Source organism: Lottia gigantea (assembly GCF_000327385.1).
Source record: "Lottia gigantea unplaced genomic scaffold LOTGIsca_5, whole genome shotgun sequence".
In the NCBI taxonomy this organism is placed as follows: Eukaryota; Metazoa; Mollusca; class Gastropoda; family Lottiidae; genus Lottia; species Lottia gigantea.
In genome coordinates, this window is record NW_008709715.1 from 243,383 (window position 1) to 387,561 (window position 144,179).

The window sequence follows — 144,179 nt, forward strand, 5'->3', positions numbered from 1 at the left end:
TTAGGTCTATCAGTTATTAAGCCTTTTTATATTTAAGGCGTGATCTGCAAAACTATTCACATGATGACATAATCACAGATAAATATCTGTATTTTTGAATACTGGATAATTAAATATGATATCCCAAGAATCCTAAGGAGAGGCGGGGAAAAGGGGAAATTATTTCTTATACTGGAAATCTTGATATGATTATGACTCGATTGATATCATCATGATGCTGATGGTCAGGTAAGCGAAGCATGAAGGAACTTGATAAAAACGTACTTCCACCGCTTCCTTCAAGGAATTTGCAGTTGAGTTTTTGAAACATCGAGTAAAATGTACCATACTACCTCCATATTTATCTTTAACTACATAGAAAATATATAACCCAGCTATTTTAGCAGTTATTCACACACTCACCAAAGTTTTAAGGTCGCTGCCATATTGTGTGACGTCAGAACAAGTACTTGCTACAGACCACTAAAATTATGCTTTGTTCAACATAGTCCGAATAGTCTGTTATCAGTGGACAAATTTAGGACTTGGAGTACCAAAATAAGGCTAAATAGCTATTTGCATCACTATTCATTGTGAGCTTATCGGTAGTCTCATCAGTAGACACATGATTCCGCAAAGTTTTGATTCCATTCAATTTTGATGAGCAAGTTTGTTTTGACATTTAAACAAGGATGGGATTCGATTTAATCAGTGGGTCCTCTTGACATAGGTCATAGTGCAGGATTGAAACAAATACCTCGCCTAGAATTGACATCTAGATCCAAAGTAAATTGCTCAATTGGCCATTGGATTGCTATGATGCTTTTGGGTAAACTCTTGCGATTAAAGTTCATATTCGATGTATGTATGATTTTTTCTTTATCATATTTATATCTAGGTCTACTGGTGTAATGTAAATCATAGAACTGTAACAGTAAGGTTTTATGTGTAAATCGACGACAACGACCTATGTCAATAATGTTAACGACGCTACAACTCGAATGCACCTTGGAAACTGCTTGTGTCGAACGCGCTTTGTCGCACTTCCTTAGTTACGAATTAAAAATGGCGGTGTGAGAACATAAACAAATTTATTGAACTTATTTTGATTTTAGATCTTATTGAGAGAAACAGGTGATTATTTTTTATTTAGCAATATTGAACTTATTTTTATCGTCTGTCTATAACACTCTATGGATATTTGTGAACAACATTTATAGAAAGATCAGGAAAGAATGACACAATGTGATTTTTTTACAAATCACATTTCAACAATATTCTAATTTGCCTATGAATTTAAATATTACAGTGAAGCAGTCAGGTTTCTCATTTGCTTTATTGCCAGTCTGTTTGTTAAAATATCTAAGGGCAGTGAAAATGTTGAACTACAATCTGTAGGCTACTTTACACTGATCTTTAATCAATTCAATGTTTGGGAGAATTCCCCAGTCACTACTACTGCATCTGGAGACCCTAAAGACATGTTTGACATATCTCAACACATGGTCATATTGTCATTGTTATCTTTACCTTGATGACTTGTGTATTTCGTTAGCAACCAATTTAACCTCTTCAGAGACAAATTTGTAGACATATTTTTAATGATATTGCAAAACTGGTTGATCTTTACCTGTTAGCCTAATGATTATCCTAGCCTCTTCAAGTGATCAAAACTGGAAATCCTTGTAAAAGTTATTAATCGAAATCAAGAATGAATTGAAATTCAAAACAACATTTGTATGGTGGCCTCTCATACCTTTTCGGGTTATTTCTCTTTTCACCATCTGTAAAAAAGAAAGCTCTAGCGGCTGCTATAAGTTTTTGCCATGTGGATGATTAGGAAGGTTTTCTAACTAACCCTTACTTGGTCTTGAATATTATAACCTTCAAATGACAGAAGCTGGTGAGAATCAGTTTTAGACTAGGTCTGTAGTGAAGTTGAATGTACATATTCGAACTCAGTATTATGAGGTTAGAAATGTTAAAAATGGCCATTACTCAATATTGACTAAAAGAATAATGTAAATCAAAATATTACCCCAACCAAACAAAATGTAGGTCTAAAATTTTCACTGGCTGTATGTATTGAAATTTAACCTTACATAGTTCTAACCTCCCAGTGCTTAGAATTAATTTTTGGAATTCTTATTTTAGCCATGGCTTCAGGAGGGAGTGAAAAAGAAGTGAATCCTGTAATGGACTATGTGAGTGTGACTAATAAATCACAGCTAACAGCTGATACAGAAGAATTGATCAAATCTCTACACATGGATCCTTATGATGAGGATGAAGTAAGTTTCAGTTTTATTGATGTGGTTTAAGCTTATTATGTTCTGGAATTTGTGTTGATATAATATTCCACCGGTACAAATTCAAAAATTGTTTTCCTCAGGATCTGAAAATCTGAAATAAATAAAGCTTTTAGCTGTACCTAAACTTATTTAACAAACAATTGAAAAAAAAAATCACAGAAAATATTAAATTGTAAGCTTATGCAAATCGAAATATCTCAGGTGCAATTTATTCTGTATTCAGATGGATTTATTTGGATTTTGTCACTTAATTTACTGCATCTTCCTTTGCAGACTGAACTACGATTTCTACATTCCAAACCAACATGTTTTATTGTTGTTGGTAAACCTGGTAGTGGTAAAACTAGTCTAGCCAGAAGATTAGCTTTGGAATGGAAGTGTGAATTGATCAATGGTAAGAAGAAATAATGGCCTTTTGCAAATCTATGCTCTTTCATAGCTGTATAATGATAAACCAAATTATTGAAGCATGTTAAACAACAGCCGGATATACTTTTCAATCCTAACCAGACAAATTCTATCATGTTTTCTGAGAGACATAGCTACAAACATTGTCTTGTGGCAGTCCCATGGTAATTTATACCCAACTTATACCATGACCACAGTTCTATAGTTTCATTAGTTTGCAAGTTTGCATTAGTATTTCTATAATTTTGCTGTCCTGGCAAAATTACACTATAGCACACTGCATCCTTGAGTCCAGTTGAGAAGAAAAGGGGAAGGATAATTTCATTTCAATTTGAGAAAAATGATGTTCTTCTCATAATAAATTTGTGACATCACTCACACTGTCAATGAACATAATTTCTTGAATAGTGAGCTGTAAAAAAATATCCTACAGGTACCGTAATTTTAATTGACAAAAACACAATTTTTTTGTATTTTTCAGCCAGTGAATTGATTAATCAGAATATTGAATTACAAAGTGATATGGGTATAAAGTTTACAGAAATATTAAATAGAGGTGAAGCTATACCAGAATCATTAGTTATTAAAATGATTGAAAATAAAATCAACTCTCCAGAAGTAGCTCATCATGGTAATTAATCTTATTTATTTATTTTATTAACTTTTCACTACTGCTTAACTTCTGTAATAGAACTTGAAAGATGTTTATGCTCATCTTGCTGTTGTAAAAGGGGCAATATTTGCAGGGTTAGGAATTGATACATGTTTTAGAAGGAATACTGGTGATTTTTTTTTTACAAGGAATCTACTTTTGTTGTACCATTATTCTTGAATATGTTGAGCTCTATGAAAAAAAAATTGATTGTACTTTTTGATTCTGTCAAAATTTCTCTCATACTGCGTTGTGTGATAATTAACCCAAACTGAAGTAGAAAACTAGGACAGTTAACTTTTTTTTCAACAGGAACAGAAAAAGTGACATTTAATTTATTTTTCATTGAATTTCTCTATTGTAGGTTATGTACTGGATGATTTCCCATCTATATCAGAATCTTATTTGAGTGTTAGAGATCAATTAGAACTTGTTAAAAATTGGAAATTACGGCCAGATTTTATCATCAATATAAAGGTATTTGGCTTTTACAAATACACAAATTTCTTTTTTTAATTATTACATGTTTGACAATCATATCTAACTGGGGCCTCAAAATGTCATTTTATTTTTCGCTAATCAACCTTTTGAGGTTTTTCACTGGATTCATACCATTTATAGCTAGGTCAATTGGAAATACAACTTATTCAAAAATTCACCAGATTTTCACAGCGAAACTGATGAAATTTACCAAATATGTTTTGGAAAACCACTTGTTCATGTTACTGTGTATTTTAGATCCCTGATAAAGATATAGAGAAAAGAAGAATTGGACAGAAAGTTGATCCTGTAACTGGTGATGTTTATACTAAAGATGTTTATGCTCCAGATAAATCACTGAAAATGGTAATAATATCTATAACATAGTATTGTCAAAAAGTTGTCAATGTAATAAAAGGAATGCCAGATTTAGGAAAGAAATTTCTGAGTGCCAAACACATAGTAAAATAAAAATCTAGTTTTAGCGGAAAACAGGCTCATTCTTGCTTGAAACATATTATTTTGACTTTGTCTTCGATTTTGAGTTTATTTGAAAAGGAAAAAAATATATGATAATTTTGATTTTTTTTTTTATAAATAAGCTTACATCAAATTTTTTTCTAAGAAAATATAAATGTTGTAGATGTCTGATAAAGAAGGGGAAGAAGAAGGTGAAGAGGAAGAAGAAGAGGGAGATGAAGAAGTTGGTGAAGAGGTAAACACTTTTTCTTGGAAAAAATTTCACGTCAAATTTTTTTAAAAGGGTTGTGCCTTATTTTTAGTAAATGGCAGAAATTTCTTGGAGGAAAGGAAGGGGTGCAAGTTATACATGCTAGAGCACTATATTTACAATTATACAGAAGCTTTATATGTTTAAGGTACTTGTGGCTAAAACATGTATTCCATGGCTTGTTAACAGGCTGGATTTGAAATCCCATGTACTGTAGACTGTGGTTTATATCAAAGGATGGAAAAAAAAAGGGCAAATTATTGCACTAGCCTATCAACGATATGTACATTTGTCTAGCAAAGGGCAGAGAGATTTTCAATTTTATTACAAAAAGACCATTACATTTTTCAGGAAATTGAAGATGATTCTTTACCAAGTGAGATACTAGGAAGATTAATAATAAGACCAGAAGATTTAGAACAACAAGTCGATGAAAATATTCTCAAATTTAAAAACAATATGTTGAGAATTTTAGAGGTAAGCCAGAATACGTCACTATAGTTGAGCAATAATATTATTGGACGTTAATTGCTCTTTGTGGCAATTTTTAAGAGATCATCACAAATTTTGTTATATATACTTTTAATTTATAAGTGTTATTAGATTAAGTCAGTAAGGGAAAGTCAAGGCATTTCTTAAAAAAAAGTGAAACCTTGATCAGTTAAAAAATATGTTGAAATGCAAAGAATATTTTACTGTTGTCTTGAATTTTAGGACTATATGGCAGATCATGATCAACAATTTTTAATTGAAATGGATGGTAACCAGAATAATGCTGTTCTGTTTAAGGTAAGAACACAACTGATCTTTGGAATTTGGAACTTCAATTGTGTCCATTAAATTGTTATTACAGACATAGTACATGCAATGGGCTGGACTAAAGATGTCAATCAAAACATGTTAGACATAAAAACTTTATTTTCTAATGTAAAACTTCATTCATTTCATTATACTATTAAGAAAAAATTTTTTTCAGCAATTATTAATGAGACTAGGATGTTTTGTGTTGAGAACAGCTGCTGTACCAATCAGACTGTGGGACCCTGAAGATCCTGAAGAGATTAATGAAGATATTGATACAGATGAATTAATGAGACAATTAGCTCCCAAACAGATGATAGCTCCTAGACATAGATGGAGACGTAGTAGATGGCTGAAAAATTGTCCTGTAGCTTTATTTGAAGGCAATATGGTACCAGGAAAACCCGAATTTGCTGTTAGGTTAGTTTACCTTTAATAATACCTTGCAACTTTTCTTCTTTACATTATATTATCATCTTGCCACAAAAGGCTTCCTGGACCATAATTTTGTATTTACAGTGAATATGCAAGTTTGGACTAAGAGCACTAGGCAGTTCAGTGATAGAGTATAAAAGTTTTTTGCTTTCATATACTCATAGGCTCTGTTTAATTTTCTCATAGGTTCCATTCAATTTCCACATAGGCATTATTTAATTTCCACATAGGGTCTGTCCAATTTTCTCATTGTTTCACTGCATTTCAATATAAATAGCTTCATTTTCATCTAATTACCTTATTTTCTATTTCTAGTTTTCTGGACAAGATATATTGTTTATCAAGTGCTGAAGCTATGGAGAAGTTTTTAAAGAATCCTAGACCATATTTACTACCTCCTCAACCTAGACCACCATGTAAATTATCAATCTTAGGTCCACCATTATCTGGAAAAACAACCTTATCTCATTTACTGGCTAATAAATATAGTGCAAAGGTAGGTTATCTTTTAGCATTTCTATTTTTTCATGAGACAGCAGTGGACAATTGAGCTCATTTGCAGATGTTTTCATATATGGATTTAAAATATGCATACAGGACAAATTCAGACCATCTTGATCGGTCAAATTCCCCAAAAAACAAGTTTAAAGATGTTAGTTTCCCAGGGTAATTAATACTACTAAATGAATTTACTATGAACTGAATTTTAGGTTATAGATGTAGATGAATTGATGAAACCTAAATTACTAGAAGAACATAAGAATCATCTACAGAAGGTACGAGATGACACTACAGAAACAGCTATTTTTACTGTTAAAGCTAGATTAAAGGAACAGTTAGAGGCTGAGAGAGAAGGTGAGTTTGTTGAGTTTTTCATAAAATCTATATAAAAGTAAATGTTTTAAACTCTAAAGGCAAATTAGAAATCTCAGAATTAGACATAAACCACAAAGTACCAGTATCTTTAATGTCTTGAAATATGAATACCGGTACCAGTATTTTGGAATATAATCTTGAACATTCAGGTCAACTTTTGATATTCATTTTATTAATAGCAGTTTTGTGGCTTTTTTCTTTATTAATGTGTTATTATTAATTTATATATAGACCTTATGAATAGTGGAATCCCTTTTAAATGATTCATAATTTATTTCCTTGTTTAATTGTTAAATAGACATTATATTAGCAATATATTAAAGGTTGGAAATAATTTGACAAACAAAAATTAAAACTCCCATTATTACAAATGAAATCATCTGAATAACAAATGAGATGATATGAAATGAATGGAGTTTTACATCCTTCTATTCTGCACCTTATTGGCTAATGAAAATTGGCAACGCCCAACTGTCTTGGGATCTTTGCACATCATGCACATCCTCTGAGTAAGAAGCATTGCATTATATAAATTGATGAATTCAAGTCTAGTAAGAAAAAAAACACTCAAATTATTTCCAACTTTATCTGTATAATGATGTAGTCAGATTATGTGGTGTTGTGAGTGAAATGTATTCCCTTTATGTTGTCTTGTATAATTTTCATCCAATCATATCATTATATTAGCTGAATTAGAAGCGAAAGCAGCGGCTGAGGCTGCAGCAGAGGAGAATGAAGATGGTGAAGAAGGTGAAAATGGTAAAACTAATGGTATCTTCATACTAACATAGCATTATCAATATCATATTGAATATGGCTCATTATATTAAAGAAAAATTGTCAAATTCAAAGGCCTTTTTTAAGAATCATGAAAATATACTTTTAATCCTGCTTAATATTTGACAATGATCCACAAGATTATACAATACTTTTGATGACTGGGAAAAGAAAAATATATAGAAATATTTTATAAAAGCCATATTGATATGATTTTATCAACATTTTCATAGAAAGTATTTACACACTGATACTAGTCATTTTTACAGCACTCATTTCATTTTACAGATTTCAAATTTTACTGTGCACATTTCTCATATATTTCAGCTTTCTATCCTGACATATTTCTTCTTTCTATCCTGACATTTCATCTTTCCATCCTGACATTTCATCTTTTTATCCTGACATTTCATCTTTCCATCCTGACATTTCATCTTTCTATCCTGATATTTCTTCTTTCTATCCTGACATTTCATCTTTCCATCCTGACATTTCATCTTTCTATCCTGACATTTCTTCTTTCTATCCTGACATATTTCATCTTTCTATCCTGACATATTTCATCTTTCCATCCTGACATTTCATCTTTCTATCCTGACATTTCTTCTTTCTGTCCTGACATATTTCAGCTTTCTATCCTAAAATCTTTCTACTATCTATCCTTCAATCTATTTAAGCTTTTTTTTTTACTTCAAGCTTTCTGCTCTATTTCAGCTTTTTATCATACTACATTATGTAAACTCTCTATTTTCTATCATCTTCTTGGTTTAAGCTATTTCTCATTCTACATCATGTCTATAAAGCTTATTTTTGTCTATCTTTTAGTTTATTTAAGCTTTTTATCTGTCTATATTTTGTAGCTTTCTATCCTCTGTCTTCTGCTCTTTGTAAGCTTCTATCTTTACTCTCCATCAATCTACCTTTTTTAGTCTATTTAAGCTCTTATCATTCTACATTATTTAAGCTTTCTTTTCCCTATCTTTCATATCCATTAAGCTTATTATTTCTTAACATTATGTAACTATTCTTTCATTCCACTCTATTTAAGCTCTTAAGATTTGTAATAAATGTTTTAAGCTTTCTTTTTCCATCTTAATTCATCCTAGATATTCCTAAATATTTTCCTTGATTTTTTGTATTGATAATTGTTTGATGTTGTTGTGGTTTTGATGAATATAAGATACTACATTAGATATATGTAAAGTGGTTCATGATTTTCATTTAATAAAGCTTTTATATAGTGATATATTATATAATCTGTGATATATTCTGTAGTAATTAATTTATATTGTAACATGATATGGTATCTATTGAATGAAATGTATAATTGTTGTGTAATATGGAATTATTTTCTTTTCCAGATGAAGATGAAAATGATGAGGAGAAACCTGAAACAGGTAGGTTTTGAAATATTTTCTGTCTAGTAGATTAACATGATGGTTATGTTTTTCCTTCATGACATTTTATTTTTAAGGTTTTTGAGTTTTGTTGATTGGTTTATCTTAAAACAAGTGTTAATAGATTTTTAAGTGCAGTTTTTAAAAGAAAATTGTATTTCTTTATTATTTTAGATTCTCCTAAAACAGAAGAAAAACCAGCTGAGGATCCTCCTGGTAAGTATATGCTGTTCTAAATTTATCTTCTAAAGAATACTTTGATTTGCAAAGACCAAAAATTACCATACCATTTTAAACTTGGTCACTATCCGAATGATGTCCAGTTTTGATGGAATATCAGGAATGTGAATCCATTATACAGACTTGGACCAAAGATTGATATTACATCCACATACCATCTTCAATAAGCTTTTTAGTGTTTAGTGGTTTGATGGTAAAGTTTTGAGTGAAATCCAATTGAAAGACCTTGCCTTATCTTTGACTTTGTATCAAAAACTCAGACCATCTTCAATAACAAAAGCTTCTTAGTGTTTTGGTGAGAAATGTGCTCGTAAATGGAATGATTATATACTTTGTAGAGAGTTCTGTACAGCCTGAAAGTGTTAAAGATAAAATCATAGAACCAGAAGTTGATGCCACTCATCCTGAAGTTGTAGCTATAGTTGAAGCTGCTGTGAAAGAAGCTGAAAAACAAGATGTCCTACTACAACCAGAAATATATATAGAGGCTATGGAGGCTGCTATTAAAGATGCTGAACGAGAATTAAAAAAGAAAAATCCAGAAGGAGCTATGTAAGTTGTTCCATCATGTTTCATGAAAAGAATTTACTGCTATTACTTTTCTGCTGATTTCGCTCACAAAGACATGCAGTATGCACTGAGTTGAATTCTGCCAAGGCTGTGGCATTAGTCTACTCTTTTTTTTATTGATTTCAAGATGCCCTTAGCACATAGAACACCATGTCATGTCAGATTTCAGGATTGAGAAGTAAGTGTAAAATGGGAGGATCTTTTTGGATAAATATTTCTGGCATATAGAAAATAATCTGTGTGTGATCTACACACATTAGTTATATCAAAATTTGAATTGTAGTCTAATCCTTCTGGATTCCTCATACGACCATCTTTTTCATGAGCAAAATAATGAACCAAAAGCTGGAGAGTTTCCACATCACTTAAATTTATTCTCAGTTTATCTAGATTGTGAAGATGATAAATATAATCTATATTCTAGAGTTTATCTAGATTGTGTAGATGATAAATATAATCTACATTCTAGTGTTTATCTAGATTGTGTAGATGATAAATGTAATCTTTATTTTAGAGTTTATCTAGATTGTGTAGATGATAAATGTAATCTATATTCTAGAGTTTATCTAGATTGTGTAGATGATAAATATAATCTATATTCTAGAGTTTATCTAGATTGTGTAGATGATAAATATAATCTATATTCTAGAGTTTATCTAGATTGTGTAGATGATAAATATAATCTATATTCTAGAGTTTATCTAGATTGTGTAGATGATAAATGTAATCTATATTCTAGAAATGGAGGTTGGATATTAGATAATTTCCCCAATACAAGAGATCAATGGGCTGTTTGTATTGAGAAGAATATTCTCCCAGATGATGTTATTATATTAAAAGATAACAGTGAAAATGGAGTATGTCTAATGGAGAGATATTATAATCAAAATAAAACTGAAATTGATGAATTAATGAATGTACGACTTGAAAAAGAAAATGCTGAGCGATTGGCAAAAGAAGCTGAAAAGAGGTTGGTCAATTTGATTAGATTTTGATCTTGACTAAATGGTGATGTTTGTGTGCTGTGCAATCTATATTAATATTCTAGTTCTGCAATGCATCATGCTCAAATGTTATTCTCTTGGCTAATGTTAACTTCTGCCTCTGCTTTTGATATAATCTGCATCTGTATTTTTGTTGATTTCTGCAACTGAATTTTTCCATTCTCCATTTCTCAATGGTGCTAAAATTTTAGTGCATAAACCACTATGATTAGTGATGAAGCTCAATCTGATTCCTTAAGTTTTATTTTTACCATTTCAGAGCTCAAGAAGAATTAGAAAAGAAGTTAGCAGAAGAAGCTGCTGCTAAAGAGAAAGAAGATGATGAAGAGGGAACAGAAGGAACTGAAGGAACAGAAGGTAAATTTGTCTCAAGAATTGACAATTTCAATTGAGTAGCCTAAATGTTTAACTTTTCTGTTTGTATCCCAAACAAACTGTAGCGATATATTTGTGGTTTTAGTAATATCTATCTTATTTAACGTTTTGAGAATGCCTGTCATTGTTGCTAAATTTTGGGTGATAATTTGATTATATCTATGACCAGGTGAACCTGAAGCAGAACCAACAACTAATGAGCAACAATCAGATAATGGTGATGAAGAAAGAGAGACACCTACTGGAGAGAACTCTAAAGGTAACTAACTTAATCAGAACAGAATAGAATCTAAATACTTGACCGTGTTTCAATATCAAACAACCAATTTTGGTGTTTAATTTTCATCTATTTTCTGCAACCTGTGTTACTTTTACTCAATATATTCAAAGTACTTTATATTCCTAAAGAGATCAACCTGGTTTAACCCATTTCCATTTTATTTCTGCCAGAAGAACTAGAAGCTGATGTGAAACAGGAAGAGGTTAAAGAAGAAGATGTTTTACCAGCAGAGGTAGGTGTTTAGTTACAAGCCAGATTTTTTATCAAGTTTTCTATATGTTTCTAAGTAACTGCTGAGGCCAATGCAATAATAAACAATCTAAATCTGTGTTCGAAAAGCAAATCTCGGAATCTAGAAAATTTGGCAATGATTTTGAAAAACTCTCTTATGGAATGGCAAGCACATTTTTTTTTTTTTTTTTATAATTCAAGTTACACTACCAGAGTGTTTGAATTTCATGTGGCTGAAATTGTTAAATTTCTGTTAAGAAAGTTTCGATACTAGAAAGTCTGGCCCATATTAAATGCTATTCACCTTTTATAAACTGATGACTGATTTATATTTTAGCCTAGTGTACCTGATGGTCCAGAAATGGATGGATTTAAACAGAAAATAAGAGATTTTGAGAAGGAATTTCCATCTGTACAGGCTACTATAAGCGGGAATACCTTAGTAGAACCACTAGTTATTGATATAGAGGAGGGTGCTGTAGAAGATGTTCTTCAAAATACAGTCAAAAAAGTAGAAGGTTTGTTTAATTATGATAATTAGTTTAATCTTTAATTTTTACACCTGGAAATCTTGACATCTTAAGGGTATACAAGTTAGGTTTCAAATTTTAACCATTTATCCAGAAGCTCAATATCTCGCTGATAGATGGAATCAGATGATTATAGAATTAACAGAACGTTCCATAAAACAATTTGTTGTTCAGAATTAAAACAGATGGAACCTGTTCAGAACTCTCCAATCGAGCGCCACCTATATGATGAGAAACCTGCTTGTTTGATAGGGAGTCTAAGATCAATCATGGTAGAGATCTGGTATTGATATTGATGTTTAATTTCTAGAACCTTTAAGATATCAATCATGGGAGAGATCTGGTATTGATATTGATGTTTATATTTCTAGAACCTTTAAGATATCAATCATGGGAGAGATCTGGTATTGATATTGATGTTTATATTTCTAGAACCTTTAAGATATCAATCATGGGAGAGATCTGGTATTGATATTGATGTTTATATTTCTAGAACCTTTAAGATATCAATCATGGGAGAGATCTGGTATTGATATTGATGAAGAAGATGAAGATAATGAAAATGATATTCCTGAAGAAGAGGAAGAAGAAGCTGAAGAGGTAATGTTATATTTTATTAGTAAATGTTATGATCCTACTTATATTATAAGTACTTGGTAACTTTGTAAAATATCTACATGTACAGGTATTTGTAGTAATTTGTGGTGTATCGACTGTCATTGCTATCAAGCATTAATGAAATCCCAATTCCTGTAAAATATATACATTCTACTTTTTGTTGCCCCCAATTTCATGTTTTGAGGTTGATTTTTTTTCACACTATTCTTGTTTGATTGAAGCTTGATCGCACTATTAATTGGTTTAATTGTTCCTTCCATTTTGCCTGTGAAAAATAGTATTAATAAATGTTTTACAGGAAGAAGATCCAAGTCGTGGAAAGAAGAAACATCTTGGAGAAACCAATCATTTCTGTTGTGTCAGTCTAAAAGAGAACAATGTATTGGCACCGGGTAATCCTGAAACTGCTGCCATGTACAGAGAAAAGATTTATTATTTTACCTCTATTGAAAATAAGGACAAATTCTTAGAAAATCCTGCTTATTATCTTCCAAAAACTAAAACACCTGAGGTTAGTTTTTAATCTTAGTCTTATCTTGATTCTTTTTTATCTAATTTAGGATCAATAGAATCATAAGGTTAATTTTATAATGATATTTGTGGAATATTGTTGCCATAGAAGACTTCTATTAGAAGTATATCTTAGATATATGTGCTCCATTAAAACCTGTAGTACACAGGGCCTTGGTTGAATGTCCTATCCTAACAACTAGATGCTTTTCCATGTCAATCTGTCTGGATCAAACCCTGGACCTTCAAATTAAAGAGGAAGCATCCTAACTAAATGAATGATTGCTAATGATATTAATGTTTTTTTCAGACTCCACCAATAAGATTAATGATATTAGGTCAGAAAGGCGCTGGAAAAACGTTACATGGTCGTCATCTAGCTAAAAAACTGGGCCTATTTCATATCTCATTTCAAGATAGATTACAAGAATTGATTATTAGTAAAACTAAACGTAAGATAGGACCAGAATTTGAGGAAGAACCAGATCCAGTTGAAGAAGAGGAAGAAGAGGAAGAAAAGGAAGAAGATGAAGAGTAAGTTTATATATGAAAAATCATGTGGAAGATATTTTTTCTTGTCGTTGACTGCAGATGACTGTTCATATAAATTTGATAATTAACAGTGACAATATTTTATCATTTATAGGAATGAAGGAGCTATAATAGCACCTGATGGATCAACAGTTGATGTACCAGAAGTTGAACCAAAAGAATCTGCAGTTGAAAATGAGGTTTGTCAACAAAAAAACGCTATCTTTCAACTAAACTAGAAAGAAAAATTTCTACCTTGAAATAATATCTGGTTCCATGGCACTTGTTTTCAATTGTTGAATGTTATTTGAAAGCAAATCATGTTTTGTAGAAGAAAATTGCTTTTATTTGATCCTGTATTGCTGATATGTGGCTCAATAGAATGTTTTACTGTTTATGTGTAGGAAGAAGAAAGTGAACCAGAATTAACAGAAGATGAGGAAGCTATCAAAGCTAACCTAGAATCTGACGAACCTTTACCAGCTGAAGTTTTAGACAACATCTTACCAGCATGGTGGCATAAAGAACCTTTCAAGTAAGTTTCCCATAAGTATGCATTTTGTTACACTGTATTCTGTGGGCTACCAAGTTGATCTGATGTAGGTGCTCTTCACTGCTTATTCATGATGGTCTTTGAACTTAAATTTAGGATTTCGCCAATTTTAATCAATCAAATCCATAGATTCAAATTTTAAAATCCAATCCTTCAATTTGATATGGCCATCTTCACAGTATGTAAAACTCCATTCATTTCAATTCCTTAGCAATTCCCTATCAATTGATGATACAAAAGGCTTGATACACAGGGCTTTTGGCGTGTTAGATAATTTTATTGAGTTGACACCATTGTGTGGACTAATTTAAGTCTGGTTAAACATGACTATTGTTGATATTTTAGATCTACAGGGTTTATATTGGAAGGTTTTCCACGAACTGGAGATGAAGTTAGATATTTAGCTGATATGGGTTTATATACTGATGCATCTATTATATTATCTGTAAATGATGCTGACGTAATAGGGCGTTTATTACCACCTAAACTTGATGCCTGGAAAATAAAACGAGATAAACGACTGGCCATTAAAGAAAAACGTAAACAAAAGGCAAAAAAGAAGAGGGTAAGGATCAATTACTTCAGACATTAATGAATGTTTACAATTACAACGGCAATTAGTAGTGTTTGAAGATTTGGTTTCTGTGGTATCAGAAGTAGGTCCATGACTTTCATATCATAGTGTCAAATTTTGTCATTTTATTTTAGTTTACCAGATATTAAGCATAAATGAAACTTTTGTTGTTCATCAAGAAAGTAATTTCATGGGTGCTCTGTGTTGTGATCTCCACCTTTTTAACTGTAATAGAGTATAAAATACCTTTAATTATGATGAGTGAATAATTTTGATTTTAACAGGAAGCGGCTATACAGAAGAGAAGAAATGAATTATTAAGAGAAAAAGAGGAGAGAAGATTAGAACGCAAGGTAATTTACTTTTATATTTTAAACAAAATAATTCTCCTTTTCTTGTATTCATGGAAAATACTCTTTCATTTATTTTTTATCCTTATGTTTCTATAAGTTTCAAGCTGTGTTATGTGTTTAAATGAATTTCTTCATTCACATTTTTTTTCACTCAGTCTACTGTCTTATTACAAACTTATTCTTATTCTTTCTTGTCAATTACATCCCCAACTCATCTTCTTTCTCTTTTTCTATTCTTTTCATTATCTGTTTGCTGTTGCTCTAAAAAACTGTAATATCTAATTCTTCTGTTCTTAATATATCTTCTATTCTTAATATATATTCTGTTCTTAATATATCTTCTATTCTTAATATATCTTCTGTTCTTAATATATCTTCTATTCCTCATACGCTTTATCCTGCTGTTAACTCTAATACTATATCTGCTGTTAACTCTAATACTATATCTGCTGTTGTATCCCACAGTTTCAAGCTAGATATAATGTTCAGGTAATTTCTAATTTCCTATTTTTCTTATTTGGATTTAGATTACAATTGACATAAATACTAACACTATTCTTTCCTAATAGGTAGGCCTATATCCATATCCAAACAAAACTATGTATGGTTCTTACATGAAAATAACACACACGAATGTAGTGCAAAATCATTTTGAATCTCTTCCTCTTCTTAATAAGTCAAATTTTTAAAAAGGGTATTATTTCCACACAGCCTTCAAATCACATTTCAAAACATTTCTAAATCTTTCAATGTGATTTGAAGGCTTGTTTGAAATATTAATACCTTTATCCCAATTTGACTTATTTAAGTCAAGGAAGAAATTGATATCACTGTTTTCTACCTTCCCCAAATGAAATGTAAATCATTAACACCAGAGTCTATTTGTTGTGCACTTAGAAGGACTTAAGTTAAAGTTGATGCTCTAATATTCAGGCTGATAGAGATGAGGATATTTCTGAAGAAGAAGAATTAGGGGAAGAAGAAGAAGTTGAAGAAGAGGAAGATGATATTGAAGGTGTTTTAGCTGAAGAATTTGAGGTAAATAAAATTCCATTATAATTGAATATTGTTTAAAAAAAAATTCCAATTGAACTCCTTATAGTTAAGGTAATGGTTTGCCATTTTTGGGGGATAATTTGAGTCTTGAATGTATTTTAATATATGGTAAACGTAAACTTGTTTCTCTAGGAAGAAGAAGGGGAGGAGGAAGAAGAAGAAGAATTAGAAGAAGATGCTATAGACAGAATAAGAAATGATTTAAATGAAGTTTATGATGCTGATACTAATAAACTGGACGGTGTACAGGTTGGAATTGTTAATTGTATTAAAATTCTTAAGGGATATACAATGAGTCTGAAATTTCCAGAATTGGGATTAAGCCCGGTATTGGCTTTATCATGAAAACCAAATTTAAAAGATAAAATTTCTTGATCCAAGATTTAACACAATGATATGTTAATTATCTTTTGCAGGAAACACTAACAGAAATATTAATCCCAAGACTAGAAGTTGATGGTGGAAGAAAACCTCACATTGTACGCTATATGTTAAATAAGAAATTACGCCCTTATGTTGAGTTCCGCCATAGTTTATTTGAAAGGGTTTATCCTATTGGTGAAAACCTTGCCCAACGTATGTTACAATACGGTTATAAGCAGCCCAGCAGATTTGGAAGATGGTGTCCTGTCAAGGTATGTAATGAAGCATTTTATATTAGAATAATTCATATTTTTCATCCATGCTTTCCCATGTCAGAAAAAACATCAAGTTATTCAGGCATTGATATTGACTTGAATTATAAGAACAATGACTTATTCAAGAATTGTCACATGCCGACTGAGGTCAAAACCCACAACCACCATTTATTAGACTAATCAAGCAACTGACATTTCAACACTCTAAATAACTATTCTATAGCCATCAGAAGAGATGATTCAAATGATGTTCAATATTTTTTATAGTTGAAAGATGGAGATTGTATTCAACCTATCAGTGGTCCAGGATACCCAACATATCCATGTATCTATAGACAACATATATATTATCTCTCATCACTTGAAGCTAGAAGTGAATTTATAGAAGATCCTATGACTTATCTTAAACAATCAACACCTAAACCAGTTGTTCCTATTAGACTAGCTGTTATTGGTCCACCTAAAGCTGGTAAAACATCATGTAAGTACAAGACAAGTAAGGAATAACTTCTCAGTCCATGGTGGATCCTTTGTAGACTAACAAATTTGTAATTTTGGATATCTGGATGAGCTTGTTTATAGTTCAGCTTTGTACAGATATTAAAAGTTACCATATGTCCAAAAATGGATCCTGCTCAACTCCAATTAAAAAAACGTGAGGAAATCAGATTAGTATATCACATCTGAGGAACTCTTAGGGTCAGATTTGTTGGGCAAGTTCCTAGTATGTTAAAATAAAAAAAGTTCAAAAAGGAGTACTCTAATGCTGATACAAAAGTTTTCCTCATTGCACAGTTTTGTCTGTTTTCATTAGCCCCTAGCTCTATCAGAAGAGTAAGAAGTAAATCTAGAATATTTATTAGACTAGAATATTTATTAGACTAGAATATTTATTAGACTAAAATTTTTTTTTTTTGATTATAGTAAGTAAAAGATTGGCTGAAGAATATGGATTATTGAGATTATCTATTGGTGAAGCATTAAGATTATTAATATCAAACCAACCACAATCAGAATTAGGTATCAAGATAACAGATTGTTTAAAGACTGGTGCTGTAGTACCTGATGAACTAGCTGTCCAAGCTTTAGAGATGTGTCTATTAGATATGAAATGTCAAACTAGAGGGTAAGGATCAAGTGTTATATTTTGTTATATAACATACCCCAAAGCATGAAGTAGTAAATTTAGAATTTTGGGAGAACCCCCTCAGACGAGGTAAGAGAGGCTTGCGACTATGACGCCTCCACAGAGTTGCCACATTTTGAGTTGTCCCCCCTTTGTGTCAGCTTGTACCCCCAGTCTCGGGAGGCTGGTGCACCACTGACAACTTGGCATAGCCACCGTAATTGCCTGAAACATTGATTGCACATAGCAACATTTTAATTGTAGGTATGTATTAGATGGATATCCACTAACTAAACATCAAGTTGAATTATTAACTGAGAGAAGTATAATACCAGTTCGTGTTGTAGAATTAGATATAGATAATAAAACAGTCATGGTTAGAGGAACTAAAGATAGAGTTTCAGAGGATAGGTTAGTATTATCCCTTTTTTATGATATTTTTGTCGCAATTGTAATCTAACAAGTTGCAGTTCCATTGCAGTTCCATTCTGAGGTTGTTATTTTCAATCAATGGAAGCAGGTCATGTAAGATCATTTTCTTCTTCTCATAACAATGACATATTGTGAGATAACCTGCTAGAAACTGGCATGGATATTTCAATACAAACTTTTTGTTTGTAGGGTCTACCCAATGCATGATAGTGCCCAGATTTTAGCCTCCAAATTAGCAGCTTATAAAAATAACATTGAGGAAGTCAGAAAATGGTATCAAGATGAACATAGAAATTATGTCAGTCTGCCTGGTGATGAATCAAAATGGTGGATATGGAATTCCGTGTTAGAAGTTTCTAAATCCAGTGTTTGTCAAATACAGACATATTTACAGAGCATTGCTGATGGTTAGTGATTGTTTTTATTCAATTTTCTAAATGTCAATTTTCCAATAGGGTGGTATTGGGTTAATCTACAGTGGGTAACGGACCATTCTATGGATTTCCGCATATTTTGCTCATATCACAGGTAATGATAATTTGTTTTTTTTCACCAGGCCAAGCAGCATCTATAAATGATATGTGTATAACACCTAGTGAGTTTGAAGATAGATTGGGTGATTATAATCAATATTGTCCTGTTAGTTTAGCTTTACATAATGAACTAATAGACTGTTCAACATCTAAATCATTACAATATGCTGCTGAATATAGAGGTAAATATTTCTATCAGTATATTTAAATCACTTTTTGCTATACAGAAGTCTACAAACTGACAAAACACATGGTTGAACCTACTAAATGGGTAGTTAATTATAGTTATTAGTACCAGTATTATTATTTTGATGTCTATACTATTATAATTACGGTTGGCTAAAACTGAAGGTAATCAAAAATTTTAAAATGGTGAAATTAAAGTTTCCAATGCTGTAAAAAAAATAAGACAAATTTGATTCTCCTAGAAGAGTTCCGAAGAGTTGGCATTCGTAGCACAATAGATTGTAGTCTGGAATATCTCACCAAATCATTTCAGGACATTACTATAAGATGGCAGGACAAAAAGAATTAGATCAGTTCCTAGCAACACCAGAGAAATTTATACCTCCATTGGCACCAAATAAATTACCAAGTCCAGAATTATTACCTAAACGTTGTCATGGTGATGAAATCAAGGACAAAACAATAGAATTAGAAGGCTATTGTCCAGTTACATATTATTGTGGTAAATGCAGGTATGTTTTTTCATTTGTTTTATTCAGAGGCATCATGTACTTAAAGGGGATGAATAAAATTTATGTATTTTGTTTGTTTTTTATTCTAGATATGAATATATTATACCTGGTAATCCTGAATTAGTAGTACGGTATAAAAATAAATATTACTCCTGTGCTACAGAAGAGAAATTATTACAGTTTATGAAGTAAGTTAATTACTTACTATCCACAGTCACTCAGAGCTTGCGTCTTATGGACAATGACTAGAAATTGTTTAATTTTTGCATCAGTTCCTCGTCAATATACATTTTCACAGGTTTTTCTGCTTCAGCCTAGCTTGCCCAATAGTGAGTGTTGTATTTGAACAAGTTTCATTAAAACAAGGCCCATTTCTAAAAATTTTACAGTACCCCATGCAACATAAAGCAACACCAAATTTTTACTTTTGTTAATTTGTTATTTGAATAGGTCACCAGAACAGTATTGTATACTAGAATTACCACATAAACTACCACCTAGAGAAGAACCATTACCTATTAATGCACTACCCATGTTAGGTTTCATGGAACAAACTGCAGCTTCAGCAATTATAACTTCACTAACATCAGTTGGTAACCTTAAACCTAAATATCCTTTCTTAACCTCCAGTAAATCAGCATTAGTTTATGTTGCTTATCATCTGAAAGGTACGTTTGAACTTTTGATATTCCTGTTTCTATTTTTTTTTTTTAAATCTTTATGCGAGCAAGTTATGCTGCTCTCAAACCATGAAGGTCCAGGGTTTAATCCTGGCATAGGTTGGGGTTATATCTTTTGATTTTGGTTAACCAAGGCTGTGCACGTTAAATAAACCACTACACTTTGAAATTGAAAAAAGGTAGGCTCATATGGCTGTCCTGGTATAATTTCCATCATTGCATACTACATGGCATTACCTGTCTTCATTGGGTGTAAAATATTCCTTTTCATTTCTTATTTATTTCAGCATTTAATCCAAGAAGTTCAGATTATGTGAGAAAGAAGTATAAAAAGAAATTAGAAAAGTTTGAAGAGACTTGTCATTTAATAAACTATCTAGGTGATCACATGACAGTAAGATATCGTGATCCTAATGATAGACCTTCAGACTTTGATAATAAACTGGAAACATTCTTTGCTTTACGTGGTATTGAACCAACATCAACATGGATTGCATAGATTATTAGGTAGCATTCAATCTAGCTAATCTTTATCTTATCTTAATGTATACTTTAACAAAATAAGTAATTCCCCACTTATGCATTGTTTAAAGGGAACCATCTGGGGCTCTTATTTGTGTCATCAAAATTTTGGTCAGATGTCTTTGGTAATACTATATAGAGGCTTTATGATAGACTCTGATTGAAAATTGATGTTGTCAGTATCCCTCATATACTTAAAAAACAAACCTACAATGCCTTTAAGAAAATATTATCTAAATGGAAAGAATTCTATGTTTTCAATGTCACAACAATAGAATATAACCAACCAAAGTTTTTTTTTTAAAATAGATGCCTCTAACATTTTAAGCCAAAATTTAAATTTAAACATCTTGAAATTTTGATAAATCTTTATTTCTTATTTTTATTTGTACATACTTTTTAATCTGTGTCTTGTTCAAAGCCAAAATAGTACTGTTTTGAGATGTACATTAGTTTAAGCGATTGGACTGTACAATTCTAAATGTGACCAAATAAGTGTACATTATATTACCCAATATATGATTTAAATGTAACAAAATATGTGATAACTGTAGATAATTTCTGTGATATTGTAATATTTAGTGCCTATAAGATTTATTTATTTTATATTATTTGTTAATGTGATATTGAAGTAATGATTCTAAATAATAATTAATTCTATTTTGTCTTTTAATGGTGAGCTTTTCAGAAATATTCCACCACAGTGCAGGATTTATAAAGGTACAGCAAGACATCAAAATGGTTCCAATTACTGTCTAATATTTTTAAAACATACAAAGGAAAACCAATCTCATATATCCAGCAATTATAGTTCAATCGAACCCTTTTATATTAGCAAGGTTTTTCAAAATCGTATCTTAGTCTCAGCAACAGTAATTTTTAACTAAGATTAACAGTAATAGTGCTCACAGCTCACCATCAAATGTGAACCTTCAAATCCATATAATCTCGTTTGAATGTTAAAATAATGACTTGTCTTTTCTTGAGACTCTGCCATATATAGAAAATATATAATATAGATAATAACATTTGTAGTTTGAAGTATATTTGAAGGGATTATGAATTATGAGATTTTCGTGAAATTCTAGTACTTCTAAATACTAGTTACGTATAATCAAGACTCATATCAACCCCCAAAATGGCAAAACATGGCCTTTAAAACACTATATAAGTTTTACAGAGTATTACTTTAGATACAAATGATGGTGAGAGAATGTTTGTACCTTTAATAAACGTCCTTAAAATACTGGCTTGGTGAAAGAAATAACAACTTAAATAATCATAAAATTATTAGGCAATAAAGTTACATAAGTTTTACAACTGAGATGTTATTTTGAGCAATTCCTGTACTGATCTAATATTGAATACTGAACACATTCATTCTTGTCAAGATAAACTCTTTCAAAAATGGACAAATGTTACTGAAAAATTCTTTTCAAAAATATGTCCTTATACCAAAATCAAGACTGACAGCCAACACTTATTAGTTGTGGATGATATATATTATTTGGTTATGTCCATACTAAGGATATTGATAAAAATATGTATTAAAATACAAATGTATCATTTCTCGTATTGAAGACAACTTCATAATGTGACAATTACTTCAGTAACAGCGCCATTTGTACCCCTACTTCATTTTAAACAAATTAAGACAACAAATTTTTATAATTTTCTTGGGTGTGAGCATGCTTCACGGAATGCCACATTTGAATCTTAACCTCTAAGGTTGTCCCCCAATAATGTCAGTCTGCACCCTATATGTATAGAGGCCACTGAATTACTTAAAATTATAAATAAAAAATGAATAAGCTATATATAACATGAATGACTTGGTATAATGTTATTAAATTATACTGAATATAATGTTCAATCTTCTTTATATTTAACATAATACTATATAACATAACTATTCAAATTACTGAATGTCTTCTGTAAAAACCATAATGTATTTATATATCTATTATATTTCTGTATAACATTATGTTATTCACTGGTAAAATTTTGATATGAATACACCTATAAAATACAATCTCTTCTATAAGCATTCATTATATTTTTAACATTGAAATAACCATAGAATATTTTCAAAAAAACTTGTTCGTATTTTAAAGCTAGTGTACTGTTAAATTATTAGAAATAAAATAAACCATTCATGTGATATACATTCTTCACTTCTAATACCTTGATTTCATTAGACACTTTTCCTGTATTACACATGTTTGTAAATGCATCAATTTTTATTGGATTGTATGGGAGCTAATACAGCCAATCAGCCCTCAAGAACACAGTCATATTGTTAACATCTTTTGTCAAGGGCTCCGATTGGCTTTTTTTGCTGGTATACAATCCAATCATATTTCTGCATTTGCAGGACACAAAAAAGTGGCTTAAGAGGTCAAAGTATTAGACAAAGTTCGAAATACCTAAACATTGTAAAGATGGAGCCACACAATCCTTCAAAATTCAAAGTTCAGTGCTGTAAATTGTTGGAAAGATGAAATAATACAATAATAAGCCACATATAATTAATATGGACGGATGATCATCAAAAACTACCTGCAATCATTATTTTTGTGGGAGTCAATTTTTGTTGATATGTCCCGACGAAGGTTAAGCTAATTTCAAATATTTTCGTCTCCATAAAATATAAATTTCCCTATGTATAAACCATAGTTGTGAAAATAACCAAAAAAATTAGATGAATTAACATAGCAAAAGTTTTTGGTAACCCACACAAACTTATTTCCTAAAAATTAGGATCAATCAATTTATGTCATCACAAAATAAATATGCTTCTGAGGACAAGTATGCCAATTTGGTGCTCACCAAAATAAATGATTTCATATACTCTCCACACTTTTCAAAATATTCTTGAAGCAATATGAAAAAAATCGAATAAATTAAACAAATAATCACTGATAATAAATTAAAAACATCATAATCGAAGAAATGAATGAAATATCCTAATGTAGTTTACAATGAATAAAATTTTGTCTTTTCCATGTCAGCCCCTCCGACCTGCATCACTGACGGAGAAGAAACCGGGTTGAAGAATTTTAAGATATTTGTAGGATTGAACCAAAAACCTGGTTAGCAAGCAAGCATTGAACTAATTAAGCCACTTCAGTTCCCATTGTTAGAGTAGAAGAATCTAGAATTCTATGTTAAAAAGCTTTAAGCTGAAATAAATTCTAATAAGTTAACTAAATATTATGCTGAACAAGAATTAAAATGAAAATCAAGCTTCCTTCTCCCATTAAAAAATTATGCTTCATGAAAACCATGGATATAGTCATGTTATTATTCTGTTTACCAGCTGATAGAACTTAACATAGTTTTGAAATTAGATAAAAAAAAAAATATTTAAACTGATAGATGCAAGGAAATATTATTGGTCAGTAGGTCATTCTCCATAACAAGATACAGAAATCCTATTAACTTTAAAAGAATAATGTTCAAAGTACTGATATCAAATCAATGAAAATACTCACTCCTCTGAAACACCTAATGCCATCCTGTGACTGGGATTGAATTTTGTCGGGTAGATTTGTGGTATCACTCAAATAATCAGACAGCACTTTATCAGCTAATAAACTGTTATAATAAGATGACTATATCCAAGCTATATTCTCTATTCTTACCTTTCTTTTATCTATACAAATATCAATGTTTGACTCCTTACTGTACAATTTGGAATGTTATATTATCATACAGGAATATAGCCCAACAAATCTGACTTACTAATTACTCAGATGTGATGTCATCATGATTAGGGCCAGACATAAAATATTCCTTTTTTATTTATGTGGCAGGGGGATAAAGTAGAATATCTGGTAATGTCTTGAGGGAGTCATTAAGGGTAAGGCTTCATATCGATACCGAAAAATCCGAAAAATGATCTGTCTCAACTCCCATAAAAATATAATTTGATGTCTGACTCTAACAATGAAAAAATCACATCAATCACTTCACTTCAGAGTAGGACCAGATTTTGGGCCAATAGAAATAATGCAAGAAATAAATCACTCAGTCTTTTAACAAGGTTATACCAATCTTAATACTTTCTACACTACAAACTATCATCATCGGACTCTTCTGATAACAACGGTAATTTAGATTCACGTTGTAATATAGTTGAAAATTGAACACCACCAGGTAAAGTCATTTGTCTCTGTTTACGTTTCATGTTTCGATGTTGTCTACATGCAGCCATAGTAAATACACCAGCAATTAATGCTATAAAAACTAATATACCTATGTCTGAAATTCAAAGAAGAATTAAGTTAGTTGGTGAAACTTTTACTAACCCACCCTCATAATGTTTGATTGTAATACAACCATAATCCATAGTGAGCCAGAAATAGTTATATTATATGGGTAACTGAGCTCAATGGTCAAAATTTAGCACATGTTGACAAATATTCTTACAAGTCTTCAAAGCCATTGTGCAATGATACAATGTCTAGTGTCAGAAAAAAAATAAATTATGGTCCTTTTTAGTAGAAAAAAATGATATTTTTGTAAAATAAAACATTTCTAAATGGACTGGTGTTTAATGTCTTTGACAGAAAACAATGAATTTTAATAGTGAAATTTGTGGAATACTTACATGTTGCAAAAGTGACAACAGTATGTTCATCATCTTCTTTTAATAAATCTCTCACTAAATCTAAACTACCATTAGTTGGTGCTGGTTTCAAGTCTAATAAATGGCACATTAAACTATATATATCTACATTATTTAAAGTCTCTATAGTTGCACCAGCCTTGAATGATGGGCCTTTTACCATAAAAAATGGATGCATATCTTGTAAACTATTATTATACCCATGTGTTCCCACTAAAAAGTAAAATAAAATATATTGCTTTAAATATTTAATATTATTTCACAGAATTTTTGAAGCCTTTTAAAGAACATTGAGACATCAATCCTGACTAGTTGTAATTGCAGTCAGGAAAATCATCAAACCATGTTGTATCCATGTTCTGGATGTCAAAAGGGGGTGCCTTCTAATGCAGTTTTCACACAATGAAGCTGCTGTGAGTAAAGCCACAAATAACAATGGATGTATGCAATGCAAGACTGAAGGTTACAACGACATGCCTATGTCGTTATGGTTCAATATTATAATCTTTGAGCAATATAACTGATGGATTTGTCTAAATATATCAAAATATATCTTACATGAATGGTTTCTGTCCGAAGATATATTATAAACTAAAGTATAATGAATATGTGCTATAAGAACTATAGGTTGTATTCTAATGTTATTTTTTATATGATATTCTACTGGTAGGTCTTCTTTATAATAAACATCAAAAGCCTTAGTACTCTCTGAAGCTTCTTTAAACTTTTTATAAATAGTTTCTTTTTCTCCTTAAATAGAAAATAGCATGTTAATCTATCAAATATTTTCCTGGTATTAGCATTAAAGGGAAAGTAAAGAGATTTTCTAACAGTTTTATGTGTATCTGGGTCACTGAGCGCAAAATATGCTTTATCGTATAAGGCCCTTTGCGATTAGTGACGTCATCAAACACTTAGTTTTAGTGAAATTGCAGGAACCACAGATTTTTGATTGAAAATTGGAATGTTACAAATTGATGCTATCAGTGTCGGAGATCCACAAAAAAAATCAAGAAAAACCTCTCTATGATCCTTTAATACACTTTTTGTTACCAGTTGAAAGAATTATTTCCATTTTTTAAAAAAAGATAAACAGATGTCTTGTTCTGTTCATGAACAATTAAAGAAAAACATGAGTAAGTCTTCTTTTCATATGTTTATTATGGATATCCTCAATAGCTTGAAGCTTTTCTTGAAATGAATGATTAAAAACTGGAGTGTGCAGTAAGCAGTGTAAGCTAGTTTTATTGTGATATTAAAGGGATTGTAAATAGGTTTTTTAAATTTTTATGTGTATAAGGCCTAGGGGACACTGATAGCATCAATTTGGACCATTCCAATTTTCAATCAGAGTGCAAAAAAATCAGACTGTCTTTAACCTACCTTCATTAGGGAGAATATTGGTGACAGGATTAACACCAAATACTTGATAATCTGTAGGATCTACATAGTCATCTAAAATAACAACTTTATCTAGGGGTGCTGATGTCATACCATGATCTGATGTCAATATGATGTTTATCTCATCTTCTAAACCATATTTCTTTAATTGTTCTAATAAATAACCTAGTGTACCATCTAATAACTGAATCATATCTTTTACTTCTTGTGATTCAGGACCATGTTCATGACCCTGTTCATCAGGTTCTCCAAAATATAACAATCCTAAATTGATGGGATATTTTTCTCGAAACCATTTTATGATTGTGTCTATTCTAGATTTAAAGCTATAGGGAGCTGGATTATGATAATAAAGCCTTTGTGTGAGTATAAAACGTGTTGGTACTATTCCATTCACTGCTGCATAGCTACCAGGCCATGCAATACTGCCTGATCTATGTTCACTACTTTGTATTTGATTTGTTACCCAGATTGGTTCTCCTCCATTATCAAACCACTTACTGTCATATTGCTGTGTTGAATTAAAAAGGCTAAATGTCTCATTAAAACGTGGGTCATAAATTGTATTGCCAATTATTCCATGGCTTTCACTGTACAATCCTGTTACTAGAGCGTAGTGATTAGGGGCAGTCGAACTTACAAAAATATTCTTCATGCCATTTTGAGCATAACCCCCCTCTGTCTTAAATCTGTCAAAATTGGGCGTTTTGCCTGGAATTTTGTTGATATAATCCCATCGAAATCCATCCATAGATATTATAAGTAATTTCTTTGGTTGTGACTTGTGAGAATGCAAAGACTTAACCATGAACATAACAAAAATCAAAATGGATAAAATTCTAGCTATCATGATGATTGTCGATGTCTGTTTTATACCATAGTCACTAAAAATACAGTATCACATAATTCTCAAAATATGACGTGAGTGATTTTTAGCAATTCACTGGTAAAATTCGATCAACAACACAAAATGAAAAAATTGTAATTCTGTGTTTATTAGTCCACCATTTTGTCCACCACGTGATACAACGCAACCAAAATAAGGGGTGACTATTCACCGTAATGGGGTTTGTTTAACAGAATAGTACACGGTTCAATCTCAAGACATTCCGATTTCACTTAGCCTATTTTCAGACCATTACTCATAAATCTCAACAGTCTGTATAGTTCGTAACAGAATTACCCAACAGCATGTAAAAATAACGTAAAAAGATGGAAATGAATTTTAAATAACTCAAAACACAAAAATGATGAAAGTGAAAAAAAAAAATCACTTAAAATACAGTTATAGAAAACTAATTATAAAACGAAATAAAAATAGCTAACTTCCTAACACTGACCACAAGAATCTTTAAAAATAAAAAAATTGACTAAAGATAAATCTCATGGTTAAATCATGAGATACAACCAGATTAATTCATGTCTGATTCATAACGACAATAAAATAGATGACCCAAATATTACAAGATATTATGGAGGTTGCTTCCAATTTATAGTCATTCGACAAATCTCAATAGTTTCCATAAATCTGAATCTACTTTCGAAATTAAAAAAAGTACATAACCTATACCTACGCAGAACCTTAGGGGTCAAACTCTCTATTCATCAATCATACATTTATGATCATGCTGTATACCTATCTAACGAAAAAACTGATTTGTTTTGTTAGAGACTAAGGATAACTTTGTTAGCTATGATATAAAAGTTGAGCTTAATTTCGTTTTATATTGGCTCATAGAGTGATAAACACGTCGATTGACATAATATGCACAAACACAAACTTATATATCTGGACACAAGACACGATATTAAATAAATTTGCCGATACCACCTCACCCTTTATAAAAAGAATATAACACATCCCGTCTAAATATAGAAACTACTTTTATTTGTTCGAATTCTGTAATAACTGATAAGTATTAACTGTAATCAGTGAAAAACAATAGAGATTTGAACTCTCAAACTGAAACTATTGTGTTAAAGTCTTGATCAGAGGCTGATTTCTCGTCAGTCAGAAAGTTTATAGGCCTACATGATGTGTTCGATTTGTCATTTGAGTGTTAGATTATCTTAATTGGTTGGGTGTGAGCTGAAATCAGGGGTTAAGATAGAAAACCAATCAACCAAGGCGCTCATTTTTGAATACAGAGGTCCAATAAGGCTGAATCTGTTCTGCTGGGTGAGATTTTCACCGTTATAAGGTATGTTACCGATACTTATCAATGGTCTTTATTCAGTAAGAAACGCACTAAGGTACCGAGACCTTTTTCAGGAACATTGTCATTTTGGAAATCCAAGAAGAATAAGAAACTGGGGCTCTCCTAATAGAAATCTCCTTCGTTGGTTATCGTGTGGTTATCTGTCTTCATAAGCCATAGGACGTAGAAGTTGTACTATTGTATATCGTTCACCTTGCCCTCATTACACAGGATTTTCTTTCCTTATTTCAGATTTCTAGTTCGGTTGACATGAATGGCTTTGATGTTCAGAGTGGTGAATACCAGTTACGATAGAAATAGAAAGTGAACTTCTAGTTTAGGGATATATTTCAATGAATTACGCTACTTTCGTACATAAACCTCAAGGTCAATTGTTGCCTTCAAATGTCATTTTAAAGTAAACAACACGAGTTTTGGATAAAATAATTTAATTATAACGAACGAGTTGAACATATCAATACCCGTATAACATGAGGTTAATATTGAATATTATAACAAACCATACCTTACATACTTATTATCTTACATAGCCTACACATTAACCCTTAATGGTTTTGCTTGGTACTTCCAGAATGCCCAGGCACCCACCACACTTGTTAAAAAGAATTTGCAGCAGGCTGTTTCAGAATGTGCTTCTTGCTATTAGGCTACTAGAATGCTCATATACGAAACTACGCAGTTTCGTATGCTAGAATGCTGTCATAAATCTTTTAGTATAGGTCTTTTTCTGGGGCGTAGGCTTGTGTGTTCGGGGATTATGACAGGCAAATATGTCCGCCGTGGACCATATATTATTGTACTAAAATCAACTCTTGTCACCTAAGAAGCTACATGCCGTTGACCAACCCGCCATGATTTTCAAACGGTTTGCTTTTACAGGTAAAATGAAGTTTGCCAGCTGAAAGAGTCCAATCTTAACAACGCCCTGGAAATGACCATACAGTCTGAAATTAAACGGTAAGACAGACGTAAGATATTAAATCTGAAAAATGATACCGAAATGGTGTAATGAATAATCACCACATCAAGTTCAGTTTAAGAAATGGGTTGCGTCCCTTCTGTAGTAAATCTTTCATTACAGAACCAACCGATCACTGCTGGATCTTCACGATCACTGCTCAATTTTTACGAAAACTACTGAATCTTTACGAACACTGCTGAATGTTTACGAACACTGCTGAATCTTCACGAACACTGTTGGGTCTTCACGAACACTGTTGGGTCTTCACGAACACTGCTGAATCTTCACGAACACTGTTGGGTCTTCACGAACACTGTTGTATCTTTACGAGCACTACTGGATCTTCACAAACACAGCTGAATCTTTACGACCACTACTGGATCTTCACGAACATTGCGTCTTTCTTTGGATAAAATTATTTTCTAGTCTAATCACAACCACTGTTAGAAATATCTACAAGTCATTATTAAATAAGTTACTATTGTCACCATCAACTATAGGCCTAGAGCCTACACTGCTGCCATCATCCTTATAACATTGCCTTTAATCGCGAACTACACTCTTTTCAAAATGCGAGGTATTGTAAAATGTCCATATGGATTTTCAAAAAAAAAAAGTCATTTTGTGAGATGTCAGTATCCACACAAATGAATATTTTCCATTTTACTGGGTTCAATTCCCATCACTTTTGCCAGATTTTTCATAAAATACTGATTGATCTCATTCGTGCCGTGAAATCGCCATTTTGGACAAGAACAGTTACAATGTGGCCAAGGACAACTATCTAGTAGTTGATGTTTACAGCTAGATCTTGATTCTCGTCTATCTCTATCTCCTCTTCTACCTGAAATGGTCAATAAAACAAGGATATTGTCAGATATTTTTGCCTCGTACGATGCAAGGAGACGTGTTGGTGTTGCTGGCCCCTAATAGCTACACTATACTAGAGAAACCAGCTGTTCCAATGAGACGATCATTAGAAGCCCATGCTACTGTCATCTATGCTAGCACCACGTGAAATATAGACAGGCATAGGACTGGTTTTTCTGATTTCATGGGACTTTGATAGATACTCTTAATCAGAGAAAACCAGCTGATCAAATTGGATATAGTTCTCAGAGGTCTCGGATACTATCATCTAAGTTGGCTCCACATGATATGTAGACGGGTATAGGACTGGTGTCGATGATTTCATGGTTAGTTTTTTAAATGGGGTGACTATCAGAAGCACCTGCCACTACTTTGCAAAGTTATCAGTTGGACGTCTTTGGTTCCTGCAATTTCACTAAAACTAAAGTTTGATGACGTCACCATCGCAAAATCAGCTTAATTAATATTACATAAAACCTTTGTGATAGTGACGTCATAAAACACATAATTTAATGAAATTGCAAGAACCACAGACGTATGATTGAAGATTGGAATGGTGCAAATCGATGGTAACATTTTCCCCAATACACACAAATTTTTTATAAATCTCTTTACTATAACTTTCAGGGTATCATAGTAGAACCTATAAGTCCTGTCACCCGCGTCATGTCATTTCAGATAACTACTTTTGTCAGCCAAGGGTAAGAAAAACTCATATTCGTTACTATAAAATTAAGCATGACCATTCAATCCCAAATCTTCGATTAAAATACCGTTCATATGGTTTGACTGTGCCAAATACCTACCTCTATTCTTCCGCCGCCTTCGATTTTTCCTTTTTCTCTTTTTGCCCTTGTTTTTATTTCTATTTCTCTTTCTTGATTTAGGGTCGTCAGATAACGGTGTTTCATTTGACTGAGTTTTAAATCTGACATGGAAGAGGAAAATCATTAAACTGTTGCCCTCCATTCGGAATGTTCACAGATTTTAAACATTTCTGATAAAACAAAGGACGAGAGTGTTCTATGATCATTTCACGAAACACCAGAATTCTGCATCCATTGAAAATTTATTGGCTGCTAGCTAACAAGTGTTTCGATGGAATGCTGTTTTGAATCATGTCTACAAGTTTTTTAATTACTAATAGCTATTTACTGTATATTGCACAAGCTTCTAAAGCGTTCACAAACTTGTTTTGTTGGAAATTGTAAATAAAGATACAGTATACACCAAAGGTTCACCATGTTCGATCTAAAAGCCATTTTATTCATATTTTCAAGCTTGGTAATCCATCTACCAAAGCAAAGAATACATGATCGATGATACGCATTCACATTGAAAGTGGCTGTTAAATATCTGCGTTTCAAATGAAATTTATAAATGATTATAGTCATTCTTTTACCTCTTTTTCTTCATATTAAAATGATGTTTACAATTAGTTTCACCATAATTACTCTCTTCCCAGCAATAAACTGATTTAGCTAGATTTTCACCACTAATTTCCATCTTATGCCATTCACTATAAACAAAACGAGAGAGTTTAATTCTGCATCATACGGTCGATCATCTTAATGTTCGAAGGCCAGACACATTGGTTGCCAGAAAGTAGAATACTGACGATTGGTGCCAATTGTGATTTTTAGGCTTAATTCAACGATTGATTCAATTCTTTCAGATGCTACCAGTTGCTAGCAGTCGTTAAACACAAACTTGCTCCCAGAATCTGCCAAAAGCAAAGCTCAACATTATCTCCCTTTAAAGGTATATGCTTACCCACTTGTTTAATAGCTATCGTGATATGTTCCGTTTTATTCTATAATGGTTTAGAGAAATACGACAAAAGATGTACTTGATAAATACTGGAAATATTCTTACCTCTTGAGTAAAATATCATGAGAAACACAAGCAGAGGCGAATACAGCTCTGAAATATATAGAATTATGAAAAAGTACTTTGTCAAAGTGCCACATTCGTTAAAGTTAAAGCTTCTTTAAACATGAAAGTGATGTTATATACTGAATTATTCCTAATCGAATTATGCATCCTGCTTCTGATAGATTTACAGCGAAAAGATGTCCGCTATTAAAAGTTTGGTACCTTTTAGAGGTCATGGAAGATCCCCATCCAGACATTGGGTTTCAGATATACAGATATTCTTTTTCCAGATTGATTAATATTTGAATATTTGCAGAATCAAGTTTGATATTATACCACATGCATGTATTATAATTTTGTAAGAATTGAAACTAAGTTATGAATTTGATACCCAGACGACTCACGATGCGTTCTTCAAACTCAGTTTAACTTCTTCACCAAGTCTTAATAAATACGACCATTGGTCACTTCCCATCTCAGATCTACCAAAACCACTGAATACATTATCTACCTTAATCTGGGCAGCATCATATAGATTCTGTATTATATATACTGGTGCTGTAATGAAGAAGTTCATGGTAAACAGAAACGATCAAAAAACGATTTTATCACCAATGTTACCTCTTCAAAAATTCGGTTTTTATGGAAGGCCAAATGTGATAGTTCTGCCTGCCACCTCACTGACAACCCCTATAGAAACGGAGCTCAAATAAAACACGGTAGCGGTTTTGTTAGATGTAATAAAAAGCAACTCGAGAAATACCAAAATCTTGCACAGACCTACGTTGTTACAAAAAAACGTATCATATATACTAACTCTTTATTGAAGGATAGACACGATGTCCGAAGTAACATCTCCAAATTTCAGTTGGATATTTCTGAACACATTCTTCTGGTAATCTTGGTTTCCATACTCTACAATATTAAGATACATTGATATACATACAAGACTCGGAGACATGTTATTAAATCTATCCATCTGATTGTATATCTGACTACATCGTCTGCTTTCTCCACAAACTTAAATAACTTCAGGAGTCAATACAGAATGAATTTTAGCTTGTTTTTTTGTTACTTCAAAACAAGGAGTAACGACTTAAATAAGACAATGTGGTTAAAGGATTGTTAACGTATTCTTTATGAGACAAAGCACAACAAATTCATCAAATCGAATGCTATACTGATCGTTTACAAATTCAGTCATTGTCTAAACCATGAAAAATAATAAGTACTATACTTACTCTACGCCTTTACTGATTCCTACAGTTGGTGAACAAGTATAAGCATCACGACATGGACTAGGTTTAAATGGTTCATTATCTAAAAACCACCCAGCATCAACCACACCACGTACTTCTACCTTTGGAGCTCTTTTCCTCACTTGGTCTGCTACTCTGTCTAAATTTATTAATACACCTGTACCGCCGGCACTGAAATTATTACAACGTAAAGGATAATTTTCACGGATGAAATGGTATGACGTTTTAATTCCAATTGTGTTGAACGAACGAATATAGACAAAGCGACAAAGGATGCAACTATAAAAATATCTATCACAATTATTTAGACCTCATGCATGTAATACGACGAGGCTTAGGTTTGTTTTAAGGGAATCACAGACACGTAAAACGTTTAAAAACATAACATAAAAACAAAGAGACAACCAGACTAAGATTCTGAAACCTAAACCGCTCGGCATACACCTCTTAATAGAGACAAAAGCACTGGATGGGGTTGTTGAGTTATATACACTTTGCTATCTTTTATCTCGTCCGAAACCATTTGCTTATAAAGATGCCATCTCGAAAACACTGACTCAAAAAACAGTGTATTTTTTCATATCTTTTGTGATAAATAACATACCTACTACCAACTAGCAACATTTTCTTAGCATTCCTTAATCCCTTCTTTAATAACTCTTTTATAACTTCTTCTAAAATTAATGATCCCATAAACGAAAATTCACCTGCAATAATCGATCATAGATTGCCAGTCAAGGTATCATACGTTATGAGGAGCAAAGATATTACTAGGCAAGGTACCATACGCCAACGTCAACAATGATACTATCAGGCAAAGTATCGTACGTAATCCACAGTAATGGTACTATCAGACAGGGTATCATACGCCATACGTTTCTATCTGACAAGGTAATATACACCAATGGCATCAAGTCATAAGCAACAAGGAGATCATAATACAACGGCAGCAGTTCTACTACCAGGAAAATTATTATACGCCAACGACAGAAATGATACTTCCGCGCAATATGTTTATATAAGTTAAGCATAATATGAAGTCCCCCCACTGTTCACAAGCCAATCAACAACTAACAGTATCCCTACTTTTGGATGATGAATTTCTGGTACCACTCCAAGAGTCACTGGAACAATATGGAATGATTCTGAAAAGTGAAAACGTAAAATGTAAGACTAAAAATAACATATTGCTCTGCTCTATAGCTTGTAGTGTGAACAAAGTTTACCGAAAAGTGTATGACAATCTCCAATATAAGATAGAGTTTTTCAAAAGACGAAATGTATGATGGCGCATCTAAAGATGTCCTGATGCGTTTAACTATAATTGTCTGAATGACCAGGAAATAATCAAGCATTGATATTTTCTATTGAATAAAATTTCTCCAAATGTAAATCTACTTACACCATATTAGCACGAAAGTAATAGGGATTATCTTCTGGATTCCACGATAATATTCCACTACCTGCAGGAATAATTGAATTTTGTTATAAATGATAGAATGTTGTATAGGAAGAAGCATATCTTTCACTTTCAGGTGGAGCTCAATTCAGTATTCCAGATTAGAAGGGATTATCCAAATATGCAATCCTTGAACCAAATGATAAAAGAGACATCTGAATTCATACATCTATTAACTTTTATTCATCTTCATGTTCCAGCGTAAAGTTCTCTTGTCTTAATCACAAAACCCTGTCAATTTTGAAAATTAACAACCATGAGTTCTGAGATGACAGAAGATTAGAAAACCACTCTTGAGTACCTTTATTTTCTGAATGTTGGCACTTATTTTGGGAAAGTTTCAAATTCTTTCATTTTTTAGGAGATGATAGAAATACTATCCAAGTTACTAAAAGACTAAATAAAAAACTATAATGGCAAATCAGACAAATCGATGTGTCTGATAAATTCTCCCTTTGTTAATCAACTCCAATAATAGGCAAACCTTTTTACCTGGCGCCAAACTAGTTTCTAAAGAAATTCTTTCAAGTTAAAGTTTTTATTATATATTAATGTATTAGCCATCCTGCTTAATCAGTTTATCTGGGAAAGACAAATAATGTTTGTCAAGTTACCAAGAATGTCTTTAATCTTAAACCTTTATATTGTAACTGTCAGAGAGTTTCAAACCTATCTATTGTTGATAAATAACATTTTAAAATTATAATATATACTACAAGTCTAGATTGTATCAGTTACGTTTCAACAAAGCAATCAAATATATCCCTTTCTTTGATTTGAATGTCAAAGACTAAAATTAATTAGCGCCGTTGATAGAAAATTGTACAAGCATATTTTATTTCTAGGTAATAAGAGACCCATTGAAATAAATGGAGGATTAGTGTTTTCTAGGTAGATTTTTTCATCAAAAGGATGTTTTCTTTGTACTGTATTGTAATATTGTCATTAAACATATCCCGAAGCATTCAGTTATTTTTAGAAAATGGACCAGCTTCAAAATAATCTATCCCATGGCCATAGTCAATTGAAATGAAGTTTTACGTCCTACTTTTACAAAGTTCAGCTAAGATTGACTTTGGTCGTTCACATCATCTCAGCGCATCCGTTCAAAGCATCTCAGCGCATCCGTTCAAAGCATCTCAGCGAATCCGTAACAGTGGACATGGGCGAAACACTCATATCGTAAAATTGACTTCCTGCCAGCAACTACGATCAACTGGATGTGCACAGATCCCGATCGCTCAGACTGAGAATGAAGTTTTAGTTACAATGGGTCATTTCTGTGAAGGTATCAAATAGTTCTTCAGATACAATCAAGAGATACAGATAGCGTTAGCAAAATAAAGCTTTCTTTTGGTATTCAAAAAAGATTTTCTGGTTTCAGTATATACATGTATAAGCTTATAATAATTCTGATTTTCTATCCTTCTTTGGTTCTCGTTGTTCCAAACACTTGACCATATTGTGTCGTCACTATCGATTTGCTGTTTGTCCTTAAGGTTAATTACAATTTCTAAGTTGGACTATTGTAAATTTAGGCATAGATTAAAATCTTCGAGTGAATTACCTTTTCTGTGACGTGGCCAGCTTCTAGAGCTCATATAATCATTCATCATTCTCAATCTTTCTGAACAGCTGATTTGATCAAAACAATACCACCCGCCTGTGATAATAATATAATATACACCAATTTGTTAGATTTCAATAAACATATATAAGACCCTTAGATAAATACAAGACAACACAGACATAAAACGTTATTAAATATATTAATCCAAGCTTTTGAAAACCATTCCTTATTTAATTAAACAAAGATCAAAAAACGTTTTGCTTACAAGTTAGAATGTATAGTGAGATTTTGCTTTATGTGGGTTAATGGTAAACCTTACCTTCTAAGAAAACGATCCACTTTGAACTGCCATGTGATTTTCGTATATAATAACTATAAAGAAAACAAGTGAATTTAGGAAGTGAAGAGACAAGTTGATCAAAGAATCGAAGTTCAGAATAAAGTAAACATATCTGAAAGTTCTTATAGAAAGTTCCGAACAAAGTAAACATATCTCAACGTTGGAAAGTACATGTAATATATTTAAATTAACAACAGCTTCATATCTTATTTTCAATTGCAATTTAAAAGGACCTATCCTTGATTCGTAACTCTCCATGGTTATTAATGTTCCTGTAGGAACCAGTATTCTTCTTATATATTTCAGATTCGGAAGATAATGGATTTTCATTTCAAATATTTTATATTATTATTCAAACTAACTGCATAAACAATTCTTTCTCACTAGAGGTTATGCCCACATTCCTGTGCCTATGCTTTCGTAACCTAAAATTTTTAAGGGGCAAATAGACCAGGTATGATGTGCGATGAGGGAGTACAGTGGGTGTCGTATTTTCGCATCTTTACACATTTTTACCAGAAGAGATCCATTAAAATCCAATTTCAGAATGTAAAAAACGAGAAAAAAATCCGAATCTCTTTGTTGTTTGTTTCGGCCATTTTCTGATGAAAAACAACCACACAAAAGCATTTAGATAACATTATATATATATATAAAAAATACCCATTGATTTAAGATTCATTTAAAACGATTAATTGTAACACGATTTTATAAGGGTTATAAACCACATACAGAGATAACACTAATTCATCAAAAAATAATTACTTGTCTTGAGGATTAAATATCAAAGTACATTTTTACATTACACAGATCCAAAATACGTACAGTTGAAATGAAAGAAGATTTACACTGAATTGTTATATGGGCTTTATACGTTTTTGAACCAAAATATGTGTCAAATGCATCAAATCAGCTTAATATTTTGAAAAACCCTCTCAGATGCACCAAGAGAAGCTTGCGACATTGACGCCTCCACAGAGTTGCCGTATTTCGAATTCTCATCCTCGACGGTTGTCCCCCATTGAGCCAGTCTGTCTCATTTTTGTACCCCCAGTCTCAGGAGAGAATCATAAGGACTATGTCGGTCAAATCTGCAATTCCACTTTTACAGAACCGGAAATGATGTAAGATAATTTGCTGTCAGATTAAAAATTATGCATAACACACATAATTATGTTAAATTGACAATGGAGGCATAAGATTCCAAAGTGTATGATCATAAGAACAGCAAAGAAAAATGTAACTTGCTTTTTCAGCGATATAGTTGATGCCCGCACTATGTATTATAAAAGAAACCAGTATAAAGTACTTACCCTGACGGACTGCCATCATTACATGTCGCACTGCTATGCTTTAAGAATTTGCGTCTAAATCTAGGTACTTCAGCTATGCCACAGCTATGCGTTGTTAAAGCTATGTGTCGTAATAATAGTTGACCTTGGCTTCCTAATTGATTCAGTTTTTCAGTATTTAATGTGATATCACTACGTCTATGGTGTATTTGTGAAATTGTAAGTTTTATCAGGAATATTAAATACACGATTCTGCTTGTTTTGATCATCATTCTGAAAAAATATAAAAGAAAATTTAACTCCTGCTATCACTCGGCAATAAGTTTGTCGTCTCGTCCCGGGATTTCAACCAAATGTGACAATATTGCTTCTCTTAATCATAACACGTCAATTGAATTAAATAGAATTATGTTATATTGCATTATTTCTATAATTAGACCGGGCATGTTTCACGGAAACTTAACTTAGGATGATGTTATATTGTTATATATTCGAGTCATTTGATTGGTCAATCAATATAATTTGAAATTCAACTATATTAGATTAAAATCTTGATGGTGATTCATTCAAATATATGAAACAGGCGCAGGTACTAAAACTACTATTTGTTATCTTACAAATGATCATATCATTTTATAAACAATTAAAACCTATAAGAAAAAATGTACTTCCTAACTATTTTATAAAGTAAAGAAACAGATTTGTTACCTTAAATGAACCTTTTTTCAAACGTTTAATCCAAAATACAACTGAATGAAGTTACATTGCCTTTTAATGAATACCCCTTGTCCATATATACGTTTATCCAACGTCAACAGAATAAGTTCTTTGATAAAACTGTTTCTCTTGAAAACAGAGCTGCATCGTTCTGGCCACAAAGATAATTTCAAGATAAAGTGGTGAACTTCAAAGAATCTATGGACCCAAATGGAAACCAAATCTGTGTGAATGTTAAGAAAAAGTGAAAAGTACGAGACTAATAGAAAACTTGAGAGAATTAGCAATTTATGTTATGTCTAAAACTTCTTTTTCTACTTTCAAGTAGTCTTTGATTGTCGATTGTGGTAAAAAGATCAATGATTGTGAAATATGATTTGGCAAAGGCCTTGTTTGATTACAAACACAAGAAAAACTTAATCAACTATCTTGTCTTATAGTCTACTATAATCTACATATCCGTCAACGACTGATCCAAATTTTATTCCTCAAATAGTCTGGTATCAAAGTTAAAAAGTCTATTTTTGTTGTATAAGATATATTTTGTATATATATATATATATAATATGTACCCGTTTGTGAATGGAATGGATCCCAGGGGCCCGCTGCTGACCTTTATTCTACGAAATTATGATATTATAATAAGTTGTGAGGGCGGTTGTTTGTACATTTTTTTGTATCAGCTGTATAACATTTATGTATATGATTTACAAACCGACACTGCAGGGCGACTGACCATGGAGGTACTAATCAAGATCAATTCAAGGCGAAAAAGATCTCACCTCATGCCGCCCATATATCTTTCACACACGGTAATGTAATTGACTGACTAGAGCCTTTCAGTGGCTTTGACATTACTTGCAAAGCAGGGGCCAAACACATTTCGAAGGGGTGTGGAGGGGTACAGGCAATTCTTTCTCTCTGTAAAATCGTAAAAAGTTTGGTAGAGGGGGGCCAACCTCTTTTCTGGGAAGGGGGTCATGCTCCCCTTGCCACAATGTCAAAATATACGTGTTAATGCCTGTCAAACAAACAGGTGGTAAAGTAGGCACAATTACACCAGTGTCTGTTGTCACATTTGCCTAAGTATATGCGGTCACAGACACACGGGGTGGAAGTGGAATAAGTGTCTGTTGTATCAAACAAACGGATGGTGTAAGTTTTCACAATGACACAAGTGCCTGTTTCACGATTGTACTAGTGTCTGTTGTGGCAAACATATGGGTGGTATAAGTGTCTGTTGTCTCACTCAGTCAAGTAGCAATTGATTCTGTTGTGATTCCAAGTAAATCTACTGGGCCTACAATCACGATGTTTTATCTTGATGAATCTTGAATGATTTTGCTGGAAGACTTGAAGGTATCTAATTAGAGATGAACAAGTATGAATCACGTGGATGACAGGTTCAAGACAAATTAATAAAAAATTATTCTTAAGTAAATAAAATTTATTGTTGCAAGTTCACAGTTGCGGATTTAATGATGATATGAATAATTAAAGTCGTCTTCATTAATTTAATGATTGTTTAATTGAAAGTTTCTGGAGAAAACAAGATGGATAATATAGGAGTGAATGGCTATATCATTAAAGATAAAAACAAATATTTCTTTGAGGAAATGTAATGGAGCGAATATTGGCATACAGAATTAAATAAACGATGTAGAAAAACGGGAAGATGAAAGTGTGTATCAGCGAGGTTAGTTCGTGCTTCAATATTTCTAGGTTCATTCTGTTCAAATTTATCAATGAAGCGAATCGAAGATTGAAACACGGCACCAAGTCAAAGATAAACTATTTGTACAGATACACCTGACTTCATGTGTACTTAATACCTTGACTTTGATATCAGTTTAAAAAGAACTGGGTTATCTATCTATCTATCTATCGATTAATAAACAATCATTTTAATTAGATTCTAGCAAATAAGATGTAATAAAGTTGTTAATTAATTAGTTCTTTTTTTTTTTTGACTCATCGCTTAACCTCTATGCGTCATATTTGCCTGAACTTTGCACTACGTAGACTAATCAGTGAGTCAACAACACTACGCTTTATTATTGCACGTTATTTATGAATATACATATCATATTGTCAGCAAAGAATATGACACCTGCTGCATGTAGCCCTACCTGATCAAATTCGCTATCTTTTTTATCTTTCATCAAATAATTTGTTTAACTGTTCGAATATAGTATACAATTACCAAATGGAAATAACTTACGGAATGCGGTATATCAAGCCCTAAATTTGATCTATCTTTGGTAAAGACAAACAGGAATCATGTGTTAAGGAAAAGTTTCTCTGTATGAATATTGATATCATTTATGACACTTCGTAAGTTACCTTTGATGCCAGAGCGAAATTGTCTTATTCTACTCAGCCTTCTGCAATAAACATTGTAAGTAAATAAAGTTTTACGGTAAAAACAATGAAGATTCTATGGACGTCTCATTAGTCTGTTTCGGTCAGAGTCTGAAGGTTGAGAATGGCAGAATCTGACATCAGATTGATTTTCAACGACTAATGGCTACAGACAGCATCTGGCTGATTCTGGTCAATAATTGGTTTGAGCGCATCAAACCTGATGTACCTTAGCGAATCAAACCTGAAATCTCGTAGTTGCCGCCATACCAATGATTGCTCATGATCCATTTTTTAGTAAATATTTAGTTCGAGTATCAATTTGATCGTGGTTGCTATTAGTCAATTTCTCAGTTTGACTCATATAAACTGCTACGAATCCGATGAGATGATTTGAATCGCCAATGACTTTATTAACCCTAGTGTAACTTTATTTCTAATCTAAATTCCCGAATCTTAAAAAATAAACTGCACATTAAAAAGGTGTCAAGTTGAAGGAATGTAAAAGAACGACGTTTCTCTTGTACATCAAATGCAATCCTTCAACATTGCAAATGTAGAATAAATAATTTTGTCAGTTGATGATTTGTTTTATGTGATTGATTAGAAAGAATGTTTAATGAAGAACCATCCTCTCTTGGTAATTATCAACTACTTCTCTCTCAACAATACTCCACTAAATAACACATCTCTTCTACTTCAAAGCTTTCTTAAAGTAAATGATGATAAAATATCGGTTTGAACCTTGTTTTTAAAGATAGGACATCAAAAAAACAAGACGAGTAAAACAACATACGTAGAAATTTGTAAAAGTCGATTGGAAATTTGGCCTTGTATCAAAGTAAAATGTTGTTTTATATTTAACATGAGATATGGGTTGAACGAGATAATAGGTAGTTTTAGAAAATCGCAAATTAAAGTTGTTATGCCATCTCTTCTCAAAACAAAAATCGGTTGAAAATAAACGTTACTGCACAGTGTTCATTGTTCACAGTAAAAATTGTATTAGTTGACTGCTGGAGAAAATGTAATACATGCATATACCTTAATAAAGCTGACCGTTTTATATAGTAAAATGAAGTTGCAAATTTCCTGCTTTTCTGCCCCTGATTTAGGTAAATTTCACGAAACAGCTATACAGATTTAACAGGATTTAAGTTTTTCCGAGCGGAACCTGTTTTCGGAAACATCTTATATAATGGTATATATCTAAGAACTGATTGGTTATATCGGGCATATTATTGACTAATCAAGTTACTGGTTGTTAAAATTTGATACATGAAGTAGAAGCATCGGTTACCTTCTTACAATTGGCCACGTCAAACATGTAATAATCTTTGATATGGTACCTGAGATAGATAGGATAGTGACATAAAGTTCGACCAAAGTATTTGGAAGTAGAAATCTGACTAGTCAAGGGCAATAAATCTGTGAGACACATTTTGCGAAAGCATGCAATGTGACTTTATACACTTGATATATAAAACCCCCATACAATTGATAAAAACATAAGTCTGTGAGAGATCATCTCAAAGAAATCGTAATCTTTTTTGAAGGCAATTAAAGTGCGAAACAATAGAGCTAAAAATCTTGATTTTGACCTATTTCGTTAAGTACGTAGTAAACAATGTCTTACCTTACAAATTATATCGTCACATACGTTGACAAATTAAAAAAATATTCCAGATAAGAAATTAGAAACCATTTATTCATTCCTACAAGACAGTTAAAACACATTTTCTTTATTAAGCAGTTTGTCTTTTTCACCTTTCACGTCTATTGATGCCATATTTAAGTTCAAAACATGAAAGAACGCATAATTTTTAGCAAAAAAACTGTTTCAAACACAAAAAAAACATTTGAAATATAATTTGTTCACACCTGGTATAATTATAACTAGAAACAGTGCAATATGTCTTTAATAAATACCATATTTTACCAAGAAAAACAGGAGTATATCAACTACAGCTTGAGATAATTGCTGTCCGAATCTCTACTGTTTTCACTTGTTTTCTAATTTCTAACTAGACAACCGTATACCAACTAAATAGATACATATAGGCCTATATACATCAAACAAACGTCAAACTACAAAGTCAAACGTCCCAGTACAAAAAAGAAGTCCTAACAGAACCCTAAGGCTAGCAGTACTTATCTAGTTTATTATAAGATAGATAATTTTCCAGTAATTCATTCGTTAAGGTAGTGTACAGTCAGGTATAATAGTAGTTGGGTGTCGGCCCTTTGATGTACCATGATTATAGCGGCTCAGGTTGCAATCCGTATGGACTTTTCGTAAAAATCTACTTCTGCTTTGAAGCTACTTTCAACTAACCCTTTGAACGTCCTTAATTGGTCGGTGAGAATAGAGTGTAGAAAATAACACGATCCCGTTTTGTTTTGAGGTAAAGTAAGATAGAAGTTTCAAAGATATCAACTTGTCGCCGACTGTTTTATACTTTTTATAAACATAACATTGAAGATTAATCTCAGACCAAGAAAAAAATGTTTCTCTTTTAGAAATAATAAGCGATAAATTCACTCACATCTACCTTAAAATAAATATAAAAACAAAACAGAACACAGCACCTTTCTTTCTACTATTGACATCAAAGCAGTTATTGAACCTTAGATAGGTTTCTAACTGATAGCCTTGTATTATAACCAAAAAGACTTCCTACTTCAGATTTTTCTCTTTTTGGCTTTTCAATAGCAGACCCGAGACCTTATTCTCGAAAACTTAACCTGGGTAAAATACAGTTTTAGGAAGTACTGTAATCCGATTGGTTGTCGAAACTGAATTTAAATTCGATCGAAGTGATTGACCAATCAGATGAACAAAATGTTAGAATTATTAAATAATTAATAAATATCTCCCCAATTTTCTTGAAGGTTTTCGAAATTTTTATTTGTATCTGGATACTGATAGCATCAATTTGCACCATTCCAATTTTCAATCAGACGTCTGTGGTTCCTGCAAACCACAAAAACTAGGTGTTTGATGATGTCACTAATCGCGAGGACCTTATGTGCATGGTAAAGTGTATTTTGCCATTGGTGTCATCAAACAGTTTTAGTGGAAATGCGGGAACCACAGACGTCTGACTGAAAATGGTGCAAATTGATGCTATCAGTGCACATAAAACATTTCGATAACCTCTTTACAACCCCTTTAAAGTTGGCTCTATTTTTCATACACAATAATAAAATCTGGTCCATACAAAGTAGAACTAAAGTTAAAAATTGTCACAAAATTCAATTGAAAGGTTTTATGTAAATCTAATGTTGAATTTTCGGGTTCGATTGTTTTTTCGTTGATTAGAGACTCAAATAATCAAAAGTCAAGGACAGTAAGATATGTGACCAACTAGACATCAATTTGTTTAAATGACAATGATTTCGACAAGAAGAGTTCTAAACTAGGTAATAACATGTTGAAGGGGAAAATGATTTCCTGTGAAAGCAATTTCAACTACGTATACATATTGATTAATTCGAGTTCAAAGACATGAAACGATTGTAGTTAAAAGGAAATTTGTTCAGAGAGTATCAAAGAAAAATATGTACAAGTTAAGACATTTAACATTTGATTGACAGTTCACCAAAGTTTCACTTTTATCTTTCAAGGTTTTATGACGATCACTTCGTTTGCCGATTTGCTACACGTTTCTCTAATCCTAGCAAATTTTGAATAAGATTTGCAAAAAGCTTCGTAGCAACATGACAAACGGTACCGATCACTTAAGAAAGTTTCTGTTGTTGCCGACTTTCCGTGCAGTATGTTTACTTTCATTTTACATGCAAAATTATCAATACATGTTTAGTAGATAAAGATATATAATTGTATAAAATTTACTCACCTGATATTTCAAGATGATTGATGCCAAATAGAATATACACTGTTTAATAATGAATAACACCCTTTCATACCATAATACAGATTCTTCTTAATGCCGTCTATTTTATATAGAGTTCATGTCACCTATTGGCTAGCGGTAACATCAAAGCTATTGACATAATGGTAAAAGGCGTAAACAAGTCGAGTCTCCCTGACAAGGCGTTTAATTGACGGAGCTGAAACTATTGCCTTTATTTCCTAATATTTCTATCATAACTTTGTATTCCAACTTCAAAATAAAACCAATTATTTAGAATATTTTCTTTCTATACATACAGTAGCCATATGAGTATGTATACTCACAATAGAAACCATGTATCCAATATAATGATATTTCCTCCAGTCAAAGAAACGTTACCAACATCTATGTGTTGAAAGTATGATCCCAATGTATATTTTTGTAATATGCTAAACAGGATCTCTTTGAAGATTTGGAGAATCACATTTATAGGTAAATATGTGTGTTAAAGGCCCTTGGTCGCTAATTCAGTTAAAATGGTCAGTTATTAACACATTTTGTAATTGTAGGATAATGAAAGAATATAGCTAACAATCTCCATAATAAGATAATAAACTGTGGTATCTCTATGGTTCTAGTCTCCCTTGTTACTATAATTATATATCAATCCGTGTTATCTCTGTATCTCTAGTCTCTCTTGTTACTATAATTATATATCAATCTGTGTTATCTCTGTATCTCTAATCTCTCTTGTTACTATAATTATATATCAATCTGTGTTCTCTGTATCCCTAGTCTCTCTTGTTATTATAATTATATATCAATCTGTGTTATCTCTGTATCTCTAGTCTATCTTGTTACTATAATTATATATCAATCTATGTTATCTCTGTATCTCTAGTCTCTCTTGTTATTAAAATTATATAACAATCTATGTTATCTCTGTATCTCTAGTCTCTCTTGTTACTATAATTATATATCAATCTGTGTCATCTCTATAGTTCTAGTCTCCCGTGTTACTATAATTATATATCAATCTGTGTTATCTCTGTATCTCTAGTCTCTCTTGTAACTATAATTAAATATCAATCTGTGTTATTTCTGTATCTCTAGTCTCTCTTGTTACTATAATTATATATCAATCTGTGTTATCTCTGTATCTCTAGTTTCTCTTGTTACTATAATTATATATCAATTTATGTTATTTCTGTATCTCTAGTCTCTCTTGTTACTATAATTATATATCAATCTGTGTTATCTCTCTATCTCTAGTCTCTCTTGTTACTATAATTATATATCAATCTGTGTATCTCTATAGTTCTAGTCTCCCTTGTTACTATTATTATATATCAATCTGTGTTATCTCTGTATCTCTATTCTCTCTTGTTATTATTATTATATATCAATCTGTATTATCTCTGTATCTCTAGTCTCTTTTGTTACTATAATTATATATCAATATGTGTTATCTCTGTATCTCTAGTCTCTCTTTTTACTATAATTAGATAATAAACTGTGGTATCTCTATAGTTCTAGTCTCCCTTGTTACTATTATTATATATCAATCTGTGTTATCTCTGTATCTCTATTCTCTCTTGTTATTATAATTATATATCAAGCTGTGTTATCTCTGTATCTCTAATCTCCCTTGTTACTATAATTATATATCAATTTGTGTTATCTCTGTGTCTCTAGTCTCCCTTGTTACTAATAATTATATATCAATCTGTGTTATCTCTGTATCTCTAGTCTCTCTTGTTACTATAATTATATATCAATCTGTGTTATCTCTGTATCTCTAGTCTCTCTTGTAACTATAATTATATATCAATCTGTGTTATCTCTGTATCTCTAGTCTTTCTTGTTACTATAATTATATATCAATCTGTGGTATCTCTGTAGCTCTAGTCTCGCTTGTTACTATAATTAGATAACAATCTGTGTTATCCCTGTATCTCCAGTCTCTCTTGTTATTATAAATAGATAACAATCTGTGTTATCTCTGTATCTCTAGTCTCTCTTGTTATTATAATTGTATATCAATATGTGTTATCTCTGTATCTCTAGTCTCTCTTGTTACTATAATTATATATCAATCTGTGATATCTCTGTATCTCTAGTCTCTCTTGTTACTAAAATTAGATAACACCCTGTGTTATCTCTACAGCCCCAGTCTTTCTTGTTATTACAATCAGATAACAATCTATGTATTCTCGGTCGTTGTTGTCTCTATTGTTATTATAATCAGATAACAATCTGTGGTATCTCTGTAGCTCTTGTCTCTTGTTATTATAATTAGATAACAATCTGTGCTATCTTTGTATCTCTAATCTCTCTTGTTATTATAATTAGATAATAATCTGTGTTAACTCGGTAGGTCTAGTCTATCTTGTTACTGTAATTAAATAACAAACTGTGTTATCACTAGAGCTATTGATAATTTGGTTATTTTAGTCCCCCACTTTGTGTAGAGTTGAATCAATTAAGAACGTTATTCGACAATATTTGTCTGCTTGAAGTTTAACTTTAAGTGTTTCTTCTCGCTGCTGATGACTGTAAATCATATCACAGTGGGTATCCTGGTCATCAAGACTCTGTTTTGAGGAGGATACAGAACTGAGAACCATTTTGTATTATGGAGAACCGTTTGAGTAAGTCTTATTCTTTAAACAGAGACTAATTAGGTTCTGTAGTAAAAGAACCCTGTTTCAGACGAAGGTGGTAAGCTGCTGCCAGTACTGCTCATGAATATTTTTACGAGAGTTAGTGTTGCATGATCGCTTTTGGTACACACGTACAGGAATTACAATTATTTTCTATATGAGATTATAGGATCTCGTTTTCCCTAATCTTAAAGAACTTTAAAAGAAATAAAAAATGCGAACACGTGTAAACGTGTGTTAAAATAAATAAAAACCCAAATATTTCATTGAGAGAGAATTATGATCGATTGCCTTACAAATCTGCACTTTAATCAAAGGAGACAAAGGTGCACACGAGTTTCCTTTGTAGTTCAGCCAACAAGAAAAGAATTTAGGATCAAAGATAATACAGATAATCATCTATATCGCCTTTGATTTAGCAGGTTGGTTTTTTGTGGTTTACGAGCAGTGACTGAAAGCTATGAGACTACTGTAGAAAAGACCAATTTAGATTTCGATGCACAAACTTATGTATGCATGGTCGTTTTTGTTTGTTGAAATTATAGTCCTCCATTGAAAGAGTCAACTACTTATTAAGCGACTTCAAAACTCAAAGCTCGTGCTCATTCCCTCAAGACATAAGATGACGACCATTAAATTGAATTTTGATTTTTATTGGCAAGAAATAGACAGATCTTTTTCTTGGAAGGTACGTGAACATCTTCATGCATAACACAATTTATTCGTTTGACCCTTTTTTATTCGAGAAAATGACCCTCTTTAACTTCTGACCTTTTCTGCTTCAGAATGATTCTCAAAATAAAGTGTATTGTATGAGTGTATTGACATAAGTTGAGAGAAAGGTGATGTCGAGTACAATTTGATAATGATTATAACAAGTCTTTTAAACGTACTCATTAGATTAGACCGAAACATCTGCCTTTGATAGATATTTTGAAAATTGTCAGCTAGTTTAGAGACTGAAAAGGCAGCCCCTGTTTTATGGGAATAATGCGCATCTCCGAAGCATATTTATTTAAATCGGTCTCGCATAACCAAGAAATATTTGGAAAGATTGATACAATCCCCCTACGACATTTATGTCACGTCTGTGGTTCCACAAAAGTTTTCTTTAATTGAACGTACTACGTGTACAGCCGAAAGCTCAAAGGTCACAGACTCGCGTGATACTAATTGAAACCAATATGCCCAAAACTAATTTACAGTTATCGTAAAGATAATTTAATATTATATTATAAAAACGCATCTTCGCAGGTGTTGAAAGTCCTTTTAAATCAGGGCCTAGTTTTTATATAGTTTTATAACTCTACTCTACACCAGCCGATAATTGTCACAATATCTATCAGACACTGGAATAGAGTCAGATGTTTCGGGCTATCATTAGATATACTTGTAGAAGTTTCTGTAGGACTCGTTTAATCCCACTATATTAAAACCTTTATCAAAAAGATGAATCGCCTTTACTAACAGACATTTTACAAGATCAAATAAGGTTTAAATATTGGGCTTTGATGTAAAGCGCTAATCAAATATCATTTTGTAATGTATACCTCATTATACCACTCTATACAACTATTCGCTATGAATATTGAGTGCTCTGTCAATTGCTAAGTGTAAGATTTTTTGCTTTTTGACTTCTTCTTAAGAGGTCTACCGCCGGTTTGTTCGACCAAAAACAAAGACACCAGGCCGACGATTTCATTGAGTTTTGACATTGACTTCCAATTTCAGAATATGAGAAAGTTTGAAGATGAACATCACAATCACATCATATTTGTCAAATCCTCATAGCCTTGCTCCATCTGTCAGTGGCAACATCGTCTTCATTATTGTGTAATTTTGAAGTTAGCTTTAATGGCAGTAGAGTTTCAACATTTCAGTAATATTTCCAATTCAATCATATTAACACAATAACCCCCCCCCCCCCCCAACCCCCCTTTTCTGAAATACTGTTATTGTCTTTTTTTTATCGTTTTTTTACATATTAAAGTATATTTTTAACAGATTTGTGTGTTCTCAGGAAAGTGTTGATGGTGACGAGGCCGATCTTTCTGTCTGTCTGGATTCCTCGATGGCATAGGGAGCAGTACTACTTTAGGCATAGTGTGTATTGTATTACCCTGGAAAAATAAGTATTATTGGTTAATATTTTAGGTCTGTCAAGACTCACTATACGAAAATGCAGCACGAAAAAAAAAGTTTAGATTTTTTATGGCCATTAAGAACATTAGAGGGATTAAATTGGTAGCTAAAATAGAAACAATTTTCTGATATAATTGATGCTTTACACTTTCAACTTGGATGTATTTAGCAATTATAGTATCAATATAATATTGCCTTGTTATTTTTTAGTTGTGTAAGAGTAGTTCAAGATAGATCAATACCATTCTAGAGGCTAATCTAGTCCGAAATTCACCATATTGTTCCTTTATCGGACAACGTTTTATATGTTATATTTTGAATACAGTCTTTAGTAGCCACGGTCTTAGCTACGCTTTTCCTTTGCAACCATGTTCGAGTTTCAGCAAAAAGTATCTTTTAGTTTATGTAGGACAACTTCGAATATCAGATTGTATTTTGTATTAAAAATTCATTTTTTTTTTCAATTTTTTCCTAGCCATAGCGTACAATTTGAACGGCATTTGAAAGCGGAGAGCACTTATACCAAAAACTCAGAAGCGTATATAGGGCACATTTAACACAAAAAACACAAGGAATATAATATTTTCACTACTTGAATTATTGAATAAATGGATTTTTACGTCCTACTTATATCACACTTCAATAACAAAGCACACAACGTCTTAACATATTACAAGAGACGTCATTTTGTATAATTGCAGGGCGTTCGTTCTGTTCAAGATACATAAACTAAGAATAAAGAATTGAAGATGATTTCTTAAAGATTAAAAACAAAAACACTTTCTGCAGCAGGTCTTATACTTCGGACTAATTCTAATCATACAAATACATTCTAAGATGAAAAATAGGTAAAGAATCTAGATTAGACATGGGGTTATTTGAGAACACGTGGTTGTGTTCAAATACTCCCCCACTTGTTTAGATGAAGCAAATTAGTAGAAGCTAAAATAGTTAACATTACGCCCCAACCTTTCTTTACTATAACAACTTGTACACAATCGCATCTTCTTTTCATATTTTCTGTCTTTAAAAATAAACCTACTCCGATATTTCAAACATTTACTGTTTCAACAACCACTACTCTACATTATGTTGATTACTAAGATAAAAATATCGTAATATGAAATTCCGACCATTCTCTTTACTCTTTACAGCATTTTCCCATAATTTTAAGTATAGGTGATAGATTATAGGTAATAAATGATGGCTGTGCATTCACCTTTACATTGTCAAATATGCTTATATTTCTTACTGTCAAGGGAGGTAACTTTGGAAAAGCTTAATTTTAAAAGCTTAGATTTTTACGGTTCCAATAAATTGCAATTTTATTGGGGTGTATCTCACAGCAGGCTAACCTTTTAACAACACGATGAAATATGGTTTGGTTTTTCCTTGGCGTTGCATTAATTTAACAGTTTTGAAAGGGTTGACTAATTAACAAATGATATTAATGGGCATTTTACGTCTTAATTTTTTCTTAAGGCAATTTGGTTTAATGCAGACTGGAAGAATCTGCAGCGAATTGGGTTAATGCAGGCGAGATAATCTGCAGCGAATTGGGTAAATGCAGATGGGAACAAAACTGCAGCGAATAGGGTTAATGCAGATGGGAAAAATCTGCAGCGAATAGGGATAATGTACACAGGAAGAATCTGCAGGGAATAGGGATAATGTACACGGGAAGAATCCTCATGGAATAGGAATAATGTACACGGGAAGAATCTGCAGGGAATAGGGATAATGTACACGGGAAGAATCTGCAGGGAAGTTGGAAAATGCAGACGGAAAGAATAGTGAGCCAAGATTACCAGTGTTGCTGATTTGATATGTAATGATAAAATGTAGTATATTTGTTGTAGTAATTGAATAAAACTAGAATTACAATGCTAGTCTAACCTATCAACATTTTTCAAACATCTAACTCACAATAAACAGTCACGGATATACACGTTATTTTACCCAACACTATTGTTTAAATTTATCTTTCAATTTGGTATTTGAAAATTGAAAAGATTGTCACAAATGCCAGCCCTCACAGACTTTGAAAGTGTCAGTTTAAACAAAACGCCCCGAAACACAAAGGTAACATATAAACAAACGAATTCCTAATCCAACTTCAAAAACATTTTTAACATCTAGATTGAAATTACATGTTGATATGAGATAAACAATTTTATATGAAAAATACTTGTTTTTTCTTCGAATTCAGTAATTACAGAGAGATAAACTCAGCATAAGTTCTCAGTTTTCTCAGGGTGCGACGCCTGTTTTCAATTATATATGCATGATTTAAAATCCTTATCCAAAATAAGTAAAAAAGATTGAAATGATTTTTTCTCCAATGCTACATATTTTCACTAAGAAGATGGAGATGAACCAAACCTACAACAGAAGTATAGATCTAGAATTTGGATCTGCATTCTTAGGTCAATGATAGGTAAAAAATATAACATCTACTTTACAATCATAGTCTCTGTTTCTACAGCTCTGGACCATAGTATATTGCCGTGTCTGATCAACTTAATAAGAATGTTGCTGTTGGCTACACGTTCCTGAAATGTATAGCGCTCAAGTCGATTGGATTGAAAGATTCCATACAAAGCGTAGTGGAAGGGAGATTTGACTATAAGAAAAGAACATAACATCAACATCACTTTACACTCTTCAACCATAGCCCATTTTATTTAGCTCTGAAACATCGTATACAAGGGCGTAGAGTACGAGGAGGTGTGGAGGTGTCACACCCCCTATTTTTTAATGAACTTGTCGGCAAAACGCGGAATCGGTCGGTAAAAGGCGGTAATGGCTGCAACCATATGACATATAACATCATAACTACACAAGGTAACCGGCTAACCAGACGGTTCTAACGACGGCTCCAGACATTACCATTTTTTTTTTCTTGTGTCGGTTACGATGCTATTGGTAAACTATTCGTCTACAATAAAAGAGATTGTCGGTAAAACTGTTTCAGTTGTACCAAGCAACAGGTCAACAAGTTGAGTGCAACATTTCAAATGACTTGAAAGATCTTGATTCTACTGAACTTGTCGGTAAAACGCAGAATCGGTCAGTAAAAGAACTATCCGCTGAAGACATCGTAAAATGACCACGACATTAAATTTTGATGGGAATTGAAGTCATCGAATCACTTTTTAAAACAATATTTTCGTAATAATATTTTGTATCTAAATTGTATCTTTGGCAAGTCAGTTTACCAAATTTTGATTCTTTTGACAATGTATTATGTCTAGACTTGTGATGTTTAGGATTGGGTATTTGAACATTATTAACGGTATTCATCAAAAATTGTTAGAAACGGTATCGTTTTACTAACTTTTTCAAATTATTTTAACTTATCACGACTTTTATAATCATTTCATCTCTTCCATCAAAGGACTTTTCATAACATGACCCTTTCAGTTTCATAATTTAAATAATTCTAAACATCAAAGACTAACTTAGTCAACATTGTAAAGCAAAGCAAAGTATCAAATGTTATTGAAATGTGCCGAAGTTATTGGACATATGACGAAGTTCTCATCATTACTCTTTGTGCGAGATGAAGGGGGCAATTTCTGCGAATAAAAATAGTCACTGAGAGTTTAAAGTTAAAATAAACACCAAAGTTGACAATGAGAGATTTCACGTATAAGTGGTTAATAGCAGTTGTGTCTCTAAACTGCATAGGAACATTCACCAAGCTTACGTTGTCGAAACACAGAACATCGACTGACAATTACTTGTTAAATTATGTTTCCCCATTGTAACGATGTTTGATTAGATTCTGCCACCCTTGGTGGCTCTTTCAAAACCAGTCCATTAACATGCAGATAATTTGCAAATGAAATGGAACATGAGTTCTCGGACCACATTTTCCACTAAGCTAAGGCCGTTTTCGCGCGATCTTGTTAAATCCAATACAATGAAGATGAACATGAACTTTCAAAACTCGTTTCATGCTAAGTACGTTTCACGGTCGACAACCCTACTTTACTTTAGTACATCAAGACCAAATGAATTAGTATTAACCATTTCGTGCACATACATAGTGGCGTAAAGACAGTGTATGCTCGTGGTAAAACAACGTTGTAAGCATGTTATTTTAAAGATAAATTCGCCAAGACTTTTTTCCATATGGTAAAGTAAATCTGATACTGAAATAGTTAATAAATTGTGTATTGTGTAAATGTATTCATTCGCTATGATTCGTACTAATTCGCATAATCTTTATATAAAAAATATATGCTTGTACACCTTGAAATTACTGAATAAAACATGTTAAGTAATTAAGTAAAGTTATTTCCGTTGATCTGTGAGCTTCCTTGGGTGGCATTTAGTAATTGGGGAGTCAATAACGTGTATATGAACAATAATTAATTTTCCACATCGAGACACTGATATTCTCGTCTTTATCAAGCAATGATGATATGATAATCCGAGATATTATTTACATGCTCTTTTCGTTTGGAACACCTTTGCAAAGATGAACGTATACCCTGTCCCCTAACCTAGGAAACAACTAATAATATTAAATAACGGAACTAATAATATGTGTCTGTTGCAGTAATATGAATATATTTGTAGTGCGGGTATGGGGAACTGACATGTAAATATCGCATACTCGCTCTGTTGGAACCGTCTGTGCACGTCTTCGATTTGTAAATCGAAAAAGAGTTGGCCAATATACCCCTACCTAGACCGAATAATCGGTCTCTATTCCAGCCAGACTATTTGGACAAATATCGGCCGGTGTAGAGACAGAAAAAAGGCCCTGTTAAATGGAGACATTCCGCATCTCCCCAGGGTTTTAAACCTATTTAGATATCTCATATCTGCACAACCCACATATATTTGGAAAGATGAGTATTTTTGTAGTTCAGTCTTGCCATCATTTTCTCGATTTCTACACCATTCATGTCACGTCTCTCGTCAGCCATTTAAAGATGCGTGCGCAACCAGGAGTTAAAGGGTCACAGGGTCGCATGATACTAACAAAATGAAAGTTACAATGATGCCCAACACTAATTTAAAGTCATCGTGAATGTTGTGGTTCAGTCATGCCATCATTTTCTCGATCCGTACACCATTCATGTTACGTCCCTCGTCAGCCTTTTAAAGATGCGTTCGCAACCAGGAGTTCAAGGGTCACAGGGTCACGTGATGCTAACAAAATGAAAGTTACAATGATGCCCAACACTAATTTATAGTCATCGTAAATGTTATTTAATATTATGTAATATGTATATATTTTGAACAAACGCATTTTCGGAGGTGTGGGAAATGCTCATTAAACAGGGCCTATTTTTCTAACTCTACTCCAGTCGATTACTGTCAAAATACATATCAGAGGCTTGAATATAGGCAGATATTTCGGACTAGCTCTTACCCTGCTCTCTGTACGCCATTGTCCTTTATTATCCCTATCAGGTGCAGAAAAGTAAGACGTAAATATCCATCTAATTTTACTTGCAAACCACACGATGATTCGAGTAGAGTTTATATAAAAGAAGAGTTTCAAGTTTCAATATTAAAGCTTAATAGGGAGTAAGTAGTAAACCATGATAGTTTAGTCTTCATTAGGCTCTGTTGAGCATAGTGATTACCTAGATACAATAGCACACGTTTTATCCTTATGTAAACCAGGTTTGTTTTTGAGTAAGTTTAGTGTTTAGAAACCACATATATTAATAGTAATTTGGGGGGCTATATAGGATGCATACCAGTTTCATTTAGTTTTTGCACAAATTATGCCAATTAGCATTTTGTCTTTAAATATATCGGTACCAACTAATCAGATCTCATTTTCACTTTTCACAACAAAATCAGACAAAATCTATCCTTTTTACAATTCCACTAAAATGTACAGCTATCACTATTAAAGGTTTTCTAATGAATGTTTGAAGACGTTACTAAACAAAATATGCTTGTATATCACAAAACGCTCTTCAACACACTTAGTTTTAGTGGAATTGCAGGAATTGTTAAAGCAATGGTAGACATCAAACTGCGACAAAACATATTAAGCTGCTCATGTCATTTCAGTAATTTAAAAGTCTATAGACCGTTGGTAATGTCACATCGACACACACAATAGCTTCTTACACAAGGAAATGTTCTATTTTTCATTTTTTAGTTAAGATATTATGAACCTAAAAATAAACTGCATAACATCTCAAGCCCCAATAATCAACAATTAAGGAGATCGTCCTTACTCCCTCTTAGCGAAGGTCTAAATATAACTTGATTTCATAACCGTGAGTGTCCGTGAGTATATATTTATTACGTTGTTTTGCTTGGTATAGGTAGGTATCAATGAGGTTTATTAAAGCTCCTTGGTTGGTACTACCGTGAAATTTGTCATCGTCAAATAGTATTATTTATAGTAAACAATAAGAATTAATATAGAGTGAAATATGACTTCAGAAACTTCATAAATTTGGAAGAACATTGGTGAATAGTTTTGACTGCTCGTAACAGTAGAAAATATTTTGCTTTGTGCTGGTAACCTTTAACGAACGTCTCAACAATTTGTTAAAACATTATACATGTTTTTGGGGCATTAATTTGTTGTTGAAGTGGAAATGAACGAGGTACGGTATCCGCTACGGCGTATGTTGTGGGAATGTGGATACACTAGAATATAGAAGAGGACAATTGTATCTGAAATGTACCCCGCGTATGTGCTTTTTATATTTCCTGATACATGTACATGTATATCGATAGTTACGATAATATCACATCGAGCACCATACCTAATCTAATCCTACTTTAATCTGAAAATTTTATTCACAGTTGACTGGCTTACCGTGATGAAGAGATTTATAGTAACAGATACCTTTGTTGTCCTTTTATTAATTCTGACGGTTGTTAAATTATCAAATGGTAAGTAATAAATAATTATACAAAAAGTAAAATTAAAATTTAATTATATTATATCTTTATACTGTAAGATGGGAAAGCATGAGATCGAGAGATTGAAACCATTGGAGAAATTGGCAGGTTCATCTTCAAATCCACTGAATTTAAAAATCAAAATAACTGTTCAAAATGGTGGTACTATTTCGTGCGATTAAGAGTGTCAACTATTGGCTTTTTCTTGTGAGAGAAGTCGGGAGCAGAAAATGACCACAGCAGGCTTCTATAAAACACATATAAATCGATCCTATTTCCCGCCACCAGAATTCTTCCGACCACCATGTGAAGATGTTACTGGCGAACACAATGACTCTAGAGAACACGATTCCAATAAACCAGCATAATGATTATTTTGTATTTTATGTAATGATATTCCAGGTATTAAAAGTTCTACATGTCCAAGATGCGATGAACATAACTTATCATGTCCAAGTGGTCAACAAATTGACATCTCATCTGCTTATCACGGTTTTACACTAAAGGATAATACATGTAAAGATTGTAAAGAAGAATGCTGCAAGTATTATAAAAATGATTGCCTGGAACTTTATCAAGGTTTGGAATACGGTCCACCTATGAGATGTTGTGGTAAAACAAAATGTACTCTGAAAGGTTCCGTCGGTGATCTGAGTTATTGTAAACGGTACAAAAACTTCGCATATGAAAATATTAGCTCCTATTCTGAAATAAACTATAGATGTATTGATGGTAAATATGGATTTCTTATTATTCAATTAATTCAATTCAATTGAAGATTACCCATGATGGATTCAACAGCAACCATGACATCAGGTCTTCTAATCTTGAAATTGATAGAGTCCAGGTCCCACAAGTTGCTGGCTTCAGTTGAACATATTTGTTTACATATTCTACAGGTTGACCTTACCCGACCGTTAAGTTGTACATCATTACATTATAACTCGTGAAATATTCGTTCCACTCAATAACTTTAGGTTTGATAACCATGACATAACTTTTGATGTAATCTAATCTATTACAATGTAATTTTTATTTTCAGAACCGACAATCAAACCATCTGGTGATTCAGGTTGGAAGGAAATGAGCTCCTTACAAGTGGTTATTGATGGAATGAAACCTAATTATTGTACCTATTCTATCGTTTCTTATCTTTATAACTTTTTCCAAACTAATACAAAAGGCACCAGCTTTCGAATTCATCAGAATTTGATGAAATCCAATGTTCACTATTCTGTGATAGGATATTCAACATTTACCACTCTGCCTAATACTGATGTCTACATTGTTGTATCCGGTAAGTATAATATAGGGGCGTTTCGTTCATTCGTCTAATACCTTGACTTCATTAGGCACTATTCCTGTATCACAGAAGTTTGTAGGCCTGAATAGGGCCTAGAGCGATTTCATTGACAACAAGTTATTAATGATGACAAAGTATTAGAGGGATTTCGTAATGGGTTGACATTGACATTAAGCAGATATTAACATTAGCAAGAGCTTAAAGATGGGTTCTAATGACTTGCAAAAATACCATTAATTAGCTAAATTAGAAGAGAATTACCAGCAGAATTCCAATAAGTGACCGATCAAGAAAGGTCAAAGTCTTTTTTGTTTATCCAGACTGTACATACACGAGCATTTATTGGTTAGAACTCTTAATAAAATGCCATTAGAATACGAATACATGATATTTCATTATGAACACCAACACCAATCAAACAGTTTGCTTAATTTGACACTAAAAAAATAAAGAAACCTATCTTTAATTATATTTCACACTTTAGAAGGAAAGTTCAATACTCGATTATGTTATTTACATGTATACCAAAAGTGATGACGATCTATTATAAGAACATACTTAACTTGACATGGTTTGAGAGATATTGAAAGGAACTCTTGTCTTTTTTAGGTTATAATAGATTACACACATACGATTCTGGGCACATAATTACAGTAAAATATAGATGTAGTGATGAATTTAATGAAAGTAAGTATTGAATTATTATTGTAACTTTAATCTTATTGAAACCTAATCATATGATTTAATATCTGCATGCGAGATCGGATGAACTAAACAGAAATAAATGTGTAACTGTGATATTATCACTATGCTGCTAATTTCGTAGACGGTAGAGTTTGGCAATTCCAGAACACTTCACTCACCCCCTGATGAAATTAAATAAGATGGTTTTTTACATCCTCCTTTTCTGAATCTGATTAGCCTGACGAGACTCATTTTCATAATATGAATCATCATCCCCATTGTCAAATATTATTAAAAAAAAGCACTGAATATATTGTGTACTAACGACCTAAAGAGATTTTCTAAAATTTTTATGTGTATGTGTAATTTTTATGGGACACTGATAGCATTAAATTGCTCCATTCCAATTTTCAGTCAGACGTCTGCGGTTTCATTAAAACTAAGTGTTGCTAATGTGATAAAGTAAATTTTGCGATTAGTGACGTCATCAAACACTTAGTTTTAGTGGAACCGAAGACGCCGGATTGAAAATTGGAATGGAGCAATTTGATGCTATCAGTGTGCTCGATACACCTACAAAACCTTTTAAAAACCCATTAAGGTCCCGCTATCCTTTCAATGCTATTTTTTTTACAATTTTTGACAATCGAAATGAGGACATGTTTCATAAACGTTCTTAAAATATTCCAGGTGCAATCGAGTCAACGACTATGATTTCGGCACAAACTACGGAAAGATTTATGTTGAATGAAGTAACTGAAGGTAAAGAAGATTTCCTAGGAGAAGAAGCCAACAGTCAAACAAGAGAAGAATATGATAATGCTCAAATAAAGGGTATTGGATAATTACTACTTGATTAAATAAATCAAATATAATAGATTTCGGCGTTCAAATTCAAAATGCCAGTTTGATTGATAACTTACCTTGCTGATAACGATCCGTACCGGTTTGATGAAAACGGGCCATCGTTGCGGTTGAAGACAACACATTGGGGTTTCAACATTGCTGAAAATTATAATTTGTACGAGGTCCAAGGATTTTGTGTTTCTCGTTAACAGATTGCAGTTTTCAGAACGTTGAGTTTTTCAGCTTTCAATTTCAAATCGCAAGAAGAAGCTAAAATTGATATTATTATATTTCGTTACCTTATAATGGAGAAATGACCAAATTTTTTGTGTCTTTTGTCCTCTGCATGTGTAATTTGATCAGCTCTTAAAAAACAATCGCACCACCGTGTGATTTGACTAGTTCTTTTGCAAAGAGCAACGTGCAGCTTGAAAGCAATCTTCGGAGCATTTTTCTGATGTTATTTCTTATCTAGGCGAAGAAAAAAATGAAAATGTTCTTGTGGGCAGTCTTGTTGGTGGTGTAGCTGGTTTGTGTCTAGTTCTTCTGATAGTTGCTTTTATCATCTTTATTTTTAAGAGAAGGTAATGAAGCAATTAAACTTCAACAACTATGTTGTTTGTTTTAGGCTGTGAGGACCGGGCATTTTTCAAGTCGGTTTTTGTATTTTTATGCGGTAAAATGATGCACATTGTGTATAAATAATGATACGAGGACAAACCCAAATGATTCGTTACGATCAGAATAATTTAACGTAGATCTTGCAGATTTTCAATCCACAATTAGCAATTTGTCATTAATTTCTGCTTCCAGACAGAATTAAAAACTCCCAACAAGAGAATTCAAATGTTTTAACGTAGTTTAGCAAACTTTCAGTCGTGAATACTCAAATGACCAATTTTCTACATGGACATAAAAACTTTAGAAACATTGGAAACGTTCCACGATGTCCATAGGTATCTTAAAGACATATGATTTATTTTTTCCTTTCCAGGCCAAAACAGAATGAAGTGGGGATTAACGGTTTAGAGAATCCAGGTTATGGTGCTGACAACATTTCAACAGTGGTACCACCTGGTGAGATTACCATCAATAACAATAACTCTACTGTGGAATATCTGCGTGATGATGTTCGGTTTGATACTCTTCCTAATATTAGATATATAGAATAAAATATTACTCCAGAACCTAACCAGTCTGCACCTTAAGTATAGAACACTGATTCAAATCGGTTGCCAATGATAGAGTTACCCAAGAAGGGTTCATGTATGCCATGCTGAAAAAGTACTTATTGAGACAGCAAGCGTGTAAACGATGTACATGTACTTTTTCATTTAACCCCGGTCTATATTAATAACCAGTGTCTTCTGACATGTTCTGTCTGTCAGCAATCTCAAGCTTGAGGATTTTAAATCTTCGCATTTTCTATTACAGCAATTTAATGTTTATACTTTATTTAATGTATGTATTAATCTAATTCTTAATTTATGTTAAGTGTATATATTCATAAATTTAGCGATTAATGTGAGATATTGATAACTGCTTTATTGGATTAGAAAAACAATGTTTTTTAAAATCATCTTAACGTATTTTTAATTTATGATCTTCTGGACAATCCACCTTGATAAATTGTGCACCTATAATTATACTTAGACTTAATATATTTTGTACGATTCGTTTCGGATTAAATAAATTTGTTTTATGACAGATGGATTGTGAAAATGTGAGAGAAAAGGGTATCGACACAATTAATGTTGGAGTGTGTATCGATTAACCGAGTATATTTCGATGTTTCTATATAGTGATAAAGCATATTTCGCGATTAGTGACTTCACCAAACATTTAGTTTTAGTGGAATTGTAGAAACCACAAAGGTCTGTTTGAAAATTGGAATGGTGCAAATTGATGTTATCAGTGTCCCTGTTTATGTGTCATGGGAGATAACTCGTTACTAACAAACCAACAAAACAGAGGATGTAGCCTGTACTGTATTATTATAACTTTAATTGATTTTCTCTACTATGTGATGATGTTGAAAAAAGTCAGTAAAATACGTCAAAGGTTTTTGTTTTATCTAGTAGGTCTTAACCCTAGTATATGCCTTGGGTAGATTTTATTTTGTGAATTGCTGATCAGAAATCAATTTAGAAAAACAGAAAGCAGCAGTACACACATCGTATTTATTATACCTTATTATCAACAATATCAAATTCAATGTCACCCACATTTAAACCCTTATTGTCTTTTCCAACGATTTTAGGATCTGGCATAACAAAATACAGTTTTTCCCAAAACCATGGATCCCCATATTCAACATATGTTCGTCTTTTCAGTAATAAACGTAGATCGGGATCCAGTAAATCGTCATCAATCTTTTCTTTCAAAATAACGATCAAATTCTCGGCATGTTCCGTTAACATAACGTGATGTGCAGTTTGAAATTCAAATTTACACCAATCATCTTGTAGAAAACTTTTAGATACAATTAGGATAGTCTTTCTGCTGTTATCAACAGCTTCTACAATACAATCGGCTTTAGATTCACCAACAGGAAAATCTCTAAAATTTAAACATAGTTTGAACTTTTTCTCATTTTCTAGTTTTTCAATCAATTCGTGTACAACGAAATTCTCTTCGTTTTCACCAAAACAAATAAATGCGTCATACGTAAACTCGCGTTGTTCTTTGGCAACATCAACTGGTACTGGAAGACGAACACCGAACTTATCATAAACAATAACTTGTATAATCCGTCGTTTCCAGATCAGAACGATGCCTAACGTTATAAGAAATATGGACAATAATGTAAGTCCGATAATGGTACCGATATACCTGTTATCATATGCAATCACTTGTCTTATATTAGTGTTATTAAATATTACAGTGTTATTTGAACACCAAGAACGATAATCGAAATCTAAAACTTGAACCTGGTTATCATCCAGTGTTATATTAGCTGGAATGATTGTTTCATCTGGCCATGAACACGTCATGTCTGAAATGTCGGATATCTTTAAAGCGTTTGATACTATCACATCTAGGAAAGAGTCCATAAAATCACACTCGCAGCTCCAAGAATTATGTGAGAGAGTTACGTTCCCCGATAAAGAATACATAAATTTTAATGATTCCACGCTATCCAAATCGTTAGAATGTAAGGTTAGAGATTTCAAGGAATTGAGCTCCACAAAACTATCCTGATATATTTTGACTACATTGTTATTATGAAGATATAGTTTCTGTAGAGATCCAAGCCTGCTGAATATTCCAGATAGGATAACAGTGATATTGTTATCATTGAGATATAGAGTGACTAGATTTGTTACTCCATCGAAGCAACCTGTTGATAGACTATTGATATTGTTATTATTCAGATATAGATGTTCGAGCTGTGGAAGAGATGGAAATGAATTATTGTCAAGCACGGTAATGTTATTACTAGATAGATCAATTGTGGTGGAATCCGGTGGCAACGCCGGGGGTATGGTTGTTTTATTCTTGTTACGACACATTATCTCATTTTTCCGGAACATCTCTGTGGCTTTTCTACAAATACAATCCACTGGACACCAATAAGCACACGAACACTTTCCAGTACCGGCAAATTGGCAACAAATACAATCCAATGGACATTCAAATTCATCCTTCTCATAAGAACACACGAATTCCGTAGCTGGATAATCCGTTAATCTAATCAAACCTGGTCCTGGATTCTTGCAATATGTTTCAGTTAAGTCAACAAAAGTTGGTAAATACCGATATTCTGTAGGAAGCTCAAAATCGGGAAGTGTCAACACCTTAAGCCATTCCATATTACAGTCGCATTGAAATTCATTAAAACCAATGAACACAGTCGGTTTGATTTTAGATGTTACCCACAAGCTGATAAAAGGAACACGAGTTAAATATGGATAATTTCCCTGAATACTGAGAGTATGTAATTGAGTTAACTTTCTAAAGATATTACTAAAATATGAAATGTGATTATATGAAAGTTCCAAGCCTACCAAAGATGACGGGAACATATCTGGTAAAATTTTAGATAATAAATTATTGTCTAAAAACAGAAATTGTAACTTAGTAAAATACGAAAGTTCATCATTGAGTGTTCTTATCTTGTTATTATCCAACCTTAACAAGATTAATTCGGACAGGTGTCCCCATGGTGTGGAATAATCAGGATGTTTTTCGATAAACTGAATTAAATTATAAGAGAAATCCAGAAATGTTATTTTTGATGAATCCTTCAATAATCTCGACGGTAAAGCCGTGATGTTATTATTACGTAAGCTCATACCTAGTAAGGATTTTAAACCATTAAAAGTATCTTCAGCGAGGAAGGTCAGTCGATTGTTCTTCAGGTCCAGATGAAGAAGCTGTTCGAGCTGCACGAAAGATGGTAAAGATTTCATACGGTTGTTATTCAGAAACAAATTCTGCAGGAAAACCGAATCGTTGAAAGTATTATTTTGTAAGGATGAGATTTTGTTATATGATAAATTTAGCATTCTCAAGTTTGTCAAGTCGTCAAAACTTTGAGAAGAGACATAAGTAATTTGGTTTGATGAAATGTCCAAATGGATGAGACTTGGTGGAGTTATTGCTCCTGAAAAGATGCTTCCAATGTTATTATATGATAAATCTAATATTTTCAAGTGTGTCAGACTATCAAAGACTCCTCTTCTTAACAATCTGATGCTATTCCGGGAAAGATCCAATACTTTTAGCTGTGTCATATTGTCAAACGTCGCTAACTGAATATCTTTAATATTAAACGATACTAAGGTTAATGATACTAAGTGTGTAAGAGATGATATGTTACTCAAGATGTTGCCTTCCGGTGCCACAAAATTCCTTAGTTCCAGTTCGACCAAAAAAGGAAACGTTTGTAAATTTGAACTGAAGATCTGGCCATTTCCGTAGAGTTTCAAGGTAGTTAAATTCGTCAAGGTATCCATCGACGAAATATCACTGTTTAAGGGAGTTTCGGATAAATCCAAAATTTGCAAGGACTCGAAGTTGTGGAAATAATTAATATCAATCTCAGTAGACGGATTGCGAGAAAATCTAAATGTTTTCAAAGACAGGGTACAATTTGACAGAACGGGAAGTCTGTTTAACTCATTATAACTAAGATCTAGTTCAGATAAAACACTATTTTCTCTTTCACATTCTGCTTCAAACGATCCGTAATCAGCAAGTTTATTGAATGAGACATTGAGATAAGATAAATCCACAATGTTAGATATTTCCGGAAATGACGTAATGTTACAATTAGTTATCTCCACTGATTGTAACGAGGAAGAATTCATCCTTAATGTTGCGTTTTTGATTCCACAATTTCGGATTGTTACAGCTTTCAATGAAACTATATCAAAAGTATAAGATTCAATGTGATAAAAATGACACTGTTCAAGTGAGAAATATGTGAGATTGGTGAATTTATCAAATAAACTGTTTGATATGGTTTGATTTTCTGATAAAATACACTTTATAATGAGACTGTTGATGGTTTCTGGTAAATTGTATATTGTATTTGATAGTTGATACACATCACAAATCGCTGTTAATGTACCATTTCCATTATCTTGACAATGACATTCTGGATTATCCGTGCACATATTTGCCGAGTCTGGTAGACATACTACTGGAAGAATCAGAGTTACCAAAACGGTAATCAGTACCCTAGAAAAAATTACAACATACGTAACAGATAGAGTGTTTGATTTTTTAAATGGTTTCCAATTAAATATCTTGTCAAACATTCATCATTAGACTTTGTTCAGCATTTGCGTCAATTCGTGTGTTCATTCAAAGAAAGAACATGCAGTCAAAATACCCATACAAACGTTTACAACCACACATAAAATCTCTGTCCTATCTGGGACTGTGCAACGTACAACTTGTCATATTTTAAGGTGCCCTCATAACATAGTGGTTACCAGTTGCGTATAATGAAAGTGGTCACGGGTACAGATTGCAACTCACAACTCAGTTGTTACTCACAACCATACGCAACTGATGATAGGTATGGTGTGAGAACCCCTTAATCAATATTTGGACATTCGAAATATATAGGTATAAATTTTTATTCAATTGTGATGTGTGCCAAAACAAATTCTAAGTTAGTGTCGTTCGGAACATGGCAAATTAAGAAACGTTTAATCATTGCAGTGACTCTCTTATTCATAATAGTTCTTGCATACGAACAGAAGAACACTAATATTTGACATACTCATATCTTTAACTGAATTAAACCTATTATATTAATAGCCTTCTAAACATAGTGACAATTAAAACTCACCACATTCTTTCCGGTCTTCCTTAATAAGATCTGTATGTATCCAGAACGCTTTAAATCCTTTCAGAAGCAAACTGTCTTTTATAATGTCTTGATCAAGGACAGAATTACACTGGAACTTGTTATCATGATATCCTTGTTTATATATGGTTTCACTGCCGCGTATTATTATCAACCACTTCAATAAATCTGTCACTAATTTCGACATAAACTAGCGATTACCGGAAACTCTTTAATGAATCGATCGAATCTGATTTGTCACTTCTACGTTTTAAAATATCAACTTGATTTCTAAATAAATTTTTAATTAAACTAGGTGTTTACATTACATTGAAAATGTCAAATATCTGAACAACGCCTTATCTCTTCGTCTCTGTTGTATGAATTACAAAAATGTTCATTCACATGTCCATTGAAAAAATCCAAATGATAACATAATAAATGTATTATCCAATCTTTATACAACCGGCAATTAAGATAAGAACATAAAAAAATGTCTGTGCATCTGTTCTTGTTTTTAATATTAACGTCCAAGTGAAGATAAGTCAAGGCCTGTACTTTTATATCACGTTGTCCATATCCTAGGAGCCTAATTTAATGTCAAAGTGTTACTAAATGTGTCCAAGATAGCGAGAGGTCATGTAAGTTATCTATGGATATATACACGACGTCGTAACTTTATCCGGTAAACAAAATGATGTCACCGAGGACATTCGTATAGGCTACAGTATGAACTAAATACTTTTAAATAGGTCACCTTAGAGAATACCACATGGATACTAGAAATAAAGAACAAAATACATAGAACATAGAAAATGGAAACTGTCAAATAACACGTTTACTTGTACATCCTTTTTACACTTTCAATAACATTATCCTATTATCCTATAACATACTATTGTGATGAAACTTTTACAAATTACGCAGTCAGATAAACATGTTTTATACGATTTGCAAAATATACATCAAACGGCTGACTCTTTGCTGACTGAATTACAATGGAGTGAAACTGAAATTCTTGAATGACAATGAAAAGGGGGCAATAGTTCACATCTGTATATCAGTGTCCGAGTTCAAGCCGATTGAGATACATTCTTACGAGGTTAAGGCGATTAGTTTATCTTGGTACGGATAAAGCTGAATTAAATTTTATAATTAACCATTGCAGGAAATCATGACTAATTTCAGTAATTCATTTATCTTATACCTACCAAAGTTGACACTTCCGATGATATATAACACGGTTTATCATTCAATGCAGGATAACCAAAATCATTTGATAGCCGATTATATCCGTAAAACAAATGAAAGTATCATAGTTTTAAAGAATATATACGGATATGCATGTCAGATGACATGTATTAGATATTATGTGACAGTTTTAGTTTGAACTTGTAACTTGTAAATATTGACACACCCAGTTAAACGTGAACTGAATTTTGATTTTTGAATAAAACCGTGTAATTTGAAAAATTCTTGGGAATCACACCATTCCGTAAGACATGACGCTACTAAGCAATTTGATTTGCCATATCTTCGAAGAGTTAAAAATAAAATGAAATATCAGCAACTGATGGGGTAATTTAACGTTGAGCCCCTCTCCATAGGGATGATTATTAAAGCCCGGGTCTAAAAATTCATAGCTGGTAGCCTTACTTTCTCGTACTGATACCATTTTACGACTGGGTCTGCCAACTCATGGCACACAGCAGATTGTTCACAAGAATATGTGTATATGCCATTTTATCAATACCACAGGGCTCTGTAGCAAAGTCTATTAGAGCGTTGGGTATTTATATTTATTTTGCTTGCTTACGTTGAACAAATGGTGATCGTGGGTTGTAATAATTGCCGGCGTATGAAAGTCAGATAACATTGAAGAAGATACGATAATCCGGGAAAGGTCAATTCCAAGAGGTGTGGCAAAGAACCAGCTGATAGAAAGGGTTCTCGTGTACTAAAAAATACAATTGTTTCTTTCTTTCTGTTAAAGTTTGGTTAAACCTTCTTTGGTTAAAGATGAATTCGCTCTTTCCAAAAGAAAAATGAAAAAACCGAACAATCTGATAAATAATTTATTAAGGACCAGTAGGTCACGAGAGGAAGACATAAGACAATATAATAAAATCATACAAAAATCTAACAACACGAATAGAATATTTGAACAATTTAATACTTGAAATGGAAGACGCTGGATATCTATTTATATGCATTGGTTAACAAACGACGAATATGAAATATTTGGCACAGAGTTATTTAAAGGAATGCATAAATCTTTCTATGACAATAAACCTTTCGGCTACGTAAGAGATAAGCATTTACTATATATACTTCTAAAGACGTCTACACTACAAATGGCAAGAAATGGAACATTATTACAATGCATATAATTTCTAATATTAATCGGAAAGAGATGAAATAATATGGAATAAGATGAAGTATAGCACTTTATTTGATGCTCTTAAACCTTTAAAATGGAGTTGGATCGTGAAGGCGGTGGATTATTAGGGATCGGTGGTGGAGGAATATAACGATCGATGGTGTTTGGGTTTATAGGATTGACTTCCTCATAATGTCCGGATGATGAATTATAATCTGAATTATGCAATGATTCTATTGTCTGATAATGGTTGTTTAACGGTACTTCATAAGCATCATCGTTACCAAGATCTTCAGTTATAACACTTATTGTTCTACTAACTCCATCCATTGGAAGACGCTCACGTTTAATGGTACCATTACGTTCTAATAATGGTAAACACGCGTTAGGCATAGCGTAATAAAGTTTATCCCAAAACCAAGGGTCGTTAAATTTGAGATAAGTTCTAGTTTTGAAATAAAGTTTTAACTGAGAATCGAGTTTATTTTGATTAATATCGTGTAGTAAGACTATAATTAAGCGGTTTTTCTTCTCTGTTAAAACTTGATGATGTGCTGTTTGAAACTCATAGCGACACCATTCACTTTGCAAGAAATTATCAGAAATAAGCATGATTGTACGTTTACTACATTCTATGCTGCGCACAATAGTTTCTGCAATACAAGCACCGACAGGGAAATCTCGATAATGGAGACAAAGCTTGAATTTCCTTTCACCATGTTCCAATCGAGGTGCTAAATGGTCTATCACAAATTTCTGGTCTTTGTTACTATACGATAAGAAGGCATCAAAGGGTCTCTGAATTTCTTCGTATTCGTCATCGGCATTATTATGAACTCGCCATCCATACTTAATAAAGCACCAAACTTTGATTAAATCTCGTTTCCAATAAGCAATAAGAAGAACACCTGCTATTATTCCTGTTGCAATCGAGATGATAATCAAAGCAGTTATATGAATATCTTTACCGATGGATTTGGTTTTGGATATGGTACTGTTTATATATTCGGTTTTATTCAGACCACATTGCTTTTTAACTCTTTCATCCAAAAGAGAAATGCTGTATTGAATATCATCCGACTCAGCTCTTTTGCGGGCACATTTGACGTTACTTATATCTTTTATTCGACCAGAATTGGTTGTTACAAAATCACTAAAAGAACACACGAACTTGAGTCCACAAGACCAAGGATTTCCACCGAGAGAGAAGATTGTTTTATTTGATACGTTGCTCACAAAATCTAAAGGAATGGTATGTATTGAGTTGTTTGCGAGGGATAACAATTTCAATGCAAGTAAATCCTGAAACGCAGTTTTTTTAATGGTCTGAATGTCATTATTATTAAGATAGATACGTTCCAGTTTATTGAGAGCATTAAATGTAAACGATGGAATTGTGTGCAATGCATTTTCATTTAAGTAGATGTCAACTACATCGTTTAAACCCTGAAATGATGCATTACCAAAGTAACGAACATTGCTGTTATTTAAATAGATAGTTTTAACATTGTCTAATCCAATAAAAGCACCATCGGGAATAGATGTAATATTATTTCCATCTAAAAGTAACTCGGTCACTGCTTTCGGGATAGATTCTGGTACTGACGTAAGGTTACGATTCTCACAATGTACTTTATGTATATTAGTTTTATCATCCGACATAAGACAAGAACAAGACTCGGGACATTGATATTTACAAAAACACTGTTCGACACCACAACACGGGCAGTTATATTCACATTTCTCCCGATACGAACATAAAAAATGAGAACGGGGCACAACACGGAATGGCTTTGGATCGGAGTCGTAGACGGTAGTACACAACACTAACACAATGTCCACAATATTGGGATATAGGTCAACATTTCCTGCGTCACCATCCATTACTCCTTTAAGCCAGGACAAAGAACAGTCACAACTGAGCGGATTGGCACTAATATAAAAAGTTGGTTTGGGATGAGCATTTCTCGAAATCTCAACAGACAACACGGGTAACGAGGTTAAATTATTAAAATCTATTCTCACATTTTTCAGCTGATGCATTGTTCTAAATGTAAACGGAGCAATATAGTTGATAGCATTTCTGGATAAATCGATCTTTTGAACTGAATCGGGAAACTGACCACGATAAACTTTGGTAATAAAATTGAAAGACAAATCCAGTTCCATCAGATTAGGCAAGTTGCTTAAAACGGTTACCGTTTCAGTCAGTTTATTAAAACTAAGGTCTAATTTTAGAAGGTTCTCTAATTTAAGAAACCCTCCAGCTGAAATATCACGAATATCATTATCAGACAGACACAAGGTTTCCAACTTACGACAATGTTGAAACACACCATGTGGTATATAATCCAATTGATTATGACGAAGATTCAGGTCTGTCACCGCTGATAATCCATAAAAGGTGGTAATATCCACAGCACTCAGATTGTTATGACTTAAATCCAAAATATCCACTGATTTCATATCATGAAAACTTGGGTACACTGTTAACGTATTATGGGACAGATTTAAAGTCCTTAATGCCGGAAGTGCCACGAACACTTCCGGTTGCAACGTAAGTAGACTATTCTGACTTAAGTCTACTAGTTTCAGTTTTCGCAATCCTTTAAACGCGGATTTAGAGAAGTCAGTGATGTTATTCTTAGATAAATCCAATGACTTGAGACTATGAACAAATTTAAATGCTTGTTTTGGAATAGATTGGATGAGATTATTAGATAAATTTAAATTTCGGAGACGATATTGGTCTTTAAATGTGAATATATTGAAATAAGTAATAGAGTTATTGGAGAGATCAAGTTCTATGAGTAAAGGCATTCTTTCCATCACTTGATTGTTTATTCTACTGATTCTATTAGAATGAAGACTTAATTCTCCCAGACGTTTTAACAATAAAAATTCATTCCAGATATTGTCGGTTAAAGAGAGATTGTGTAAAAAGAGATGTGAAAGTTTTGTATGGTTGGCTATTATGCCTTGTGGTAATGTTTCAACTGGGTTGCTACCCAAAGCTAACACTTGCAAATTTGAGCAATTACGAATGACATCTCTTTCGAACTCAGTCATCGAATTATTGCTTAGATCCAGCCACATTAATTGTGTAAGTTTATTTAGAGTATTCTGTTCGATGACACTTATATTGTTATCAGAAGACGTCAGACGTTTTAAGTTAGGAAACGAATCTCCGAACCATACCGGGATGTGCTCGATGCTGTTGTAACTGACATCAAGTACCTCTAGATTAGGAATATTATCACCGGAATCGTCACATCGAACTCCAGTCTTATCATAACTTGAAATATCATTATGTGAAATATTCAGAGTTCTAAGGGTTTTAATGTTACACAGATTTGGCATGTGTCGAACACCACTTGCGACAAGTTCTAAAAGTCTTAATTTAGGCAATGGTCTAAAGCTGTTTTCGTGTATCAGCGACAAGGATGTGTGTTTGATTGTAAGTTCCTCTAGTTTATTCAACCCAGCAAAAGCTAGCTCTGGTAGTTGACTAATCTGACAATTTTCTATTTTTAACACCATTAATTTTGGTAAGCTCCTAAACATATTATCCCAAAGCGTACTCCATTCATTTTTAATATCGTCGCATCTTATTATCAAAAATTTAGAATCGTTGCTAGGTAACAGTTCAAAATTGACACTTTTCTTTCGTAACCATGGTAATTTGCAGGTCCACAGGATTCCTTGGTCGAAGTATGTTGGTGAACACAAGCATGAAGCATCGTTGCATGTCAGTTGACCTCGACCTAGACCGGAAACAAGTGATAATAGCAATATCTTCAGGGGAGTTAACAACGCCATCCTGAAAAGAGAATATATAAATATAATTAATTTCTAATAAGATGATGGAAACGGTGATATTGATAGAAATAACATCACTTCCTTTATAACAATAATATTTACATAGAAATAAGAGCTTTATTTTGATTACCAAACCACCTGGACGTTACAGTATTTTGGACTGTGTCAATATGCAAATTCATTATTGTGTATTAATTAATCCTGTTATCCTACACATCAAGTCCGTTATTGAATACATTTTTTCCGACTAGGAATAGACTTCATGGTGGCAACTGACTATTTGAAGTTGTTTTGTTTCCTGCTCTTGCAGATTACCAGATCAAGATTTATAACTCAAATGGAATAACACAAATGTCTAAATCTGGTGGTAGACTTAACATTAACATTTAAAGGACGCAGAAAGGCTTTCAAAATACAATGAATCCAATTTGTAGACGCTAAATTTAGACTCACTATTGGAAGAGTGGGCAATATCTTTTAGGTGCAATGATCTACAGTACAATGAATCTTTAAATCAATTTTGGTCATCAGAAGCAATTGCCATGAACAATCAAGATAGATAGTTTACATATAATTCTAGAAACTAAATAATGCCCCAAATATTATCATCCTTTTGGCACTAATACTATTTATTCTATATAAAATGTTTGTCCACGCTAGTCAATTAAATTCTCTTCCTGATAGCCGTCAAAATTATTGATTTACTTAGTGTTCCGATGAAACTACTGACTTGTGAAGAAAACGGAGTTAAATATACATCAAATCAGATACATTTTCAGATAAAAAGTCAATATTTTCTCTGGTAAGGTTGTGAATCACTTTGCTGAAAATAATTAACTTCCAGCCGAATCTAGAATCTAACACATCCTTGTATACGAAAATGTGGCAGTAAGTGGTTAGAATTGAATGGGTGTGAAGAACGGAGGGGGGGTTTCTTGTGAACTTGAACAGTCTGAAGTACGTGAATCGTGCATGGGCAGAATTTGAGCATTTTGAAAATTACTATTAATGCTGAAATTAAGCAATGTGGGCGGGAAAACTAGATATTCATAGGTTCGTGTAAGTACACACTTTTACCTCTCATATACATAATATAATGATACACCAGCCTGTAATTTGTATTTTAAATGTCACAAATAATGTTCTAATAAATGTCAAACCAGCCTCCATGATTTAGAAAGCCAATTTGAGATTCTAAATAGATCTAATTCCATGAGAATATCCTGATTATAGTACTAAAAGCCAATCACAATTTGTTCAAATCATAACAGATAGCTCGTATAATCAAACTAGAATAAGTCGATGATTTTCATATCAAACCTGTACAGTTACTGCCAGCGATTCTTACAATAAATCACTTTGCTCTTAGATATATTTGAATAGCACTCCATGTGCTGTATTTAAAGCAAACAAGGTTATTATTACACTTCGATTTTCTCTTTCGATCAGTGATTGTCTATTTTTATTAGTGACATAAATACACTAATAAAATACATAAAAATCAAGAACTATATTGTACTTCACAAAATCAGAAATATTATACTACGAAATACAGAATTCAATAAATCATCACAATTTATTGAAGAACATGACATATACGACATTGTGTTAATAATAATGAAGAAAATGGATACATACAACGGCCATAATAATGATAGAATCGATGTGCGTTAACAAGTTTTCAATATATTCTAACTATTAACAAAGATTGTAGACGCTTTCCATTTTAAGGTTTGACATTTATATTTTGCAGGCAATCTAAATGAGGTTCATACGGTTCCTGTTACAGTTTCAACACTTAACATTTTTGACGTTGTGCCAGTAAGATGATGTGGTCAGTATCTTTTAACAAATATCTACAGGTGTAAAACGTTAACACGTGTGGATAGCTGCACATTCTTTCAGTTGGAGTGTAGTTTATCTAAATGGTCATGGTAAATAATTGAACTGGTAACCTATACTCGTTATCTATCATCAAAATAAATTGTTATTGAACATTTCATATAAATCATATTAATAAAAATTTATAATTATTCAAATAATGTGAACTTTGATTATCATTCAACACATCCATTTAACATCTTCATAAGATACTGATTACAAGCATCATCAACGGTCTGTTTGGTCAAAAACTCCAAACAATGTAAAAAGTCGGCATGGCCTTGGTCTCAAACAAAACAGCATTGCTCAACACACCTGTTTGAAATCAAGGTCAAAGCATTGCTATTGCAAGTCGAACATAAATCATAGCTAAAAGCAGTTCGTTGCAAGTTCGTTGATCTTAAATATGAAGCATTGTTACAGTTAAATTGACCTTGATCTCAAGCATTTTGTTATAGTCACTTTCACAATTATCTCAAACATCAAGCATTGTTACGGTCCTGTTTGACTTTGATCTCGGTCATAAAGCATTGTTACAAGGCGGTTTAATCTTGATCTCAAACATCAATAATCGAAAAAAGTATTGCCTCTTGATCTCAAGCATCAACTTGATCAAACATCATGCTTCGTGGAAAGCATAACACACCAAAGTGTTTTTGGATCTCAGGCATCGTTTTATGAAGGATTGATCCCATGTCCCTTTATCAAACATTCAAGCACTGGTAAACAAATTCCAAACCCAAAACATGAGATATAAGAATGCTACAAACCTGTATTTGTGTATTTTCTGTTAATGACATCAATCAGTAATATACACTGTATAATAACCCATATCATTTCTACAACATCTATTCTTAGAACTGTCTTCTTCTGAAACCATTCTAGATGTTAATATAATTATATTCCTTAACACACTGAAAATACAAAATACATCATGTGTTAGTTCAAAAATTGCAAATGAAAATGAGATTAATGGAGTTTTACGTCCTACGTTTAGTACGTCTGCCAGAAAACCAGATGTTTGTGAATAATGTTTTGCATCTGAACATATTACTCAAAGCGGGAAGAAATCTTACCAATGTGATGTTTTGCTGGGTCAAGTGAACTTACTGATAAACTCATACTGAAACCTTTGCACTGTGATGTTTGTAAAAAATATTTTACTACTACAAGTTTACTAAAAGTTGACGTCACATATCGTAAAGTACTTTTCGATTAGTGACATCAGAAAACACATGGTTTTAGTGGAAATGCAGAAACCAGAAACATCTGATTGAAAATTGGAATCGTGCAAATTGAAGCTATCAATGTCCCCGATACACATAAAAAAAAAATAGAAAATCTTTTTAAGTACAATATTGTATTGGTCAAAAGATGACGAAGCTGTCCCTTATATGCATTGATAATCTCTTGTTCGTCTTTCAAAACAATTCATTTTTGAATAATAATCACTCATATCGAGCTTAAATAGATGTAATTCACGTTCTGAAAGGTGACTGCAAGTTATGATGGAACATGAAAAAAAATATGAATTAATATCATGAATAATATTCATACCAAGATACAGTCTTTATATGCAGATTATATTTTAATATAACTATTGTTGAGAAATATTGGAGATGATTTTAAGTGAACAATAGATTCGGCCAATATCGCAGATGTCGATAGATGTATTGACCCGGAAACGCCCTCATCTTGTAAAGATGTTGACCAGGGCCTTAAAACTAATTACTCTCCAGAGAATCGATCTCAATTTAAAGTGGACATCAAATTCTGTCTTGTGAATATCGTGCTATAAACACTGTTTTCTTTGTTTACCATTTCCCTTTAAAGGAGGGAAAATTCACAAGAAGTTATGTTCTATGTGACGCCCTTTAGGACACGTAGTAGTATTAAGTAGTTTCTTTATAAAGTTAAACATCTTGTGATTCGTAAGTGGATGACATTCTTCAAATAAAACCATTTCCGTTATTACAGATGTAGGATTTGATTGCGTTTTCAGGAAACATACTGTCCTTTCTTTCAAAGAAATACTAACTTTCCTTCTATGCTTCTACAGTTTGTCTTTTAGAGTCGTTTACTCCTGATGATGACAAAGTAAATTGTTGAAACGTTGTGTAAAACCCATAATATTGTGTTCCGTCATTTATTCGTGAAACTTTTCGACTTTATATGAGAAAGCCAGTTTACATGGTTCCCTTATCCTTAAGACATCACTTCTCTATTCCAGCGGAACAGAAGAAATTATGGTTTTTCTACTGGACTTTCCATGATAGGTTATTACTGACAACGATTAATGGTACAATATTGTTCAATATTCATACTTGCCTCCATAGTACCTCATTTGTTACATTTTAAAAGAAAGAAAGTGATTGTAATCCATTTAGACTCATATTCTAAATGTTTCGATTGTTGAAATATCTCATTGAATGACTTGCAATGAAAACAAAGGCAGTTTGTTAAGATTATGGTCTTGTAGCTCGAGGTCAAAGGTTATAAAAATGTCAAGGTCATGATGTAATATTTATCAATTAAAGATAATTAATGAGTAGGATTAAGATAATAATCAAACAGGATTAAGTTGGATTAATGATGTTACATCACGTATTTGATTGACTTTTAGTGTTTGCATTTCACTTACCCAGTGATATATTACAGATACTTTTATGTGTGGTTTAACTAAAGACCCATGTACATGACACGTAACATAATGCACCACGCATTTAGATTATGTAAGTCTGTTATACAAAATTAAAAATGTCTGACGTGTTGCAGAGCACTTGAGATTTTAAAGTCAAGAAGTACACGAACTCAGGGAAAATAAACCTAATGATTTTCAAATCCAATGTGACTTCATTCATATAAATCCTGAGTCGTTCAGAGCTCCATTTCACATCATTGGTAATGTCGGATTGCGGACCCTAATTTATGGATAGTGACTTCGATTTGGATGTACATACGTTAGTTTTCTCCTTATGGTAATAAAGCTTTCAGCTAATGGTGTCCGAGATTGCCAAATAAAGCAAAATTTGTTCATGAAGGTCACGTGTCATTTGATGTTCGGCGAAGGTTTAACATATCTAATATATTCTGAGAACCATCGATTGCATTGAAATCAATTTCAATTTGTTTCATTGAAAAATACGCACACCTTCTTCCAGTACAAATGGCTTTATCATTATTACACTTTCCTATCCCAAATATATCCAACAATAACATTTACTTTGAATAATAAAACAAATATGTAACAATCTGGATAAACATAAATCTAGATGAAGAAAGATCGAGTCTAATCTGTTAAAACATTCACAAGAACAAACCAACATTCCTTGATCTGATAATGGTTTAGAGACAATAGCATAAAACAGACAAAGAACCTAATCTAAAGAATAACGTCTAGTGGTGCTAAAGTTCAAAGGGTTTTATATTGTTAGGCATGCAGCCATCTGGTCGCTTCCAGGATATTGGAATATTGAAATTCCATATACTGAGATTTCTATCAACCCATACAATGATATTATTTTAAGAGAGAGAGAGAGAGAGAGAGAGAGAGAGAGAGAGAGGAGAGAGAGAGAGAAGGGGGGGGGGGGGCTATGCACACTTTAAATCAGTCAAAAATTTTACGCTGAGAATATTGATAACATCGATTTTTTACATAAATATTAAGATTACTATTGTTATGTTAGAAATTCGTTTTTATCTTCACGATAGATAAGATAATTGAAGACAATTTGATAATGATTAAGGAAAACTGAATAAAACTTACATTATTAGATTTATATTCCAAGACAAAATAATTCCAAAATTAAATCCAAACTATTATTCAGCAAACATTCTTAAGTTTTATGTCTAAAATACTCCAAGACATTATTTCAGTTCTAATCATGAACTATGAGCAGTTGAAGTCAATCATGTCGTCTTTATGGTGGTCGGTGGTGCACTTGTTATCGTCTAGTCAGTGGAAGTGGAAGCTCGAGAGAGAATGTATTCACGAGGCAGAATTGATTCTTTAACCCTGTATTAACAGACGATAGTTGGGGTAATTACATTTCCTACTGGCACCAACCATTACACACTCGCTCTTATAATATAAATATTATATTATTCTTTAGTCTTATTATAAACATTGGTGAAAAACCTAGTCACGTCTCCCAGCTTGTGATGTTTAGTCATTCATCTGTAATTAGCATTATTCCATATTTTAAACTAGAGTTCATTTTAACAAGAATATTTTTTTCAGATTTACAATAACTCTGGGTGTAATGTGCACTATTCAAAATTTTCAACTGAAGTTTCTTTGAAGAAGTAAACATAATTTTCAATTCACAATAACTGTGAAAGTAATTTTTTTACTTATCATAACTTGAAAATCGCAGAATCACCTCTTTCTTGTGTCTATCAAAAATGATGAGAGTTTGTTTCTATCATCAGTAATATAGGTTTACAAATACTCACCACAATAAAACATACCCTCATTTTGATGTCGTAAAAAGCTTTGATTTTGACAATGTCCATCATTTTGCTCGTGAAATATGAAATATATTTGTAACTTATAAGCGATATATTATGTAAAATTATGCTAATTACACATGTTTTGCTTTAATCGTAGAATACATCAGCTATCTAGAGTAATTAACGCCAACAGATGGAGGAACTTTCCGAAATATATGTAGCAATATATAATAATCATTTGACCTTTTTCACAGAAGGTTAGCGCAACATTTATGCGACACAAACTGATAAGTAATATTATTTTGATAACATCTAAAGCTTTTCAAACAAATGTATTTCCGGAAACGTCCCCCTTTGTCTCCGATCTCTTTGCTTAATACATGTATGTTAATGTATAAATGTCGTTGAATATCCATGTATAGGTTTTACTAATTCATGGTAATTAAGCGTAAACGTATGATTCAATGGTAGTGGACCAGAGAATTTTTATAATAATCCTACAGGGAGGGGTGTATGTTATATAATAAACATACAGTTAATGTTATATCACACCCATCTTGTTATAGTTCTTACTATTTCTAACACGTGATATAAATTATACAAAAATTAAACCAAAGGCCACACATTTAAAACATGTGACGGTACAACTCCATGAAAGTTGAAACTGTTTATGAGGGTTAAATGATGCTAGTTTAAAAAAGAGTATATCTACAGAATAAGTTCTACATGGAATAATCAAATGGAATGAAGAAATAGAGTATGTAAATTATTATCAAAAGATCAATCTGTCATATAGTGGAACAAATCAATGATAGATCATAACTCCGAGAGAAGAATAGTAGAATTCTCCAATCCATGAGAAAATTTGAAAACAGATACTATTTTACATCCATAAATCAAAGTCTAAGACAGCGTCATGTAATTGAATATTCTGTTTTCTCTCTCACAAGGTCCTCTTGACAGGCGTATATAAAAATTATGAGTAATAGTTACTGAGCAATTCGGTCGACTTCCATAGCTCCGGTCAATGCACCAGTAAAAAAATATGCAAATCAAACAAAATTTTCAAAATTGTTATAAAGTGTCAAAAACATTACCTCTTTTATAGCTTATTTCATTTTACGACTTGTAATATCTGTCACGTATCATATAACACATTACGGACACCATTGTCAAACTACATTGACATGTCGTAATATTTCCAGTTATAGTCCTAATTCAAAATTTCAATACATACACATGACAGTAGGTCCATCCATTCAAATGTGAACGCCATTTCACAACATTTTCTTTCAATTATCTACATCCGACTTCCAACTCTTTCGAACTAATGTTGACTGCCCCCGGTTAAAGGTCAAAGTTCATGAACTTAATGTGATGTCCCTATCCCACTGTTATCTATTTAATAGTCTTGATCCTCAGGCATCTTTACTCGTGTGGAGACTACCATTGCAATGACGCTGGTTAATCATGAATTTAGATAAAGGTAAATAAATATACATTACAGCAGACTATCCGACACTTGCAACAAACTTGTCAACACTATATTGAAATTTTATCAATGAAGAAATCGAGTACAATCAATATTTGATGAAAGGGAACTGCAGTTATTATTATAAATCCTTGAACACAATCTGTATCATCTTCAGAATGCTGCAATTTATCATTTCAAATTTGGTTGGATTGTACATTAGCGAATAGCCCCATAGCGACATTTAATTTCTTGTATCACGGAATACAATGATTTGACTGACTTGAACGCCAGTCAATACAGCCAACCAGAGTCCTCGACAGACAGGCTGTAAAACTTATGGTTTATGTTTACAGCCTTTATGACAAATTCTCTGATTGGCTGCATTCGCTTATGTACAATCAAACCAAATCGCTGCATCTACAAATCTCCGCGATACAAGAAAAATGACAATCAATCGAGGTTTAAGACAGATTTCGTATAACCTGACATTATGAAGATAATCTGTATTTCCATAAATTCCTTAATCATAAATTGCAGTATTCTGCTGCAGCCATATTCGTATGATTATTCAGTAACATGGAAATTATTTTACAGCTGTAGCAAATCGACAAAATCAAGCTTTCTGTGCATCAATAGCAATTCACTTGTGACCACATCCCAATAAATCATAGCTATATAACAATGAGATGGCCACTTATGATAATAACTGTCAAGTTTGTCATGTGGTCAATTTAAAACTTCCTTTATGATCGGTCAATACCGACTCAATCTCTTTATTAAATGTAATTAATAATTTCGTTTGCTGATGTCTAATTGAGACTATTCTGATAGTCAATGGTGGTTACTTTCAATGATGCCCATGAGGGTACATAAATGAGTTATCCATCAGAATATATTAGTTTTCGGCTACATTTTTCCTCGATATATTTTAGTCAAGCTGAAATTTTCTGCATTTGAGGCTTTTTCAATCATAGCATCAAGTCTTTAGAATCATAGTGTTGAATTTTCTAAACGGAATAAGTGTTGGCATAGACCCATTTTTAAAATATCTTTTTATCGTTTTATCGTGTACGACATGCCTTTCTTGCGAATCTCGTTGTGAAAGAGATTGAAAGCCAACATTGGGCCGACTTTCGGAAGCACTTCGCTAAGGATAGTCATGCAGCGGTATTTAATTCTACGTGTTTTCAGCAAATGCTGTCAATTTCAAAATAAATGTGATATGGTTTACAAACTCAAATTTTTCGTTCCTAAATTATTACCGAACAATTGAAATAACTGTTTCAAAACTATAAAACAGACTGAATTCAATAAAGACTAAAGAGCATCACTTGTCACTGTGATTCTATTGTTCTCGGAAATAATCCCTCTTCTTGACTGACCCTCAAAATCCCTTCTATTGTCTTTTTTCTTCTGACTCACCCGGCACGCGTTAAACAACATGTGTACTGACAATAACCTGACTGCTTTACTGTATGATTTTGTTATTTTAGATCCAGTAATCTCTGAATTGTGTTAAATAAATGAAGCATTTGTTGATGGTCTGTAATCAATCGTGCTTTATTAACGTTATCATACATAACCAATGCATGAAGTAAATTTTTAACACATTATGGAACAATTTTGTAATCGTTAATCAATTCTGCATTCTGACTTGGATTACGTTTGTTGGTTAATTTTCAATAAACGAAAATAAATGTCGTATTGGTTTAATTCATGTGAAAATTTATTTGCAAGTAATGTATTTTCATCAGTACACCGAATTTACTCGTTGATGTACGATGTTTAAGCATCCCATTATAAAACCTTCGTTACGATATATCTAAACTTGCACTTTCAAACTGAAAAGATTATGATTTTATTACTAATACATTTTTCTAGATAAATATTAACCAAAGAAGACATAAACTTAAGTTCAAGAATCTATCATAACATATTCCATATATTTAACTAGTCAAGAAGCAATTTTCGAAGTCTAAGAATTCATCCGAACTGATAATGCATATTAGTCACTCCAAATTCATACTTCTTTTGTCAAATACCTTCATATTGCTATCGTATTCTGAAAATGATGCCTTCGCGGACTAACCGAGATGTATACAAGTAGATTTAGCAGGCTATCACGATGTCCACTTTTCTTAAGAGCATACATTAATCACATTTGGCATTACGAAAATCGATCAGCGACATTAATTTCAGCTGTCTCAGACAAAGACGATTAACCAAGACCATCTAGACAGCGTGAAAGACTTAAAGCTTTATTGGAAATGAAATAGAAATAACGTCTGCATTCATCTATAATTACCGATCGTTGATTAGAAGCATTATTGAATAATATCGAACACAGCAATCATCATCTTTAGTTACCTGCTTATTTCACAATGTGTTCAATGAAGATGATTTAAGTATATTTGTGTCGCCCGAGTTAACTCATACAGAAATATACGAGTAAAAATTCTCAAGCTGAGTAAAAAACAACACTGAAAATATTTTCTGGTCTAAAAATTTACTTTATTTATTTTCAATTACTGGAACCACAGACGTCTCGAGGGTTAGAGCAAATATTATACAATATCATGTAACACACATTTAAAAGCCCTATAATTTATAAAGTATACTTTTCATTAAAAAGTGTATATCATATCTGAAAATCGCCCCTGCAGTAGGTTTGAATTGACGATAATATTGTGATGTGTATTATATGTAAATCTACACCAATGACCTTTCCATTTTAAAAATTCTGCTAGGATTAATTATGAACTATTAAGAAGGTTCCTATGATGTCTGATATTTAACACATGTTCAATGACTCACCAAAACATTCATTTCTGGGTAAAATATAATTGAAGAAAACCTGGACTATATTCCAACCATCTTGTGAAGGAATGTCAAGAGCAATTATATTTTGCTGAAACAGAAGTTATCCTTTTGACAACAAGATTTGTTTCAAAACGACCTACATATTTAAGATGTACATATATTGCTCGAAAAAAGAATAGCAAATGCCAGAAATATTTTTTTCAGGATAAAATTCATTTCCCTTGCACTTGGTATTTACCATAACTACCCTTCCCAAAATATCGTCCCTTTTATTTTTTGAATAACCCACTAGGCTACTTACCTACTTACCCAAAAATATGAATTTAAGACTAAATGATTTGTCTTTAAACAAGACGAATTATCTCTTTTGTTTTATCACAGGACTAGAGGGTAAAGTGAGGTAATAGCAGCCTATGCCTTTTCTCATCTTCTGTTCAGACATTATATGTTCATGCTTTATGAGTAACTTTAAGAGTTATAATTGTTGTATATAGAGACGTTAAATGCTTGAGTAAGCTTTTCTTAATTAAACAAAACTGCTTCAGAATGCAGCTCCCACGTTCCAGTGTCTGATTTCGATGTAATAGACTATTTTGATCTAAAAAACAATTGTGTCAACTACAAAAAATATTTGTTAATAAAAGTTAGTTGAAATTGGATAGGTGGATTAAGTTAATCTGTTTATATATCTCTTCATAGATTCTTAAGTATAGAAGCTGAACCACTCAATATCATGTTTTATATCATGTTACCTTTCCTGTAGTCTCATGGATACACAAATATACACATGTCTACAGTCTCTATCACAGACAATAAACTATCATTCCTTAAGGGATATCATTCTGTTTTCTTGACCTTCTACACAAAATGTGGCTTCAGTCTCTACAATGCTGAAACGATGAAACATGAACAGCACTCGTACAGCCTTTATTATGCGTTCCGTTTTATATTCACGAAGAAAAAAATCATTCAAGGATAACATATTCTCAAACATCCTGTCAGCTAGTCAGATTTTGTCAGACTTTTTGTCAACAAAGTCTCCTGTATTATCTGTGAACCTTTGCTGAATCAATGGAACATCCAAATAGCAGTGGTAATGACTGTGATCTTAATATGTTTTATCCAAAAACTTCATTTCTATCATGTAGAATTGCTTTTAATGGTCTCTATCACGTTCACCAGGAAATTTTGACACATTTTGTCATGGACAATAACTCATCCGAGATCTAACATAGTTCACAAAAATACTTTTGAAATGCTGACAAGGTATGGGAAGTAGAATTATCCGCCTGATAATACCTCTAAGATTCCAATAACCATATATTATTGAGATCTTATCTTGATAGGAAGAATTATCTTCCATGAATAATTTATATATTATTTAATTCCCATGGAAACATTAATCTTTCTTTCATAGCAAGTGTATATCAACTGTCAGAGAGACTAGTCTTATAAACTTTACTAGAAAAACAGGTTTTATAGGATGGAATTAAATCCATGTCACTTATAGAATCTGAATTACGGAATCTTAGCATCAAGAAAACAAATTAGATTAGGTTGATGTAATGGTAGGCGGGAGAGCAAACTAACTTACTTAGAACCTAAGGCTTACTACGTGATAGTGAAATTCTTAACAATAAAAAAGAGAGCAACTTTAAAAGCAATTAGCCAATGCTGATTTGGAAGTGGATTAGATTCTGAATATAGCCAATGATTCACTACGATACTGACCAATGCATAATTTCTCTATTAACTGACATACTATCTAAATTTTAAACACAAAATAATGTTTCTATTTTAAAATAATGATCCACCGTGACCGAAATGAGATTGTTATAACAGTGAATAGATTTATTTTGCAATTTTTGCATTTAATTAGTTAATAACGAATAACTAAATTCTACGATGTTCTACATTACACTGTGAGAAATGACTTTCGACTTCATATGGGGCAAAGTCGATATCCTTGTCTTATACGATTGTTTCTTCGAGAAATAGTTTCGATTTATTTATAGTCATTGACATGCGAAGAAACAGTTAAGTATCGTATTTACGAGGATTCGGTATAACTTTAGATTTTCAATATTCAAACCTTTGAAGAATTATGGTAACCTCGAAATAGTATAGCATCATTAAATACGGATGATGTTTCGAGTTTTCCAAATATTCATTATGATTTATCTTCTTGTTAATAATTCAATGGTAAATGCGAAATCAAGATGTAAAGGGAGACAATGATCATTTGGAAAATAATCAGACTAAGTAATATGTATTCTGTCAGTAAAGCTCTTCGTAAGTTGAGATATTAAGCCATAGTTTGTCGAATAGGCCTACTCTTTTCTTTCTACGAGATGATTTTTTAAAACTAAAACAGCAAGAGAAGATAAACAATTACCATTATCTTTATCTATGCAATAAAATAGCTGCAAAATATCAAACAATTTCAAAAGCAAATACATAATCTACAAGGACGATATAAGTTCGTGGTTGTTAATCTTGGTAAAACAAACATTTGCAACACACTCACTCTAGCATCTTAAATAATATGTTCGTAATTATTTACAGAAACAAGGACTGCCGTCTTTAAATAAGAGTTGTCTCCCCTACACAGGCCTGATGTAAACTTCATACACGTAAATCTACATGTAGAATGTGAGGTTGCGCCATAGTACCACTAATATCATTTACTAAAGTCTTCTGTAAATAGATCGATACACTGACTACAAGCCTGTATCTGTATCTATTTTCTTTTATTTTTCATCTTTTAACAATAAACTTAAAGGGTTTGTAAAGAATTTTAGTAGAATTGCAGGAACCACAGACGTCTGATTAAATTTGAATGGTGCAAATTGATGCTATCAGTGTCACCGATACACATACAAATTTTAGAAAACCTTCTTACAATCCCTTTAAACACAACTTGTCTACAATCGCAAGTACTTTCTCTACAGTCTATTCAGTAAAATTGACCTTATCAAGCATATTCTGATAAAGAGGATTGGTAGTATGAGACGTGATAGAAATTTTTGGACGGGTTGAGGAGTCCACGGGGCTACAGAGATTTGTACGACTAGTGGAAGCTTCATCAATAAAATCAATCTGACTAGAAGTAGGTGAGGCGGTCAAATCTGTCTCTACCATTAGAGTCTTCTTTAGTGGCGTTATTTCATAAGCTGGTGGTGGTTCTCGGGCGTCACTGAAAAGAAAAGAAAGAATCTCATTCTGTGAGTTAAAATCTGCATTGTATGGTGGCTCACATACGACATATTTCACTTTTTAGTTTGAATTAAAAACTTTTTATTTTCACCTTGAATTAATAACTTTAATGTTCACCTGGGTTATAACTATTTTCACCAAGGTGGAAATTAAGTGATAATTCCTGTAATTATGAATTTAAAATGTTCACCTTATTGAACAAATTTCACACATCAAGGGACATTACTCGAATTAAAATACTTATTTCCAAAGTAAGCTGCTGATGCAAATAAATCTTCCACATTACTTTATTGTTCACTTATTGAAGACCATATCATCCAAATCGTAAATTGTATATTGAACAAACAAATATATTCGTACCTGACAGAATAGATGTTTTGGGAAGCTCGTGGACCTGTTGGTATAGTTGACAGTCGATTTGGTATCACTTCTCCACCACTGCGCTTCGACTTGTACCAGACCATGGTTATTGATACAATAGCCAATATTACAACACCAAAAGCACTGATGCCAATAATAAACATGTTGATATTATGGGGAGAGAACAAAAGCCGGGATGGTCGGTTGCGTTTTCCTGAAAAGCAATACTCAGTACTTGATGACAGTATTCGTTATTAGGTAACCCTTTTGATCACATAATCTTCCAGTATAAGATAACTACATTTCGATATTCTGGAAATGCCTTCTCGAGAAGGCAGTAAAGCTCCATCATGCTATACTCTGTATCAATTTACAAGATTATGTCCATAAAATATACTTTTACGAGCTTTAAATTTACTTCGACAAAATGCCTTAATAATGGAGCATTAAGTACAACCTATAACTGCTCTACAAATGAGTCGTGAATCGTGTCCTTTCGCTCAGGTCATCGATATTCAGGTTTTGAACAAAGCTATACTTACCTAGTATTTTTGGAGGGAACACTTTGACGAAGAATATACAGTTGGCCACGTTCCCCTCATAATCTTCTGTTTTATAAACTATTGCATGGTCCCCATACTTAAATTTCTCTCCTGGTAAAGATAATAAAATTAACAAAATAAAGATTTCAACAATGCATATTAACAGTAAGGGATGTCGAGTGGACAAAGGACAGTCACAGAATGGTATCAGGTGTTCTAGCAAGTTTACATATTACATAGTTTACAGTAAATGAAAGGTTGCTTTATTTTTTTTTTAAAAAAGAGATGTGTCAAAATGATCAATTTGAAGAATAAGCCACATGATCATTGTTTGAAGTACCACATTATTGTAGGGTACATCTGCCCAGGCCGATATACTTTGCAAAAGAAAATCATTTCAAAAATAATTGTGTCTCACCTGGCTTACTTCTGGATACAGGTTTCACCGCAAGACCAACATTATCACGAGCTATAGGAGTGTTCCATTCTACAATTTGTTTTGTTGTTTTAATGGTTGACGGGCAGTAATCAAATGCAGGTGGTTGTCGATCTGCAATACGAGATTTAAAATTTCGAAAGGAGAATTTTTATACCAAAAACAAAAGTTTTCAAAAATCAGACATATGAAAATGAAAATATTCCTTTCTTCCACAAAGGACGATAGAGTCAATTCTCAATAGGAATGTGACAAATAATTTGCGGATAAATTGCTGCATATAATATTCAATAATGATGCATTTTTACCTTTGACTCGAATCTGAAAAATGCACACTGCAAATTGACCAAATCTGTCTGTTGATGACGTTGCAGTGACCGTGTGGAAATTAGTAGGACCTTTACCAGCTTCAAAAATTGTTCTTGTATAGAAAACATCAAGTCTGTTTGTCATATAATCTAATGCTTCAAGTTTAATGGGTAAGTGAACAGACGATTCATCAAGTTCTAGTACCAGCACTAGGGTAGTGGCTGGGCAGTTCACAAATCTTGGTTCTGAAACAAACAATGTGTAAACGAATTGATACCGAGGGATTGAATGATGAATATGGAAATATATAATTGTAATGACAATCTAGTTTGAAAATGCAATTATCATACATGTATATTTTTCCTGCCAAAATCTGCAACTGATGTACTTATGTAATTTCATTGATCTATCTAGCTTAGTATTGTGTTTTTTTTAACACTACTTGACACCGGATTCCACAACGACTTGTTTAATTTAAAATTTACACAATTTACTGTGTACTAACCTTCATAACTAATCGGCTTTACAGGGAATATATCGTCTGCAATAAGACAAAAGTATATCAGAAAAGTATATCAATCAATGCCTCTTAGCCATCGGTTGAAGCTCATTGTCCATCCCCAGATACTGTGGACCACGCATATATATGTTGCGACCGTTTAATGCGACTATGAGACTGAAGCAATGTGTACTCAGCGGTAAGATTTATCAGCTCTTAAGATCTTGAAAGACGAATGAAAATACTAGTTTTAAACTCACCAACGCAAACATCGCAACACTCTCCAGTTTCTATCATGTTACAATTTAGAGTAGGACATGGTAGAGATTCACAGCGAGCACCACCATAAGATCGTCTACTATCTGGTATATAACAAGTACATACAGTACAAGCATTAGGTTTGAAGTGTTCTCCAATAGTATACTCTGTTTTGTTCCATACACAGAACTGATCTGCGGGCATCATACATGACGATCCACATCCGGTACTGCAACATTTATGTTGTCCTTGACAACCATCATCATCGTAACATGTATTGGTGCAAACACCAACATTCACCAACATTTGATTGTGTACTCGTGGACAAACTCCTGGTTTTGGTTCATAGTCACCTAGTAGTGGAAATGAGAACAATTGTTAAAAAAATAGTTCTGGGCTTTTATGACATAGAACTCGGGATTGGATTTTTCTGAGACGATTGAATTTAAACGCGTAGTATTGGCGTTATTAAAAACTTATAAAAACACTAAATTCCAGAGAAGGGATTGGTCACTCAATGTTTCAAATATTTATATGAAAGAGGGACAATTTTATGCATAGACGTGTGTATACTCGTAGCTTTTATGGACAATTTTGAGAAATGGCTAGAATAAGCTACTAAACCTTCTATTGTCAAAGATATAATGCGTATCATATAAGTGCCCTGCTTACTTTTTTCGCAATACTTCCCACTGTATTTCGGTGGACAAACACAAAATGGTTTTGCGAATATACCTTCATCAATAACACACCGACCATCATTTTGACAACCACCAGAACAAAAATCTGAAATATTAAACATCCTCGTTAATTCATTCTGGCTTTAGTGGATTTTATTATAATTTTTCATTTCACATAATTGGGAACAACTAATTTGTGTTTTTCTTTGGTGGCCTAGTGAATAAGAACAAAAAGTATAACCTGAAGACTTACGTTTCTCGCATAATTTACCCTTAAATCCTTTCTGACAAACACATCTAGCAGCACCATCAACATAATCACATAACCCCTCATTTAGACAATTCAGGTCACAAAGATCTGCAATGAGTGAATGCACCAAGTGTTACAAGGATTATCGTGATTGAATTTTTTATTCAGGCATCAATTGGTTCTAGATTGATGAAGCTACATATTACAAATAAAACGTACTAAAGTAATTTATAAGGTACTAACTTGTTTCACAATTTTTACCAGTAAAAGAAGCAGGACATACACAAACAGGACCGTCAACCGTTAAGATTTCTTCTCCGCCATTTTTACAGTGCAATTCGGTTGGAAAACTGTCGTCTGAAAAATAAACGCCACAGTACTTTCTAGCATCAAACATCATGAAGCACAATCAGCAATTATAAAGGTTATTCAGTTCTAGTGGAGTAACTATGAATCATTGGCCGAAATGTCTGAGTAGGGGCCACATAATTGTTGAATAGGGGGGGAATTTAATGTAGGCAGCAATGGGGGGAAAAGCTGAGCCAGTCTCTGTTTTGGCCACTGTTCAGACGCCCTGTTTTGCAGTTTTGTATAGTACTTACAAATTGAGCAAGTATTGTTGATCGGTTCCATAACCCATCCTGAACAACATACTTCATAACATTTAAAATATCTACAAGTATAGGTTTCTTCTTTCTCACATTGTTCACTATAGCGTCCGAGATGATAATCGCTCTTCATATTTCTAAAATACAACGAAGGGTCTAGTTACATTTGCGGTTTTACAATCATCTATATTATATTGAAATGTGGTGCAGATGATCTCTGATCTTAACCTTACCCAAAATCCGATAATATTTCAAACTTTCTATGAAGTGCACACTAATGCGAGGCGATATTAAAGTGCACTAACATTTCGATTTCATAATATAATACTTAAAGGTCGACACAGACATGAAATTTAAACAGCTGAGACAACAGCATTTATTACCCCTACCTTACTTTGTTACTTATGTAATGTTTTTAATTATTAACCAACATACATGTACCTATGTGAGTTACCGTCAAACAACCAAATTTTTCTGCGCTTCCCCTGAGTAAAACGACGTCGCTTCTTTTTGTAAAGCGAACCATTGTAGTTATGATTGAATCCCAGATCACGGCGTTCACGAAAGTCTAAACATGGAACTTTGATCTTGCGTGTACAGTTACGGTCATCGGCGGAACAAGAATTACACAAGTTTAGTTTCTTCTGATGGTGGATCTCCCTGAAATTAACACATAGTAAATTATTTGCCTGAAATGCTGTGTAAATAATGAGCTACTTCTGTTAAAATTCAAGAGAGGACGAGTCTTCAGTGTTAAATTTAAGAGGAAACGAGCCTTTGGTCTAAATTTTAAGAGGGAAAGACCCTTCCTCATTATTTTCAAAAGGGAATGTTTGGTATCAATTTTAAGATAGATAGAGCCGTCGGGAAAGATCCTTAGGTATAAAATTTAGGATAGGAAGAACCTTCGAAGATGATATTAAGGGAAAGAGCCATCGGTACCTAAGATTAACCACGATCTACTATAAAAGTAACTAATTTTATAGCTTTAAATTTTGATAATGATTTTAGCCATGATTTTATTTGGATTGCTGCACTGCAATAAATTTAAAATAATGCAAAAAAAAATCATATTGAAACTGAATATAAAGGAAACAAAATCACCTTACCCTTTAGCGACGTATACCAAAGCTAGGAATATTCCAATATTAAAGCCTATCATAATTATACAGGGCATAATGAAAGTTCTATCACAAATAAAGTCATCTTCTGAATAACACAGATTCTATTACTGTTTATTCTGACTCTATCACGTGACTATTCTATTTAATATTTACAGGTAAAGAAAGAGTCAATTCCTGATATTTGTTATTTGTCAATAAAATCATTGTTTATTTATTATTTAAAATTCTTATAAATAGACGAAGACACTTGCTCCTTTCATTCAGAATATCAACTGCTGGTATGCATCATGAGATCTACTAGTAAACTCAGGGACAATTTCTGAATCCCCAACAAAATGATCATTAGATTATAGAATATAAAGAAACTTAATAACCCACCGAGCATTACGTCAACTGCTGGTTTGATTCACGAGAGCTATATCAGTTAACTCAGTAGCAATTTCTGAATCCCCAACAAAGTTACCTGCAGTAGATTATAATATTTAGGAACTTGACTTTTCACGCGAATGATTTCACAATTTTACACTCAGCTTGTCACAATTATTGATCATCCACGGCCAGAAATTTACAACGGCCTTAAAATACCAACGTGAGCATTATATCTAGAAAGATACGTAAAGTTTAGATTTATTCAGGCTTAACATAACTACTCACTACATACACATTCTCGGTCAGTGCTTCCGAGAGTCGGCCGAGTGTCGATTTTCAACCCCTTTCACTAAGTCTGATCCAAGTAATTTATGAATTTATGGTTCCACAAACTTGTAAGATATTGTATCGGTGATTGTACTGTTATAAGTCAATGTTTTCAGATAACAAACGACAGGACATGGTCAATATTTTATCTGGATAAACTTCATTGTCATTGTACATTAAAATTAGTTGTAGGTAACTTTCCTGTGCGGAATGGTGTACGTTATTGCAGTCCTGTCGTAAAGCAAGGTGCAGTGAATGAAAATCAGGTTTTACAGTTCTAAAACACGAATAGCATAGTGTTCACTTTGGTTAGTGTTTACAAAACTGTTTGCATAAATGACATTAAGGTTGAATCTACTCGTAAGACTATAGTTAAGCGAGGTATTGCCTATATGCAGCTTCTGAGATGAAAGAAGCTAAGACATGATCTCAGGAGGCACGAACAAATACAAAACATTCTTGGTCTTCATATATATGTTTTTCTATGTTTTTTTTTATCCTATATTATTTTATATTATTCTATATTATTATTAGTTTATATTATTTTTATATTTTTTTATATTTTTCATTGTTATATATTATATTATATTATATTATTTTATTTTTTCTATGTTTTTTTATAATATCATATATTATTTTTATATTATTTTTATATTATTTATATAATATTTTTATATTATTTATTATTATCATATTATATTATTTTATGTTTTCTATGTTTTTTATAATATCATATATTATTTTATATTATTCTATATTATTTTATATTATTCTATATTATTATTTATAAGTTTATATTATTTTTATATTATTTATTATTATATATTACATTATATTATTTTATATTTTTTAAATCATCACATATCATTATATATTATTATATATTATATATTATTTTATATTTTTATATTTTATTCTATATATTATTTTATATTCGTTTCACATTCATTTCTTAGTAAAATTCTTAACGGTATCCTTGTTTACAATATGGCTGTCGGGGTTAAAAAGAAGGCTGTCGTGACGATCTAGATAAACTAGCTATCATGTTAGACCAAGTATTTACTTCATATACATCGTTAATCTTAGTTGGCATAACTTTGATATTATGGCTGGTATGGACCTATCGGAAACCAGAGGGACTGCCACCCGGTCCAACACCCCTTCCGATTATTGGAAACGTATTCTCAATGTTGAAAAGGGATACGCGTGAAGCGTTCAGTGATCTGCAAAAGCAGTACGGAGATATTTTCACGCTAATAATTGGAAATGGTACTTTAATAGTAGTGAATGGTTTAGACGCAATAAAAGACATGTTGGTAAAAAATGGCGATACGTTTTCTGACAGACCTACCAATTTAGTCTATTCTGATTTAACAATGGGATTAGGTATGTAGGGCCTATATGATTACTATATGTTACATTATATACGTGTATCTTTTTACTTAATGCAATCAAGCATTAAACTATAAATTTGTTGTCTTCCTTTTGGAGATATTTTTATCACCTATGAAAGAGTAAATTTCATTGTTCAATAATAGGCAGTGGTAAAACAGGCCAGTTTGCTTACTCTAATTCCGTCGTGACTAAATAATGTATCTGTAATAATACCTGCTTAAAAATAGTCTGTTTCACGTGATTATTAATCTAATACTTATATCAATACGTTTGTAAATGCATTCTGCTATGAACTTTTAACTCAAGATTTTTCACGCAATTATGTTTAATATTATACTACTGGACCCTTTATTATAACGATGACCTCTCACCCTAAGACAAAAAATATTTTACATTCGAAGCTTTTGGTTATTTGTCACCTACTAACATGATTTCTTGTTGGCGAAAGCTGTACCTTGAACAATCTATTTTATAATAAGTCAAAGATTTGTCGTCATTTATATCTGGTTAATAATAATCTAAATTCATCAATATATATCATATTTCAAGAACATGTTCAAATGATGTAAAGAAGTGTAACTGTCATGCAAAGTACACCAAAGACAAAACATTAACCTTCATATAATTAGTATCTTGTAGCTTTAAATTTGCTGTATATTCTTTGGTTGTCTCCCTTTTACCGATTTTCTAAATCTTCAATTATTAATTTCATAAACCCATTTCACAGTCATTCAAGCAATGCAATATTATATGGAAACAATCTTCATTTATTAGTTTATTATCGCTTTCTTTGCCGATGAAACCGATCGAAAAGACGCTGCCCCAGCTTTGTTCCCCCAACCCGCTTTCAGATTTCTGTTCATTATAGGGAAAGAATTTCCTGTTGGCCTCCCTTAAACATTCTGTGAACCCAACTCTCCCCCCTCACCTTATGGTTCTGAGAAACGTCACAGTACCGCCCTCTTGTTTATATAGTAATCAAATGGTTCCACTTTAGGTATCATTAACACCAGTGGTAATAAATGGAAGGAACAGAGAAGATTTGCTTTATCTACATTACGAGATTTTGGTATGGGAAGAATTGGCATGGAAGAGAGAATATCTAAGGAGTGTCAAGTGTGTATGGATAAAATCAGTAAATATGAAGGGAAACCATTTGATCCAACTCGTTTGTTAATGTGTTGTGTTAGCAATGTTATATGCGCCACAATGTTTGGTAAACGTTACCAGCATGATGACGAAGACTTCGTATTTCATTTAGAAAGTGTCCACGACTCTGCTCAAAAGCTTGGAAATGCCTCCTTTTTCCACTTTTTCCCAATATTTGGGCATTTCCTTCTTAGAGATATAAAAAAGAGAGACAAAAGAGTTAGGTATGGTATATGTTTAAAAGAAGTTCAAGATCATCAGAATACAGATTCGAAACATGGTGATATCAGTGATTTTATCGATGCTTATTTAAAGGAAACGAAAGATAGGGAGGGTAGTGGAGAAAGTTCTTCATTCAATGGTAAGTGTTCCATTATTATTCAAATGGGAAATGTCTGCATGTATTGTTAACGCCTAGTCGGTTGTTAGTGGGTTGAAAGCACCAAGAAGCCCCATGTAAAGTATGGTATCACAATCATCCGTCCGTCCACAATGGCTTGTGAACACAATAGAAGCTACAGTTATTATCTGATTTTAATGACATTTGGTGTGATCATTTATATTGATGAGATCTTGGTGAAGTTCAAATTTTATGATATTTCAAAGTAAAACGCGTCAAAATTTGTTTGTGAACACAATGGAGACTGCAGTTTTCATTTTTAAATGAAATTTAGTGTGATCATTTATAATGATGAGATCTTGGTCAAGTTCAGATTTTTCGAAGAATCGTTTGTGAGTTATTGCCCTTGACTTAGTAAAAACGCATCAAAATATGTTTGTAAGCACTACAGAGACTAGTTTTCATCTGATTTTAATGAAGTCTATTACAATGAGATCTTGGTGTTTGAATTTTTGGAATTATTGACCTTTTTGTTGGCAGTTTATGTCCAAATTTTTTGAATTTTTTAAATTCAACAATATCTTGTACAAATTAGATTTTTGGTACGATTTGACACAGACTGGCGATCGCCTTTGATACACTGAAAATTTATCAGGGAAGTGGGCGTATCTTGCAAGGCAACCACTTGTCAGTAATATGATCAAAAAAAATAATATTTTAACATGTCATACAAGGATGTGATTAACTGAAATTGGTACGTTTCGACAAACAAGGCCATAATTTAGCATTTCGTGACAATTTTTTTCATGGTTGCAGTTGATAAGTTACAAGATATTTTTAATATGTTTCTATTTCAGAACAAAATCTATTACAAATCTTGGGAGAATTTTTCTTTGCGGGAACTGAGACCCTTACAACAACCTTCAGATGGGCGCTGATATATCTCTCTTTGTATCCAGAACATCAAAGGGCGGCTCAAGAAGAACTAGATAGAGTTGTCGGACGTAACCGGAAGCCATGTATGAACGATAAAAAATCGCTTCCGGTTGTTGAAGCAACAATATTAGAAATTCAAAGACTTGGTGATGTGGTTCCATTCTCAGTGCCACATGCTGTTGCCAAGGAAACGGTGTATAAGGGTTACCGAATTCCTGCCAAGGCTATTATTTTGCCAAATATATCATCAATATTGAATAGTAAAGAGTTATGGGGAGATCCCGAGGTGTTCAGACCTTCACGATTTCTTGACAAGGACAGCAAGAGTCTCACCAAAGAAGCAAATATACCATTTTCATTAGGTTCGATTATAATTCTTAATTGTCATTGGGATCCAATTGATCAGCGAATGTATTTGAAAAATGAAAAAAACTTGTACCAAAGCGTACTTCAGACTGTACCAAATGTACAATGCGTAAAGATGCCTGAAACAACCAGCATTTAAGTTTGCATCCAATTATGTTTACAAACACGTCGAGTGCCACAATATAATTGGTATCGGTCAATAGGTCGCAAGAAAAATTGGCCACCAGCCAACGTGGAACGGACAACTTTGCCAGATTATAAAGGGCGGCAATACGTAACCGTAGATCCTTTAGTCTCGTTGTTTGTTCATGTTATTGTGATTTTGTTTTTCAGGAAAACGGTTATGTCTTGGAGAATCACTTGCCAGAATGGAATTGTTTATATTTTTATCAACCTTTTTACAGAATTTCACGTTCAGTTTACCGGAATCACAACCAAAACCGTGTTTAAAAGGGGTGATTGGAATTACCAGAATGCCTCATGCCTATAATATCATTGCAACGAAACGATAACCTTTCAGCATAATATTACTGTTGCAACCATTGCGTGTCTTTATCAAATTTCCTTTGTAGGTGTGCATATGTCCTGTTTAGATTTAGAAGACCAAGAAGCGTAAAAGTTTAAATTGTTTCTCTGTTCTGATTATTGAAAACAAAGACCAACTCTTTGTGCTACTCCCGACGTTATTGTTCCTTTTCCTTAACAATATTAATTTGGACATGTGTTAAGATGTTATGTCCATTATTATGACTAAAAATGTTGTCTCGTTTTGTTTGTTGTTGAATGCCACGTTCTATACCATTAACGAATCATAAATCTAATTGATAAAAACATATTTACTAAGAAATTTTACATTTGACCGGATTCGGAATAGCAAGAATTCCCGACTAATGCTTTATTTGTGACTTCGTATCTGGAGTTCAGGGTCATACACTCGGGGTCATACAAATGTAACCAATGAAAAATAGGAGGCTTTGAAAGTGGTGATTCTTCTGTAAATAATTCCATCTTATTTCACACCTCAACGCTTACCTTATAAGGAGTGATAATTCAGTAATAAGAATAATAGCACCTGATATGAATGCTAATGACTATATAAGGAACTAATGAAGTGTCTATCAAATTTCTTAATCAAATACTTCAATGTACTTCATAAATGGCCCTTATTAACCGATTTTAGTCTTTATTGAAGTAAAAACTGTGACTGAGGTTAAATGTTACATATAATATTCATAGTAGTTCTTAGGTTATTTGATTTTGCCATCTGAAGCCTCAACTATTTGTTTAATCTCATTCGTTGTTCTTGAATTTCTACTATGTTGATATGCCATGTTTCTATCCAATATATTTGTCAGCTAACTCTTAGATTTCGGCGAAAAAGGGGGTTACAAATATTTCATTAAGAAATTGGAATATGTGGTCTGGATCGGCTGGGAAGCTTTCTTTTGTTCTGATTATTAGATAAAATAATAACTCGCCCAATGGGCTAGAGGTTAGTATGTTATATATTGATGGTCTTTTATTTGCTATGGACAAGATTAAAGTTCTGGTTTTTCGAATAATGCGACTATCATCCTTTGTTTGAACATCATAATGGGCATATAATGGGTATTATTACTGGTAGAACGGGACAACAAAAGGTGTTATGCCTGTTTGATGGTGGATATTCAGTTCTATTAGTCTTGCTATATTCAGTGTCTGTATCTTAGAGGCACAATACTGCTCATCAACAAAATCACAGGGACAGTTAACATTCGCAAAAGAATAAAGCATTCTATATTTGAACAAACGCAATTACCCCGAAAGGTAGCTGTTACTCTTACAATATTTCAATTGATAAACCAGACGAGCCCGTGGCGACATTGACTATACAATGGTTGTAGTGCTTTTAACGTTGTAATCCGCCCACAACGGGATTATATGCCATAGCGTATATCGACACTTTTCTCCTGAAGCCATTTAGTATCATCTTTTCTTATCTCCATAAATTGAACAGTCGTAGCCAGAAAGACAGCTATTTTAACCTAGAGAAGCAGTATGAAAATATGCCCACACTCTCATGCCTGTTATGATAATTATCTCTGTGTGTTTCTGATATTTGCAAGAAGCGTCATTGTCCAGAAAGAACTCTTCCATTGACATATTTTCTATTTATTGAATACTTTGCGTATGCAACATAACTATGAGTTTGCTAAATATCTGTCGAGTATTATTTGCAGACCAGTCTGTTTCAATGCATTATTACTTAAGAATGTTCCTTTTGCTGATTGCCGCAACGGCTTACTAATTGTTATAACACTGTTTTATAATGAACATTCCTATTGGACCCCTAAAACCTTTACACAAAAATTGCTCTTTACATCGTAAAATACGACCATCAATCTATAAAAAAATTATGAGAAATGGCCAATAAAGTTAGCGAATCAATGTTACTGTGTAAAATACCATGCAAAATCATTCCTTAGGGCGTTTAAACGAGGAGTCGTAAAACTTCAGTATCTCAATACTTGGCTATTATAAAATAATTATAAATTCTACAAAATGATCTACAACCGTGAAACACGAATTCTGATTGGTCACTATTTGATTTTCTATTATATCTGAAATCTGACTCTACGGGACTGGTGACGTGATCAAGTATTATGAAAATATTACCTCGATATCCCTTGGTATATCTTAAAAACCATACATAACATCTTTAACTTGTTGCCTGTCACCTGTTCGCTATTTTCCAAATTCCCTACAGATCGTCTGTAACATTTTCTATTCATTACCCAATCTTTAATACAAGATATTGTCTGAAGGGGATGATATATCTCTTCTGATAGAGGAAGTATTGTGTTTAGAGGTTTTTAACCACTAAGGTATCAGTACTGAAAAATTTGGTCTTCAGAAGTCATAGAAATAGTCCTTAAACCAGTTAACTGAACTGATATTGTTCAAAATGAATAAAAGAATTATTTTGGATGGGTGATTTTAGCATATTTATTAAAGTTTCAGTATGGTTGTCATATCGTCATCAAGAATCTATTCGGCGATCACCAAATGTCACTTTTCAACCAGACGCATTTGTAAGTTTAGATGAATCCATAAATTACTGCCAGATCTTACTCTTTTGAGAAATTTCATTTTGGTCATCTTACCAACACCGAGTCTGTGAATGCAAAATTAAACCGAATACAAATATTTGATTTCTCAAAGTTTTACCGCGGAAATGTGCACTTTGCAAAATCATTATGAAGTCCGTTGTATCTTTTATGAAATTGATGCCTATTGGATACGCAGGGGAATTTACATCAAAAGCTGATAAAAGGTGAATTTCAATTTCAATAAGCGATATGACTAGTTTAGATGTATTCGTTTGTATCGGTGATCACAGAAACAGCTAATATTTAAATTGCATATATCTAATTATACTCAGTCTATAGATCATCTAGAACATGTCTAGAAATATCTAATCTGAAGCCTGGTGTGTTAAATTGTCATACTAAAATTATTTTAATATTTCACGCTCAGCACTTTATTAGAAGTCAGACAATTTAATGCGATTTGCGGCGAAGGAAATTTTGTGCAGTGGCACGTTTGCAATTCCACAGTCGTGCGTAGATAACTATAAAGTGAATATTAGGAATAGTTTCCAGGCGCATCTGTACTCATCTGCAGAGAGAAAGCACTTTGAAAGTTATCACAAGAGACAGCATAAACTATACTCAAATTCTTAGCAAACCAGAGAACCTGATTTACTTAATTCATATTTCAGCAGTCGCAATATGAACGAACAAGGCAGTAATCTTCACGAACTGTTACAAATTTATACTGAAAGACAAAAGAACGTAAAGTAGGGATTTTATGGATCGTTCAATGAATAAATTGACCACAGAACAGGTAACTGCCATGTGTTTGATCGTTATTTTTAGACCTTTCTTTTGCCTTTCAGTATTATTCTTTTTTGCATATATAAGAGAAAATTGTCAAGAATGCGAGCGGAAATATAAATGTTTACTTGATTCTTTTTCTTACCTTTTTCTAAACAATATTACAATGTATATATAATCTTTATGCATTCACTAATATGTGTGTCTCTCACAATAAGTTTGATCATTTACTAAAAGATATAGGTATCTGAACAATGAGTTCAAATGAAAGGAAATTATAATCTAATACGTAACCACTTGAGATAGCCGTCTAATTAGGTCTGCTAGCCTGTATTTAGAAATGAAGTAATATGGTTAGAACTAAGTCATAACTATAATTATCTTGGCTTTTTCCCACTGAAATCTTAACCTTTTTAAAACGTTTGCAGACTTTGATAAACCTGCTTGGCTTGTTCCCAATGAATTCTTAAACCTACTTTTTTACGAAATGTCTTACGAAAATTCTGGTGTTCTGTCCCAAGCTGCGTTTGGACGGATCACAAGCTGAGCAAGTAACGTGTAAAAGAAGGTTATGGAACTGCCCTACTGAACATTGTAGAAGTCAAGGTTTAACACGTATAACTTATGTAATGAAAAAGTATTAATAAGAGGTAAATTCTCTACAGCTTTACAGCTAAGTTTATAGTATAAGTTGTATCGGAACTAGTTGGTTAAAGATACAAGCTAAATCTCATTTCAACTTAATTATATTTCCTAATAGACTCGACTATTTAATTACAGACAAAAACCTTCCTAATCATTTAACGACATCCTTGGTTCCAACTTCTTCCATCTGTAATTAGTTCAAAATCAATTATATTTAACAGTGACGGGCGCCTAATATCGCTTCACAGTGACGACCAAAGTTGTATAATATTATCACGTTAACAACAGCCCATTAACCTATTTAGAAACTAACAAGTCATTCATTAGACCAACATTCTACTTCCTAGTGTACAGTTCCAAATTCTTCATAGTTAATAAATAACAGTAGGTGGCCATGTACAACTTTATCTCGACTAACTACGAATTATCACGAACGTCTTCCTGTCAACTGTTCACAAGGTACTAATTATCTGCTTTTACCAAGTCCATCTGACTTGACTGTCACTTCTCTTTTGATTTATGAAGGGCTGAAACCCCGAAACGGCTGTAAATGTATACCGATAATCCGTAAAAGATTTTGCCAAGGACAACCTGGTAGAACGGATCTTTAGGGAAACTAAGCTTTTATACTTGTAGATATAGTTTTTTCTTTCTTTTTGATGTTTATCGAGTTGTGCAATCATTCAACACTCTCCACGCCCAGTGGTACTGTCCTCAAAGTCATTCGTCTACCTGTCAGCTGAAAGCTTTCAAAAACCTGGATTCCATTATACTTTGGCACCTTAAGGCTCACCCATCCGGAACAACTGATGTCAGTGTGCAGCTTGATATATTGGCAACCTTTTCGAAGACTCCACATTGAAACCCACTATAGTAAGTGTTTGGCAGCTGTCGTTATCAGGGTATGGGTTCTCAACCTATCCGGAACACCTGATGCCAATGTGCAGCATTAATCTGTCAAATTGACATTCCTTTACAAGAGTGCACATTCTTAATAGTTTACTAGTAGTATATTTATTGAATCATTTGTTTATTTTAATCTTAATATTCCTTTCAATACGTTTATTGACACGCCAAGAAATGTATTTGTCAGTTTACGCCGTCGCCAAGTGTCTTTTTAACCAGACGCATTTTGAAAGAGTACTCGATCATTTTTAAGGTGACATTTCCGAGGAAGGCAGAAACTAGCGCCAGATCTTCCCTCGAAGGAATGGTGTAGACCATAATAATCATATTAAGTTGCAAATGTTTCTGTAATACATAAGAGGTCAGTTTCACAATTCTTAAACAGATCAATCATTGTCATAATTTGTTTTCATTTTACTCTTTCATAATTATGAAAGTCTTGTGGTAGTTTAAAAGTGTAATGCCACACTATTTAACCTCTTATAAAACAATCATTTCTATACATTAGGTAATGAGAAACGATAACGACTAAATCAGTAGTTTAATAAGAGTCAATCAAATATTATCTTACATCATTGATAGACAGTAACAAATTACCAAAAGTATCAGTTTTATGTAAATACAGCTTTCAACTATACAGTATATTTCTATATCGGGATTATGTTTGCCATTACGGGTCTTTTTATTGGTCTTTTAGTATAGTTTTATTCAGACACTAGTCTGAATGTTGTTGACATAAATAAAATGGTTTAACATTGACTTGGTTAAAGCTACGTTTTATGCAATAATCCTAGTAATCAGCTCTTAAAACCAATTTCAAAAGATGTAAATGACATTTTCTTCAGGTACAACATTTACCAATGAAATTATAAGATAAATGCACAAGAAGCCCGATCTTTCTTAATCCCAAAGAGCTAATCTCTGCCTTCTTATTTTGCCTTGTGCTTTTTGTATAACTTGTTCCTAATTTCATCTTAAGTAAAACTTGAATTAAGCATCAACTACTTAGATGAATTCTCAGTTGCATGACAAGAAAATTTAAAGCTTGTTAAAAAACATCCAGTGATATTAAAAGCTAAGCATTGTGCTGGTTTAAAGTAATTAACTGAATCTTGGTAATGTTTCAGCTGGTAATCCACTATTCTGCTGTTGACTGGTGCACTGTGTCTTCAAGATTTCAATTTTGGCGGATATGTCTCTGTTTCTATTCCAACATGGGGCCTACTCGGAAGCACTGGTACTTGATTCAGAATTTTTAGTACCTTGTGGAGGATTCGAACCCATGGTACATGGTCGCATGGAAGAGCCATTCTATTGCCATAAACGTACAGCCCAGCGTTAGAGGGGCGTTCTGACGATTACACGGTTCGAAAATGCTAAACACTTTAAGGAGAAATTCATATAGTCAGTCACGAGGATAGAATATAATACACAATGTCACAGCCTAGCCTTGACCGCTGTTGGATTATCAGTGCTTGACTTTGACCCATCGTAACTATTCAAATCCAGTAACTAATCTAGCTATAGTACCATTAATATTAATATAGCTTTATTAATGAGGATATTAAGAGGTTTTCTCTTTCACCCCAATCTTGAACTTAGGACAATGTAATCTTAATTACTATGCATAAAAGTTAATAAATTAGTGTCATAGAACACCCTTTATAATTACGATTAATTAAGTCTCTTTCTTTTTATGATCTGCTTATTGCTTTATTTTAGATTGGTGGCACTTGGTGTTCTTCGAACCAATGAAGACATATTGATACGGATGCTTTGCGGAAAAAACTGAAATACACCATTCAGAGGTTAGACGATAGTCCAATTTCAATATAAGAAACTTTGGCAATACTTTGTATTCCGTAAAAACAACAAGAATCACAGTGAGTCAGTGAAAGAATCATTGATAAAGTTTTAAGAGCCCAAATGTATGAAATTTAATCCTTTTTTTTTTATCTCTGCGAGACTCTTGCAATCAAACTTTGTAGTATATAGAAATATTGTAATATTTGTAGATAGACACGGTTAAAGAAACGGCAATGTATCAAAGGAATATTTTCTCTATTTTGGCTTGATTATCGAATATATACTGCATACATCGGTATTAATAACGAGGTTCACGTATATGTTGTTTTGTTGTTCATTTTGGTTAATTGCCTATTTAAAACATAGTTGGCACATGTTTTCAAATTATATGAACATTCAGTTCATTAAAGAACAATTCTATGGAATAACTGTTGTTTCTTTATGTCTGACAGTGCGTTTTCTTGAATGTATATCAAAAGAAAAAAAAACACCGAATACATGGCCATTTAGAAACCAAAATAGTTATGATTTGGACAATTAACTATGGTAGAGCTATACCGTGCTGTAATATACTTCTGGTCAGTTTTGACCATCAAGAGAAATCTGTTTAAGCCATTTCTCTACGTTGTGTTATTGAATGGTTGATTTATGAAATGAACAATTAACTGGGATTGGGTACATGCATTATTAGGAGAAGAAAATACGGCGGTTTCGATAAGTTGGTTACATCATGATTTGAGTGATCATAGTGACATTTGATTTCGGCCTTAAAAGTTTGCGGATAGTAAAACAGTTGGATATTAATTCTATAGATCACGATCAGAAAGTAAACATCATAGAAAAAATATATATTATTATTATTTTTATTCTTTATAAATGCATGTGTATGGACATATATAGCTTCTGGGTGCACCGTAGTATCATAGTTACACACATAAAGCTACATTGTGTCACCATGTGCATGAGACATTACTACTGGTAGCACTAATAACGATTTGTTGAAAACTTAACCAACACAGAAAATGATTTGATGGGGAAGTCATACAATCAATGGTAACATAACTGACTAGTTCATATTAAAGGCTTAATGAGAGAACTCGACGTAATGATATTTTATAACTCAAGAAAAATATGTATAACTGTGTATGTAAATGGTGAAGTATTTACGAACTGTCTGCCCTTGTAATCTATTACTAATCATTATTAGTAGTCTGGTCGCTCTCTCAACACTCGTATACTATAATTTAGGTCAGTTATCGACAGCGAACCACTGATTAGTGCACTTCAGACTAACAATTTACTCTGATTTACACTATCTACCATCATATAAAAACATACCAACTGGTTTTTTGTGTGGTATCCTTTTAATTCAAACATAATATAGCGAGCAGTACACACGATATCGGATTTTTCTTCAGTCAGGATAACAACTACTGAATCTGCTACAAACCAATGATTGGTGCTCTTCAGACATAACAATCACCTCTTGATCCGAAATTTACTCTGATTTACAACATCTACCCTCCAATTAAACCATCAAATGATCATTTTATGTGTAATATCTTTTAATTTCAACGGCTTCAACAATGCAAACAATATCAGACAGTTCCTGAATCTAGTATACGAATATGCTACAGACCAAATGTGATTGCAGTAATTGTTGTTCAATAAAGCTGTGTCTATATATTGGTATTTAAAATTTCCAAATGTCTGTATTTGTCATCAATATGGAACTGTGGCAAGAACAGGTTAAAAAGAGTGAATGTAAACTGACTAAAACATGTATAAGTTAAATTTTAACAAACTTTGTCTTTTTATCACTATGTGCCAGATGGAGACGGGTGAAACACGTCGGAACGTAGCATAAAACTGTAACCAGTGATTCTTGTTCCATACAGCTGCCTTTACAGATACGAGAAATACCAACTAAAGTAACTTTCTCAATATAAACTAGTTTTCAACCCGGTTTCCCCTTGTCACTGATGTAGGTAAGAGGGGCTGACATTGAAAAAGCGTCTAGTCGTTCGGATGGGACAATAAACCGAGGCCCCGTGTGTTACAGGCTGTGCACGTTAAAGATCCCTCGATAGCTGTCCTGGCAAAATTTCCTTATTACACCCTGCATGGCCCGTCTTTATTAGCCCACATGGTGCAGAAAATAGGACGTAAAACTCCATTCATTTCCTTTCATTTCAATATAAACTAGTACGGAAGGTATAATTTTCTTTTATGATTCCCGCACATTTCAATTTTTGCGCTTGATTGTTTCTTAGTCGCTCAGACATCAGTTACTCATGCTACTAGTCATTGAATATACTTTAATGATTTATCAATCAGATAAAATGTCCCATACAGTACATAATGAATACGATCGTGTATTGATTACTATCTATACTGATTGATTTGTATCAAGTTATGTAACATTACGATTACTCGATGTCTTAAATCACCCATAATTCTTGAATTACCTCTCACCTAGACGACTTTTACCACATCAACCAAATCTTAGTCTCGACTGAGATTAACTTTTTATTTCCGATATGTTGGTCTAGTTCCTGTAAATTGTGTGTTGAAATCGATTTGAGGATACATAAATCTTGAAGATTTGGTTACGTTTTCAGACGGAAATAATTTCGAAATGTCTCTAATCGCAATCATTTTGAGGTTACTCATTTGGAAATAATATATTTGTGTTACAATTAACCGAATTCATTTACTTGAACGTAAAGTCAACAATAATGCAACGACTAACAATAGAATCTGGAAGACATATGGCGCTAGTTATCCGAGAGTTTTCAGATTCAACCATTATTTAAGCCAGAAGGACTCAGTGAGGTAAAGGCCTACTCGGTAATCAAGAAATCAGAGGTTAATGTAGGTTTCGTCTTAACCTTCAAAATTTTCAACCCAGTTTCCTCCTTTGAGGATTGTTGGTGGTCTGACTTTAAAAAAGCTGTCAAGTCGGAATGAAATAAACCGAGATGCCGTGTGCTACAGGATATGCACGTCAAAGATACCTGAACATTTGAAAATGATAAGCTAACCTCTCATAGAAATGAACCCCCGATACAACGCCATGGCGTTGTCCGTCTTCCTTTGACGACTCATCGCACTCCGCATGGTGTTGTCCGTCTTCATTTGCTATTTTTAATTGCACACCGCATGATGTTGTCAAGTCTTATTTGCTGTCTAACATTGGACTCCGAATGGTGTTGCCCATCCTTTTTTGCCAAACCAGTAGCAGACTTGTACGAGGAAGATCTCCATTTCATTTAAAACTCTCAGATCGACCAAATAATCTGATTTATTAGATTTAGTGACGTTATTGGTGTATTTCAAATAGATAAGTAGTAAAGCAGGAAGAATTATATACTTCCACCACCTGATCGCATCCTTATTATAGATAAAATGACGACATGAATCCTTAAACCGTCGACATGGCACCTGCAACACTTTTTATCCTTGTCTAATGGAGCCAATTTTAAGGCGATCACATGACATGAACTGACTCAAAAATGAAAGTGATTTAACTCGTACTTTTCTGAATCTAATTCAGGATATTGAAGGACGCCAAACAGGCCAGAGGGCATTACTCGATTTTGTCCAGTTTGTGCTGAGATGTTCATAATTGGTAAGTAGAAACTATCGATGGATACCCATAGCCCGCATCAGTTAGTATAACAAACGCCGAGTTACCTTTTTGAACTGAGTCGTGTATAATTTCTTATTATAGAGTGATTTTCAATCTCGAACAGAAAAAAAGGATTGTTTTGGTCTTTCCTTATTTAGAATTTTTTTAATCAAAATGAATTTGTCTAGGAAAATGGGTTTAGTCATATTCTTTTATAGAACTTGAAGAGTCTGTTCATTTAATACCACATTGGGTTTTTTCTTTTTTTAGAATTTAAGAATGCAGACTCACTGTGACACACTTTCCTATGATTTCTTTAATAATAAAAGCTATTTTAAGAGTTTACATTGCCTGTTTTTCATTAGATTTTAATTGGCCGAGGTGAATGATTGATCAAACTTGAGCTTTTAACTAAATCGAAGAAGAAGCCATTCGCACTTGTAGGCTTTCGTGTGATATGTGCAATTTAATAATAAAATATGAAATTAGATGGAATATAAAAAAAAAACTCATTTTATTTTATAAAGAAACATATCAGGAAGAACATCAATGGCGGCGCTAATAGGGGTATAGGGGGCATTTGCACCCCTAGGATGGAAAATATATTGCACCATTGTACTTTATTTTTAACAGATTTAAAAATATGATTTTTATGTTTTTTACCCAAAATATCTGATAGAAAGCATCAAATAAATTTTCTTGGGAATTATGAAGAACCCTTACCTACCTCAGACGCTCCATGACAGGCTTGCCACTACCGTCGCCTCCACAGAGTCAAATTCGTCAGTCTGCCCCCTATTTGTACCCCAAGTGTTGGGAGGCTGGTGGAGTTTGCTATGTGCCACGATTAAGTGACTGTATCTCTGCGTCAAAAATTCCCCCCTCCCCCCCATCACAAAAGCGATATGAATATGTGTTTCAGTCTTCAATGAGTCATATAAAGCTCATTGAATTTACATAACAATTAAATTTCATTGGGTTATGTATTTAAATTTAACTTTCTTGTAAAATCAGAAAGCAGAAAATTTGACTTAAAATCTATACTACGAGAGTCTATTGTTTATCTTGGTCTGGAAAAAAAAGATCAATTTTAAGCAAGTTTTGGAAGACGTTGAAATTAGTAAGATAATCGAGACGAAATTGCTATGTACACTTCAAACAATCTTCTACATCACGTTATTGGCATATTAGCCTCTAACACTGAACGTGATTGACGCTTATAGTCTCAAAACCAAACACTTATTGACAGGCATGTCTTTTAGATTAAGCCGAAAGCAATTTATTTTGTCTAAGTAACAATTTAGATCATTATTTGCCCATAACAAATCTGTTTTACTATTCAAACAACACGGAATAGAAGATGTACTTTTGCCATTTAGATCTCGAATTTGCTAAGTGAATTATGTTATATTCCAGAACAAACGGTACTTATAAATGTGAACAGTGACATGTAGAGCAATGCACCATTGTTATCTACAGTTATTGATTGTTTATGAGACTGCATTATCTGAGAACATATAGGCCATTTCTATTTTCGGTATGATAACCATTCGGAAAGAAAATTAAGTTATCGACGATGATAAGGTCGTATAAAATCACCATTATCTATAATCCCTTCCGGCAAAGTACCAGATTTCTACCATGTAAGTAGGCATGCTTTGATATAAGTTAAAAACGCAAAAAAAAAAACAACAAATGATAATAAGATACGTTAGATTTGTTGATAAATAGACTAGAATTCAATTTAGTTCGTATTAAAAAATGTTCTTACAACATATTATCTATTGGTAGAGTTTACAGAATTTACTGCCTAACAGTAGGCTATCAGTGCTAAAAGGTCATTCGTCTGATTTGTATTTTCTCTTACTATCTTTTGGCTTCCAACTTGCATTGGAGCACAATTTGCTTTGAATGTGTAATTAAACTTAATTCTTAAAGTCAATCGGTTATATCTCGGCTGTCATTTAACTTCCAATTTGATATAGAGCACATTGTCCTAAATTATCTTTGATAGTCAGTCTATTGTAGATTTGTTTGTTACATATGCTCGGCTGTTACATTTTTGATTTAAGCAGATTTTTCTAGTTTGACTGATTATAACATTTTGGATATCTGCTTGTTTGTTACATTTTCAATTTCATTTAGCTTTCATTACAGTATTGAGAAAAATTTCCTTAATTAACTGTAATAGTTAATTTGTTTCGTTGTTACTTGCTCGAATATTTCTGGAATTTCCACCATATATATTTATCAGGCGAATTTATAGGTGTACTTTAAGATGTCCAACGTTCAGACAGTGCTAGGATGTACAGTATATGATCTACATGGTGACAAGGTGGCGGAAAATGAAATAAGACAGTATAATGAGGTGGAATAGAAAAACTATTACCTTCAAATCCCCTGTGTCAATAGTTAGCTACAATCTAATTTAATCCATAGATATAGCAATGGTATCAACTGGCTTACCAAAATAGGTTAATTATTTCTCAGCGACTTTCTTTAAGCTGCTTTAAAATGTTGATTTTAGGTCAGTGGGATGGATCAGTAAATTAGTAATTGTAAAAGAGGACTGTTATCAGGTTTCAGAACATCAGATAAAGAACATTGACCTTATTGGTGTATGTGGTTGCAATAGATAGTAAATTGATTGATGGTTAAACTGACCATCTTAAAAACAAGCGCTATGTGCCACGATTTGGTCGATTTGGGTACGCGCTTTGGCAAATCGCTAAAATAAGTGTACATTGTAATCAAATCGTTGTAGGCGCTTCGCGTAAATAAATGCACACTTTGATAAGTGTGTATGTGAGTTGCTCAAATAAAAAGGCCTCTATTCTATTCCTGTTTCTGACCGTCACATGAAGATCATTGGCCTTGAAATGCAACAAAGCTAATAATATCATAGCATGATTTGATCCGAGTTACATTTCCTCACCTGTTATAGCTATTAGAGACGAGCCACGCCATCCAATGTGCTACGAGGGAACACCCTCTTTTTCGATTTACTGTCGAGGGATCTTTAAAGCACACAGCTTGTGACACACAGATTCTTGGTCTTTTGTCCCATCCGCATGCCTTTTTCTATATCAGCCCCTTCGACATCCATTTCAGACAGGAGGAAACCTGGTTTTTAACTTATATTCGACATATTGAATGATTTCAGTAACACTAAAAAAAATATAAAAATTTTGACATTTACCTTGAAGTTTTCTGAAATCTGAGCAAAATGCGGTCAGTTTCGTTGTTTAATCTGAATTGGATGAACAGCAATATATTTGTTTTAAAAATATGTATGGATTTATTTATTGGTTTCTGAAAGCGATCGAATTTCTTTTTCCAAAATCGATCAAAATTGAAAGTAAATATTTTCGAGTCGAATTGTTTAATATGTGTTAATTTCAAAAACTCAGCAGTAATTTATATGATCAATACCTTTACACAAGTTTTCAATAATCAACCCAAATTATAACTCTCTAGACATCAATTGAAGATCTTGTCAATATTTTCTTGTATAATCTTATCGACATGTAACTCTAAATATGTTCTGGAAATGTTGGCACGATAACAGAATTATTGGATAATAAAACATCAATATGATTTTAAATTAATTTTATATTGTTTGCCTCACTTATTTATGATCTCAATTTAAACAGAACAATAAATCGAATATGAAGACCTTTTCCTTAAAGAATATTGAACCACATTTTATATCAACTCTGTCAATTGAGTATTCTTTGGTGAAATATGGAACATGGCTATTTTAAAGAGGCAAGTGCTCCATTTTGGGGATTGATTTGAGCTTTGAATATATGTAAAAAGTCTTCAATTTCTTTTCTTATTTCTATAATGTCTTTTCTATGTATGGCTGCAGTGTCTTAAGAAGACAAACGCGGATAATTTTAGAGGATCAAATTTCGACGATGAATGGCGATCACTATTACTGATTGGCTTAGCTAAAACAAATCCCGTTTCTGTGACTATGGTACGATTGGTACAAAAAAAGACGCATTGTCCCTTTAAAGGCAATTCAACATATATTTCAAACTGATTCGATTACTGAACGTATTGAATGGTTGGCTTAGAAAGCAATGGGAGAAGGACACGAAGAGACAGTGGTATATATTACATTTCGCAATAAAACATTTTACCCATTTAAATATCTTTGCTCAGAACACTAATGCCAAATGTGTGATAAGACATTATATATAAATCTATGCGGATTGATTTATGTTTTGCTTTTGTTATTCCTCATTAATTTCAAATATTTTTAATGATTTTTAAACGTCTAAAGAGGCCTACAAGGCAAAAACGTCTGGAGCATGATGTACAGAAAAGATATAGTTACATTCCTTTGTACTTGATGAGAAAATACCTAGTATGCATCGTTGAAAGCTTTAATACTGGACAAAAAGAATCATCATTTAACTATGTGGACTATCTAAAAGCAGTGTCGAAATTATTGCCGTTGCATCGGACTTTTCAGTTTTTACATATTATATGATAAAATTGTCATTTTGATTGCTACTAAGCGATAACAATGCATGAATTCAATTACAATTATGCATATTCATTATAATCGAGTCCTAGTGGGAGACAGAATTTTCACCCCATTACTTTCTGATAATATCTTAATTTCATCAAAAGCATCAATGTATGCCTAGGTATAATTATATCGTCTGTATATTTTCACTGTGTTATTTTAGACTGGCCATAACGTGTACAAAATCCAATAATGGTTTCATCATGGAAACTCTTCTTTAATGCAACATCCTGAATAATATTTATTCAGCAACTGCAATTACATAACTGAAAGATATGTTGGGAGATTTGACCGAAGTTTATGTCGACTTGAAAAGAAATCGTGGACATCTCAAATTAAAATCGAAATGGGTCTGTAGATTTATTTGTTTATTTGTCACCTTCGACATCACATGCCATACAATTCCCTGATAATCTGATGTAGAGGATATTATAGCTAATTTTAACTTTTTGTTAAAAATGTTTTTCTTTGAAGTCTCTCGGTTTTTATTCTATCCTAAGTTTTGAAGACTTATACTGACAAACGTTAAGATAGAAGCTAAAAGAAAATTAACCACAAGATTATATCAGTCTTTAATATTCTTCTCCACTCCACATATAAAAACAAACATCGTTAAAGATTCTCCGATTGTCTCAGTTCAATATTACCTCAATCTTGTTAAACTTTTTTGTCGAGCTCTGCCTTTTGTCATCAAGAGAAAATTTCATCGCCATTTATCACTAGTTCTTGGTGTTTTTTCAATTGAGGATGTATCAGTAAAATATGGTGTACCTGTAGTTTTCCACCAACAACTTTAATTTATATAACAAATTGCTTTCTGTCTTATACACTCAAGTGAATATGATTGTTATTCAACACGATGCAAGCTCTCTCTGTTGTTTAAGGCGGGCTTCTGTGGACAAGCGATTCAAAGTAATAGGGCACTTGACAAAGGACAGTCGTCGATACGCAGCGATTGAACAGATTCTCCTTGATACCTCCAGCAATCGTTGTTGATTCAGTTGCTCCTTGATTCTGCTAGACACAAGGTCAACCTGAGCCCATGACCACTGGATTTCTTTCGAATTCCCTTGTTCTTGTTTTGGACCAGAATGCGTATTCTCCTCTTTGGTGGCATTTAGATCAAACTTCCTGTCAGGCTTTTATATACCTTATTAGATCCCTATTAAATCGTAGCAAAACGCGCCAAAACCCTTTAACGCCACAAATTGGGACGCACCGCTCATGATCACTACAGCTAGACGTGAAAACAAAAACTAATATCTGACTGAACCGTGAAATGTTGTCTTCACATGAAATACCCCAAAGTTCTGTTACTGTCTAGTACTGTGTTAGGTTCGCCCAGTTTTACTACGGCTTACTTTTTTTTGCATCTGCACCATGGCTGGGGTGGAAATATTTTTGAAAGTTAACAAATTTGACCCGGCATTCAATGCAACAACAGTCTTTTGCCAGCTTTGTCATTCCTGATTTCATGCTTTGTCTACGATCCATTCCATTTCGTTCAAGGTGGCCTGAAACGTGGCTGCTTGGTTCCGTGACTGTCGAGAACAAAGTGTTAACTTATGATTGGTAGATGATGAAACAAGACCATTAATATACCATACGTGTACGCCATAATACTTATAGGTTACTATATATAGCTGATTAATCATTGCATATGGCTTACGAGTGAATAAATAGCTTCTAAAGTGATAATAAGTAACCTCTAATTACTATCCCTGTATCAATATGTCATGTCCCAGATTTATAATAATCTCTTGAAAAGGCAGGAATAACAGTAAACAGGAAGCACTTCTTTAATCCAGTAAATTGATTCTAAGAACTTACATCTTCTAGATGCAAGTCTAGACTTAATAGGTTGTCAACACTATCGTCTCAATAATGGATTTGGCCTCCATTTCTATTAAAAACCACATCATAAAGAAGTGGTGGTAGGAGAATATTGAATTATTAAAAGCTCTCTAATAAATAAGGTAGAAAAGATGAATATGAGGTAATCCCCTTGACATGAGACAGTCTTCACTCTTGACTATTTTCTCAATTAACAGCAGACACAGGTTTTTAAGTTGTAGCTTCAAGTATTTACATCATCATTGATTGTATCCAATGCGATGTTGAAATGTTGTTTTCAATGCCATGTTGAAATGTAAAGAATGTTAAGGCCTCTCTTACGTGACATTTCGAGTCATTCACAAAAAAAAAGAAAACCGCGAACGCAGTTGAGTTTAGAAGATATTATAAGCCTACACCCTAAGGTTCGGAAAGAAGCCAAAGTCTGGGTTACTATGGTTTCCAGACAAGACTTATGTCGTCTTTTCCTCCTACACGTATCATTTCGAATGCATTACAATGTATGAAAAGGGGAAAACAGCGAATTCAGTTAGGATCACAAAATATTATATGCTTTCCCGGTCTGAAAAAAAAGCTAAAGTCTGGTTAACTACGGTTTCTAGGCAAGGAATTCATCGTTTTGTCGTTTTCTTTCTAATCCTAGTGTATTGTTCCTTGTTCCGAAATAATTACTGTTTTACTTCAAGTCTGATCATCGATACCCCAACTTTCACTGCTCTGATACAATGGTGATACATTCATTTTTCTGATAAACCAACATCTTGAGTATATGTGTCATTTATAATTACTTTTACTCGTTAGCTTTATTCTTTATCATTTAAATCCTTGAAATAAGTCTAGACAAAGCTAGTACGATGGGAGATGACCACACACATCCAAGTTCAACTAGTATTACTAGCTCATGGGGTCCAGATTTTTCTTTTCATTAAATAGTACTAGCGTCCTCAATAAATCACAGTAGAATGTGAAGTTGTCGTGAAAAGGGATATTAATTAAAGTGTCTCAACGTCGCCTCTACATTGACTGCAATATGTATGAAAGCTATTAGATCTAAAGGAAATAGTGAGAAGGTATATTGAATTTCTGTATTAATACAGTATCTGATCTGTGAAATGATATTGAAATCACTGCCTTTCATTTAGCGCTTCAATTGATCCTTATTTCTTTAGGTCAATCCAAAGAGTCATATTCATGATTAATGTAAATCGCGTACTTTAACTAGTTTGTATTCCATTCGACATAACCTAATAATATATATGATGGTGCCCTCACACCACAACGATTACCACTAGTTGCGAATAATTAAAGTAGCCAGGAGTTCCAAACGCAACTTAATTGTATAAGAGTTGAGTTTGAGGGCCACTTAAAAGCACAATAGCCCCGTTTCTACAAATAGTAACGATGCCGAGTTGAACAACCCAGTCATAAGTTGCGCTGGAAGAATGGACTTCAGACAATATCTACCGCCTGATTGAAAAGCGATCAGCTCTTAAGCCAAAACTGATCCCTCCTGCGGAGAGGTCATATTATTAGTAGTATTATAGAAAGCAGAGAATTTCATAAACCAAAATAACTATTTTAAATTAGCACTAATTAATTAACCAATTAGTCATTTTGCCTGCAGACAGTATTGTGCAACAGAATCCTACGATCAATCGTTACTGACTAATGGTAAGATTCGCCATGTTATTATGTACAAAACTGTCGTGATTTTCTGTAAATCTAGTGTAAAGTGTACAGATTTATCTGCGTTTGAAAGTTAAAATGACGACTCGTCATTTCTTAAGACTCAAAGATACAAAGAAAAGAAATCATATAGAAATAGAAAGTAAAATTCATAGTTTGAGGTATTTTTGAACTAATAATGCGATTTTCGTGCAGTTGTAGTACTTCATAAGATTACCTCTACGAACAGAATAAAACGTGCAAGATAAAGATTTTAACTAATATAGATAGACATGGATATGTATGGGTATAGTTCTTTCTGGTAGACATTCCAAAGTCAACTTGCGGTTTCAACACTTTAATTCATTAATTTTGAGACGTTATCAATGGTATAGATTTGGCTTGATTTTTTTCCATTATAGATAATAAAAACCGACAATTTAGTATTGAAATATACTGTGTACACTGGAGGGACATTGATGAATGGTTGAAAAAAATGAAGTTGAAAGTGAAATGAAGTTTTTACTTTGTGAAATTAGAAACTCGTTGAGAGTTCAGTAACTTACAACGGTATTAGATTGGAGGTAATGAACCGGAATTACTCCATTGCTATTGGGATATTTCTTACTGCACTTACAGAATTAAATAAATAGTCAAATGCCAGTATAGTTTCGGATAGTGGGCGTTCTAATATAGTTTGATTTTCAAAGAATTATTACTGAGGGAGTGATTTTTTTTTAAAGATAAGAACTGAATCCCCACACGGTATTATATCTCATTGAGGTCTTATAATTACAATATGATAGCCTTTAGTAAGTAGTATCTGACATTCTAACGTTAAAGAGGGGAACTTCAAGTAAATTTATAATGCTTCCTATTCATGGCAAAAGCCCTAATATTAATGAAACTTTCAAAAAATCTTGTGGGCAGCAGGAATTAATTGACATACTTTTGTAGGTGTTCTCTCTCTTTCTTAGGTTCTGCAACCACTAGATTTGGGAAAATGATAAAACAATATTAAAGAATTTGAGCTGTAACAGACTAAATATCTTGTTAATAATAAAGTTGAATTTGAGCTCTTGACTGAATATCTGGTTCTGAATAAGGATACATTTGCACTGTTGATGAACTGAATAAAAGTGAATTTGAGCTTTTAGTGGACTTGCTATCTTGTTTTAAATAAGGAAGATTGTAGCTTTTCTTGTAAATATCTTGTTATATACGTATGAAACAATGGATAACCTCCAGATTGCAATCAAATAGTTGTCTTACATGCTATGTATTATTTGACATGTAGGTAATGAAGTAGAAAATGAAAAATCTGAAAAGAAAACATTCCTATCATAGTGATCTTATCTTATAAAGACAAAATATTATGGTCGCATTTTGATATGACCAATTATACACTGTGGTAAACAAATTTGCAAATGCGAATAGTTATGGACAGGCGTCGGTTATTGCTACAGTAAGTAAAGGTTCTTTTGACAGTTGCCGGTTAAAGCTACAGTAAGTGAAGGTTCTTTTGACAGTTGCCGGTTATAGCTACAGTAAGTAAAGGTTCTTTTGACAGTTGCCGGTTATAGCTACAGTAAGTACAGGTTCTTTTGACAGTTGCCGGTTATAGCTACAGTAAGTAAAGATCCTTTGTATAGGGGTCGGCTATAGCTACAGTGTTCTTTGTATAGGGGTCGGCTATAACTACAGTGTTCTTTGTACAGGGGTCGGCTATAGCTACAGTGTTCTTTGTACAGGGGTCGGCTATAGCTACAGTAAGTAAAGGTTCTTTGTACAGGGGTCGGCTATAGCTACAGCAAGTAAAGGTTCTTTTGACAGGTGCCGGTTATAGCTACAGTAAGTAAAGTTTCCCTTGACAGTTGCCTGTTATAGCTACAGTTAGTAAAGGTTCTTTGGACAGGGGTCGGTTATAGCTACAGTAAGTAAAGGTTCTTTGGACACTGGTCGGCTATACCTACAGTAAGTAAGGGTTCTTTGGACAGGCGTCGGTTATAGCTACAGTAAGTAAAGGTTCTTTGGTCAGGGGTCGGTTATAGCTACAGTAAGTAAAGGTTCTTTGGACAGGGGTCGGTTATAGCTACAGTAAGTAAAGGTTCTTTGGACACTGGTCGGCTATACTTACAGTAAGTAAAGGTTCTTTGGACAGGCATCGGTTATAGCTACAGTAAGTAAAGGTTCTTTGGACAGGGGTCGGTTATAGCTACAGTAAGTAAAGGTTCTTTGGACAGGGGTCGGTTATAGCTACAGTAAGTAAAGGTCCTTTGGACAGGGGTCGGTTATAGCTACAGTAAGTAAAGGTTCTTTGGACACTGGTCGGCTATAGCTACAGTAAGTAAAGGTTCTTTGGACAGGGGTCGGTTATAGCTACAGTAAGTAAAGGTTCTTTGGACACTGGTCGGCTATACCTACAGTACGTAAAGGTTCTTTGGACAGGCGTCGGTTATAGCTACAGTAAGTAAAGGTTCTTTGGACAGGGGTCGGTTATAGCTACAGTAAGTAAAGGTTCTTTGGACACTGGTCGGCTATAGCAACAGTAAGTGAAGGTTCTTTGGACAGGGGTCGGCTATAGCTACAGTAAGTAAAGGTTCTTTGGACACTGGTCGGCTATAGCTACAGTAAGTAAGGGTTCTTTGGACAGGCGTCGGTTATAGCTACAGTAAGTAAAGGTTCTTTGGACAGGCGTCGGTTATAGCTACAGTAAGTAAAGGTTCTTTGCTTTGGACAGGGATCGGCTATAGCTACAGTAAATTAAAGATCTTTAGACAAGTGCCGGCTATAGCTATAGTGATCAAAGGGTCTACGTTTAAGACTAATATTGCTCGAAAAGTCGCCTTATATTAAGCAGACCTTTATAGAATCATCTCCGTTGCAAATTTAAATGGAACTGCTTCACTTTTTCGACAATTTTGTCGCTATCCATCACAAGGCATTGCACACCTTGTCGCAGACCATTCCTAAATTGCGAGTGGGACTGAGGCTTTAATAGTGTATTATGAAATGGTATACGTCTTACATAGGCCTGGTGTATTTAAATAACTAAAAAATATTTTTTGTGATAATTATCATAATTATAACTGGTAGATGTTGGTATTCTTCCACGTCCAATTCAACGAAGATCTCAATGATTTGCACATTTTATGTTAAAATTCAATTCATGAAAATTACTTAGACCTTTAGTGTAGAGGGCAGTATAGTTGCGGTGTCTTTAATCCTCCGACAGACCGACAGATTGTAACAGACATTAAATTCTCTTTCAAAGAGGTCTCAGAATGCAGGAGCATAATAAAAAGACAAATCCCGGGGGAGGGGCCCTAACCCACTTTAGTCGACAGCCCCTACTAATCTAGTTGAGACACTGAAAATCAATGATCATAATCAATTGAGAGGAAGTGACGTGCAATATATACCAACATTTAAAATACTTGAGATATTCTGGATATGGCAAATAATGTAATTATTCAGTATGATAAATAAATGTCTGAAAAAGTAACTTGATCGTGTAATAATACCCACATCCCAGCCCCCCTTACTCTCCACCCCCTCCCCTCCTGCCTTCAACTGAGATGTGTGTATGAATCTGCATACACCTACGTCTTGTTAAATGATTGTTTACGGGTAATCTCACCATTTTTCTGAGATAAATTAGCACGTGATAGTCAGATTTAACCTTGTAAGCAGGTTATTTTTATATCAACATTAATTTCAAATTATTGTCCATACCTGGATGCATTGTATACTCGAACCAAATTTGATAAAACAATCAATAATATTTGTAGTTGAAGGCCTACTGTCAATGAAAAGAAGAAGGGGGTTCAGCCCTGTTGAAAGTATCAGTAATGCATACTTTGTATAGATCGTTTTTAACTCAAGTAGCTTAAAGTCATCAATACCTTACAGTTCTATTACATTTCTTGCAAGAAAGAATTGTTAAAGCCTGTTCGTCTATCTTGAGTGGATAAGGAGAGAAAGTGAAGATCTATGTGTTGACCATCTGATCGATATGTTGTGCTAAAAGACGTGGTATAGTCAAGATTTTCAGAAAGCATATATTGATCATCTTTCCCACGTTCTTGCCCAGAAGGGTATCGTCTAGTATGCCCCGCCTTTATCCACCTCTTTCTTAATTCATGACATGTCTATCCAACTTGATAATTGCAATGGTTAATCTTGTAATCGGCCTGTAAAGAACCGTGGTTTATTTCCGACGAACAAGTTGGATGAAAATTCCCATCTGTTATTTGTATGGAATAAGAATAGATGTTCCATAGAAGATGACTGACATTGCCTTGTGGACATTAGTGAATAACATACAATAGCTAGTCGTCTAGTCAAATAATGAAGTTAACGTTATTGTAAGATTATTCCATATTTTTATATAGTTACAGCTTTTCTATTATTCAATCACAGACCGACCACAATTTTAGCCTGAAGGAAAATATCTCTATTTCCTTTCATTTTGACCATTTTATTCACCAAATTAGCTAGAATAAGACCCATGATCTTGTTAACAATATATATGGAGTTCTGAAAAGAAATATCTTCATAGTTCTTTTATCATGTATCAGTCTAGACTCAAGAATATATCTAATATATCTAAGTCTACATGAGCTATTGCGGACAATGGAAAATTATATGGTGTAATTCTGCATGGAAATTCACAGGTTGAAATTAGATTTTTTTTAAACGTGGTTTGGTTGTCTTTAAAATAGTTTTTCGAGACATTTCATTACATTTGTCCAGAAATACAATTGCTTTATTCAGGTGAATTATTCCATTAGTAAGTGGGTGGTATTTGACAGTGGAAAATACAAATCTTTCGCCCATTAATTGTTTTTGATACATGTTATCGAGGCACATTTACGAATGTCTATAATACAGCACGTTCATTTCGAAGCCGTATCACATGCGATCTCTATTTCAAAGATAGCTTGCCAGGCAAGATAATATACGCCCATTGGCAGCTTTGATTTTAAATAAAAATATTTGGTAGTACAGTAACAATCACTAGTATGAAATATTCAACCTTCAGTCATACACTTCTTTATTAGGCTGATACTGAATAATATTACCATGTCAAAATCCGGCATGAATCGATCGATTTACAATCGATAAATTGAATGCGTTTCCAAGGACAAGGGCAATTACTCATTAAATAATTTTTTTTAATTTTTGATATGGTTCATCGTTGGGTGTTTACAAACACTTCCATCAAGTTTCGTCAAAATCCATCGAGAATTGTTTATGAGCTTAAAAGAAATTGAACGCGTTTTCAAGAACAATGCAATAACTCACACTAAATATTTTTCGATTTATCTGATTTTCAATAGGGTTCATCCTTGAGTGATTACAAACACCCATACCATAAGATTCGTCGAAATCCGTCGAGAATTGTGCCTTCTAGAATGTTACTGGACGGACTTTCTCCACGTTGACTGATCTATTCATAAACATTTAGAATGGCCCCTTGCAATCAACTCATGAAGCATATCAAAGATAAATCATTAAATACAGTAATAAAGCTGAACGTGTTGGATTGATATTGCTAAAACAGTCTAAAAATTGAACAGCTGGTCTGAATTCATGATTAGAAATACCATCCACAATTAAACAGCTATACCAGAGATACATTTGATATCTCCATACTCCATGGTGTGTGCATGAAATGTAAATGTCAAAATCATTATCTAAAACATCGGAAGTTCAAATTTCTACTCCAGTGAAAGAAACAGATTTAACAATCGGAGTATACCAATGCTGCTTCTGTCTTGTACCTTTACCATATATCAGATATGAGACTATCACACAAAGAATACGGATGGTTTTTATGGGCATGGACATCATGAATCTACATATGATATTGTCACTCTTTAACACCAGACTCACATTTCCCGAATCTTCTTTGGATGACTGCAAATAGCAGTTTGGAAATTAACTAGAGGACCAGAACTTGGATAATTTTCAGAAATTGGTACCACATGAAATGATTTACACCAGTATGATCTGTACTTCATTTCCCCAGCAACTTCGTAATAGATTTCCGTTATAAATTTTCCTTAAATTCTAATTTTCATATTGTCTGAGAGAAACAATGATCAAATATATCAAAGTAAGCCATAGGATTGTATGTTAGTGTGAAACAACCACAATTGTACATGGATAATGTAGGCAGCTAAGTTTCTTAATAGAGATGTATGGATCTATTATGTGAACGTCTGACACCTTTGGCATTTCAACTGGCATTTGTTAGCTTTCGAATATGTGTTTAAAGCTTTTGGTGCAGTTTAAGGCTTATCTTGTCTTGTAATTTAACCATTCTAGATAGTTCCATAATTCTATTCCAGTAGCAGGGTAAAAGTTTATATACTTTATATTGGAAAAGGAATTGTCAAAAACTTTGACTCGACACGCAATATTAAAATTATTATCTTTGACGATTTTCTCTAATTGTTCTTCGCTAGACAAAAATGAACAAGAAAAAGGGATTCATGCCGACAAAAAACCACAATGATGAAGCTCAACCGTTTGAAGTTGCCTGAAACAACGATACAACAATGCCGTCCTCAAAGCGCTTCATTTATAATAATCCAATTGGAAATAAACGGTCTAGCTCGGCATGTAATGACAGAAAAATCTTTCAGAAACGCTAAACGACAAGGATGTAATGAATACGAATCCCCTGTCCGAATAAGTAAAAAAAATAAAAGATGTAAAGTAAATTATTTGATAAGATTCCTGAAGGAGATGCCATCCTAGATGACGATGAAGATAGTTCAGCATGAACTATATCAAAATAACCTTTATTTGACAATAAATGTCAAAATTAGAATCCATTAAATTGAACATCTAAGTGGATAATGACAAAAGCCATTTGAGCATATAAAAGTTCATTAAATAAGGAATCACTTTCAGACATATTCCTTTGTAGGTTAGCTTGATAAAAGATATGTCTTGAAGACCAATTTAATAACAAGACTGGATCATTTTTTAATCGAAATATAATGCCATCGTTAGAAATGCTTCGGAAGTTGAAGTCAATTACAATGCAATCGGTTATAACTTCCTTCTTTTCTGCTGATGATTGGACTAATGGTGATAAAATAATGCCATGCAGAGTACATGTACGATAAAAATATAGTACTAAGCATTCATTCAAGGAAATACAAGGAACAGGTGCGCCATTCATTTAACCGATGGAAAATGGATTATTTTAGTTAAGCTAATCAGCAATAGTGTTGACAGCTCATCGACATTTGAACCTTCAAATCCATTTGTGTCCAGAATTATCATCGTTTTAAAGTTAAAAAGACGACTCGTCATTTTAAGATACTCTGTGATATATAGAAAAGACATATATAGAAATTCCTAGTTTAAAGTATATACTTTTAATGTAATTATGCGATTTTCGTACATTTCTAGTACTTTTGAAGACTATTCACAGATATTCTAGACCCAAATCAATTCCCGGAAATGGCGAATCTGTCTCTGCTGCTTACTAAAGGGTGATGTTTAGTAATTGCACGAATTTAATAACAATAACACTAGCCCTAATAATAATTAAAATAGCATTATTGATGTTCGATATTAAAACAACCTTGAAAGCAAATCTGCTGTACGTATGTGCTTGTACAAGGTCAATATACATCGTAAAATACTAGCGATCATACTTCACGGTAATTTAACAATATTTATAGATAAGCATCCTCCACACCTGGTTTGTTATATTACTATATGTTAAGAACTGTCAATAAATTTCTATACAGATCATTTTTTCTCCATTTTTATGACAGCACCTGTTTTCGAAAAATCGATTTTTGGGTTATTAAAGGGATAATCTTGTAGTGTTTTGCAGTGAGATGAGCGACACCCTCATAACAATAGCATAACAATAGGTTAACTACTAGTGACTGCGATTAACCGGATGGTGTCTGACTCTGGTAGCTAAATTGACAAAGACTTTTTGATGCCATTTACCACTGTTGCTTGCATTTTTTGAAAACTTTCGCTAGTCAAGATATTACTTTAGCAATCACTGTCAAAACCAAATGTTTGTAACAAAAAAAGCGTTCAATATGTAACAGACGTGTTTATTGGCATTATATTGACAAGAAAAACAACAAATGATATCAATACAATTTAATTTCAAATAGTAATTTAATATTCATATTTAATTACTGTTTACTAATAATTGTTTATAGATTGTTTACTGCAGATTATTGGTAACAGTATAATTTATCACGACTATCATGACCTACAATATTGTCTACAATAAATGATATTGTTTATAACTTTTAATGTTGTTTACTATCGATGGTTTACGGACCAGGTTTTATTCTCGCGGAATATGGATATTTATTCATTGATGATATTAATAGACCTGAAGCCAAGCAGGGTATACTTAACTAGAAAATATGATACCCCCTTGAGAATAGATTTCACTTTGGAGTGTCCACACAACCCCATACACGTAGCTAGATTCGTGGTGTCCATGTGTCAACAAGACATTTGAATACTTAACACAGATAAGATTTTTAACTCGGAACTTGAAAGATAATGCTAGTGAGAATAATAATCATGGCGTGACTGTCAACACAAAAGTTATTAAAGAATATCAATATTAGTTAACATATGACAGCCTAAATATTGGTTATTACAATATATAATTATTCGTCATTAACTGTATTAACTGACATGCTATTAGTTGCAACACTATTTTAAGGATATCCATACAAGGCTTGAAATATCCTCACATGGAAGTTAGCTTCAAATAAAAGCCTGTAGTTTCAGAACAATGTAATGTCCAACACTCAAAGCAAAAGTCGGGAACTAAAAATTGAAAGATTAAAATCAAGAGCCAATATGGGAACTAGCTAAAATCATGTATTATCAGCACTAGGTAGAATCCTTCATATATACATTATATATACATACTTACTTGCTGCATTTATGTGCATGGTTCGGCTGTAAAATTAACAAAAGTGGACTGGAATAACATATTCGTGTGGGCTTATAAAAACTAGAAAATTCATTTAAACAACATATTGAATGAATAACTAGTACAATTCCTATTTTCAATGAAATTAAAAAATAACCTCACATTTGTTATGAGTTATCTAGTTTTCTTACCTTTTCTGATACCTTAAGGACAATAAGTACGGACTGTTGAGTTATATTTACATGATGTGTCAAAAAAACTACAAATAAAAAAGAAATTAATATAACATCTGCATGATGTACGACTAAGATATTTGTTGACATTATTACAGCATTCTTGAAAATATTTACAAGGTTTACTGCTAAATTCACGACTTGTTAATGAAAAATTACAACTCAGGCAATGTGCAGCTTTCTTAACATTAATATGACTTCTGTAGTGCATTCAATTTATTGTTTGCATATTTTGATCAGCATTTGATAGGCTTTAATATCTTATTTTATTGAATGAAATTTGTATCTGCATGTTACATGAGATCCAAATACGCTAATGAACAACCCTAATGACAAATCCCTTGGTAAAAATATTTGGTTTCTCTGTATATCAATGGGAAAATAAAACAAACAACCAACCCACATCGAGTTAGAATTTTCTATAAATTCAGTGGTGGAAATGAAAAACATCATGCAATGTTCCTGAAATACGTTTTGATTGCCCACTCATTTTTAAATGTTAAATTGTTAACATGTTTAAATGTTTAATTTACATGACACAAGTCCTACATCAATCTTGTTATTAGCAAAAGAACGGTAATGAAAAGCCTTGAAAAAATTGTCTGTAAATAATGGTGTCGTGTTGAAACTGACGCACGAATAATCTTATTCTACCACTGTAATACCACCCAAGCAATGATTTTGTTTTTTATATTATGACTGGTCAAAATACACTATTTCACATTTATTAAAGTGCGCAGGTCAGACGTAAAGCAAAATACAAGTAGCTACGTTTCTGCATCTTCGCAATGTCAAACTATTACGAACTTTGTCTTGTCCCTTGACTGCAATACAGCAAACCGCCAACCAGAGTCATCGACAGAAACCCTGTAAAAAAAGCCATAATGTTTACAGTCCTTCTGTCGAGGGCTTTGATTGGCTTATTCGCTGGCGTACAATCCAATCAAATCGTTGTATTCCGTGATACAAGATAAGTCGATATTACAGTCAAGGTATAAGAGAAACTTCATAATAGCTTGACATTGTACGTTTTCTGAATCATAATGCATATTGGTTTAAATTTCTGGAATCAGTCTGAAAATCTAAGCTTTATTACGAGCTATCCCTATCAATGATATCAATGCCTTAAATTTATTACTTTTCAAGTCAAACGTCTGCACAAAATCTAATGAGAAGTCTACGTTTGCAGGATTAATCATCCGTTATCTTTCATTTTCCCGCTTTAAATTGGAATATGTATCGGTTTTAATTAACCAATAAAATCGTGTTATTGTATACTGAAGATCCTCTCACTGCGAGACTTGCTGTCAATCAATTGACGTATACAAGTCATTTATCTTACAATGAAACTATAGCACTGCAGAGATTGGAGAGCTCTGGATCGACTCTTTTACTTGTGAGGTAGAAAAACTACTTGCTATCAGTATACGGTATCTATTTGATTTAAGTGTTTTCTTATGTTTGAAGATTAACGGAATTTTGGGAAAAAAATGAAGATGAAAATAAGATAGTTGAAAAACATTAGCTACAAATTAGAAACGTATTCATGTGTCTATCTGCCATGTTTCCTGACAAAGAAAAAGTTTTCAATATCAATTTGGATTAAAAGAGAGTGCGTCTGGAGTTCATATTAGACCAATCTCGCTAATGTCAAGATTGGGGCATCGAATTCCCAAATTTGGAATGATTTTGTCTCACGTATCTGTACTTAAAATGAATATCAGACTTTGTACACTAAATGTAAATCATTGACCAACCAATATTTATTCCACGATATTTGTCAAACCAGAAAGGACGAAATAGTTACAATTCAGGTAAGAGCCTGTTACTTTATACAAAACTTTTTCAAGCGTTGATACTTTGATGGTCTAGAACAAAACATTTATGTTTTAATATTTCTTAGAAATTAAACATGAGCACACATTATCACTTTGTGTTTTGTTTTGACTTTTTCGATTGAAATTTCCTTTTAATGTCAACTTAAAAAAATGTTTACATATTGTAGATTATTAGATTATCAGTGTTGCTTCGAATCTTTTTTTCGATTTTACTTCAATAAAACGTCAAAATTATGTTGACGGCTATTAAAGAACTTCCATCAAGGAACTGAAAAACAATAAGAGACACTTTACTTCTTTAATAAGCTTAGAAACGTTACCAAAATCACTTCCGTATTTAAGACTGTGAGATAAGAAGCGTATAACGTCTTGCGTGTTAAAAGTAATTTTCTTTTTCTTAATTGGAATCGAATCTTCTGTAAGTTCAGATACACTGTATTGGCGTTATGGACTCAGAAGAACTTTCTTGTGGTATTTTTTAAAGCTTAGTAAAATGTGCCACTATCCACCAGTATGGATTTGTGTCTTTCTTTCCTTCATGACGAGTAACGCAATGCAGTGTGCAGTGAAGGAAGTTCGATCGGGACAGCTGAATGAGACTGCTCTTTTTAGATTTCCAACTGTCAGGGAATTTTCAGCCTTTAAATCACGAGTCAAGGGACCTCCGAACGACTTGACGCTTTTCCATGTCAGCCTCTTCGACCCGCATCACTGACATCTCTTTCCTCGTCTTGGGGTCCGCTGCGGCTCTGTAAGTTGAACGCCTACTCGCTAACCCGGAGTCCAGGATTAATCCTGACATGAGTAGTGTGGATACTTTCGGATTTTTCAGCGCGATTTTCCCCCCTAAGATATATCGGCAGCTGGAAATCGAAAAAGAGTAGACTCATGCCACTATCCTGGCAAAATTGCTCTCATAGCAAACTTTTTTCGTCTTCATTAACCCAACTGGGTGCAAACTCACTGAGCCATCCAGAATCAGGTAAATTCTTCAAAGCACATACCATTTCAAGTGCAATCTGAAAGGTATATTGGCACACAAAATATGATTCAAAAGAGACTGGAGGCATTCTATGTTAAATGCGACCAGAGATCCCCTGATTTACTAATGAGAAATGGAAAATACCCAAAAATATTTTTGAAGTCAACCTTAGTACACAGTTGAAAATATACTAAGGTAATAAGCAATCTTTATTAGTCGTAAAATGTCGACTTTCAACTACCCCAACTGACTATGTAATGAAACTTACTGTAACTTAAAAACCGGTTGTGCCAAAACTTTTATGGTTATTATCAGTAGTGTAATTAGGGGGAAGTCCTTTAGGCCATGCTTCCCAACCCCCGCGGACCTGTGATAGGTCTTAATTTGAAGTTAAATTGTAGCCCACTTAATGCTTAAAATTCATCTCAGGCCAACTGAAATCCGTTAGCGTCTTTGGCAGCCCTCATAGACTCGAGCAGCTTTGGCTTTTTGGCACCTCCTCGGGCATGTTCAAGATACGTTCCTGCACTTACTTAATTGTTTCTAATGCATTTTTATTTGAAAGGAGTACTTAAAGAATGGAATACAAATCTAGTACTTTCACTACAAAGTTTATCTATCTGTAATTGCTTAAAACCAATGGGCCAAGGGCATCGTGAAACTAACCAAGAACAGGCTTGACATTATTACCACTACAATTTTGATAAATAGGACAAAATAGTCAGCTCTTCTCGACAATTGGTCGATCAAGTCACAATTTAGATTTAGTTGGCAATAGTTTTCAGAGGTTGTATGCAAGTGATGGTCGTGGGTTCTAATCTCAGCCGCGCGTGTGTAAGTCATAATCCCAGCCGACCCAGCTGTGTATGGGTAATCCGGAAAAAAAAACAGCAGGTAAAGGACCTGCTGGTAGAAAGGATCTTTTGTGAACCTTTATTTGTTATTAAGTTGTTATCATTGTAAAATATAGTTGTTTTTTTAGTTACTAAGTATAAAGAACAATAAATAAGAAATCTTTGATATTTACATTAATTACCGTTTCATGTTGTGTTTTTGATGAAATTTATTTTTGATATTTCTGGACTGTGGTCTTCTAAACTCAGAAACGTTGATGAAGTGTTTGGATGGAAACTAACAATAAGGAAGTAGACAGTTTTATTGTTCTTTCTGGATATCTGTTACGGTTGTTAATTTTAAATGAAAGAGAATGAAAGTTGGATTCTGAAAAATGTCTTTTGTAGTGAACCACTGTCAATTATTTCCCAATCAAGTATATAATAGGAGTCAGTGTGCTTGATTTACAATGTTCCAAATGGAAATTCATGACATTAGATTCAATTTTTACCGATTCGTAACGGTATATTTTTTTTTAAGGTTTTTTTTAGAATTTTAAGTAATAGCTATTCCTTGCCAACAATTAGAAATAAACTATTTCGGAAAGATACGATACGTTAAGAGAGTCTTACGACTAGTATTGCACTGCTCCATGTTCCATACTGCCCTGAGGTATACACAAGTTTTAAAAGATAGCGGCAAAACAAAAGTCTGGACGAAAAGTTTGAATTTCTTGATGCAATAAATAATCGAATGTACATCCGTCATATTTTATTGAAGTTTAAATGAGTTGGAAAGTTTGTGGCGAGTTGTTAGGTAATTGCAGTGATTTAGCAAAATGTCATATCTCAATGGTGTAATGATGTGGTCTCAAATGGGGTTGTTCATTGGCTGTTAATATCCACAGATTACATGTTCAGGTCTCAAATTGAATTATAAGTGATGCTTACGCAATTTCCTGGTTTGTTCCTGAAATGCTTTCTTTTTTTGTGTTAATTTTTCGAAAATTGAGAAAAACCTGTGATAGTTACTACAAAATTAGGTTTCACAAATCCAGTTTATTGTTAAAGGGTATGGGCTGAATAGTAACGATAATTCATTCTAATAACAGAGACCGGAAAACAACAAATGTTGCGATGCTGATGTTACAATTTCAGAAATTTGGACTTTTAGATATCTCATTTGTATATCTTACTAACCAATTCTGTTACTAACCGATTTCTTATCTGTGACAGCAGCAATCTATGTAATCATAGTATATTAAAATATTTATATCATCAACAAGATCTCTTTTAATAACAATACATTATTATCTCATAATGTTACTGCTTCACTATCAGTAGTTTTTATCTTCTCATATTTTACGAAATACATCGTCCAATTTCATTGTTATAATGACATTTTTCACCAGGTTGAAATTGAGGCCGTGCAGTTTGCAGTAGGACAAACTTTGCTAGCGGAGGGATGCACTTACACCAATGAGCTAAATGGCCATTAGAAGCTTTGTAAACTCTGGTATGCATCACTAAAAACTTTCGAAAGTCGAATTTAAGACTTGAGGTCAGCCGGAATACACTTATTGACTGAGATTAAACGATATGAATAATGTTAATTTCCAAATTAATCTTATTTTAATTGAAATATCAGCTTCCAATTAGTACCGACGGTTTTAGAATGTCTTCACCTACATCAAACTCGTGTACAAATTTGTTTTACAGCCAATGATTTTCGTCGCTTTTGATTGTGATTTCTTGGTCTAGAGGGGTTATGTTATAAATCACATAGAAATAACATAAATTTATCGGTTTTAAAGATACCGATACTCGATACTAAGTTTTTAATTTTTTATCGGCATATTTTGAAATAGTTAGTGATGTTAGAATTGGGTGGCGCAAGGAAAAGGTATAGTTTCGGATGTTGTTTCTTGGAAAGTGTAAGTATAAACAAAAAATAATTAAGTTTTACATTTACCACTGGAAAGACACTGATTCAGTCTTGTTGCATCCATGCTTTTAAAGTCGAAACCATTTTTCTTTATTCGTAGAAGATGATAATCTTTATGATCTGATCTCTAAGTTCGGCATTCAACCTCAAGAAGTTTCTGGATTCTTGAAGTTGTGTTTTATCTGAAATCAATATGATTTTTGTAATATGGTTTCGTTCTGGAAACATCTAATCAAACAATATATTAACAAATGCTGTAGAAAATGATAGGTTCGTCTGATACTCTGTGTTATAATATAATATTATATAATATCAAGAGTAGCGGGATTAAATATGATTTAAATAGTCACAGTCAAAAGGAGAAATATAATGCCTTGTCAAGAACACAATCCACAGTGGGATTTAGTATACCATTTAGTTAATAGATGTCAAAATTAGATATGCAATTTACTTCAAAGTTCAAAGACAGAAGGCAATTACGCCTATTTTCTACATCATTTGGTAATTTCAGCTTGAGATAATATCATATTAATTGTAATGTCATGAAATGCACTTGATGCAACCCATAGATATTACTTCTAGATGAAGTATTTGAGGACGGACGGACAATCAAGTTATTGTGAATAATGCTTACAAAAAATAGAAGAATTTTCAGAATGGTCAAACAATGATTGTAATTTAAAGTACAGTATAAAGCAACATGACAGTTCATTTCCCATTGTATCTGTGATTACTTTGCTATAGAAGTGTGTGAACGGAAGGGCTATTAGATAATGTGATTGATTATAGAAGATAATGCCAATATTCCTGGTAGTGTTTCACAGACAATATACCATTATATAGTCATAAATAGTTCCTCTATCACCATTCAAATGATCAATTTCGACTTGATAGTCATTGAGTGTGACGAGAATAACGTATCATTAATATACTCACTTTTATTGCTTTAAATTAATAATATTGTATATAGGCCGAGGTTATATTAATAAAAGTGCTGCATTCAAAGTTTTATACGGCTAATATCATTAATGTGTAGTAAAAAAAAATTGAAATGGGTTGCACACCAATTTTGATGATAGTGGGTAATTGCTGTGGTAATGTAAAAATACTCTTAATGTAATGTATCCATTCAATAACAGTAGAAGATATTTAGAAACCTTATTTTTTTAACGAAAGGGCGGGGGAAGGGGAGTGTGTTATTAGAAATGTCAGATATAGCCGATCAAGAAAGTGATTTTGAAGTCCCGGTTGACTCAAATCCTTTTTAGATTCATATACAGTTGGAAATTGGTAGCCTAGTGTTGAATGGATAATGACATGCAAATCGGACATTATTCTTTGATTTAATATCCCTTTATAAAAAAAATATAACCGATTTGAAAATTTTGAAATTTCAACCACTGAATTCGAAAAAAAAGATGTGACGCAAGTGCCATCCAGATTGGTGAACATTATCATCGTTGATTCTCAATCACATATTCTAAAGTTTTACCATTTAGAAAGGTGTGCATTTATTGATATCCTTTCATTTAAAAAAATGACCATTTTTTAAAAAAAAACATTGGAAATTTAAACCATTGAATTCGGAAAACGAAATGCGTTCAAGTACGGAACCCATGTCACAAAAGTGCTACTTAGTAAATTTAATTGAACTAATATAAGTGAGTGATTATTGATGACCTTCTGGAAGTAGCTGATATTATTATCTTTACAGCCTCCAGCATTTCACTGTCATTTATACTCTATTAGTGTATTTCTAATGGTGATTAAAACGTTTAACTTTCGAGAACTGGAAATGAATGTGTGATACTAACAACTTACATGGTTAAAATTCGAATTCGTTAACGAGTTAACGTGATGACGTGTTAACATGGAAATTCGATATTTCATTCCGTTATGCTAGGTTCCCAATATCACGATTTGCGACACGATTGAAATCGTGGCCTTAATCGTGGACTATTCGTGACTATCTTATCAGATTTGATAGGATTTTTGGGCCAGTAGTGGCAATCGTTTAAAGAATAGAAACTTTTTGAATGGTTCAACAATTTTCTCCGATCAATCGAAATCATCGTATCACATCGTATTGCCATCTATCAAACCAAATACATGCTCTGATGGCAAAAAACATATAGAAATAGAAAGGTTAAGTGTGGCCTGGATGTAACTTGATCATCCAACCCAATAACGACCTTTAAATCTACACGGAACATAGAGATGCTGCTAACAATATTTATATTTTACCAAGTCAGATCTTTTAATAATCATCTTCAGTTGGCCGTCAGAAAACACTTAAAAGTTGTTTTTAAAGTATTAAAACGATGCAATCGAATGCCTTTTTGTCTGATGTTTTTGCTGTTTTATATCTCTCATTCTTTCTGTGCATACATAAACATCTACAAAATAAGTTAAAAGTGAAATGTGTTTTTAATGCTGTTAAAAGCCCAAGTCTGTAAAAAGCATGATGGGAATTTAATGCAATTGAACTTACTCTTTAAGATTTAAGACTATTTAATTCGTAAAGAAAATTGCTTTTACGTTTTCATACTACTATGTGTAAAGATATAATTTACTTTTAAAATAGGCACTTCTATTTCATCGTCGCGTTCAGATGTAAATGCTTTTATAATGTAAATGTTTAAACCTATAAGTAACAAACAATGATTATAAATTGAAATTTTGCAATTTATCAATTCTTAATTTGTACTATTGGCGTATCACGCAAACAAATAATTCACTGTTATGTTTGGGTTATCAGATTCTGGTATACAGAAAAATAACTTCGTAGAAAAAAATACTCTTCATTGCCTGATCTGAATAACTGAATATAAACGGAATAGTCTTGTACGGAACTTCTACTTCTAGCGACACAAGATTCTCTTTATAAGGGGTTCTGTTACACATTGGATTACAGCGTTGGTAACTGATCTTGCTTAGTAATGTCGAACCACTGGTGTTCTTACCTCGTTTGCCATTATTCCAGTCGACCAAGCTGGTAAAAATTGTCACCGAAATCCGAGAAAGATCCATAAAAAGATGTTTGACAGGTTGGGTAGAAAGGATCATTGTGAAGTCCTTCATCATCTTCTACCTTGTTGTTCATTATGAACGAGCAACCACGAACTGCCCGACGAAATACTGCAAATGTCCACAATGTTTTGTTCAAGATATATTAACTCCTACAGACAACATGTACGCGAGATATTAAGTTGCTTCTGAAACAGAAGGATAGTCTTATCTACTTTACGATCAAACAATCAAACAAGATATCAATCAAGCTAGGTATTAAATTTGCTACTACCAGATACACATGGATAATGCATAGTCTTAAAAACGCTTGAATCGACTATACTCGGTTTCAAAGTGTTTCCAATGAAGATAAAAAAAAAATCAAATAAATGTAAATACAGATTACTGATTTCTTATTTAACAACTATTACCAAACTGTATTGATCTGGACTAGCAAACAAAACAGGTCTCCGATCTGTGCACTTAGAAACGCTGAAAGCAGTTCTCTGGACTCTTATAACTGAAACTTGACTGTTCAATTTTCCATTTAAATTGGTATACTTGTATGATTCCTGTATTAATTTATGAAATAACAGGTCACTTTTATATAACATTTGTTTTGATATCAATGTTTCTTTTTCCGTTTCATTTACTGTTTTTCATGGTCAGTTAATCAGGACTCGGTTATATTAAGCCTCGGTTAAATCGTTTATACATCAGTCATTTGAGTTGCAGAAATAGTTTAGGTGAGTCAGATTATTTTTATTTTGAAACAAAATATTTTTGATGAAAGTATCACTTATATAAACTAAGGAGTACTATATATCATACATTTGTGTTCTGTTATTTAATGTGATCTCTACCACTAAATGTCGCTAAAGGATTACTTATTTAGGTAATTGTTATGGTATTCCTTTTAGAATGTATTCTCTTTTTAATAACAAGAGGGGCTAAGATCGACCTTGCGGCTAACAGAATATGAGAAACCGGATTTTGAAACGAACGCTATCATTTACATAGAGAAACTGATCAATCTCGGGAGTGCAATGGTGACTGAAATGTTGCTTAGACCATCAGTTTTGTTTCGACCAACTTGTTGATTGTATTTATTCAGTGTGTCTATATGGGCGTAGGACATGGACCTCTGTTTACACTTTTCAACTTACCTTTGAAATCAGTTCACCACCTCTTCATTGCTCGTTACAAATTGACTAATTAGTTTATGTGTGTTGGGTGGATTGTGAAATCTGGTAGAATAACATAATTAGTGAAATAGATAAATGTTCAACACTTATTCCATGACAAAGAGACATGTGCAACAAGTACTTGTTGTTAAAAGAAGAACGCCTACCAGCTAACATCTTTTGTCCGAATCAATCAAATGAGTGACACACTTCTTACTGCATTGTAATCCTTCTCTGAAGTTTTTCTACTAAATTGACAGCTGATATTGACTATCTATCCACCTTATGGTGCTACTTTAATCTCTTTAAGAATGACATGCATTTTCATCAACAAAAAATAAAAATCTGTTTTAACACGATTAGCTTTGGATGTCAAAGGTCCATTGGCATTTACTTGATGGTCTCATTGACTCATTGAATGGGCTTTAACAATCCTTTACTAAACATCTTGTGGTTTGTAAGGGATTGCAACTGTCCAAAAGGTTACTTCTTTTGCTTGTTTTATTGTGTCTTGTTTAAATAAGAGTTCATATTCTGTCCTCGAGGATTACACATTTAAACTGTTTGTTGTTGTATGGATATTAATCAATTAACAATTAATGAATTTGTAAGTAAGAATGCTATCAGTGAAGCTGGTTTTTGTAGTTTTGATTTCCCTCTCCGTATAATTCAAAAATCTGTTCGATATATCAGACTAAAGGGAATTAGATAGTGAAAAATAGTGAAAAATGCATGCCCGTTTGCGACTTTCTGGCAGTCAAATAGTAGAAGTTGCTCAGTAAGAATGAATGCAGTCGTCAAATCGTTTTAACAGCTAAGATATGTAGAATAGGTATTAAACAGTGTCTGCTTTAGATCGTAACTTGATCAGTTCTCAAAACTTAAATTTCGATGTAATTGAGTACTTTATCATGGTATATATTTTATGGTTAGTACTTAAAGGTCCTCGTAGTACCGAGTTGCACACACGGCTGTAAGTTTCTTCCATGATTCAAAAAACTGTTACTGATTCATTGTATCTGGAAAGTTAGCCATTTTATCAGCAATGAGCAGGTAAATAAATCAATAAACATTAATAAGACGTCAACAAATGTCTTAAAAGAAAATTTACGAGTTATTGCAAAGTTTAAAATAACTATAAATTGACAGGGTTGTTGAAATATGTTTATTTTGGCATAAGTTTACCCGAAATATAATAGCCAATTATGCAAACTTAAAATAATAGCATATGTTAACGATAACCTTGTTTATATTTACAGATTCCAGAAAGTGTATACAGAATTTACACACAGATTTAACAGGAAACGTTACATGATATATTATATCTGCTGTTATCATATACTTTATGTTAATAGTTAGTGTTATGGAATATTTCTTTGTGATTATTATTGTTGCTAGTCGGACCAACACATTTATTCAATTGGAATAGCCCATGTCGAACTGAGTAATCCATGGCTTAGTATCGTTTGCTTGCTCTCTACAGGTGTATAGTGAAACATTGTTCTGGATTATTGTATTATCAGATACAGTAGAATGTGTGTTGAATGTGAACAATATGTGACTACATATGAATCAATGATGATGAATTCCGCTAAAATTTACCAAGACTTCAAGTGACCGCCAACATGACAACGGAATCTCCTGTTACTCTCGGTGTTACTGGACTTCAAGAATTATCGCCGTTTCCATTAAGTGCCAAGCTTGGAACTGGTGGAGAAGGTTCTACTAATCATTCTAATTTGACTACAGGGGAATTAATGTTAAGGATCCTGGGACCACAGACAAAAGATTTCTCATCGTCCGTCCTGTTAACTGTTGTTTATAGCCTCGTTTTTCTCTCAGGATTTATTGGAAATTTGTGCACGTGCGTTGTCATAGCAAAAAATAATTACATGCAGACGACAACAAATTATTATCTGTTTAATTTAGCTGTCTCTGATTTAATGCTGATTATATTTGGTAAGTAGACATTCACAAATTAATGAGCGCCTTTTGTAACCAGTATTGCTGCTCCTGAATCTTACATGACAAATTAGTAGCTCATGTCATGATAACAATCTGTAGCTTTGATTGCAAAACCAATTGCCCGTGTTGCTCTGGAACGGATACTACAATGAATAAGCTGGTGGTGTGTTGTCAATGTCTCACAACAATGCTTATTCATCCAAAATAATTGTCATGAAAATGCGTCCTAACTCAAAAAACTTTTCTTATGTTACAATTGATATGATTAACATTGTAATTATAAACGATGTAATGAATGATAAATGCTTTATTCACTGAATAATATTCCCTCACTAATTGATTAATTGATGTTATCATTGACAAAATTATTCATAATGAAACCTTCTGACGTAATACCTATATAGTTTTGTAAGCATATACTAAAACTAAAATGTTACTTGAATAACAATTTAAACGAGGAACAATCATGAAATAATCACGTTCAGGGCGCTCTAACCCATATTGGTGTCAACTTTAATATGAATAAACATCAAAACACCCGCATAAAATGTATTCTATCAAGATGTAAGTTATTTTGGTGAGCTTATAATTTTCGTCCAAAACCATTTAGTGTCGCTTTTCCATTTCCATCATTTGAGTAGCCCTACAAATCTGCCCTACCCGTCCCTAGACATTTGAAACATCCTATTCGTATATCGCGTCCGAGAAATTGGTAGTACCAGATTTGTTGGGCTATATCATTTATGTAACGTAGGAGATTTTGAAATGCATTTCACATTCAAAATATCTCAACTTTGAAAATAAACCGCTATAGATCCCAAATAGCTCCGAAAAATGAAATTGAGAAAGATCAATATGAGGCGACATAATGAATTTATATGAAGGTTATATAAAGAATTACATACCGAAATACTACCATTACCCTGCAATCCCTTTAAGGAAAAATATGAGCAATGATAAACTTATAGCTCAATTCACATTTCAACATAATTATCCGATTCCCACGGCTAGTATCAGATTCTTATCTTACATAATGATATAATCTCTACCAATTTTATCAGTCATTCGTGACATTTTAAACTCGCAATTTTTTATTATTGGAAGTATTCATAAGAACTGTCAAATCAAAAATAGAGTTTTCCAATTATTACATGCCTGATAACTTCATTTCTGACTGACTACAAAATTGATGCTTGACCTTCTAAAAAAATTCTAGACAAATAAGAATGGTAACTTTCGTGTAGTAAGAGAACATAATTTCTAATGCAAACATAGCTTCAATCCAGTTACAAACATCAGGCTTTTATGATGCGTCGCCATACCAGCTTTTTCCATTCAATTTTCAACAAAGGACGGATGTCGTATTCAACTTTCGGAGCTGATCTGTTAAACCAATAAACGAATAAAACTGACCGATATGCAAATCTAATCGATATAAGATCAACAAATTTGAGGACCAAATTCCTATCGTTAAATTGGAAAAGGGTCTAGTAACGTGTTTTATGTTATTTTCAATATTAGTTCACCCATCAGATGGTAAACCTTAGTGAAGAAGTGGCAAAAATCGATACAACAGCATATATCCCTAAACTGTTGTACAAAATGACAAATACGCAAAAGTTTAATCTCAGTAACCTATCACAAAAGAATTAAGAAGCATCTGACTTTGGCAAAATTAAAGTTATGAAAGGCATTATCTCTTCAAATGTTACCTTCTTTGTGAGCACTAACTCGATCAATTCACTATTCAGATCAGCAGAAAAGCACAGACACCAGATTCTGGTTAAAAAAAACATCATACCTCTATATATTTATATATTTAGATACTATAAGAAGTATGTTTTTTTTTACCAGAATCTTGTGCCTGTGCAGAAAAGACCCACTTGCTAGAGAGTGGGAAGTGCAATCTATAGGTATTGTTGATAATTTAATACCATTCAGTTTTGGTTATTGGCGTATTCTGATAAAAGTCAAAGATCTCAAAATTAAAACCTTTCTGTACTGAAAAAACATTTCATTTCTTATTATACCAAATTCGAATTGAAATGCATGAATGTATAACTACTAAGTCTATAGATTTGATGTAAATAAGCATACGAATTTCCAGACAAAAGCGTATTTGAAATATTAGACTTTGGATTGAAATCTTTTTCGGATTTTTTACTCTTAGATAACACAGACTTAATTTTACATTTGAGACTAAAAAATCCAATACTTCTTGTAACTCATTACAAAAAATTTCATCAAATCAAAGTGTATAAGCCTAAGATAAAATGTATAGAAGTCGGAAAACGAAATTTGATTGCTATGTTCAAGTATGTGTTTTGAAATCTATATAGCCGAAACCGATGATAAGCATCATCCAAATGTTCTATACAATCCTAATACCATTGGCGAGCTTGACAATTTGTGTTGTATAGAAAATTGAATGAGTCAATAAGGTTTATAAAGCCTTAAACGAAGTATCTTGTATTGGGAGAAATGAATTAATTTTCCAGTATAAAAGATCGTAAAAAGCGATCCGGGTCGGCTGATTTTTCCGAATTTATTATGCCAAAGTTTGATTAGGTTTGTCAACTCGGCTACCCTTTCGGGAGTCCATGTAGCTCAAATGATTCTCAGGCATATGTATTTATAGTATTTATGAATTTTTTTTGTGATAATGGTATTCTTTTATTTTAACAGGTTTACCTCCAGAATTATATTCAGTTTGGGAATCGTACCCATGGAGATTTGGAGAGGTTTTCTGTATCATCCGACACACTGTTATGGAAATGACATCGTATGCCTCAGTGTTGACTATTACCGCATTCACAGTAGAACGTTACGTCGCTATTTGCCGACCGTTACTGGCACATAAAATAGCCAGTTTGTCTCGAGCTGTGAAAATTATAATCGTGGTGTGGTTAGTGGCTGTTTTAGCTGCTTTACCATATGGTCTTCATACTCGTCAGTTTTATGCTATTATCAATCCCGATACCAATAAACCCATTCCAGATTCCTTAGTTTGTAATATTCCAGAAGAATGGCGAGATGTACCGATGAAGTACATTTTTCAGGTACGTCCCGTTGTTGCTTTAAAACCGTTGAAATATTTTATACATGTAGTTGGCATTGAGTACGCTGTATCTAAAACCGCACACTATCAATTATTGTTTGATGTCAATTTTGCTGATGATGCCGTCACCGACTATGAAAATGCATATTCAAAACAGTATGATATATCCCATCAACAATCTGTATACTATTCTTCGTATCTTTACTGCAGGTTCCAATCCCAAAATAAGATAGCTCTATTTCTGTTTAGTCAAGAAACTCATTTAATTATTGGTTTGTTATCTTATTTCAGGTTTCCACGTTTGTGTTTTTTCTAACTCCAGTGACAATTATTATTTGTTTGTATATACTTATCGCCCTGGCACTTAGAAAATCTTTCTTATCTCGAGGCCTTTCTGAAGAATCCCATTATGGCAGCCAAAATAAACATAAAAACAAAAACCAATCAAGTAATGTTCCTAAACAGCCGAGAAGAGTTGTAATGAGAATTTTAGGTAAGTGTGTACTTGTCTTTTTTAATTAGGCTAACCACTGGAAACTAAATTGCAAAAGAAATAGAATGTTATATAAAGGTATCCAATATATCCAATATATTTGCTTGATAAACTTTTACGATATCAGTATATTTTTCTGCGCATTTAGTTGAAAACTGAAGAAGCCAGTGAAGTAGATCATATCACAGTTATCTCCAATTACAAACTTTCGTTCTGGAATATATCTGAGCAAAAATACAGATAAATGTGGTGTTACATGGCTTATTTTCCTGCATCAATTTGCCTATAAGTCAGAGAAAAATGTGACAGTTACAGTTCTTGAAATAATCTTTTGTTATTCCAATGTAATTTTGTTGCTGAAATTAGGTTTGTAATGCATCGAGCTCTTAAAACCTCAATCGAGAAAAGTTAATCTAAAATATTATTGATATCTTGCTTCATAACACCATGGAATATTAAATAACCTTCAGTGATAGATTATTTGAATCTAAAACAGGACTAAATTATATAGATTTTTGCTCTTTGAAATCAATTTCTGCTATCTAAATTAGTCTGATTAGATCATTTTGTCAAAACGTATTCATTAAAGGTATAATACCTCTTAGGGTGAACAAAAAAAATGAAATATTTAAACTTGGTCAAACAGAGTATAATATATCTATCAGTGGACTTGCCTGGTGTCAGAAGTATACGACAAAGTCCCTCTATAATCCAATAAATCCATAAAACGGATCCAACCGATGAATATTTACTCTTATTGCCCAAGTTTGATACTTTTATTTTATGTCCATCCTAAGATGTGGCATTCCTTTAAAGTAAAATAATTTGTTTCATTTCAGTTGCTGTCGCGGTAGCATTTATCATTTGCTGGGCACCATTCCATGCTCAGAGGTTGATGGTGTTATATGTTCCTAAGTGGACAGTCGAGCTGATGGATGTTCAAAGTCATCTTTTCTATATCTCAGGTGTGTAGATCATTTCAGTTCTGCTTCAATCACATTTCTGCCCTCTCCAGCGCTGGGATTTTGTGACGCGGATATTCCTCGAAGCATAAGACTAGTTTATCAGGTTCACTGAAATTAAAATTAGAACACGCCAATTTATTGATGTTCCGAATTGACCCCATTGAATATGATTGGTTAAAGCAGAGGTCAACGCAGGTTAGGTCAAAGTTATTGGGACGAACATTCAAGAAGCCCGTCTTCAGACCCTTACTTATAAAAAACAGAACGAACGTTTAGTCTAATTTTATCTAACTTAAATCATTTGAAATTAAGGTTGATCAAATTATTGGTCTGAGATAATCTTAGAATCATATTTAAACATCTTAAGGGCAACCTAAAATTAATATCAGTGAGATACAGTTGTTTATCTTGTATGGAATAGACAGAGACATTCCACTATACGTCTTTCTCATTTACAAGTTTGTTATGAACCTCAAAATGACAATTTGATTGTAAAAAAAATTCCTAACAGTATCGTTATGACTCAAAATACCGCGCCCGTAAAAATACTTCCTTAGATAAAATCATTAACATAATTCACAAGACTCACCAAGGTATATCACAACGTTACGACGCTTTCACCTTGAAAGTGGTATACGAGTACCTGCTTGAAGGAAGAAGCATCCCGTCAGTTCTACTGTATCTTCATAATGGTCGAGGTATTACGTCTTCATCTCATACATTGATTGCTATGGACAATTTTCTTGCAACTTCCGGAGAAATTTGCGAATACAGCCAATCTGAACCCGCAATAGAAAGACTTTCCAAGGCTCTGATTGGCAATATTCGCTGGCGTAAAATCTAAACAAATCGCTTACCATGAAACTGTCAAGTGGGCCATTATAGTCTTAAATAAGATAAAGACGCAATTCCATGACCATGACCATAGTGGATGGTTCTGCTGATAAACACCTATTATTGCCCGCGTAATGGTTATTCATATTCACAGTGATATCTGGTCAGTGCAGTAACTTATCGTTAGTTCCGGCTTTTAGCTTTGCTATCAGTATTGACTTATCTGACCATTATTCCGTTCTTCCTATTAACGCCATTTACGAACAAAACATATGAAAATGTGTTACATTCCATTTACGGAGATATTACAAATACTTTACAAAAGACATTGCGAGAAGAGCTGTATAGTTTACAAATACATGTAATTCCCACAACGCGAAATATATAAGAAAGATTCTCTTTTCCGGAGAATTTCCATTTCAGTACAATCACCAGAACTATGATGAATTGTGCGTAATAATAGTACGTCTACTGTCGTATTAACATAAAGTATCATGTTGTATAATATTACAGGAAAGAAAGATTGTCCGGAGAATAGCACTTGAAATAAATCATCTGTTCATTATGATGAATGATGTTTAATATTAGAATTTCAACTGCATAACAATATTCTTGGGTGGCCTCTTGAGTTCATGTCATAGTGCATTAAGACAAACGACATTTCAAGGAGAATATAAATACAATCGCTACTATTTTCCATAATGATAAACGTAAAACTCCATTCATTTCATTTTATGTGTATTTCCATAATGATAAGACTGACCGAATACCAGTTTGTTAATTGCACCTATTGAGTTCCCGATATACTTCTTCGTCGGTTGAATTTCAGTAATAAACGCTAGGTTACATAATGAATTTTACGAACTAAGCTGATATTGTAGTGTACAAAATCGTGTCATTACATGCTATGTTTAAAGGTAGTTCATTTTTTGAAAAACGAATAAACAATATAATCTAACTACCTTATAATCGCCAGTTTCTTGTTTCTACAAAGTTCACAATGTTCTTGAGAAACAGCGGCGAGGGCAATAGAACGGAAGATCGATTAAAAAGCCTTTGAAATTTAGTCAGTTGCCCTACAGACATAACAGTTCCATTTTTATAATCAGATTAGAGTTTAGCTCATTCTCATGACTTACACAATTGATGACTTGATCAGAAAATTCTACAGCTCGTCTATTTCCTTCTCTTAAATTGCCACCCTTTTTTCTAAACTAATAGAGGAAATTAATGGCACTATACTCGATCATGACAGAAAAACAAAGACATCATTTTTTACTTGGCTATCAATCAGAATATGTCAGTAAAATAGACATAAGTTATTATCTGAAGTATTCAGTAAAGACGATTAATTGATGAAAGGTAGCTTAAGAAGTACTTCAGTCATTACTATGGTAATTAGAGATGTGATATTTATTAGATTGTACTCATAGACCTGTGGTGGAATGAAGTTAACCTTTTCTTAAATTGATCATGAAATGAATGTTTGTATTATTGTTGTGGCTAAACTTAGCAACTATGATAAAATTATCCATGCAGATACACGTCAATACATATTTTAAGATATTATGTATTAACAAAACTTGACCGTTTTTCTTTAAGGGGATTGTAAAGAGGTTTTCTTAATTCTTTATGTACATCGTCGCTAATAGTGTGATAAAGCATATTTTGCGATTAGTGACGTCATCAAACACTTAGTTTAAATAGAATTGCAGGAACCACAGACGTCCAATTGAAATTGAAATGGTGCAAATTGACACTATCAGTGTCCAAGAGACACATGAAAATTTTTAGAATACCTTTCTACTATACGTTTAAGACGATAACTAGTTTTGGTAATAATTACTTCTATCCGCCATGTAATTAGGTACTAATATTCATGCCCATGTTCGAATTCTTGAAAAGTTTAGTCTCTTTATATGAAGTAAAAGTATCAGGTTTAATAAAGGACAAGAAGTGGTAAATTAAAGTCTGACCAAGAGAAAGAAACTGTGGTTTCTAACGACAGCAAAACTCGGGGGAGTAGGCAAAATTGATTAATCTATTCATGTCCGTGTTCAGTAAAATAGACAAAATGATTATGGCGAGAAAAGGCTAATTTACTGATTTATTTTGGTTGACATTGATAGTCTGGTGCTGTAACTGGGTTGAGATCTTCTAAGCGAAAATACATTCTATAATTGGAAAGCAAAAGCATTTGAAATGTTGATGTATTGTGAAATATAAAGTCATAACCATATTCTTTCTTTGATCTTTTATTTACATACCGGTCTTCCATTTCATTGACTTCAGTCATAAAACATTTCCGTTAGAAAACGATATCGATGTAGTGATTTTGATTTCCTTTGAAAATTCAATTCCAAAGACCTTGCATGACAAGAGTGTTCGAAGTCATCGTGTAATCACATTAAGTGAATCGTATAACTTCATTAAACA

General features: G+C 33.0%; 10 protein-coding genes across 10 annotated transcripts in view; 5 read left to right on the forward strand and 5 right to left on the reverse strand.

The window, feature by feature from the left end:
* Positions 1–2,561: 2,561 nt before the first annotated feature.
* On the forward strand, positions 2,562–10,592 carry LOTGIDRAFT_62291 (hypothetical protein; the record flags this gene model as incomplete). The annotated part of the gene is made up of 13 exons (XM_009061685.1): positions 2,562–2,685; positions 3,181–3,330; positions 3,716–3,828; positions 4,090–4,197; positions 4,475–4,534; positions 4,913–5,038; positions 5,276–5,350; positions 5,538–5,782; positions 6,113–6,293; positions 6,508–6,660; positions 8,223–8,467; positions 9,448–9,639; positions 10,397–10,592. Coding segments are annotated over 13 exons (1,968 nt in total), but the record flags the coding sequence as incomplete, so codon positions are not given.
* Positions 10,593–11,893: 1,301 nt separating this feature from the next.
* Positions 11,894–20,878, forward strand: LOTGIDRAFT_105959 (hypothetical protein; the record flags this gene model as incomplete). Its single annotated transcript, XM_009061728.1, has 20 exons — positions 11,894–12,065; positions 12,571–12,677; positions 12,994–13,206; positions 13,516–13,739; positions 13,852–13,903; positions 14,141–14,271; positions 14,635–14,854; positions 15,148–15,216; positions 16,165–16,254; positions 16,405–16,521; positions 16,689–16,907; positions 17,178–17,391; positions 17,835–18,036; positions 18,301–18,447; positions 18,658–18,875; positions 19,025–19,183; positions 19,501–19,699; positions 19,789–19,887; positions 20,150–20,367; positions 20,667–20,878. Coding segments are annotated over 20 exons (3,282 nt in total), but the record flags the coding sequence as incomplete, so codon positions are not given.
* Positions 20,879–24,973: 4,095 nt separating this feature from the next.
* LOTGIDRAFT_153994 (hypothetical protein) lies at positions 24,974–27,782 on the reverse strand (the record flags this gene model as incomplete). The annotated part of the gene is made up of 4 exons (XM_009061729.1): positions 24,974–25,164; positions 25,514–25,744; positions 26,090–26,281; positions 26,915–27,782. 4 exons carry the CDS (start codon positions 27,780–27,782, stop codon positions 24,974–24,976), a joined length of 1,482 nt encoding a protein of 493 aa, XP_009059977.1.
* A 2,962-nt stretch (positions 27,783–30,744) lies between these two features.
* Positions 30,745–39,046, reverse strand: LOTGIDRAFT_106761 (hypothetical protein; the record flags this gene model as incomplete). Its single annotated transcript, XM_009061730.1, has 12 exons — positions 30,745–30,947; positions 32,428–32,501; positions 32,858–32,905; positions 33,262–33,415; positions 33,675–33,772; positions 34,099–34,287; positions 34,721–34,823; positions 35,188–35,261; positions 35,519–35,579; positions 37,143–37,238; positions 37,465–37,517; positions 38,799–39,046. The coding sequence occupies 12 exons, from the start codon at positions 39,044–39,046 to the stop codon at positions 30,745–30,747; spliced, it is 1,401 nt and encodes a 466-aa protein (XP_009059978.1).
* Positions 39,047–57,329: 18,283 nt separating this feature from the next.
* LOTGIDRAFT_228901 (hypothetical protein) lies at positions 57,330–62,301 on the forward strand (the record flags this gene model as incomplete). Its single annotated transcript, XM_009061731.1, has 7 exons — positions 57,330–57,402; positions 57,814–58,023; positions 58,454–58,708; positions 59,324–59,401; positions 60,089–60,234; positions 60,722–60,828; positions 61,239–62,301. 7 exons carry the CDS (start codon positions 57,330–57,332, stop codon positions 61,414–61,416), a joined length of 1,047 nt encoding a protein of 348 aa, XP_009059979.1. The 3' UTR covers positions 61,417–62,301.
* Positions 62,302–62,422: 121 nt separating this feature from the next.
* Positions 62,423–66,617, reverse strand: LOTGIDRAFT_228902 (hypothetical protein). Its single transcript, XM_009061732.1, has 2 exons — positions 66,549–66,617; positions 62,423–65,929 (listed from the first exon to the last, which is right to left on the reverse strand). Exons 1-2 carry the CDS (start codon positions 66,551–66,553, stop codon positions 62,428–62,430), a joined length of 3,507 nt encoding a protein of 1,168 aa, XP_009059980.1. The 5' UTR covers positions 66,554–66,617; the 3' UTR covers positions 62,423–62,427.
* A 2,692-nt stretch (positions 66,618–69,309) lies between these two features.
* On the reverse strand, positions 69,310–72,639 carry LOTGIDRAFT_182816 (hypothetical protein; the record flags this gene model as incomplete). Its single annotated transcript, XM_009061733.1, has 1 exon — positions 69,310–72,639. A coding segment is annotated over exon 1 (3,180 nt), but the record flags the coding sequence as incomplete, so codon positions are not given.
* Positions 72,640–85,701: 13,062 nt separating this feature from the next.
* On the reverse strand, positions 85,702–91,706 carry LOTGIDRAFT_153999 (hypothetical protein; the record flags this gene model as incomplete). The annotated part of the gene is made up of 14 exons (XM_009061734.1): positions 85,702–85,794; positions 86,342–86,567; positions 86,948–87,161; positions 87,490–87,600; positions 87,908–88,039; positions 88,234–88,479; positions 88,740–88,775; positions 88,994–89,344; positions 89,664–89,777; positions 89,925–90,029; positions 90,165–90,278; positions 90,524–90,666; positions 90,971–91,189; positions 91,639–91,706. 14 exons carry the CDS (start codon positions 91,704–91,706, stop codon positions 85,702–85,704), a joined length of 2,172 nt encoding a protein of 723 aa, XP_009059982.1.
* A 1,632-nt stretch (positions 91,707–93,338) lies between these two features.
* Positions 93,339–98,095, forward strand: LOTGIDRAFT_228903 (hypothetical protein). Its single transcript, XM_009061735.1, has 4 exons — positions 93,339–93,735; positions 94,742–95,254; positions 96,091–96,531; positions 96,869–98,095. Exons 1-4 carry the CDS (start codon positions 93,393–93,395, stop codon positions 97,045–97,047), a joined length of 1,476 nt encoding a protein of 491 aa, XP_009059983.1. The 5' UTR covers positions 93,339–93,392; the 3' UTR covers positions 97,048–98,095.
* A 38,141-nt stretch (positions 98,096–136,236) lies between these two features.
* LOTGIDRAFT_93568 (hypothetical protein) overlaps positions 136,237–144,179 on the forward strand; it is a gene marked incomplete at both ends in the record, with an annotated part of 8,664 nt that continues 721 nt past the window's right edge. The window contains 4 exons of the mRNA XM_009061736.1: positions 136,237–136,387; positions 139,079–139,452; positions 139,743–139,944; positions 140,784–140,881. Of these exons, the coding sequence (XP_009059984.1) occupies positions 136,237–136,387; positions 139,079–139,452; positions 139,743–139,944; positions 140,784–140,881 (825 nt within the window). The remainder of the gene's footprint in view (positions 136,388–139,078; positions 139,453–139,742; positions 139,945–140,783; positions 140,882–144,179) is intronic.

Excerpts from the sequence above, each read along its gene's own strand:
- LOTGIDRAFT_228903 (XM_009061735.1), top strand. The coding sequence starts at position 93,393 with ATGTTAGACCAAGTATTTACTTCATATACATCGTTAATCTTAGTTGGC. Across the intron at positions 93,736-94,741 it reads TGATTTAACAATGGGATTAG|GTATCATTAACACCAGTGGT; the intron begins GTATGTAGGGCC and ends GTTCCACTTTAG. Across the intron at positions 96,532-96,868 it reads AAATATACCATTTTCATTAG|GAAAACGGTTATGTCTTGGA; the intron begins GTTCGATTATAA and ends TTTGTTTTTCAG.